We start from the raw sequence: 124,212 nt of genomic DNA, 5'->3' as shown, positions 1-124,212 counted from the left end.
AAAATTGTTCTTTTAAGGTCCAATAAAATGTTATGAAATATATGAAAATATGTATTTATTTACAATACAAATTTGAATATATTTAAATCAAAATCTAGGAAATATATATTGTAAATAAATACATATTTAAATATATTTCATAAATGAACTTTCATTTTATTGGACCTTAAAAGAAAATTTTCTAAACTCGAAATTAAGCATTGCATGTCTCTTATGAAAATAAACCATGTTTTTTGTCATGATTTTCTGACTTTCGTGTTGTTATAAACATGTATACATTTGTTTGTTTTGATGAACACGGAGGAAGATTTGTAACCAAATCGGCCATGAGCCCCATTGACTTCCATAGTAGGATAAAAGAATACTATGGAAGTGAATAGGGGTCATGAATGGTTTGATTAAAAATATCTTCATTCGTGTTCATTTGAATAAAGAAATGTATACATGTTTTTAACAACATGGGAGTAAGTATTTTTATTTTTGGGAGAACTATACCTTAAAACTATGCTTAAACCATGGTAACCACAAATTAACCTTGATTTTGTTACAGTTAACATAGTTTAACCATGGTTTTGTAGTAAAACCAATCAATACATCCAAATAAACATGATTAGTGCACATGTACTATAATAAAAGCTTCACTATCATGGGGGCGTGGCCAATTTGAACGAAAAATGAAAATTAGGCAGCCAATTTATTTATTCGCCCAACGATTTCAATCCGACAAAAAGCTCTAACGTAAACTCGAGAAAAAGTCAGAGGAAAAGAATGAAGCGGTGACGGGAACGAGACAAATTCGACGGCGAGGTAGAGGAGCAGAGAGGGAAAAAAAGCCCGGTGACACACGGTTCCATTCTTCTGCTCTTTGCCTGGCAGCACGGAGAGGCTAAGCTGGGAGCTGTAATGTCATTAAATTGCAAATGCTTTTTTCCCTCCTTGCCGACACACACTGTTTACTTATCTGGCGAAAACATATGTTGGAAGGAATCCGTTAAATTCTGCCCATTGCCTTGGGTGAAAGTGCAATAGAAACGGACCCACTGAGCACCTTCAGTTGTCTCTTTTTAGCACTTTGCCTTATCTACAAGGCCGCTTAGCAGCAAACTGGCGAGTTCAATGAAAAATGAAGATACAGCGGGAGATTAGGGCCGAGAACAGTGAGAGGTAGACGGCTCGAGGAGAGGGTCATCCTGTCGCAAATGATTTCGACTCCCTCCTTTTCCATCTGCATAAATGACTATTTTTAAGGCATCTCCCGCGCCTGTATATTTTTCCCACTCTGTCACACATTTAATTTCACGCCCCGTGTTCTGAATATGCTTAAATGCATATCTCCGATGCACCTTTAAGCCTACGGAAAGAGGACTTCTGGGGGAGGGGGAGACGGGACGTGCCGTAGAGATGCAGAGAGGATGCTGGGAAGGGATGGCTCGGCAAAATTAAAGATAAAATGATGTGATTTGCACTACAAGTCTATTACTTTATGGAATTTACATACAGTTTACCTCCGCATTTCCATGAGTTTTTTCCTCTCGCAGACCACCTTCTCTTCTATCGGAAGCCTGGGCTTGTATAAATATGTATAAATCTTTGTTTGGGGAGGAAATAGATTTGCGCTATTGGAAAGTTTGAAGGGGGCACTTTGCTCGCTTTACTTAACTTCTGTCGTCGGGGTGGGCGGAGATGAGCAGACGAGTCTCTGTCGGCCGAGTGACGCGAAAAGCCTCTGCCATGATACTGCATTTTGGCTCCTTAATCGTCCCACAATGCACTGGGTGTGGGACGAGTGACCTGGACCTTTCTGTGGGGAAAAACATTACAAATCAGATTAGATATAAAATAAATATGGATTAATATGTTTCTGCTAGAGAGCAAAGAGTTTAAATAGAGAGCAAATCTTCAAAGACACAATTTTACTTCACTGTATTGTAAATGGTCTAATTTTTATTTCTCATAAATAGGGCTGTCAATCAAATATTCTAGATTATTCGCACGATTAATCGCAACTTAATCACACATTTTATCGGTTCTATGTTTACCTTAATTTAACACTAAGTTTTTAATACTCTTATCAACATGCATGGACAAATATGGATGCTTTATGTAAATGTATTAATTATTAGTGAAAGCAAAAATTATATTGAAAAAAATAATCAGTTAAAGATGTTCAAATCATGGAACACAAAATCAGGTATCCATACCTTAATTCATTGCCCGAATAGTTTTTGAATAGTTGCCCCCAGCATTTTTTTTTTCACAAAATGCCTTCCAGGAAAATTTCGTCTAAAAATATATAAACATACAAATATTTATATACAAAAAAAAAACTAAACTGAAAAAAAAACTTTTCATCCTATCTTTCATTTAATTTAATTTATAACCTCTCAAATATTTTTCTTAAAAAAATAAAACATTTGAGCAAAAAGCTGAAATAATTGCATTTTTGTGAAGGAATTTTCTTAGAGATCAGATTTAGAACGATTATCAAAACATACACAGAGTGTAAAATTAATTAAGAATTTTTATGCTTTTGTTTTTTTCTAAATTGGGTAATACGCCATCTAGTGGATAATTGCAGTATTACAGTTTACCATAAAAACTCATCAGGAACACGTTTTCTCTTAATTAATGAGATAACTTGTCAATGGCGGGAAATAAGTTAAAATCACTGGTAAAACTAATAGATTTGGCACACAGACAGTCAAAAACAATGTGAATATATTACTTATATACTTTTTTCTTTCTTTTATTGTTTGAGACAGACAGCTTTAAGATCTACTGTAATAATATAATCTTACACATCAGATATTTTTACCCAACAGTTAACCAAACATTCACTTAAGACATAATAGATTATATCTGCGTAAATTCTTGTCAAAACAGATAATTTTAAAACTGTAACTCTGTGTATATATATATATATGGGTCGCGTGCCTGTGTGCATGCTCTTAACTCTTTCCCTGCCATTGACGAGTTATTTCATCAATTAAAAGAAAACATTTGCATAAAAAGACGTGTTTCTGAAGAATTTTCATGTTAATTTGCAATACAGTGCAATACTTGGCAAAACTTTATTTATTAATTTTAAACTCTATATGTTTTGATAATCATTCTGAATCTAATCTCTAACAAAATTCCTTCACAAAAATGCAATTATTTCAGCTTTTTGCTAAAAATTTGAATTTCTAAAGTCAAATACCCATATTTAAGAGTTTATTAGCAGAGAAAAAATATATAGGGTGAAACTTTTTTTTCATCGTTTTGTTTGTTTATTATTTGTTTGAAAGCAGAGGGTTTGTTCTTTCATTTGATATATTTGTATGTTTATATATTTATAGAAGAATTTTCCTGAAAGATCACAAAAAATGCTAGGGGTTAACTTTTCAAAAAATGGCTGGCGGGGAATGAGTTAATAACTCTTTAAAAATCAATCAAGTCCTGCACTTTATTTTCTAATTCCTGCATGTTTTAAAACCGAAACCAAAATCTAAGTTGGGCAAGTGGATGGACATGAATCATTTGTATTAAGCATTCAGGACAGTACACCTCTCATTTGTAAATGTACAAATTAAGATTATTTTAGATGTTTGATGACTATTTACTGTCTAAGACTGCGCCTCAATTTATCCAACAGTGTGCTAGGCCAAGGGTCAAACAGAAATTGAGCATTGCGTTAATTGCACGTTAATAAAATTTGTGTCGTTAAAATGAATTTACGTTAATTCGTTATTTACTTTGATTGCCCTACTCATAAAGCTTCTTAAGAGAAAAATGATTATTAAATGAAACATCCTGAGCTATGAAAGAATAATATAATCTTCCTACAGGGTTAATCCGAATGAATTCAAACACTTTAAAAAGATTGTAAAGTTAGATTTGAAAAACACAAAGATTGAAGGGTTTGAATACACTTGAGGCTTTTGAGGTAGATCCACCCGTTTCCTGATGGAGGTATGACGGATCGGCCTGGGCCGGTATGAGCGAGAGATTGGGCTATTCAGAGCACGGCTATGTCTTTTTATTTTCTGTCCTGTTCCACGTTTGAATACTCTCTCTCTCTCTCTCTCTCTCTCTCTCTCTCTCTCTCTCTCTCTCTCTCTCTCTCTCTCTCTCTCTCTCTCTCTCTCTCTCTCTCTTTCTTTCTCTCTCTCTCTCTCATGCTTCCAAACAGATGAGAAAGGCTTAGGAGCCACGCGGCTTTCTCTCAGTCCTTTTTATTTGCAATTAAATGCATTTCAAATGGAACAACTCTACAGAAAGCAATTTCGATAAGAGAGGAAAGCCATTGCTTTTCACACCACTATTGTTGAAATTTCTGCATTTCACCAGCATTCTGTTATGTGGAATTGCACAATCAAAAACATATCTCGACAGCGGATGTGCCTCAAACATTTAATAGTCCCATATTGAAAATTAAATTGCATCTTAGAAATCATTTAAGCCTTTTTCTCGTTTTCTTTCTCGAATGCTTTTGTCCTTTTCTGCACAATGTTTCCCTTTTTACTTTTGCCTATAGTAACAAAGGGTCATAATTGTATTTCACTAAAACGTTATATTTCCTGGTTATTTTCTGGCTTGGCTCGATCGATAAAATGAGGATATTTGAATTAGTGTCATCTGGTCACGTCTAGGCCGATACACTCTTTTCGTATTGTGCTACTGTATGGTTTGTGTGCAAAGCATGCACTGTTGGGAACGATCTCCTCCCCAATTGGCGCATCTTTGAAGGATTTCTGAAGCACCGTAAATAACTCCAAAACCTCTCTTACAAGGTTTACCCCCCGAGCACTTTGTAACTTATCGGCCTTGCCTTGTGCCTCCTCTATGGCTGGCATTATGCTAAAATGTAAATCGCTAAGCTGCCAGAGATGTGGGTGGGAATCACCATGGAGCACAAGCAAGCAAATATTGTGCAGATTTTTTGGAGCCGTCGAAAAAGGTCCCCCCCCAAACCCCATGTCCAAGAAATGTGATTTTAGTGATGCTGATTTTGCATTTGGCTTTCAGGGCTAAAAACACACAGGCAGACCATTTGCCCTAAAACTCACACACAGATATACATGGATGCATTTAAAAGCAATTTTTAATGCTTATGCCATGTTTGGGATGCATAATCCTTTTGTAATGTAATATACATGCGCGCACATATTCTAATATATATATACACACACACACACACACACACACACACACACACACATATTTGGGAAACTAGGATTTTTATAATTTTATAGCCTAGTTAAAAAAACATCTTAAATAAGAATGCAATTCTGTACGAATTCATTTTGCTATAGTTGGCGGATAAAAAACAAACAAACACAATAAAATAACACAAACATTCTGTACATTTACCCAACCATAGTAAACCATAGTAATGAACGCAGAATAAAACTGAAAGTAAACTAAATGTGAAAATGGGATACAGATGTTATCTAAGTATAATGCATTTATTTATTTATTAGCAATGGCTTCATTTTTTTGTGTTTGACATTTAATTTATTTAATGAAATAGTCTGCACTTTATAGCTGTTTACTATCTACATTCTGCAGAAAAATCTATAATAACCTGTTTAAGTGACAACTAACCACTATATAGTGCAAAAACATGCACCTTATAATGGAGGTTGTTATCAAAAAATGAGCTTTTAATTAACTTTATCCTGGTCAATAACACAAGACATGTCTAGTAGCTGGTTATAGAAAGATTATATTAAAAATTAACTTATTAACTTTTAGTATGGACCTGCAAAACATAACTAAGTTAAATAGTAGAACTTCAGATTAAAAACTAGCATATATAGCTAATTTAATGTTGGGGTACATCACGACTGTTACATCACTCACGGTGTTATGTTGAGATTGGTCTGTTTTCCAGCGGTCTTTTGCATGCATGAGATTTACGTAAGAAGAAAACAATAGTCTGAGGCTCACGATAAGTCATTACCATTTACAGAACTCTTATTATTCATCTATACAGTTTTACATTCTACGGCACCTTTAATAAATGTGATGATTAGATCTACACTATTCTGTGTAATCAGCTGCATTTGACAACCACACTGATAAATATAATGTATTTTTTTATTTTGTTGTTGTTTGGAACCATAAACTGTAAAAATATGGACGTAGTGTCCGTGACGTCACCCATAGGTTTGTAAAGAGTTTTTTTGAAGCCAATAGGCGGTGCCCGCTGTCGCCATCTTGGCACCGCGCACCGACAATGGGTAAAGAGGTGGGACGTGGGTGAAGCTGAAGTGGCTGTTCGATGGCAGTGATAGCACGGCCTTAATTATGCAGAACATTAAAGCTTAATATAATTTAAACGAAAAAATTTTATATATATATATATATATATATATATATATATATATATATATATATATATATATATATATATATATATATATATATATATATATAACATTTCTAAACATATTTATTTCTGCTGTAAAGTTGGGCATTTTAACATGGGGGTCTATGGGGATTGATTGTTTTTAGAGCCTCTAGCGGCCAGTCGATGAATTGCAGTTTAAATCACTTCTGTATTACCTTCATCAGAGAGATCGGAAGGTTGTCCCTTGTTTGGACCGCCATACAACAATGCTCGTTTGAGTTGCGACTGAATTAGTTATTTTACATAAGATTAATGTACATTCATAACTTTTACACAACATTAAAATGTGAAATAAAATAAATATGTTATTATTTAGGAGATAATGGAGGCTGTTTTCAGCGTGCAACAAATAGTCACGTGACAACGGTGTAGTGTACAATGTTAAACACTTAGCGTTGCTTAATCTTTACTTTATCACTATTTTGTAACAGTAACTGTCAATAAGCTGTGTGTAGTATAAGATGTACCTGAAGAGCGATGTAAATTCACATATTCATACATCTTAACGTCGATAATCGGCTTGCCACTTGTACACGCTCTTTGCCACAACTGGAACTCCGCGCAATGCGCATGCTCAGATCGCCTACTTCCGCAAAATAGTTTTTACACATTTTTTAAAGAAATGGAAATCTAATGTATGAATAACCCAAAGCTAGGAATATTGTAAAACGTTTATCAATTATTATTATTATTATTATTATTTACTATTAATGAGGTTATACTATACCTTCTATTAGTATTTGACAAATTCAGCTCACAACAAGAATTTCTTTCAATAATGTTGCTTTACTGAAGTTTAATAAAGCTTTTACATCTAATGTTGTTTTAATTTCTATATTTAGGTACTTTACCATTTGTGCACAAAAATGGAAAATTATTCATGAAGTTAAAAGTGCTAGTAAATAATTGACCCCATATTTTCTTATAGCAACTAAACCTAAATGTTTATTAAAATATCTTTTTTAAAAATAACAAAACAGTTAACTCTGTCAGTTAATCTTCTGCGTCTTGGTCGTTATGGGGTAGCTTATTATACTGGTGGGCCACCACAAGAAAGGTGATATAATATAACAGACTACCAGCTGATGCAGTATAAGACCAGCAAACTATCTGGTTTACTGGTTTTCAGTTTTTGGAATTCCATCAAGCTCAATGTAATTTCAAGTTGGCCTTATAGCAACTTTCCTTCAACTGCTTTATGCTTTTTATACATTCGATGTAGTGCATCTCGCCAACTTCTTTGTCTTTTTAATTGCAAAGTCCTCAAAGATTCAAACCTGGCCACTGCTTTCTCCATATCCATGTAAGTCTGTCAGTATCTTCTTCTGCTCATAATTAGCTGTGTTTATCACTGAATAAAGAACAATGACCATTGCAGATGTGTGAGGAGCCCATTAGTCGAATTGTCTGGGACGCAGTGGAAAATGTGTCATAATGCTGTCAAATGGGCAGACCAATCTTTGCTTCATTTTAAAACATTTTGCATATTCTTCTATAAAGCCTTGTCCTTTTGAAATGAAACTGAAGTGCTCTCAATTACAATCTAAAAAGGCAACCTTTCTCTGAATCGACACATTAGGTTTTCTAAAATGTGTGTGGTATTGAGCTCGCTCTAATAGCCATTAGTGGAACTGATGCATTTTTCCATCAACATAATAAGCTGTTGCCTGTTACACAAAATTAAGCCTCACCTTTATCTGAGTCTCCCTTTGAAATGCTATTAATCGAGCATTTCTATTGTCACCACTTCAAAGGATAAACACTATCCTCACAGAGCGTTGCACAGATTTTATTTACCACTATTTTTTATGTGTAAAACAATACAGTTTTCACGAAGTGCTCTTACTCGGTCAGGCAACATTATTTGTGGACAAAAGAGATGAGACACCACACAGAGCACATTTTGCACTAATGCAATTAGATGGCAAAGAATTAACACAAATTAAATGAGTCCATTTAAGTTCAGCATACGCCGGCTATATTCATGCCACTCCTAAGATACAAACAGATGCAATAATTCAGAAAAGATCATTCAAAAGGACAAAATAAAATCAAAAATGCTTTAAAAAAAAAAACGTACTAAACAAATGCAATTTTAGTAGAAAGATCACAGTTTTAGTCAATATTCTTTGTGCTACATTTAAGAAACATTTAAGAGAAAAGTTTCAATCCGAATTAAAATGATGAACTAAAGACTGACATAAAGGTGCAAACCAGCCGAGCATGAATTTGCATACTGACCAGTTAAAGGTATTGTGGCCTCACCCAAAACTTGGGTAGTCACAAAGCACACTCACTATTGACTGACTGCTGACTGCAAATAAACAGAAAACAATAAATGAAACAGAAGAACATGCTAAATATAACCATTAAGCAAAAAAGTTAAATTGTAATTTGTAAATGCATGACAAATATAATATCAATTTGACAGCCTGCTCTGGTCTGACATGCTATTATAAAATTCAGATTACATGTAAAAAAATTAACAAACAAAAACTTGACATCAACATGTATTGCATAACTAAACGTAAACTAGTCGTCACTGCCCTGTTCTTAAACTGAACATATCCCAAACCCTACAGCATCTGATCCATTAAAACTTTTACTTAGTAAATTAATTAAAAATCCTTAACTAGTTTTCTTGCTTGTTAGCTGGTTGATGTTGACTAATCTAACTGCAGATGTTTTAATTTGCATGTCAGATGGACAACTGACAACAGGTTGATGATAACCAATAAAAGAAAGCAGGCTAAAATAATGTTTCTGTTTTCGTGTTCAAATTTAAATCAGACCTCTGGCGCCACCACGTGTTGATATTGAAAATGTGATATCATACATAAGCAGAACAGTTTACATTTATAATGCTGCTTAGTAAATGTATTTTTGTTCAGTTAATATATTACACCCTGCTTCAGATACAACAATACAAACATCATTATGTAATCATAATCGAAACAAGAATGCATTCATGCATGCATGTGGTTAAAAATAGTTTAAATAGTTTAAATAGTATAACTTTATTTGTTAATTAAAGTAACACATTCATAAATAATTCAGGGGATATGTTGCTACTACTTTATTAAATGCATTGATGTAAGTTAAAAATGATTAATTATTGAGTGAAAGTTGAAAACTTTTTTTAGTTGTCGTGACATCATAATGTTGATAATTGCATCACCTTAATATTGGGTGTAACTTAAATATCTGTGTTAGTTTGTTTAAAACATCGCTTAAGTTCTAGTTATTCAATATAATTAGCTTGATAACTTTTTTTGGTCACACTTTATTTTACAGTATCACTGTTACAGTGTAATTAGCCTACACATTTAAGTACTATGTAATAATCATTAACAACATGTACTTACTATAGGGTTGGGGTTAGGATTATGGTTTGGTTTAGGGTTAGTTGCATGTAATTATACATAATTAACTACTATAATAGTTACATGTAGCATGTGTAACAACGACACCGTAAAATAAAGTGTTACCCTTTTTTTTAAGTTTAGTTTTCCAGCATGCTTATCATGGGACTTGTTAGTGAGAGTAAATGTAGAAATATGGTGTTATTTTATATGTTTTTTATTTTATTTTAAGCATTAAAAGAGTTATTAATGTTCTGTACTTTTGATATTTAAAAGATTTTCTGTCATGTTTTTAAGAGGTTATCATTGTGCTGAAGAGTAAAGCATTTGCTCACCATGCATTATCTTTCAATCAGAAGAAATTTTGCTTAAAATGCCAAGACTGGTTGTCTTCTGCAACTTGACAAATGTTGTTAACTTAAAATGGTAGTGTTTTTAGTTTTTTTTGTGTGAACCAGTATCCAAGATTAAATCAAATTTCAAATGTGAAAAAAACAAGTTAGAACAACTTAATTTTGATGAATGAGTATTAAAAATTAATAAATTTTCTAAGTACATCCAACTTAATGTTTTTTGAGTTTTTGAGCATAAAAATACATGTTGATGCATTTTTACAGTGCATTTGACAAAGATGAATATTTTATCAAAACATTTGTATTTCTCTTATAGCAGCACACAATACATGCAAACAGACAAATGCACAATGTTAATGCACATCTTTACTGATTATTATATTATATTTTGTTTCATGTCATTTTACTGATTCAATTTCAGAAGTTTAATTTACAGTACTGATTTTAATCAATTTTTTCTTATGTTATTCAGTCTTTTTGTCTTTGGGTAACATGCGTAAAGAATGTATGTCATAACATTCCCATGTTACAGAAGTGAATAATTAAACAAGAGGTTACATTAAGAACCTTAATAAATACTGCAAAGAACTGTATTTATTAAGTTTTATCAATATATATTACATGAATCCTATAGGAATATAATGAATCTCACAGTAAAATAATATTCTGTATTTAATACACGTTGATCTCCTCACTGAACACAAAAGCTGTTGTCCAGTTAGTTTTACCAGATTAGTGTGGTTTGCAAAAACATTCTTTAAAGACAAAGCTTTCTATAATCATAGCAATTTGAATGAAACATATGTTCTTTGAAGATCATCATGTGGACATCATGTTTTACCCTCAGGTTAGATGTGTGGTCCGTCTATCCCATAAATCTTTAGGCTTTGTACCATAGGTTATCTCAACATCAGATTTTTCCAAGAACTATTTTACTTTCCATTTATTTGGCTAAAATATGAGATTTAACACTAAAGTTACAATGATAACATTTAAAAACTAACATGGTTTCAGATGATCTTCAGTGACTGATCTCTGTTCAGTGACCCAGTAAGTAGCGTGATGACCCGGTCGGCAGAGCCAAAGACTGTGAGGAATTTCAAAATGTCAGATACTTTTCAAAGGCCAGAAATAGTGATATACATAACCCTATTCATTATATTTTATATACATAACCCTATTCATTATATATATATATATATATATATATATATATATATTATGCGTTACCTTTTACTATTAGAACTGCTCCATCCCTCTGTTTTTAAATCTAGGTTAAAAACCTATCTTTTTGATTTGGCATATGCCTAAGGATGAAATGTATTGGAGGTATTTTGTATTCATGTATTTTTTATTTTTGTATTTATGTAAAGCACACTGGTCAACTAGTGTTGTGTTTAGTAGTGCTATAGAAATAAATTGACTTGACATTGAGATTACTAAACATTTAAAAGTTAACAACTCAATAATATATATAGTGTTATCAGAACAAGAAAATATTGACCTTTTTGCCTCCAAAACATTATATAAAATTTATAACGACGGTTGCTATATGAGCAAAAAAAAATATCAATTTTTAAATTTAATATTTGGTATGTCCACCTTTTGCAGCAATTACAGCAGCACATCTAATTTTAAATATATTTCCAAAAATATTTTTGTACACAAAAAAAAATTTGTGCTGCAATATATTTTGAAATGTTTACAAAATAAATATATTATATAAACATTGGAAGAAAAACTTCTAGCAAACCTGTAAACATAACTGGTTTGAAAAGGTTTAAATTAAATTTAAATTGCTCAACTGCAAAAATATAGGCTACTTATATTATTATACACATTTATACATCTTATACTAGTACTTTATACATTATGTATATTTTGGCCAGGATAAATATATTTTTGCTGTATGGTTTGTAAAATTGGAAACCATAACCATATTTGTTGCCCCAGAAACACATTTTGAAATACATGTTAAGTATATAAAATATGATTCAATTCAAAAATATATTTAAGCTTTACTTTCTACAAAATGTATTAAGCATAGATTTAACAGAAATTGTATTTTTTGCCTTATGGGTATCTACAAAGTCCTTATTATGCAAATCATAGCCATCATAAGGAGATTTAGTTCATTTTTGGCCACCACTGAATATAATGCAACATTAACATAACAAACATTTCTTTGAAATGGTTTAAACAATTCTATGATATTAGCATGAACAGACTGTACCAGAAGCAAAATATAAACACAATTGTGGCGTACTTGAACACATGACATGAAGTGTTCATTCAAGGGAAACTTTGCCTGAGGGGCTTTGCTGAGATTAAGTAACAAAAAGTTCCTTTGTGTCAGGTGATCATCATGGGACCCCAGTAAATCCATCCATGTTCTTAGCCAGAACTTATAAAACCAGAAGGAGACTGGGGTGAGTTCTTTCAACATCCATGTAATGTGTGGTAAACTGTTACAGAAACTGCATCTAATCTTTAAAAATACAGAATTTTGTGTTTATAAGTAATGTGCCACAGTGTCAGTGTGAGAAATTGAAGTGGACTACACGAGATATGAGGAGATTTGTTGCCTTGGGTTTAATCTGCTGGCTGGGATGGATGTCCAGAACAAACGCTCAGTTTCCACGGGTCTGCTGTACAGTTGAGGATATTGTGTCCAAACAATGCTGTCCGGCCCTGGGTTCAGACCCAGCAAATGTGTGTGGAATTCTGTCCGGCAGAGGAAACTGCAGCGATATTCCTGTGGACACTAAACCTTGGAGTGGACCATACAGATTAAAGAACGTGGACGATCGGGAAAACTGGCCAACCAAATTCTTCAACCGTACTTGTCGATGCTTTGGTATGATAAAACATTTTAATTTCTTTTAATTTGTCATGAGTTCAGGTAATTCTAATGTTAAAATGTAACTACACAAATGCAATTATTTAAATAATCAAAAGACATATCCCAAACAGCAGACGACTCCGGGCCAGATCCGCACCGGATCGGCACCGGAGCTGGTGACCTTGGCGCGGATCCAATGCAGATTCAGCTCGGAGTTGTCTGGAATAATTTTTTTTTTTAAATCATGTAGACAGATCCTTAATTGCTCCATTATTCACACTTCAAGTTCTGTAAGTCTAAATCTAGGTGTCTTTTAAACAGGTAACTTTGCTGGTTATAACTGCGGCGAGTGTAAATTTGGCTGGACCGGGCCGAACTGTGACCAGCGCAAAGCTCCTGTTGTGAGGAAGGACATCCACTCGCTGAGTCCAGATGAACTCCAGGAGTTCTTGAATGTTCTGGATTTGGCCAAAACCACCATTCACCCAGATTATGTCATTGCCAGACAGCACTGGCTGGGTCTGCTGGGATCAAACGGAACCGAGCCTCAGATCAACAACATTTCAATTTATGATTTCTTTGTTTGGCAACACTATTACTCTGTTCGAGACACATTGTTAGGTGAGGACCTGTGAATATACCACTTTGTTTTTTATTAAACAACATCCATAATCTCCAGGACCATGAGACCATCATAAGAATGATATCCTAAAAGATCCTTTTGCTTTATCATCACGGTTATGTCAGTAAATATTTATTGTGTATTGCATCTGAATGAAGCATAAAGATCAACAAATTCAATTTCAATTCAAATCAATTTTATTTATAGCGCTTGGGAAAGATTATATAATAGACACTTTGCTATTAAGTCCTGAAAGCCTTACTGTAGGTGTTAAAAATGTTTTGTGATTTTCAGTATTGTCCACCCTTAAAAGCCATTAGTCGATATAAAATGAAATAGTATGTATTATTTAGTGCACTTGGCTTGACTTACGTATTGTTCATTGCTGATAGGTCCGGGACGGCCTTTCAAAGCCATCGACTTTTCCCATAAGGGTCCAGCATTCATTACCTGGCACAGATATCACCTGTTGAGTCTGGAGCGAGAACTGCAGGTTAGATGAGAAAATCTAATTTCAGAAGATTTATTCTAGGATTATGGTATGATGTGAATCATTTAGACATGACAAAAAGTAAAAATAAATGAATTATCAAATTAAGCAAACAAACTTTTGGATATGTTGCCCACAATGACAAATCAACAGCTTCTGGATTTCCAAAAACATTTGGGATTTATAGAAAAGCGTGGAGATTGTGTCTGCTACCTACGGTTGTTGCTAGAAGGGACACAGGTACGGCCAAAGTCTTGTGAAATCTCACCACATGAGCGCTGTTTTCATCCTAACCCTAAATCCAAACCAACCCAACATCTTGTGGGATTTTGCTGTATCCTATCTAGCCAGAACCATAATCCTACCCCCAAACCTAACCCTAAACCCAAAATCTCACAAGATTTGGCCGTAGCTGTATACCCTCTAGTCAGAACCGTTATCTACCAAATATAACTTTACACCTGTGTGAATGTTTGAGGTTCACAAAAATGAATGAGACCGCTTATTATTAAATATTTTGACAGGTTGAAAATGAATGTTTCCTCTAAATCTGAGCTTCTAAATCTGAATCTAATGCATTTCAGTTAGATGACTTAAAAATTTAGTTTGTGAAATGGTTTTACATTTTTTTTATACTGGCCTTTTTAAAGTGACCCGTGTACTGCATGTTGTGTATTGTCTAAACTTCACAAATCTTCTCTTGAACTGAGACCACATGACACGTATAATCAGATTAAATGTTAAAATGTGTGAGAGGCTTTTTACATTATGAAACTGATTTATAAGCGCAACAGACCACAAACAACTTTATCCACATGATTAATTCTGTTCAGATATGGTAATTGTGGTCATTTCAACTTCTCCTGTGCTTGCAGTGATGTCTGATTTTCTCCTCCTGTCTCAGAAACTTACAGGGAATGACAACTTTGCTGTACCGTACTGGAACTTTGCTACAGGTCAGACCGAATGTGATGTCTGTACAGACTCGATGCTCGGTGGGCAGGACCCCGGAGATCCGTCTCGTATCAGCCCACAATCCAGATTTGCACGCTGGGGAGTTGTGTGTGACAGGTACTGTGTATTATTAAATCAATTGTGCTGTAAAAGTTTAAAACATGGGGGATATTTTTAATATACAGCAGGGTATCCAGATTATTATACAATTCAATCTCATGTGTAAAGTACTTTTTACAACATAGCCAGGACTTCAAAAACAAAGAAAGTTAATGAATGAGTAGATTGTGATATAAGACAAAAAATAAATCTGTGCTCTTAGCATCAGCGCACACTCATATCACACCTACACACCTGCTTTTATACTCTTTCACTCAATGCACCTGTCTGCAATAATGACAAGATCAATGTGATTGAGAAGATGAAGGGGAGTGTCCAAAGTAGAGACCAATCAGATCACCGCCCACTCATACATATACAAACTGCTACACTGATCCAGAATCAGATCTTTCATAAACAATCTTAGGTCTCCTACAGCAGTGGTTCTCAAACTTTTTCAGCATGCGGCCCCCCTTGTGTATGGCGCATTCCTTTGCGGCCCCCCCAAAGAAAATTTATGACAAGAAACTGTTCTCAACTCAACTTTTAATTAAACAAAACATATTAAATGATACAAAGTAGTGCTGTTGGTTAGTGGCCTTATTTGTTTAGGTTTAATTGCACAGAATTCATGATAAATTAATTTATTTTATAAAATGTCATAAAACTGGGGCCCCCCTGGCACCATCTCGTGGCCCCCCTTGGGGTCCCGGCCCCCAGTTTGAGAACCACTGTCCTACAGGTATTATTATAATGCCAGACTAAAATGCATGTTTGACCTGCCCTTATTTAAAAACATCTTGCACTGACATACCTTAAGTGCCATTGTTTTGTCTTAAAGGGACACTCCAATTTTTGAAAATAAGCTTATTTTCCAGCCCCCCTAGAGTTAAACATTTGATTTTTACCGTTTTGGAATCAGCCGATCTGGGTCCCCTAGTAACTTTTATCATAGATATATACACTAGATGTTGCCTTGGGGTTCTAAGCATGCGTCAAAACCGCCGCCATCTTGGAACAGGGGTCTTGTCATAGGAAGTAGCTAGGTAACGCTGCTATCTCCGCCTGTACTTCGAATTCATGGACGATGCCGGACTTTTGTGCTGCGTATGGATGTTAAGCGTACTAGCACTATGCGTTATAGTTAGAAAAAGTAGATTTTTATAATATCAAAACTTATTTTTTTCTGGACATAATGCTAAATACATGTCTGATAGTTGAAATGAACACATTTGTGACGATTTATGGTGATTTTATACACCATTGCCTACAATGACGCTGATGCGAACTTTCACAACTTTTAATTTTCTGTTGGTCTTTTTACACAATGTAACTACAGAAGAGTCAAGTTATAAATAGGAAAAATATCGAAAGTCTTTGGTTATTTTTTAGCGCGATGCTAATGGTCTAATTAGATTCAATGGATTGTGCTAAGCTATGCTAAAAGTGCTAGCGCCAGACCCAGAGATCAGCTGAATAGATTCCAAACTGGTAAAAATTAAATGTTTAACTCTAGGGGAGCTGGAAAATGTGCATATTTTAAAAAAATTGGAGTGTCCCTTAAGATGCACACCAGTATTGTTTTAAGTAAGGTTTGTAAAAACTACTTAAACGTCCTTTGTATAACTAAGGCCTAATCTTGGCTTTATCTAAACCTTGTCCCTGAAACTGCCCCTATATGTTTCACATATACATATAATACAAACTTTTGCCTGCTGTGATGTGTAAATCAGTGTATGTCGACGTGTTAAATTCTAGTTTAGTTTTGTAAGCTTCAGTGCAGCACATCTAAACCACACAGTAAATAAAAGCTCTTTTTAGTGTTTGTCTTGCATGTATGGGATGACAAGAGTTTCTCTTTCAGTTTGGATGAATATAATCAGCTGGTGACTCTGTGCAATGGGACCAGGGAAGGTTTTCTGCGCAGGGGAATCCTGAACAGAACCGATGTGACTTTACCAACCATGAATGATGTGAGAAACTGCCTGAACCTCAGCGACTTTGACAGTCCACCATACTTCACCAACTCAACCTTCAGCTTCAGGTCACAGACACATTCATAACCGCAAAATGAGTTGTTTGAATCAGGCGTGTTAATAAATTTACTGCATATTCTTTCATTTCTTTGCATGATTTATTTGACTTTTTCTTACAGGAATGCTTTGGAAGGCTATGACAGACCAGATGGAGAGCTGGACACCAGTTCTGTGGCCAACCTGCACAACCTGGTGCACCTGTTTCTCAATGGTACCAGTGCAGCGTCACACTCGGCTGCTAATGACCCAATCTTTCTGGTAAGAGGTTTATTTTTAATTGGTTCAAATTCAAGCAATTGTACAATGGATAAATTATAAATTGGCATCTGACCCATAGAGACACATCATAGCCCAACACCTGGAAACAAACCCTGCAGATGTAAATGATAAAAGGGACCAAACAGTATTTGAATCATGCATAACAGTAGTGTCATCTAGTCTTTGTCGTTTCTGGTTTTAATAATATATTTCTACATTATTAGCTTTGAGTATTGAATACTATTACGATGTGATTATGTTCATGTCGGTATATCTCTCAATTGCAACATTATATTTGATATTTGCAATATAATTTGTAGTTTATAATTGCAGATGAGCCTTTACAGCCCCACAATCTGTCCTTGAGCTATACAGAGCAGTTTCATGTTTATCATCTGTCCTCATCACATCACTGCCTGATCTAAAGATGTCATGTTTAACAGGTGCTGCACGCTTTCACCGACGCCATATTTGAAGAATGGATGAGACGTTCCCGTGAAAACTCAAGCTTCCCAGATGAGATGGCTCCCATCGGACACAACCGGCATTACAACATGGTTCCATTTTTCCCGCCTGTGACCAACGAGGAGATTTACATCACATCTGAACAGCTGGGCTACTCCTACGCCATTGAACTCGAAGGTATAATTTTATAACACATTATTGTACTGTATTCAATGATTGATTATTCATGTTTTAAACCTTTGTGTGTTTTCAGAAACAGAGAACAGGTCTGTTGTCTTTATTCTGGGAAGCACACTCGGAGGAATATTTCTTGGCTTACTTCTCTTACTTCTGTTGTCGGTGTTGTACGTGCAGCAGAGGAGAAAACGCGAGTTTGAGCCTCTTCTCAAAGCCCAATTCACTTCTGCGAAATACACTGAGGAGGCATAGTGAAGTTTCTGTACTTTTTACTGAACTCATATCAGATTTGGTGCAGTGACTTCTGACTCCACCCTGTTGTCAAGCTGAAATGTAACCTCATAACTCTGGAAACAGCTTTTGAATCAGAAACACACACACTATCAGAAAAAAAAAGTTTTACCTTTTTGTCACTAATGTCCTTATATGTATACTTTAAGGTACCAGTATGTATCTCTAAACTACCAGCGTGTACCTTAGAGCTACCAGTATGTACCAAAAGTGTACTTTTTGAAAAGGTAACCCCCCAGTGACAACTTTTCCCTTCATGTATCTTTACGAGTGCACATAGGATGCCTTTGAATGGTGCCTAGAAAGCTCACTAGGTTTGGTGTTTTTATATGATGATTAAAAAGTTTAGTATATGTTTCTGTGTGCTAGCAAATAAAGTTGTAAAATAAGCAAATCAAGAGAAATATTTGACTAAAAAGAAATAATGATTGCATTATATGTCCATTAATATATGATCTTATTTTCGTCTGTTATGTTTATCATGTTTCTAATAAAAATGTAATGCTGGAGTCAGTGTATTGATGCTGTATTACCCTACAGTATATATTATGGGTGAAACATTTTGATTCACTGAAAAAAAATGATTCATTAAATTTACTCAATTTTTTAGGGTAAGTGGTTACAATAAATTTATTTAAGCTACATTTAAACAAAAAAAATTTTTGTTTTGCTTTGTTTTTCAATTTTTTTATTTATTTAAATGTAGCTTAAATAAGTTGATTGCGAGCACTTACCTTAAATAATTGAGTAAATTGAATCAATCATTTTTATCAGTGTTACAGGGATTTTTCCTGTTTTTTAATTTGTTTAGGTGAAAAGATTCTTGACACTGACTAGTTATTTATAGCAGCCAATAACCTTAAACCTTATAGAAGCAAACACAATGAAAAAAATTATTCTGATGCTAATTAAATTTAAAATTTTATTCAAATTTACTCATTTAATCCATTAACTTATCATTTTTGGTTTTAATGAAAAATAGTAAGTGCGTATCACATGTGTTTTAAATCAACCTATGTGAACTTAACTAATTTTAGTTGGGACTACATGAATAATTTTTGTTGAACTAAAGCAATATTGCTAAAACTGGGCAGGGATTTCCAGTTCGCAGCGTGCTTCATTACATTGGAAATCTTTATGCCATAATCAGCTTGTATTTCTAATAAGTGTTAGTTACGGTTAGTAGTATATAATAACTTATATTTCTAAATTTGAGTAGAACTAACATGATTAGATAATAGTAGCATTGCTAAATGTAACACTTTTTTATACCAGATCAATTAATTTACTTGGGCTAAGGTAAGTAAAAACAATTAAGTAAGTTCAACTAAATTCATATATACTAAAATTTAGACAATTTAATTGCATTTTAATTTATTAACACTTACCTTAATAAAACTGAGCAAATGTAATTTTTTTCAGTGCATAAACTTAAAAAGTTGAAAAGTTAAGCAAAACCAAAACAAACCAAAACTAAAAACTGAAATTGTGAAATATTCAGTTTCATTCAGAAATACAAAAGTAAAACGGGGTAAAATGTCTTTAAATGCAATAATTTGTGTTAAAAGATAAAAATGAATGAACATGATTTTATTTTAAAAGCAGGTAATCAACTGTTATCATACAACACTGAAAGGCATACTGTATAAACTGACCATGAAGTTACATCTGTGATTAACAAACTTTAATAAAGGAGCAAATAATGATAAACATGAGATTTGGTTCTTTTATAACAACTCAGACTGCAATATAAAAGCTGAAGTTTGAATCTGATATCTAAACATCTTTACAAACAGAAATGGGGAATAATCTTTCACAAATGCAATGAGATCTTATTAACATAAAATACCTGCATCTTCCTGGTTTCTATTAGACTTGTTTTCGCTTTTAAAAGTTGATAAACATTTCAATACATTTTCAAATCATCAATTGCAAATAAAATTTAAACAGCTTTGACAAAGTTTCTTAAATGCTGTAAAATAAAATGTCTTACTGGAATCATTTATTTTCATATGCTGGTATATTCAATGTTCATATTTAACCTGCATGTAAAAAACTGCAATATCAAAGTACTTACATTCTTTTCAACCAAAATGAAATTAAGTGTAAATATAAGACTAAAATTGATGAAAAAAATAATTGATATTGATACAAAATCCCCAAAATGATAGAAAAAAACATACGTTATACGTATAAACATATGTTATAAATCTTATGACTCAATATGAAGTGTCATAAGAGATTCAAATTCTTTCTCAAATACTGATGGATTTTCCTATGTGTGAATGAGTTCAATAATGATCAATAATGTTTTTATTTTAAAATCACTGTATATTAAAATGATTACTACCCTGAATACCAAAGTATTAACATAAGTCCAGTTATGTAGAAATCATATTGAACATGTTCATAAAATCTATAATTCTTCCCATGGAATGACATCACAATCATCCATCAACATGTGACGTACAAGAAACTTTTACACAAACAGCATAGGTGCTTGTGTAGATTAAAGACTAACTGTGCAATTGTTCCTCATATATTATGCATATTTATACAAATATAACATCTGAAAAACAGATTACATTATTAAGCACTTTCAACTTCACAAGAAAAAAAGAAATTACATTTCATATTTGATATTTTGGTTCATTCGGATTTGTACTGGTTTGTAACTTGGGGGAGGGGGGGTTGGATTTTTACAAAGGTGTTTCTGAATGTGACTAACCTGTGTAAAGTCCATATATGTTTTGAGCAGGTTTTTATAAGCAAATTAAAGTTCCAAGCATCCCAAAAAATGATGTGTTGGATTTACTTAAAATACCAGCCCAGAATACATATGCACCATTTTTTTGCATCACACTTTTTAAGTTATCCCAACTTGGAATAATTTGACCTAAAATTAACAAGAAAATATGTGTTATATGAACTTAAATATTTGAGTTCATGTAACATTCTTTACTTAAAATTTAAGTACATAAAACACAGGTTTTCTTGTTAATTTTAAGTAAAATTATCCAAGTTGGGATTACTAAAAAAAGTGTGATGCAAAAATGGTGCATATATATTTTTAGAAAATCCAACAGATTATTTTTAGAGTGTGCTTATTTCATTCAGTGAACACAAAATAATGAATTGACGCCCTTCAACAAGAAAAACTTTGTTTACGTTCTTTGTTTACTGTGCATGTGCTTCACAAAATGGCTACGACAGATGTCAGAATTTTTGGCTGAAAAGGCATTATGGGAAATTTGGATATCAAGTGGCTCTATAGTTACTAAAAAGGTTAAGCTAGATTTACTTGATTTTAACGCAATTGTTATAGTAGTTGGCATTACTTATGTTTTTTCATTTTATTTTTGCATACATTTAAGTTCACCTGGCAACTGTGTTACACATACTAAATATGTTAAGTAGAGGTTGAAAAGTTGAAATACCAAGTTTTCCGTGTTTAAGTTAAGTTGTCCGAGTGTATCTTAAAAAAATAAAGATGCTTCATGATGTCATAGAAGAACCATTTTTGGCTGAATGGTTTAATAAAGAACCTTTAACATCCGAAGAACCTGTACGTTTCTAAAAAGGTTCTCTGTAGTGAAAACGTTTCTTTAGATAATAATAATAATAATAATAATAATTTGTTACATATCACTTTTCTGCAGCACTCAAAGTGCTTTATATTTGAAAGGAGATTCTTCTCAACCACCACCAATGTGCAGCATCCGCCTGGATGATGCGACGGCAGCCATATTGCACCAGAACACCCATCACACACACCAGCTTATTAGTGGAGAGGAGACAGAATAATATAGCCGATTCATTTATGAGGGGATGATTACTCCCTACTCTTTTTCCAAAGACATCCTAGGATTTTTAACAACCACAGAGCATCAGGACCTCGATTTAACATTTCATCCGAAGGACTGTTCTTTTTGACAGTATAGTGTCCCTGTCTCGTAGATTGGGTTTTTAGGAGTGTGAGCACCTCCAGCTGGTCTCACTAACACCTCTACCAACAGCAACCTTGGAGGTCTCCCATCCAAGTACTAACCAGGCTCAACACCACCTAGCGCTAGTGGGCAACCAGTCAGGGTGATATAGCTGCTAGCATAGATTATAATAAAGTGTGAAGGAAATTCTTCTTCTAAGAACCTTTAACTGGATGTTTTTGAGGAACCAAAAATATTTTGTATATGGCATCGCAGTGAAGCACCTTTATTTTTAAGAGTAAACAGTCCAGAAGTGCTTTACATTATGAGACACCATAAAACATCTTCTAGTGAGACACCATCTTCTTATGAGACACCATAAAACATCTTCTAGTGGCAACTGAAGACTCAACTTGTATTCTTAAATGTTCTGATTTCTGACATCTTTCCACCGACATCTGGTGGAAATTTTGTAGCCCACTTAGAAATCTCTTACTGATTAAAATGCTGATGTGTCAAATATTTATTTTCCCCGCTGTATATAGTTATAAAACAATTATGTGTGAAGGAAATCTATTAATGCAAACTGAATTCACATAAAGAATATCTCCCTGAAACACTTAATAAAATCCAGTCAATAATGTCTTTTCAACAGTATGATCAGATGCTTCAGAATCATTCAACCAAATACTACATGAGCTTTTCAAGTATACATTTATATGAGGTTACCAAAATGAGTTAGTCAATAGTTATCTTTCTCATCTTCATACAGAAACTGTCTGAGCATCTGCTCATGCTTGCAATCATCCACAGGTTACATTAAAACCATCCATGTGATGTGCAGCCATTTGATGGGTTTAAAATGATGTGTGTTTAATTTGACTAAAATTATTTATTTAACCTTTACCGGTTCTCAATTTAGAAAGATGAAGTATGGTTTAAAACCTGCATTCATTACATTTTAAGGAATGCCTGAATGAAAATATATGTGAGCATACAAGGATCTTAATTATTTGCTAAATATGATCCATAAATGCGCTGCAGTTAATTTACTAAATCAAAAACATGAAATTTCTTATTCTCTTATTGCCCTTTTGAACACTTAGAGGACAACGCATAATACTTCTGTAATGCTTATGTAAGCATGTGCTCCTTTTCATACAGGAGGAACATCCTCAGATTTACTGAGATCAGAGGTCCAGCACTGCGAACAAGAGTATCAGTCTGTATGAAGTATAGAGCAGATCTTATCTCAAGTGTTCATTCAGGAGGACAGCAATGAAGAGCAGCAGAAGCGATGGCTGGATGCTGGAGACAGAAGATGCTTCATCAGGTTTCTCTGTATCTTCAAGAGGAGCTTGAGTAATGAAAGAGTCTGATTCTGTGACACATTCTGTCTCACTGCAGCCGCTGCCGCTTCCCGAACTACTGCTGTCATCATCTGATCATCACCGGTACAGTGACAACCAGACACAGGACAGACACACGGGATAGAAAGATGGGACAGATGGGATAAGGATAAAAAACCAAAGTCAGATCATGAAGACAAGCAAATAAATTTGCATAAACCTTAAAGTAAATTTAAATATGGTGACTTTTTTGAAAATCTGTTTCTGTATGTATTGCACAGAAGAATTAATATTTACTCTAAGCGGTGCTGCTCTACGTGCTTTATTGTTTCTTCTATACAAAAATCTTCATCTCTACGATGAAAACTCACTAAACTTTGCAGTAGTCTTCATGTTTTCTATCAGTTCTGGATGTATAGATGTCTGACTGACTGTTTACAAAGCAGCTAAATATTGCAATACTGAAACATGTTTGTAGGGTGGAAACTTACTTGAGTCTCGAAAGAAGATGTCGTTCCCATCATATGCGTTTTTGAGCTTGTTGGTCATCACTCTTAAAGCCAGGATCTGCTGTCGTATGAGAGTGTCCGGTCTGGTGATGTCAACCCCGACCTCTGGATTATTCACCTGATGAGTCAGTCCATCTTTCAGCACCTCAGGGACGTATCTGGAAAATATGAAGAGTTTGGTTCCAAAACGCGATAAACGCTTGTTTTTTTACCGCCAAAATCAGTATTGTATCAGGTCAGTATTAAAAAGTCAATTCTTCATTACCCGCCATGTTATTCTGTTATCTTTCCACCTTTATTCCCAAAATGCAATAAACGCCACTCCTCCTTCTCTGCAAAATGCAATAAATCCACTCAACCAATCACAGCGCACCATTCCAAGCATTGTAAACAACAACGGCGACTCGTTCAATACACACTGAATCCTAGTTTTCCTCATCTATGTTGTACTTCATGATCAACAAACAAACAAAACAAAATAATAATTTTGATGGCAAAGATAAACCTGTGGTGGTTTTCTGTGGCAGGGAAGAAACGTAAGCCATCAAAATCAAATAATTGACATGAGAGGCACTCGGGCGAAGGAAAAATGCCGGCTGTTGCTTGTTCACACATCAAGCTTCTGTCATGCTAACACATTGACCCCAGGGGATCTTATGAGAAACTTTCCATTATTTTACTCAAAGTCAATGAAAATCGTGCAGGACCAAAAAATTTTACAGCTGATTGCTGTCAAAAAAGTTCAGGGTTGACGTCCCAAGGATGACAACAGCAATGACAGTGTTCTTTATATGACAAAGTAAGTGTTTTGATTAATGTTTTTTTATCAGTGTATACCAATAGTCAACTAAATGAATATAACATGGCAAAGATGAAAGCACATTTATATACTGATTCAATCGATTTATAGCATTTAAAAAAAGAAAAAACTTGTAATGGATTTATTGCATTTGGCAGAAAAAAATGTCAGTTTTTATAATAAATCTTTGAAAAACTACTTATGGATTTAAAATGTTCATCTTGTAAATATGCTTATGCCGCAATAGTTAGCTTTTCAGGAACCAAGCAGATATTCAACCATACTGTATAACACCTGCATTACATGTGAATGGCCCCTACGCTAATAATAATTAAAAAAAAAAATATTCACATAAAATGTTATAAACTAGTATCTAATATATATATATATATATATATATATATATATATATATATATATATATATATATATATATATATATATATATATATATATATATATATATATATATATATCCTCTATAGAATCAGCTATGTCTGGCTTTCTCTCAAGGGTTTTTTGTCCTAGGAGTTTTTTAACCCCTAGGGAGTCAGCTGACATTGGCTTAACTTTGAACTTTCTTCTATACGTCACATTATTACTCCACTCACTAGTATGGTTTAATTTTAGCTGCTGAACTATCCCACTTTTGTTGTCCTTTGATTTTTCTGTATTTGCTTTTTTAGTGTAAAGCTGATTTGAAGTAGTTAAACAATTGTAAAAAGCGCTATTTAAATAAAATTACATTGAATAAAGCCAAATATATAAAAGCATGATGGATCTTTGACTGCTTGCATAAAGTCTAGTCCACATTTTATTGATTGTGTCCATCTAATCAGACAGAAGGAAAATGGGTTTTTATAAGATGTTGTTAAGAGTAACTTTGAAAATGCACAAAGTAGAATCAGACAGTTTTTCTAAGCACAGACTTAAGCAGGTCTAACTGTTCATATCTAGATAAAGCAAAGCAGAATTTGATCTGTTATGATGCTCGATCTTATATGCATTAGTGTTGAGGTTTTACAGTACCTGCCCCTAGAAGAGCCGTTCCAGCAGTCAACATCATCAGCTGATGCCACATTCTCCTCCTGACAAACACCTTCTGGAATCCAAGACCAAAACTTCCTGAACTGCTTCAGTTTATCCTTGATGTCAGTCACCTGGATGACAGAACATTTAGTTTTAAATAACCAGACACTTTACATTTAAACACAAAGCAGTGTAAAGTAAAACTTTGGCAAGATTTATACACTCTAAAAAATATTTAACCCAGGGCTGGGTAACTATAGGACAGAACACATTTCTGGGTTAAAATGACCCAAATAATGGGTTGTTTTAACCCAACTGCTGGGTTATTGTTAATCAACCATGTTGAAACAACCCAGCAGTTGGGTTAAAACAACCCATTATTTGGGTCACTTTAACCCAGAAATGTGTTCTGTCCTATAGTTAACCAGCCCGGGGTTAAAAACAACCCAATATTTTTTAGAGTGTAACTGCTTTAAAATTCATTTTTATTAACTTTCATTTTTTATGATAATAGTGAAATCATTATACTCTGAAATAACACACATGGAAGCATGGGAAGTATGCAATGATAAAAAATAAATGTTATAAATTACACTATAATCCAGCATAGGATTATTTATAAACCAACAGTTTGTCCATGTTTGACCCAACAATGAATTGAAACAACCCAACTTTTTTGAGTGAAATTGCAGGAAATATTAGTGACGGAGTTGAGCGGTCTGCATTTGTTGGATTTATTTATTAAGTCCTGAAAACCCTGTTAGGATATATGTAAGAAATAACATACAGTACACTCTGAAAATGGCTGGGTTATTGGACAGAACACATGCTGGGTTAAAAATGACCCAATGTTGGGTTGTTGTTATGCAACCATGGGGTTTAATAACTCAGCAGTTGGGTTAAAACAACCCAGCATTGGATCAATTTTAACCCAGCATGTGTTCTGTCCAATAGTTACCCATCATGGGTCAAAAATAACCCAGCCATTTTTAGAGTGAATACAAGATGAGTACAGACAAATAACACAGAAAACTAAAACTAACATCTCATAAATCTGCCTCTATGTCTTTCATTTTAAATTTAAATGCGTTTAGCGAGATTAATTCCGTAAGTTTCAATTCCTTTTGCAATGTATTCCATTCTGAAGGTGCAGAATACAGAAATGCCGCCTTTCCCATTTCCGTTCGAGTCTTTGGCACATAAATAGAGAGCATAAAAAAGTCCTGAGAACACAAAAAGTGTGGCCCATTTCCTCTTTGTATGACATAAACACATTTCTGTGCCTAATGCACTTCGTCAGGGTTTGTAAAAGCTTTTTTTCGACACCTGAATCTGTTGCATAAGCAGTGCAGGAAGTACAGTGGAAGTCCTTATATGGGCACTTCACCTGGAATAGCACACATACGAAAGCTGACACTAAATCAACTTCACCAAAGAAGTGTCTTGTTTATTTTAAATTAAAAAATTAAGTTAAAGTAACAAAGAGATATGAGCGAGACGTTTCACATATATCTCTGGTTTTATTCTGTGTTAAAAAAAATTTACTTTTAAACTGTGGAACAGGAAAGAAAAAATACTGGTTAGATCAAGTCATCCAATGTTTTGTGTGTGTTGCTTGATCGTGACTCGCAGATGGATGCCTCCAGGGGCTCTGTTTTTTTCTGAAAGTAGCAGCTGATCTGTCCTTCATAAAACTAAAGAGTCTTCAAGGATTTAAGAGAATGAAAGGTTTTATCTACATACACCACAGGTCCCCTAACATGGAACTTGCCATTTCGCACAGCTATGTCTCTACATTAGCCCTAAATGAACACAACACAATATATATATATATATATATATATATATTGTACATCTGTGTTTAAGCATTTTAAGGTGTCTGATGAAGAGAGATGACTTGAGATAAAGGACACAGGAGGCAATTGTTCAATGCCAGTCAGATCAGAGACAAAAAGAGTTGAATCAATAAAGGCAAAATACAAAGAGATATAAGCAAGACATATTACATATATCTGGTTTTTAGTCTGTGTTAAAAAAGTTTTTTACTTTTAAATTGTGGGCTTGCCACCATAAATAAAGAATGACCCAGTAACAAGAAAATTCAAAATAACTTTTGCAAATATTGCAGGTCAAATCTGTTGGAAATATCAAACTTTACATCTATATTGGGCTGTTGCACTGCTGGAGGTACCGTACTGTTATGAATATTTCCCAGCTGGTTTGTATGTAAGTATGATGTGTAATAGATGACTGTCTCTATAGTGAAGCAGAGAGGTCAGATCAACTCCTGCTGCTGGTGTCTGATAAGTGACAAGGTGAGTCGGTCGATATGAGACAACTAAAGTCATACAGAAGAGCTCTGCCTGAAACACACAGAGCACTGCACACCATTACAACAGTAGAGTACTCAGATCTTTTATTTCAATCAAACACAAACAAATGTTTGGCTGTCTGCATGAGGTTTCATTCACATTGCAGTTTATTCTGGTTAATAATCTGACATAAATAACAAGCAATCACAGCCATACTGAAAGTAAACAAAAAATGACTCTCGATCAAGTTATATTATTTAAAGGTCCACTGTGTGGATTTTTAACGGCCTCAAGTTGTCTAGATAAAGTCCACAGCTCACCCCTCCCTTTCGAAATGCATAGAGAAGCTACGGTAGCCACCACAGGACAAACACGTCATTGTCTGAGACAACGTAGTGACGAAATGTAGAGCACGGTTTATTCGTTTTTGGCTACTGTAGAAACATGACAGCGACTTCCATGTAGGTGGACCCGCGGTGTATGAAGATAAAAACGGCTCATTCCAAGAACATAAAAATACAGTTCATTATTTTAGGTCTTTATACACCACTCATCATATTGTTATGTTTATTCACTGTTCCTGGTCTCACTGTTAATAAGTAGTATTAACACGGCCCTCTCTGGAGTTTATGAAGTACATAAGTATAAACAGGGGTGCACATAACTTTTTTGTGCTGTGGTTTGATAAATATTCAAAACAGCATCAGGATTATACTCAAAAAATGGGTGTAATGTCACTTTAAATGCATGGATCCAATACAATGTTACACACACATTTTTTTCTCAACTGCTTGTATTTATTTAATATGTAAAAGACTTTAACTACTATAATCATTGCATGAGATTATTTAGTTTAAAAATGTCCGCTCAAGTGCAAGAAAACAAACTCAGTTGGAATTTGCGCGCTGCCTGTCAGTTACTAGCAAGCTGTCTGAACCTTGAGATGTGGATCGTGGATCGTTTTGGGCAAACAAAACTTCAAACAACACGTGAGTAAGGAGATCTTACCAATGTTGCACGGAGCAATCCCTAAAATTCCAGCAGTACACAAAAGCGCCTTTTACAGGAATGTCTGGTTCACATTTTTGATTTTAATCGCGCATCCGCACCTGCGCACCAGTTATGTGCACCCCTGAGTATAAAGTTATTAACCCACCCGGACCGTTAATGCAGCTTCTGTCTGTCAAGGCGCACATTTCAAATTTAAATGTACAGTGACTGAAAAATGGAAATGTCGCAAATCTGTGATGTAGCACGCAAGAGCCAATAAGTGTTTGATATCAGTGCTGTAAAGCAATGTGTTATGAAGCTTCTTGAGTATTTAATTTTGAATTCATAACAAACACAAGATTTGATGTTTACAGGCGCTGATCGTTTCCTCGCAATCGTATGAATTTTAAAGATGTGGATTACAGCAAATGAATAAAATGAATATCTTTTGTGAATTTATGTTGTGTTTTGGTGTAACTATTGTTGCATTGGAGAAAACATGGTTTGTGTGTCATGGCAAACAAACTAAATATTACAAAATGGTTAAATGATTGCAGAAATGTTATTCAGTTTAATGTTCTAAAGTGAAGTCTTGTTTAATATTGTGTTATTTTCTGAAAGTCATGAACATTTTATTAGGTAAATGAGTAAACGGTCTTAAACAAATATGTAGAAAATTGACTGAAAACATGTCATTAATAAGAAACAACAATGCCCGCAATTTTAATATTTATGAATAGGAATACGTACAAATCTGTATGTAGTAATTAACATATTAGTCAATACGTCAATATTATACGTTTCAGGTTGTATTTAAACATAAGTAAATGTACATTTGGTACAATAACACTTTACGTAAAAATACACACGATACTCCTAAAGATTACACAATGCACCTTTAACTAAAACTAACCTAAAGCCTAAAAAGTTGTGTGTAAAACTAAACTGCTGCTGGGCAAAGTACAAGATGTTCTGTCATCGATGACAAGCGTGTGCGTTTTCACAAAGCAGGCTGTACTTTCTGCAGTTTCATATCCACAACTCTTTCCTGTTTGATAAAATGATACCTGAGACGGAGCGCAGTCTCAACACAATCATGTGAACCAAATCCCTCATACTCCACAGTCAGTCCACTTTTATTAAAGCAATAAACCCCAAGAAGCAGTGGGTTACCAGTGCATTTTATAACAGCTAAGGGGCGTTGTTAGGCACGACGCGAAGCGGAGTAACCCAACCCAAAATGCACTGGTAACCCAACGCTTCGAGGGGTTTATTGCGTTTATAAAACGGTTACTTCATATGCATAACGTTAGCGGGATTTTATAAAATAAAACCCCAAAAAGTTGTAATTATATTAGTACAAATATTACTCTTCCGCCAAACAAAGTAGTTCCTCAGAATCAAGTGTGACTGAAACAGAGCGCAGTTCCCAACCAACACAGACACAGCAAAGACACAATGAAAATATGATTTAAGACTGTGGTGTTTATTTTATAAATCACCATTCATCTAATTTAAACATTAACATTTATATCGTGCAACTGTTGAAGTGATGATCAAATATGCTTGGAAGCATGCTGAACTCTTTCCCTGTCAGCGGTTTTTTTTTTTAAGTTGCCACCCAGTTTTAGTTTAATGCCTTCCAGAAAATTATCTTCTTTATATAAACATAAAATATCAAATGAAAGAACAGACCATCCGCTTTGAAACAAAAACAAACAAAAAAACATTTCATCCTACCTTCATTTGATCTCTTATCACCTCTCAAATTTTTTTTATTAAAAGCGGAGATAATTCCATTTTTGTGAAGAACTTTAGTATGAGATCAGATTCAGACGGAGCCATGAACAGTACTACACGGTGTTTTCAGTGAATGCGTCAGTGTTTAAGTTGGGTAAGATCGCCACCCAGTGGATAATAGCGGACGTGTGAACTTGAGTTATAAAATCCTCAGACAACGTTTTCTCTTTATCGACGAGATTACTCAACAATATTTATTGACATTCATCTGGATATCGCCATTAATTGTGCAATTGTAGACAAATTAAAAATATGATTTAAGACTGTGGTGTTTATTTTCATAAATCAATACGCAGTAACAGTGGCGCAGTGATACTTATGTAATGTGGTCTGAACCGTGGGTTTACCGGTATATTTTATCACGGCTTAGAACGCGTTTCAACCAATCAGAATGAAGAACCAGAACTGCCCGTTTTATAATAGTTCTTTAAATGCGCTGTGATAAAGTGCACACAGATGTTAATTATGTATGAATTTATTTTTAAATCACTGTCACCCAGTGTGCACAGATGACAGAATATTAATGAAACTCTTTTAAGTTTCTATACTTTGGTCTATTTACCTCCAGACTACAAGCAAATAGACTGTATGGGAAACATGTTGATTCGAGCTGGTTTTAAAGTAATCACTATCCAAACTTTTCACTGGGCTGCCCGCGTGGACTCTTGAAATCATAATAGAGCGGCAATGATACTCATTGACAAAAATAAACTACAGCTGGAGCTTTCAAAGGCCAACACTTTCTTTCACTGCCAAACATATTAACAACAAATACAAACTAAGATTTTACTATCACAGATACATTAACTCATTTCCCGCCAGCCGTTTAAAAAAAGTTGCCCGCTAGTATTTTTTGTGATTTTCACAAAATGCCTTCTAGGAAAATGTTCTTCTAAAAATATATAAACATACAAATATATCAAATGAAAGAACAGACCCTCTGATTTCAAACAAAACAATAAAAAAATGTAACCCTATCTTTCATTTCTTTTTATAACCTCTTAAATATGGGTAGGTTTCTTCAAAAATATCAAATTATGAGCAAAAAGCTGAAATATTTTTTTATGTCAGAACAATTATCAAAACATACACAGAGTTTAAAAATAATTAAATTAGCTTTTGCTTCAGTTTTTTATAAATCCATCTAGTGGATGATATTGGAATTACAGATTACCGTAAAAACTCACCAGGAAAGCATAATTGGCATTAAAATTATTCCCCTAATTGATGAGATAACTCTTAAAAAAATATTATCTTAGCAAAAAGCTGAAATAATTACATTTTTGTGAAGGAATTTTGTTAGAGATCAAATTCAGAGCAATGATCAAAACATGCACAGCGTTTAAAATTAAGAAATATTTTTTAGCTTCTGTTTTTTATGAATTGTGCGCCATTAAGTGGACAATCACGGTATTACAGATTAACATAAAAACTCATCAGGAACACTTTTATGCAAATGTTTTCTATTAATTGACGAGATAACTCGTTGTTGGTGGGGAAAGAGTTAATATCAAAAATCAGTGCTAAATACATCTCTGACCGTTGGAAAAGTCGCATATGACAATTTATGGTGATTTTATTTTCATAACAACTTTGCCTACATTAACGCTGATGCATTAAAGGTGCTCTAAGCGAATTGACGCGTTTTAGACCATAAAACATTTTTTGTTACATACAGCAAACATCTCCTCACTATCTGCTTGCTGCCTGTAGACAACGCGATCTCTGTAGACAGCCCCGGCTTCACAAACGGCAATAACAACATAGTGGCCAAACCTACAAACAGAAACCATAACAAAGTGTTTCAACCAATAAACGACAAGAAAGATTTGGGGGTGGGGATTGGGCGCGTTCATGAAAGCACGGAAGGGAGGGGGAGGAGTTAGCTACGCTCCGTCTGTTTGAAAACAATTCAAACGTCAACAAAAACGTCTCGCAGATTTGCTTAGAACGCCTTTAAAGAGGAGGGGCTGCCCTGTTTCAAGATGGCGGCTCTATTTGACACATTCGTTCCAATGAACTGCCGTAGTAAAGGCGACATTTAGGCTGCGTCTGAAAACTCTAAATTACTGCCTTCTGCGGCAGCTTTCCAAGGCAGGAAAGCATCAAGGCATGTCCGAATCCAATGTTAGGTTTACTTCCTGACTCCTGAGATCTTGTCCCACAATTCTATGTGTGTGTGCGCATGGGGAATGTGATTGTTCGAAAAAATAAAATGGCGGCCAAAAAAGCGGCTGGAGCACAAATTGAGTGTAAATAAACAACATCCCATTTGTGACCATAAACAGCTTTATCTTTTAACACGCTGACTATCATTGAACACATGACAAACTTTTCTGTCAGGCTGTAATCAACACAGAATACATCTTAAAGTCTCTATATAAACAAATCTGTCTTCACCAGGTTTATTTCTGTGCACTTTATCTTGAGAGTGATCATTACGATCCTGCAGATCTATAATGTATATATGGTGAGTTTCAGCTGAGTAAATAAAAACTTGACCAGATAAAATGAAAACAAGAAGCACTGTTTTAGACCAACAATAAATGATAGGAAATTATAGCTTTGTATTTATACTCTCATATAATTTAGCAGCCATTGTATTCATTAGTAAACAACTAATCCATTTTAAATCAGAGTCTTAAACAGTTTTCAGTTGAGAAACAAAAATCTGATGTAAATGTATTTAAAAGCCAGAATAACAACACACACACACCACATTTCCACATTCTATTAATCCATTACAACTGATTCATTTAATATCATCTATCTCTCCAAAGCATTTGCAGCTGGGTTGCATAGAAATAGTGCAAATAAAAGTAAAAGTACAAGCATATAGTCCCAAGTGAATAGTGAAATAGTAAGTTATAAAAATTAAACATAATTAGAACAAAAATTCAAACACAAAATCTCTCTGTCTCCCTCTTCTGGTGCTGTTGGGAATTGCATAGGCTGCTAATGCATGAATTAATGTGGCTGGAGGTAATCAGTATCAGCAGGTGTTTCTAATTTCCAAAAGCTTTTATAAACTCTCTGTTTGAAGCTCTCTGATGAAAGACAAACTGAGATTGTGTGGTGGAAAAGATAGAGAGAATGGGAAAGAAAGGAAAGGGAAAATAAAGTAAAATGTAAGAAAGAAAAGCTTGAAAAAGAGAAAAAGGAAAAAAAAAAGAGTCATTCATAAAGAAAATGAAAAGAAAGAAATTGCTATTTAAGAGAATGGAAGTGGAGGATCTGTAATATAGTAATCTTATAAATAAGTCTTGCATCAGAGTCTTAAAATGTGAACACATTTGGGCATTTACACACCTTGAGCGAAGATGTTTTTTAAACATTCATGTGTAGGATTTCATATAGAGAAGACAAGACATAAGAGTGACGTGTGTGCATATTCACACTACCAGTATAAAGTCTGAAATCTGTAGGTAATCAATTACAAAAATGGGCCTCTGTGATCCTCAACATGTGCTCGTGTGATTTCTCCCTGGAAGTGTCATTTATGCTGTTTTTGTATCCTGAGCTTTTGTGACATCAGGCACCAAATTAGCAGAAAAGACGTCGCAGATACAATCAAGCATCATGTTTAGTTAATTTCCACCTCTATAATAGAGTTAACAAGAGCTCATGAGATCATGTCATGCATCCAGCCGCATCAGGTTGCATAAATCCCCAGCAATTTATCATCCACATGATTAAATCTGTGCAACTGCTCAGGTTTCCCATCGAACAAGCAAGACTCGATATCAAAGAGGATTGAATGTTTATTAACCTGACTGTTAATTTCTAAAATGGAAAATAGACAAAACCAGACCTTAGATAATTTGCAATTACAGATGCAACAATATACACACAACACAAGTGGTGCTGTGCACAAAAGCAGGAGGCTCCTTGTTCAGTATACGACATTTCAAATGAAGACTTGACTGTAAATTATACTTTCAAAGACATAACTGCTTTGGTTAATGTCTTTTAATGCTGTGCATGTCAGAGTTAAGCATAGAAAGAGTACCCCAGCTTTCATCCACTTGACCCTGTATGATCATTAATGACTGTGGCCCTTCAGGACCTGAAACCATTAGTAAATGCAGCGGAGAAATCACAGCCATCATCCGGAGTAATGCAGCACCTCCCGAGAGATGCGCTCACATAAAAACACTTTCTCAATCCTCAGTTTCTGAATTCTGTGAATACTGATACAGCAACACAGCTGAGATTTTACAACATCATCCATATGTAATGCATATTTCAGATATAAGCTAAGCATGACATTACACTGTTAAGATAAATACAGCTTGGAGTGATGCAGTAGTACACCATGTGTTACCACAATTAACCCTTTAGCATTAACATAAACAGATTTTGATTGGTAAGGTGAGAGATTCCTTTAATGCAGATCTACTGGATGAGACATTTCTCCAATGTCAGACCATCATGAGACGTTTCACAAGTTAAACATTTTTACTGGGTGCACAAAGAAACAAAACTCTTACGCTGTGTTGCATGGCTGTCCATACAATCCTCTGGCAAGCATTTAAAAGAATGAGAGAAAGAGAAATATTTTATATACATTTTCAGCTGGAGAAAATAACATCCGGACCACAATGTACAAACCTGACCCGTGTAAGCAATATTTTCAGTCCATAATGTAGGGCAAATATTCTGGCATCAACGTAAAAAGGGCATCTGCCATCAGTTTTACCTGTCTGCTCAAAACTTGAGCTGTATGATTTAAATATCACACATGCACGCATTAACGTCTATTAAAACATACTGACCACATAAGCATACAGTATTTCAAAAGTGATATTAATGGAGATAAATGTGTTGATATTAATATAGATTAAGTTAAGACAATCATATTTTTGCTGTTGATTTCTTTTGATAGTTATGTGGGTGAAAATAAATAAAGGAGCAGTTGGGAAACACTCAAGGGTGAAGGAACAAGGGGAGGTATCATTTCCCATTCCCTGACAGCCTTTTTTTTTAAGTTGCCCACCAGCATTTTTTTATGATTTACACAAAAGGTTTACCAAATGCATTTCAGGAAAATTTTCTTCTATAAATATATAAACATACAAATATATCAAATAAAAGAACAGACCCTATGCTTTTAAAGAAATAAACAAACAAAACGGAAAAAAAATTTCATCGTCTCTTCTTTTGTTTTTTTTTATAACCTCTTAACATTGTTTTTCTTTTTAAGTTGCCAGCAACCCCAGCATTTGTTTTTTTTTAGGATTTTCACAAAAGTTTAAGGCCTTCCAGAAAATGTTCTTTAAATATATAAACATACAATATATCACCTACATACAAATATGGGAAGGTTTCTTCAAAAATACAAAATTTTGAGCAAAAAGCTGAGATATTTGCATATTTGTGAGTTTTGATGGAGATCTGTTTGCACTAAGGGCGATACGTCCGGGTTTTATAAGTTTGGTTCCACCTGGTGGATAAAAGCGGAATTACAGATTGCTGTAAAAACTTGTTATTGGCAGGGAAGTGTTCTCTCTTATGGCGGGGAAAGAGTTAATATGGGTAGGTTTCTACAAAAATAATAAAATTAATTTTTGTAAAGGAAATTTGTTAGATCAAATTCAGAATGTTTATCAAAACACAAACAGAGTTTTAAATGTTGAAAATTTAGTTTTTGCCTTAGTATCTAATGGATAATACCGGAATTACAGATTACCATAAAAACTTGTCAGGAAAGCGTCATTAGCAGGGAAATGTTTTCTCTTAATTGACGAGATCAATGGTGGGAAACGAGTATAAATTAAATATATACTATGATTAATGAAAACATATGTACAGTTGACACTTTGACCCCTCCGATATTCAAACTAAATCTATACAAAGAAGGGAAGAACTCAAACAGGATGGATAACGTGTTTCACTTCATAAGATAATATTAAAAAATATTCTTTTTTTTAGTTAAGAAGTTTGCATAGTTCTCATCCAAAATTTCCGTGTGTTAAAAATTAATACAACTTCATGTTGTGTCAATCATGTTTACACACAATGACTGTAAATTGATGAAAAATTATCGGTGTTTTCACAACTGTAGCATTTTTGAGAAGTTTCTGGACAATTTAGAGCCAAGTCTGACGAGTTCACGGCACAAAGAACAGAAAACAAAGAGACAGAATATAAAGAGAGATTGTGGCAAATGATCACCAAACAGCTTGTATTCTGTTTTCAAAACAAAGGGTGTACGAGGGATTATACAGTATTGTTCTCAAGTTAACTAAGCTTGCTGCTTTTGTCATTCATCTATTCGTAGTGCTAAAGAGTACCCCCCCCCATTTTATCTTTTTTGCTAATATTTTTTCACAACATATTAATTCATGCGCACTGGGCTTTATGTGAGAGGTTTCTATGCCTGGCAAAATTTTAGGATGACGAAAGTGTCCAAGGATCTTTAGAGGCCATATAAAGTCTTTTAAATCAGAGGGTTAGGTTTAGTTCAGCTGAAGCTATAACATGTCAGCTCATTAGGTTTTGGAACAGGGCCTGTGTCTACTGCGAGGTATTTAACAGTCACTGTATATTCCCGTCTTACCAGGCGGTCCAGGCGACTACCGGCAGAAGTGGTCGGAAGTTCCTCAGGGTTGTAGGGGCTGAAGCGTCCGCTGAACGTGTTCTGGACACCGCGGGCAGTTCTGCTCATTCCTGAAGGCTTTGGTTGTCCACAACCTTGAAAAACCTGCAATTACACGGAGAGGATGTGTTCAGAGAGTCCGCTTGCGTACAGCTGTGAGGGTATCGAGTTACTTTGAGGAACAGAAAGAAATCTGTATGATGGGAACCTGCTATTCTCAGTCACCAGAAATATCCCAAATAAAGTAATGAATAAGACAAAATGGACACGTCCATGTTAGCTGGACTTATGATGTCCATAATTAGATTTATTCTTGAACACCATTATTTTCTTACAGAGTAATCAGGACGGTAGCATCACAGACCCCCCAAAACTCAACATAATCCTCTTTTGAACATTTGCACCTCCTTAATCCTAAATACTTGGTTACAGCTTTATTTTAGAGGCTGTAATCCCTTTGGACATCTGATTGATGTCTATGTACTTTATTTAAATATAGCTGAAGGTCATAAAAATGGCATGCATGCTTAAAAAGCAAAATAGTAAACCTTTGTGAATGTGTCAAACAAAGAATAATCATCATTTAAAAAAGCCAAAACTTGGATAACACTTTTCATTTCATGCCAGTTAATTGCATGAAGATATTTTGTGTTTAAATCAACACACAGTGACCGAGTCAGAATGCAGAGATGTACGAGATTCGTTTACTGGCCTCGGCACAAAGCTGCGCATTTCTGACCAGCCGCAAATATGTTCTTAAAAATAAGACTGGAATTGGCATGACGGGCTTTGGGTTTTGGACCTAACTCCAGTAAAACCCACAGATGGCTAAATTCTAGGCTTGTTTGCTTCTATAGGACTTGATATCACCATGCGATCGTTATGGACAAAACGCAGAGGGGGTAAAAAATACAAGACATACTTGATAAGAGAGCTGCACGCTGTTCTCCTGCATATTCATGATCGCTTCTGATATCTTTACATCTATTGGCTCCATGACCGACTCGATGTTGAAAGGTCCCTCTAGTCTTTCTGTCACGAGTAACATGGCATCTGTCAAAACACAACATGGAAGGAAAATGAGAAGGTTATAGAAGACGGAGAAATCTTGTGTTGGGTGAATGCCTCCTGGTAGTCTACCTGTAGTCAACTGGACCAAAACCTTATGGATAAAGACACGTCTATGTCATATTATATAAACCAAATCACAAAATTCTCCTGAAGAAAGTAGATTTTTATTATCAGAAAAAACTAACAAAATGTGTAACTGGGGCAAGAGCCTTTAAAAAAATACACATTTGCACCTAAAGAGTGCATATTAGTTCCTCTTAAAAAGGGTATCAAGCTTTTTAGTTTTTCTGAAAGTGAATTGCATCATTTAATTTTATTAACAGTATAGCCTAAACCCATTTATTAGAGATGGGCTGATGTATATCATCCAATAATCTGTATTGGTCGATAAAAGCAATTTTTCATGCCGATAGATCTTGTCAATCAAAAGAAAACAGGAAAATGCAATGAATTTGAGCTCTGTGAGTAGTTTAATGTTCAATATTAACTCATTCTCCGCCAGCCATTTCTTTTTTGCCGGCCAGAATTTTTTTTTCACAAAAGTTTCACAATGCCTTCCAGGAAATTTTTCTTCAAAAAATATATAAACATACAATTATATCAAATGAAAGAACAGACCCTCTGCTTTCAAATGAGCAATAAAAAACCTATTTATATATATTTTTTCTCTCTGCTTATAAACTCTTAAATATGGGTATTTTTGTCTCTAAAAATTGTTTTAGCAAAAAGCTGAAAATTACATTTTTGTTAAGGAATTTTGTTAGAGATCCGATTCAGAACGATTATCAAGTATAGAGAGTTTAAAAGTAGTAAATATTGCTTCAACTTTTTATAAATTGGGTGGATAATCACGGTATTACAGATTAACACAAAACCTCATTAGGAACACATTTTTTTAATGCAAACGTTTTTATGCAAATAACTTGTTAATGGCAAGGCAAGAGTTAATAGTCTTATATGAATCAGAATTTGGTTAATGCAAGTTAAAATAACTATCGGTATCGGCAGATATCAGTCTAAATAATTGGTATCAGTGGAAAATAATCCATCAGTGATATCAGCAGAAAAGTGTAATATTGGTGCATCTCTATCATTTATATTTGGGATTTCATGTTATACCCCAACCAGTTCATATGAGATTTTGAGATTCGCTCTTTAACAAGTGAAAAAATTGAAAAAAGAGCGGTCTATTCAGGGATGGATGGGAAGATAAAGCGATGATGTCTAATGCTTCCAGAGGCCCTCTTAATGCCAGCCAACATGACGGGTGTGGCAACAGATCGTCCACAAATATGAGAGAAGAAAACATTCATTTTTGTCAACATCTATTTTCTTAGCCATGGACTCGGTGTTTAAAGATCCAAACGCCACAAAAACCTCCAAACATGATCTGGAGAGACTCAACAGCTGGGCACGGAGACGCTGAGTGAGTTGGCATCATACAGTTTTAATAATACACTGGCTAGACAGCATGACTCCAGTGAGGTGAAGTAAACATCAATCTTAAACATATTATAGATTTCAGTTAACTTTACAAAAGATAAGAAATGGAAAAGGTGTCCTGATAAAAAAAGACTAAAAATCTAAAACATTGATAAATAAATTAGAATTTATCAAATTTATATCATTCTCAATGCTCAAGAATAAAAATGGCACAGACAGTGGTATGAATGAGTTGGTTTCTCTTGTCCAACATTATCCAGACAACATCTGCGAGCTATTAAGCGTTTCTAGATGACACTTGGATCGGTGGCCACGTTCAGCCGCTCTGTCATTACTAAATTTGTGTTTGTTTAACCCCATGATCTCCAGTGAGGCGTAGTGAGATCGCTTAAATCAAACAGCTGTTATTAAACCTCTCTCAATGGGTTCTGCGGGTGTGATCATTCATGTGCAGAATAAAATACATTTTTATTTTTAAAATAACCATCTGATTGATGCAGTTGATTAATTTTTTGTTGTATATTTATGAATCTGTGAGCTGTTACACAAACTTTTATTTGTAAATGATGACATTTGGTGTTTTTGGGCAACTTAAGGTCATTTCTTTTCAGAATCATCCTCATTTTCCATCATTAGGGCTCTTAATCTCTTTGGGTCGGACCTCTGCAATAAAGGAGTCGTTTTCTATCATCTCTCATCTCTTATTCATGAGGAGGTCTTTTCAGGGCACAGGAAGTGTTACGGGCTTGAATTTTCATGAATTGTGAAGTTGTGGCTGGATCCTGTTACCTAATGAAACAAATCATGCAATTAAAAAGAAATGAGCAAATAAAATCAATAAGGATCTGTTTACACTTTGGTAACAAAGGACTGGAGAAAGGGCAAGACTAATTTGTGTGTTTGTCAAATGGTAACGCTGATAAATCTGAATGTAAATTATGACAAAAACAAACTTAAAGAAGCTTTTTAATTGAAATTCAGAAAAATTAGAAAGTACAGAGAAATATTTTGGATTTTGATTAAAACACTGTTTAATGTTATTTAAAGAAAAAATGTCTCCATGCATTTATATACAAAATACAACTGGATTAACCAACATATTTAAATGAATTAATTTAACCCTTTACAGGGCACTAAAATGGCCTACAATTGCACAATGAAGGTGAGTAAACGTGTATTTGTGATTTTTGTCCTGACCTGCTAAAGTTTGAAGAAAATTTAGATAAACAATTCAAATGAAACTAGTTAAAGAAACAAAACTACTAGTCAAACATTTAGATGCAACAGATTCATTTTCTTTCTTACACTTTTTAAATGCCATTCGTAGATCTAGAAATTATGCATATGTATGAATTTTCTTATATGTAAAAAAAGTTGAGTTCGGAGATGTAATCTCAGGAAAAATTGGTAAAACATCATCCGAGAACTTTTATAAAGCTTTTTAACACAGACATGTTAAATTTACTTAAAAATTGGAGGAAAGTTGTAATTTAAAGTAATGTGAAAACAAGAGTACAGTTTAATTCCAGCAAGTTCACTAAACTTAAGTTAAAAAAAATTGTAGTAATTTTGACAATTAATTTACAAATTTTTTTGACACATGCAATAAATTGTGCTGAACCGGGTTCATGAAAGTAAACTTAAATATTTGTTAATAAGATGTCATAGAGGTTTGAGCTCTTATATTTATAAATGTTGTTTTGTTGTAAATAATAATTTTGTGAAGTCCCCGTTCAGGTGATTAGTGTAGCACAAATGATTATGTGTATTCCTTATAACATGTACTGATCATTTTAAGTTAATGTCACTTGAAAGTTTTAGTTTAATAAATTTTATACGCTTAAGTCAAATGAACTTAGATTTATTTTAGTATGTCAAACTCAAAATATTAAGCATTGTTTGTCATTAATTAAAAACAATGAGACGCTTTAAAAGCTGGACAGACAAATATTTTAGTAGTCAATGGTTTCTTACAGTGCACGTTTTATTTGAAAAAGTATAAAGACACTGAATACTGTAAGGACTTTTATTTATGTCGTCTGACATGCAAAACCTCAGTAATGTGCATGTGTGTGTCCCAAGTTTTGATTTGTTGTTTATGTAATGAATATACAGTGATATATTGGACCTACTTATTGCTCACTGAGTTTGGAAAGTTTTGTAAGAGTTTTCTGCCTTCCAGTAATCGCAACAGAGAATCGTTTGTTGAGGAAATTAGCATTAAATTTAAATCAGAAATATTTGCATGATGCTGGAGGTCTGTGAATGGACCGAAGCTCAGCATCTATTTCTGTCACTCAGAGGAAAACTCTCTCTGTACCGCGGTAAATACAAAGCAGAGCTGAGATCTGTTCATATGTAAAACATTTTGTAGATATCAAAAATAAACCAAACCTGACCCTTACATCCCACATGACCCTTAATACCTGACCCTTGTTAAATCCTCAAATTTTACCTGGCAACCATAACAACCCAAATGCTTTAAAATGAGCCTTTCCTGCTATTTGAGGTATTTTAATTCTGTTTAAACATCCCAGTCATGTTCAGCATAAACATGGAAATAAACTCAACATGTTTCTCTTTTTTGGTCTCATCGTGAAGTCTGTGTGAATGAGTTTTAGGAGTCTGATGTTTCAGAAATAAAGACACAGAGTAATCCCCAATCAGAATGATTCAAGGTTTGCTGAGAACTTTTGCTGTGTTTCTCTCAACAAGGGTCACCCTAGGCAACTGGTCAACGTTTTTGAGGCAAGTCATCTCCACATGCACAGACCACTATATGGAAACAATTTGAGAAATGTCCCACAATGCCCAAGTAAACCAAACATGATGCCCAAAATCTGCCTGGAATAAACTGCAAGAGAAATTCTTTGTTTTTGCTTTGAGAGCAGAATCTCTGTGTCTAGAGGATCTCCTCTATTTCTACATTCATAATACTTGCCAATCAAAATATGACGTGAAATAAATGTTTTTATACTGAATGGTGTTTGATTTTTGCAGTTCTTTGCACACTGAACTTTGAATTGATCCTCTGGTCTTTGTGTATGGACACAGCACAGTGACCATATATTGATCACATCTGACTGAAAATAAGACACCTGCTGATTGTCATGGCAACAGCAATCTGCTCTAATGCATGGCTTCATTCACACCTAAAACTAAAACCTAAACTAATCTAAAACATGCCAATGTCATCCTCGGCATCCATTTTAATGCATCTCTGTGTTAAATCAGATCTATGCTGAAGAGATGCACGGGTTGGGGCAGGTAAAGAAATGGTCACTTCATTTGCGGGGTTGGATGGGGCAGGTCATTAAAAACAAAATATAAAAAACATGTATGTTGCGTCTGTATTGCTTATATTAAATATTTGGGAATACATTTTTTTTTTTTTATTCGTTTCATTTAAAGTTACAATATGTAGGCCTATGTAGCAATGTAATTTGAGTGATGTCCTTTAAGCTTTGACCTCACGTCACGAAAGCTCCAAGCAGCTCCTGCGCCAGCCACAACAACAAAATAAATGGAGAAATAAAAGCGAAGATTCAAAACGAGATGCAGGGAAATTAAGGTTGGGAAATCACATTGTTATAAAGGAAACGTGATGTGCTCTATTGTGTAATGACCTTGTGAAATGTTTATGTTAGTATTAAGGATGCACCGATAGGATTTTTTTGGGCCGATACCGATTTAAACAGACAACTTCTGGCCGATGCCGATATTAAACACTTGTATACAATACTATACAGTTGGTCTATTAGCTAGTTTATTTCTGCATCAAAATATTTTTACTGAACATGGATTGGATCTGATTAACATTCAACTGACCAACATAATAAGAGAGGCACAAATTAAGCGAAAACAAATATAATAAGACAGCATGACAACCTTCAAAGGTGGTTTTTGCTATTCAGCATTTATTTTAAAAATGTATTTAAATACAAATACAAAATACTGTGTCTCAAAACTTATTTAAATACAATTCTAGACGTTGCTTTAGTAATACCTGCACTTATAATATTGAGTCATAGTCGCAGCAAATTTAACTGCTCATGCTATCATGTATTTTGTTGTGCTATCTGTCGTTTTTCTGTACTTTTCACTGCTTCTATTTATGTAAAGCTGCTTTGAAACAATTGACTTTTGTGAAAAGCGCTATATAAATAAAATTGAATTGAATTGAATTAACAACATATACTAATTTTTTGCATATAATGGATTTCTTTATGCAGTTAATAAATAAACAATCCGTATCGGCCTTTCTCGTGCTGTTGCCGATATGCCGACGGTTTCAAATTCATCAAAAATCGGCCGATAAATATCGGCGGCCGATACATCGGTGCATCACTAGTTAGTATATTATGTAATTATTGTATGATTTTGTAATTGACACTTTTTTTTTAACGATATATCTGAATTATTTTTTTGAAAGGTCTGACCAGGGACTAGGGTTGCAAATTAACCTATTGGCTAGAAACCTTGCAACACATTTACAGATATTATTATAGATAAGGGCTACCACAATGAATAAAACTGTCAGCATTCTATGATAATGAAGACGATGAGTCGAGGATACACATAACAAAAAGCTTTTACTGAAGTTTAAACACAAAGACATAGCATGTACACGAAGTAACATTTACAATAACCGACGAAGGAGTAACTCAGGGGTGGGGAACCCTGGTCCTGGAGAGCCTCTGTCCTGCAGAGTTTATTTCTAACCCTAATCAAACACACCTGAAAAATCAAATGAAAGTCTTCAGGATCACTTGGAAATGAAATTCAGGTGTGTTTGATTAGGGTTGGAACTAAACTCTGCAGGACAGTGGCCCTCCAGGACCCAGGGTTCCCCACTCCTGGAGTAACTGAACAGGGAGTATAAGTACACAGAGTGATGAGGGAGTAAATCAGAGACAGGTGAGAACAAACTAATCAGGACAAATGAAGACCGGTGCAGTCAATACGGGACAAATGCTGCGTCCGAAACCGCCTACTACATACTATATAGTACGCAAAAAGCAGTAGGCGAGGCGAGTAGTATGTCCGAATACATAGTATTCAAAAAACAGTATGCGAAAAGTACCCGGATGACCTATTACTTCCGGTTAGATTTTGCAGTGTGCATACGATGGACGCTTCACTATCCCATGATGCCCCGGACGAGGAGTTATCCAACGAAGAAGAAGAGGCACGCGGCTGTTTTCGCGCTGAAATGACATGACGTGATGACGACGTATGTCACGTGATGTAGCAACATGGCGGATGTAGTACGTTCGAATCTCATTCATACTTCCAGGATTCATACTATACAGTAACTACTGTTTTAACGCCAAGTAAGTAGGTACTTCATCTTTTTCAGTACCTACTATACAGTATGCGGTTTCGGACGCAGCCAAAGTGTGATAAGCAACCTGGATGGCTATACGTTTTAATAAAGTCTACTCTTTTTTTATTTTTCATTTTATTTTATTATAATTGTTAGTGTTTTAGTATGGTTTAATATGTTAAAATGCATAAGCCAAGCTAATATAAAAAATATGTAAGTAATAAATATTACAATTGAGGCTTTTTGTGATTTTCACAAAAGTTTCAAAAAGTGCCTTCCAGGAAAATTTTCTTCTATAAAATATAAACAATCAAATATATCAAATGAAAAAACAGACCCACTGCTTTCAAACAATCAAACAAACAAACTAAACTTGAAAAAACTTTCATCCCATCAATTTTTTCTCTGCTTATAAACTTTTAAATATGAGTATTTTTCTTAATTTTTTTTAGCAAAAACCTGAAATAATTGCATTTTTGTGGAATTTTGTTATAGATCATGATTCGGAATGATTATCAAAACATACCTGTTTAAAATTAGTAAATAACTTTTTGGTTTCAGTTTTTTTATAAAATGGGCCATCTAGTGGATAATCGTGTGGAACATAGTGCAAATTAACATTCAGTTCATCAACAGTTCATCAGGAACATGTTTTTATGCACAGAGATGGGCATAAATACATGGAAATGTATTTCAAATACAAATACAAAATACTGTGTCGAAAAATTTATTTAAATACAAATACAGTATTTTGTATTTTGAAAATACACAAAATACATGTGAAATTGGTGATTCAGTGCAAGTATCCCTATTATGCTGAAATCTATCTGGGTCTATTTCTGCATGCCAAAAAGCATTTAGATTTGTGCAACTGCTTAGAAACTTTCGTTTTATTTAACATACCTCATTGTTTGAGATATCTTTGTTATGACAACTTGACATAAACCAATACAACACAACTTATAATTATAATTATACATCATAAAATTATAAATCATGAACAATAATTATCAAACTTAAGAAACTACCTAGCTTTGTGGGTTAACATTACATTAAACTGTGATTTAAATGTCATTAAGTGTTAATACTATGTCAAATATTATTAACATAGATGTTCACAAGTCTCTGAGCTCGAGTCCGAGTCAAGTCTGAAGTCTTTGACCTCGAGTCCAAGTCAAGTCTCAAGTCTCGTTGTAACAAATAAAACTCTAATAACAAATAAAGAAATTATAAACATTTATAAAAAAAACAAAGTTGCACATTAAGTAAGGTCTAAAATTAGAATTAGGTACAGAAATTAAATTAAATGGATAATAACACTGTCTTAATTGTACAAATGAAATATTATTATTATTATTTTTGAGCAATAGAAGGGATTTTCTGTTTGTCTTGGGTTGTTTGATTAACATTAATGACACAGATTTAAGTAGGTTAATTGAGGTTACTGTCTCTTTATTAAGAACAAATAAGCCCAGATTGGTTTCTTAAGACATAAACAAAAAAAAATTATTAGAAAAAGAATACTGTGAGATCATTTTGCGTGTATGTGCCTTGTCAAGAAAAGAAAGATTTTATGTTGGCTTAACTTCTGAAACACTTCTCTCTGTATGTGCACTACTGAGGGCACTTAAACGCATGCTCAAACACAGGCAGAGGGCGAATTCCAAACAGCGCTTCAGGAAGAAGATACAGCAGTCGCTTCACATAAAAACGTTACGTTGTTTTTCATTGCTCTATTCAGCAAATGTATGTTAATGGACTACACTACAGTATGACACAAAGTAGCGCAACTCTGGACCTGACTGGAGCTGGACCGGACACACTTAACCGCATGTGCGAACAGAAATCTGCTTACTTGAGCGCCTTTTGCGGTTAAATTGTTTAACCATTTAAAAAATAGCAAGCCTTAGAAACACGTTAATGACAAACTTACCCTATTAAATTTGAATATTAATCCGCAAATCGCATGCGAGCCGAACCGCGGATCCGTCACAGCACTACCCAAAGCTTCAGATGAATGCCACAGCAGCGGCTGCCTGCAGGTACAGTCGACATGTATGTTCGTGGCCGCGCGCGCGGAGCAGATACGTCACGTGTTACGTCGTAGGCAGGTTGTAGGTAACTGAGGGAGCTATGACAGCGAGCTCATCAGACGTTTCCTAAAAATAAACATTGTTCACGAGTCGCGCGGCTCGAGTCCGAGTCGAGTCTGAAGTCTTTGAGGGTCGAGTCTTAAGTCGCACTCGAGTCCGAGTCTCAAACTCGAGTCCCCATCTCTGATTATTAATACTCGGTCAAATAAACATTATGAACTGAAGAATATTCATGATGCTGTTATAAAACTATTTAACAGAGTATTAACACTTAATGACATTTTAATGACAAATTCAATTTGTATCACTGGCAAAAAGTGGTCAGTTATGTTGTCTTGGTTAATGTCAAGTTGTCATAAAGACATCTCAAACAATGTCATCTTTGCAATAAAAATGACATAATTGAACAAATGACACTTAATGACAGTAGTCATAAACGTCAATAAAATCTCCTTCATATTTATGAAACGTGTCATGTCATGGTTATGAATGTGTCATGTCAGCCTTATGAACACCCATTCAAGTAAAGTGATGTTTTATAAAAACATCATAAAAACTTTTTCATGTGTCGTCAAAATGACCCACAACCTAATCAGTTTATATGTGAAGAAATCCACATATTTACAAACTTCTCACGAGACGAGTGTTTGACAAATTAATCGGCAAACTACTTCCTCTCATCGCTGCTTTTTGATGGTTTTGAGAACAATTACTCACGAGTCGCCATCTGTCATTTCACAGAATTATACAACGGAGCGCACGTCAAGCATAAAAGTCTTGTAGGTTTACTGAGGAGCCTGCAGGTTCAGCAGGTTCACGCCGTAGAGAAGAGCCATGCGAATTGCAAAAGTGTAAACAAGGCTTCAACTGCACAAAGCTAAAAAGAAATCAGCAACTGTGTGGTGATTCCACCACTTGCCGAGTCATGTGTGAAAGGGCCTTTATAGGAAAACACCACAGTTTTTCGGTATTTTACTATTTTCTTACCTCAACTTAGATGGATGAATACATACCTATCTTTTTTCAATACGTGCACTTCATCTTTGCACAGCGTGTCATGAATGTGTTAGCATTTAGCCTAACCCCATTTATTCCTTAGAATCCAAACAGGGAAGTATTTAGAAGCCACCAAACACTTGCATGTTTTCCCTATTTAAAGACTGTTACATGAGTAGTTACACGAGTAAGTATGGTGGCACAAAATAAAACGTGTGGATTTTTAAGTGGATGAAAAATGAGAACTATATTGTATGGCGGAAGAGCGCTTAGTCTGGCGCAGTAACATCATCACTCCTGTTAAGATGTTACTGTGCCCTGAGGTCGAAATGCGGCAAACTAAGTGCTCTTCCTCCATGCTTTGAAAATAGATAGTTATGTATTAATTTGTCTAAGTTGAGGTAAGAACATAGTAAAATATTGGAAAATTGTGTTTTTCCTTTAAGTCAAAAGTGTAGGCCTATTTGTCAGCGTTTCACACTCTCTCAGTCGTGCATTAAACTGCCTGCCAACGTGCAAGTGTGAATCTGAATCTCCTTTCGCGACAGTTATAACAACACAAATCACATCACACCCAATAACGCAATCGCTCTTGCTTTTTTCCCACTCCAACATTTTAATTATTGCCCACTTAAAGCTGCACAGATATATTTGCTTACCTGAACTCTGGTGAACTAGTTGATGCATGAAAACAGCACCCTGACTGGTTGACTGCCTCAAAGTATTTTGAGTATTTTAAAAATACAAAAATACTCATCTTAAATGTATTAAAATACAAATTACATTTCATTTTTTTCAAAGGCTTTAAAATACAAAATACTATTTTGTATTTCAAATACGTATTTTAAATACATGTATTTGAAATACTGCCCATCCCTGTTTATGCAAACATTTTCTCTTGACGAGATATAACTTGTCAATGGCAGGGAAAGAGTTAATAGAATGTGCTTTGGCACCACGTTGGAGACCCTTGTTCTATAGAGATGAATACAAACATGTTGAAAATGTGTATTATTGTTATTAAATGACCATGCTGGTTCTATGGTTAAGCCAATGTTGTTGCCGGTTGACATGGCGCTGTAATCTAATAGCTGTTTCCAAGCACTTGTAGGCTGAAATAAATCCTGTTTTGACTTACATTACAATGTTTAGTATGTCTTTTTAATGTTCGCTAGGTGGGTGTTAAAAATAGATACAGTGGTGCAGGGTGGGCCAAATCATTTAATAAAAGTGGGACCCACAGGTTGGAAAAAAACCCGACCTGCGCATCACTAGTATGAGGCACTCTCAGATGAGATTGAAAACACACTATCTCTCTGAACCTGTCAATCACCACCAGACATTAACTCTTTTTCCATGCCATTGACAAGTTATCTCGTCAATTCAGAGAAAACTCTTCCCTGCCATTGATGAGTTTTTATGGCAATCCATATTTCCACTTTTATCCACAAGGTGGTGCTCTTAACCAACTTGTAAAACATTGAAGCATCCACTGATCCAAAACCAGTAAAAATTCAATTTATCTGAATCTGATCTCCTAATAAAAGTCCTTTACAAAAATGCAACTCTCTAGTATTTTTTTAAAGAAACCTACCCATATTTGAGAGGTAATAAAAAAATGTAAGGTCATTTAAAACAGAGCGTTTGTTTTTTCATTTGAGATATTGTATGTTTATACATTTCTGGAACGCATTACACTTTTGTGTAAATCTTAAATGCTGGTGCTGGCATGGCAACTTTTTTAAAACACTGGTTGGGAAAGAGTTAACACATGCCTTTAAATATTTGGGTTCCACTTTAGAGAAACAAAGCTTAAAAGTAAAAAATTTCATTACTTTCAGATTGTGTTTGTGTGATTCTGTGTTTTGTGTTGTAAGTTCATATTTCAGATTTTTTTGACATTTTTGTTTCAAGGTTGAAAAATGATCTTACCAATATACTTGCTCCATTCTGGGTCCAGATCAGCATGGTTGGCCAGGCAGCCCTTCATAACATTTAAACAGTAGTTTTTACAGGGCTTCAATGTCGTCAGGCCATTACAGTAAGGACAGTACAGCATTTTAGTCAAGCCGTTGATACACGTGGAGCTCATGTTAACCTGTGAAGAGATGGTTGAACGGATCATTCATTTGATGCTTAAAATATAAGGCATTCAGAAAATTGAGACATTGCTCTCTGAAACGTACATAAATATGTCCATTAAAGAAATAAATCAACAGAGACCAAATATAAAAACATGCAATGCTCTGATTTTAAAGCAGAGACCTTCAGTTGTGTCAAGAATACAAACATGTCGATCTATTTAAACATTGCTTTTCCTTTCTTGGAAAAGGTAAAGTAAACCTTTCTTTTTCACTCATAAAATCAAACCCATAAATCCGTTTGACAGAACCGTTAACACCTTTCGTTTATGAGCTCACCTTTGAAACTCTGTTAGCAACTTCCCGTCCGACCATCAGGCCCTGAACGAAGGTACGAGCTGTGACGAATGCTCGTGTAATCTGATACTTTAGCTTCTTGGGAACGTCTCCAAAGGGCTTGAGCTCTTCTATGTACTTACTGATACACTCCAGATAGTCCTCAGTGATGATATACTGGGAATTAAGTAACTGGAACATGCGCTCCAGAAGATGAGTCCAGAAATCATTTAGCATCTCTTCTAGATTGACGTTGCCACCTGTGTAGTATCGCTTCAGCTCTGTGAACAAACTCTGAAAGACCTCGGCGTTCTGCATGTAGGGTTTGCCGTATGTACGTATGAACATCTCATTTAAAGATTGCTCCGTGTTCTCAAGCAAATCCAGGAAGAAACCTGACAAACCAAAAGAGATGCAAACAGTCAGTGTGAAGCATTTAACAATAAAAACATGGACCCACTTTTAGTTTCTGTGTCTATTATACTTAAAATATAAAGTTCTAAATACTGAAACAAGTCCGTAGTAACTAACGTAGAGGGATATACTACATTTATTATTTTTTGCCTTCACATCAGTTAAGATTTTCATAACAAAATGGCTTGACCATCATACTGTAACCACACACACTACTGTACCATCATTCAGGTTTTTTCTTTGTCTCTCTACAGATTCACAGTTCCTGCTGTTTTAATTCTGTTGCTGAATCATTTAAACATTTAAGAAAAAATGGCAGATTATTAAAACAACACTTCAAAAATACAATTTATGAAAATCTGATAAGCTTGAAGTGAAGGGTCACCAGTGTCCTGAGATGATAGACATCACTTCTCAGATTTCTTTCTGTTCATTTTGAAGCCATTTACTAACCTGTTTGCTTTTAAGCACTTTGTTTATGACACGCACAAAACACTTCAAATTAGAATTTTTATTGTCATCATAAACGGGGTAAAGGATGTAGAAAGTCTATTTTGTTAGTGAAAACTAAATCCCTCAACACTTCTGAATAAAGATGGGTTACACTAATAACTTCTCATAGTTATTTTAAATTTAATTTATATGTAACAACAATTATGCATAGTCAGCATGCTCTTTAAAATAGATCGTTGAAGTGCTGGATACTGATTCTGGTTCCTTAAATTACTTCCATCCATACAAAGTGAAGAAAACAGGACAGGGGACAAGTCTGGGTATATTTGTAGACAATTGAATTGTCAAAATTATCTATTTTTTATGCCAAAAATATTTTATTTTAGATCATGTTCCATCACCATTAATTTCCTAGCATAAATATATGTATTCATCTTTAATAATGTGTTGCTAAGGACTTCATCTGGACGACTTTAAAGGCGATTTTATAAATGTTTTGATATTTTTGTACCCTCAGATTCCAGATTTTCAAATAGTTGTATTTCTGCCAAATATTGTCCCATCCTAACAAACCATACATCAATGGAAAGCTCATTTATTCATATGATGTATTCATCTCAATAAAAAGACCTTTATAACTGCTTTTGTGATCCAGCAGGGTTACACATGGGCAAAATACAATAAATCCAATTCAATCAGATCCCTGTGTCTTTTTAATAAATAAGTGTTTGCAGAATGAATGTAAAAATAATGAATTGCTTAATGCATGGATTAATTTAGAAACCAAATCAGTAAAAAGAAAACAAACCAACGGCAATGCAAATGTAACTGACTGATGGAGTAAAATCTGATTTTCTGTTTCAGTTTGAGTCATATACAGAAACAATACATGTGACACATGTATAAAATGATATATGTTTTTAGATTGATTTTAAAAATCATTGTCTTAATGTAAAAAGCAACAAATAATGAATGAATGAATATACTGTATCTTCAGCTGTCGCTTCAGGGCACTATTTGTAACAAATCACATTTAATGGACATTGATAAAACATTTACTGTCAATCAGATGTGTGCAAGCTATTGCAATGATTCCTCATGGAAATATTACCTTTGCACAACCATTTTAGAAAAGAAACCAATGCAGGTGTCTTAATGTTTTAGTTATGAAATAAAACAACAGAAACAGAAAGTGAGAACATGCTCTTCATGAATGTTAATAAACAAATCGTACCATCAAACCTTTTATGTCTGGTCATAAATGTGTTCCTCAGATCCTCACTTGTGTCATCTATGAGCTTATCAAAGTCCCGTGTGCTCCTGTGACCGAAGTTCTCCTCCATTACTGTATTACAGCAGGTCCTCTGTGGACCACACACTAGCAGATGATCTCCTGTAAACCACAACAGAGTCGCATCAGATCAAATATCTACTGTCAGTACCACACATCACCAAAAACAAGCAAGCTTTTGTAAGAAAAGTTTACTATTTATTTACTATGGTCAAACTTTATTGCCTCCCGTCCCGTGTGTCTCGCGCTCACTTGTAATTGTCTTTTTCAGAAAATAACAACAGGTGTCACACAGCATTGTTGGGCTTTGAATTATAAAGTCACCATGATATGTAAGTGGCGATCGTCTTATTTTCCCCGTGGTGACGTAAATAAGAGTGAAACAGCTTCTGAAATAAAAAGGTAGGGTCAGTGACCAGAAGTAAAGCAAGATCGTTTCCAGGAGCGGAGGAGATTTTCCTTTTTAATTAAAGATTAAGAGGGCACATGAAAAAAAATGAAGCTCACAGATAAGACATTTGTAAAAAAGTACCACAATATTCCCAAAATATATTAAAAATATTCTTTAAAATCTTCAAAGCTGTAATGCTGCTGTGTTGAGTTCAGTGCCATATGCTTCACCACAGGTGAGCTGCTCATCATTTATAATGAACAAAAACAGTCATTTGATAAAGTTGCAAAAGCTATTAAAATACCATTAATGTGTCATAACTACAAATTTCTTTCTCAGTAGTCTTTCAATAAAGGTATACTTGTATTAATCGATGAGGTTTCTAAACAGACAGTTAAATATTAATTGATTAAAGAGCACATATATGGCCCGATTGAGGATATTACATTTCCTTTACTATAAGTACATGTTAATGATAAAGGTACAAACCCCAAAGTAAACATTTCTTGGACTACAACTAACACACGGATTGTAGGCAACAGTTTACTTCTGGGATTGGTGATGTAGTAAAGACCGACATTATCATAATTCCTCCCACTTGGACTCACAGCCTGTAAGTTAACTCCTGTTAGCATCGCATTGCAGTATGTGGAAAATAATGTGTTTTTTGTATTAAACCAAATACACAAAATATGTTTTTAGCAATTTAATATTGTGAAACAACATACAGAATACAAAATAAAGAATTTCTCAAAAGCTATTTATAAAAACAAACAAACCTTCTAATATAATATATAATCTAACAGAGCTTTGATCAAGACACAAGACATCTAAACATACACATCTATCACAAAGATTTTTATAACATAACACAACTCTTTGTAAAGGAACTACTACACTTGATTATTGGTTCTAATTCTCCTCAAGTACTTAGTTATATCATAAGTTAAAGTCGAAATGAAAAACTGTAATTTGCTTTGGGAATATTTTTTGTTTACAAACGACTTATCTGTGAGCTTCATTATTAATATTATTTTTAGTATTAGTAGCATTAGCATTAGCATTAGCATTATTTATGTGGCCTCTGGTCATATGGTACGGCAGATAGGAAAAGATCACAGCGATTAGCAAATAGCAACATGATCCAATGGTCCAATCAGTTCTCGATGAATGTATTCTGCCTTATTTCATATCAGAAGCCTTTTCACGTCATCACAGTGGGGGGGGGGGGTTGCTACTTTTGTTTCATGGGGAATTTAAAACCAAGAGGGGATCTGGATAATTTGTGATCAATTTCAATTTTTTCCAATTCTTCAACAACCTTTTACATTTTCAGCTCAATTGTAATGAAGCACCACTCTTGTTGGTAGGAGAGTCACCACCAGTCATTATATTTTATTATTTATTTAACTTTTACAATGCAATAACCATAATAAAGGTTCATTTTGTTAATTAAGCTTAAAACAAAAGTGGAAAAACATTGTTAACAGAGAACTGTTTTATTTCACTGACTCGAACCGAATCTGTCAGATGCAGGACTAGGATTGAATACCACTGAGTTCAAGCACACTTTGTCACAATCAACCTGATTGTCAATCAATGCACAAAACCTCTCATCATTATTAGAGACCCATCACACACAAAGACAAGCATCTACATTCAAGGGGTTTTAAACTACTAAGATCCTGTTTATCTCACAATCCCTCTCATTTACTTCTTTCTCGTGGTGTTTTAACCTTGTTTAATGCACAAAAAATGACATCCAATGTCTAAACTGCTCTCCTCTGTCACATAGAAAGTTTTTAAATCCAGCAAAGCTTCAAAAATGAGCTTATCTACCAAAAAAATAAATATCAGCATGTGTTTTTGAATTGATATGGGTGAATAAATGACACTTAATGACACTGTATTCAGTACTCTTACTGGCTTCTCTCATGGTCCAAATGATGTCAGCTTGATCTTGTTAATAAATGATGCTTCATCTTGTGATTTGTGATGCCGCACACTTCAACCCAAAAACCTCTCACCCGTCAACAACCCTTCTATCTTTGATCATGATGTCAAGGAGGTCACAAAATGTCAACAGTGTTATTTCAGTCTTTTGGTTGACCTCTGAGGCGGGCGAGAAATGGCAGGATTCAGCTGAGAGCAGCACCAGATGACACAAATTCAGCAGCGTGTATGTCACACAATCTTAAAAATAAAGGTGATTTACGCCATTTTATTCTGTATGGTTTAATAAAGAACCTTGAAGATCTGAAGAACCATTCTGTTTCAAATACAATTCTTTACATTATGAAAGAAAGGGTTCATTTAAGCTCTTTTGACTGAAGGGTTCTTATACGGTGAAGAAACTTTATTTTTAATGTTATTTAGATATTTTTGTTAAAAGAAAACTCTTTCATAGAGCTGAAAACACATTCACACTTCAACACGAGCAGTAGTTTGTTTCCACACATTCAGCTTTCAGTCAGTGGTCTGCAGTGAGTCTGGCGTGCAATGAAACCCTCGTAACATTGATTTAAATATGGGGGAGAGTTGTTGAGAGCCTCAGGAGGACACATTTAGCCCTGTCGACAAACCAGCAGATACTGGAGGTCTGATGTCTGTTGATGTGGACTACAAGGTTTTTGGGTTCAGATGTTGACGCAGTGGCGGCCGGTGACTTCTCCTCCGAGGGGCACGAATTCAATATGTGTTCATAATGTGAACTAGAGCTAAAATGTTTATCATCAATATAACGCGTTATATCATTCGATAGCGATAATTATTGATTGTACATTTTTATATACATTAAATTAAGCTTTTAGTAGAAAAGTTTTAATTTAACCACTATGTTTTATTTACACACTTTACTAAGGCAAACAATAAACAATTTAACTTTGATATATACATTTTTGTATTATCTTTCATTAAACTGGTGTTAAATAAACTCTATAAATGCTCTCTTTGGAGCATTTTCCTCACCATAATGTTTGATGTTCTTTTGTTTCTTTTTGTTTGTTTTAAACTTTGTTTGCAATAGTGGATCAGCTACTTTTCTTCACCTACATTTTGTAATGTACAGTAAGTGTCGCCAAATCAGTACGGCCTGGTAGAGAAATAATTTGAATAAGAAATAATTTGTATTGTGTACGTGTCGAACAACGCACGTAGCTGCAATGAGTATACTTTGAAAGCTGCGTGCGTATACCTGACCCACAAGTATGCCCAGCTTACACATCATCGTTTCGATGCTAGACAGATGCAAAAAAACAAAGAACTGCCACAGTGGCGAGCTAACATTTCCTTTTATTATTGACAATCTCCTCGACCACAGCAGTCATTTTTATAAGTTTTCGTGCTTTTCTGCCTGTTATGGCGAAGGCAAAACCAAACCCCACAGCAACACTTTCACAGCACGCTCCTTTATCAGGGCAAATAATAGGCTGTGTAGTCCAATGCAGTTTAAGCAACGCATTAACAGGTGTCATATTGAACATTTTTTTTCTATCGTTATAAATAAAGGTGTATTGACGATACATATCTATCATTTTATCGCCCCGCTCTAATGTGAACCATGTGCATCATGCGTCATTTCAAAATAAGTGCCTGTTGCACACACGTCAAAGGGGTTTTATGATAAAAGAGACGCTCATGTTCACAAAATACTCGCAAGACACACCCTTAACTCTAAACTCTGACTACACATAAGATTAAGCGAGTATCTGGCAAACGTGAGCCTCTCTTTTATCATAAACCCCTTTGAAGCGTCTGCAGCAGACACGTATTTGACACATTTTGAAATGACGAACCACACATGACGTGCTACATACATTTGACGAGCTTCGCATTATGCACCCTTGAAAAGCATCTGTCCAGCAAATGTAGTCACCGGCTGCTACTGTGGTGACGGTCCCTTAAAATGCAAAAATGAAAGCTATTCACTATCAGTCACTAAAATAACATTTAACTCTAAGGACTCCTGAGAGTTTTTGTCATTAGCAAATACCAAACAAAAAGGATGAAAAGAAAGGGTTTGCATTTACCAACACAACGTTATACTTTTTTTTTTGTTTACATTTTTATGCATTCATTTGGCAGATGCTTTTATCCAAAGAGACTTATAGTGCATTGCTGAATTTTTATCAGTATTTATGCTCCCTGAGTTTAAACCCATGACATTTTGCACCACTAATTCAAAAGTCTACCACAGTAGCACGTACAGTGATTTAGATGTCTCTGTCTCACTTAAGAAATTATTATACAACAATGAATTAAATGGGTTAGTTACTTGTGTGAACACTGTTGTTTCTTTTCAGTATTCTTCAGAGATGCACCAAATGGTGCCATTTAGCAGCAGAGTCAATATTAATGAACCAAATTAAGTAGAAAGGTGTTATCTAAATGTGTAAACATGTCAGAATTATTAGTATGTCTCCATTTTGTTTTCTCTATCGGTTCCTGCTATTTTCTTAAATCCTACTCAAGGGATTAAAAGCCACCTGCAGCTTTTTTACTTTAAGAAATCACATCCGTCTCTAAAGATTTTTGTTTGACACCTAGTTTCTGTTTCCTGCTTCGACAGTTCACACTTGTGAAACATGATAAAACCGTTTCTAAAACAACACCAGCGCTATGTAATCAGGGCTACTTGTCAATTTTCAGTCTAGACAGTTTTAATAACACAGTTTTAATGACTGAACATGCCAGAGCAGTCTGAGCTGCAACAATAAGCCTATTTTTGCACATTTCTGCATATGGCAAAAAATAACATTACATCTATTTAAAAAAGATTATTTAAATAAAATTAGCAGCTTAGATATTTTATGACCAATATTTATACAATAGCTTATATCCAGGCCATTGTAGGGGAGAGACAGGGGCTAGTTGTCACACTCCAGTGACAATTTTCAGGGTAACTCATGCAGGTCAATTTCTATATTAAACACAAACCTTACTCCAAAACAGCCACTGAACATTGTCTTGTTTATAGCTCAGGAGTGGACCTCTACTGCGGGGCATGTTGTCACACTATATGGACCAAGTGTCATAGAGTCTGAATGTATATTTGTAAAAGTCACTTATAGAGTATACATTTGTTTAAAATACTGTAATAATAAAGAAAATGTCTTAAGTTAAAGAAATAAAGTCCTTGTAACTTTCACTATAGCTACAGTCTATGTTATAATGCATCCACTCTTTAAAAGAAATGTTTCTGTGGAGCTGTTCTGCGGACTATGAAACCGTTCTCTTGGGACCCCAAAACAGTGTGGCATCGATTTAAGAGCGTTAAGGCAGATGAATTAAACTTGGTACCTGGAATCTCCTCGCTTGGCACATCGGTCGAGCTGTAACCCAGAGATGTGTACGCGTCCTTCACCTGACTGCAGTTCACCGCCAGTAAATCCAGCGCAACCGAGAACCGCAGAACCGAGAGAAAACACACACCGGCAAACACGCGCAACATCTCTGAAATGTGCTGATGCTCGTTGCGCATCCGTATCTTCCACACACCGTTAGACAAAACTCATACCTGCCAGTCTTGAAACGCAAAGCATCGCGTATTCTGACATCTGTTGGACAATCACTAGGCTTCGTGGTGAGCGCGCAGTGATGGCGAGCTGATGGCACGTGAAGCCCAGTGCGCAATAACTTCTCCAGAGTTCAGTCACTGTTCGCTCAGTTTAAACTGGAATGTGATATAACCCAGAACAACGTGTGTATGACGTCAGCAAAATCAAACCCTGAGCTTCTCTACATGCATGTTTTAGTTTTTCTTTAAGCTATTGACATTAATAGTTAAATGTGTTTTTTTCAATTTACATTGATAAGTCACAGTTTGATATACAGATGTTACATTTATGTAATGTGTATATAATTACTACATTTTTATGTACTCAATGTTGTTGTTCAATAAAAAAATGTTTTAGAAAAAGTACATGCATGTATTACAAATTACCTGATGTAAAACAGTTAATCAGAGCTTTTATTAAACTTAAAAGTCATGGAAATGTAACAACTTTTAAAGTCATTGGTCAAGAAGAACCAGCTTGTCAATCACATCACTACAAAAGATTTATAATTTTCAGAGTTTTATTTGTTCAAGAAACAGATGCCAACAAATGTTCAGTTGTGTATTAGACCGCCGGTGAAAGTCTATGCCAGGGGTCTCCAATCTTTTTGATATAGTCTACTGAAAAAATGTTGTTTTACTTATTTTATTTTACTTGTTGATATGTTTTATCATTGTTTAAACTATTAATAGAATGTGCTTTGGTGGGCACCTCACAGACTCTGTGCGGGCACCACATTGAAGCAGATATTAAGTTATTGTCAATATTATTGCAAATATTAAGTTGTGTGATTCAGTGCATGCATAGAGCCTATATGCACAACTTAAGAGATCAGATATAAATGTTTTTTTTTTACTGTCAGATAGGCTATAATGTGTGTCCTCTGTAACTGATGCTATATAAGGTTTAAGCTGGTATTTAAAGACATGCTGGTATAAATGTAAAATATAAATGTAAATACCACCTCCATAGTTGACAAGATGCTGCTTCTCTCCCTGTGAACTCCCTCTGACAGCCCCTCTGTTGTTAATAATGACTTATAAAGTGTTATAAAGGGTCTTATGAGGGAGAGCATATGTGAAAAGATGAAACATGCTTTGTCTGGTACATAACCTATATGAAAAAAGGGTCCTTTCATATAAGGCCTGGGAAATATTTCCACAGTTTGGGTGAATGCCAAATACTCGACTCGTGATCAGATATTAACCCTTAGTAATCATGGTTAACCCTTCTTATGTAATTGCCTAAAACACACTGAAATGCTGAAGACTTTTATTGCACTTTCTTTTAAAGGAATAGTTCACCCCAAAACAAATATCTGGCAGTTCTTTTACATTCAATGAAATTTAATTGGGACATTTTTTTAAGTAAAGAACAACCTTTTTGCATTTCACAGAAAAAATTATTAGCTACCTACAGGTGTGAAACAACATGAAAATGAGTACATGATTAAATGTTCATTTCTAAGTGAATTATTCTTTCAATAAAATATATAAAGGATACTGCATGGCAACCTTCTCAGTCAAAATCTCAATGGTCACATCTGACTAAAGGAACTGACTGCAAACTATAATGACCTCCATACTTCTCACATGCCTGGAGGACATTATGAAAAACATATTAGTGGTTAAATTATGAGCAGGGACAAAGGGACATGGAGCAGCTGACAGCACATTAGATCAGACGAAACAAGATTGATGATGCTTTCATAGGGAGCTGCAAGAAATGATTCAATGAATGGCAAAAATGAGACCGAGTCTGACACGCAGGAGCGCTGTACCCGTGAGAGATCTGCACTAACCTGACATATTGTTGTAAGCGCTCAGAAAGTGTGATTTTGTGTGAATAATGAGCAAAAAGAGGAAAATACACTGAGGATTATGTTCCAATGGGATCACGTATGTTCCCATCTGATCACTGAGCACCCGATGCAGGTTTGACACCATATGATAAAGAACAACTACATTTGCCAAATTAGAAGCCGTAAATCTTAAAATTTTGTTTGTGGCACATTAGCAAGTGAATTATCATTGTAAACGCTAAAAGCTATAAGAGGTCACAGCGAATAAATCATAATTCACTTAAATAATTCACTAAATACATAAATAAAAGCATGCATATACATATACTATTGGATGTTTAAGCAAATACCTGAATGAATGAAATATGTGTGCATACTAATGTGAAATTCATACCAATGCATCTTAAGCTAGTAATGCATACACCCAGCCAACATGTATATGTGGGCCCCACATGGGTTTTACTTGGGCTACATGGGTACCAAGTGGGCATGGTCCTATTATGGGCATCTTATATGGGACTCACTTGGGTGAGTGTAGTAGGCCCCACATGGGTTAAAAAACATAGGCTCCCTATATGGGTCCCAATTGGGATGTTAATGGGTAATGAGGGCATGGGCTCATAATAGGAAACACATATGGGGCACTCTTGGCCAACCAATATGGGTCTTAAATGGGCTAACACAATCATTCCCATATAGGCTCCTTATATGGGTCCAAAGTGGGACCCACATAGGTTATAAGTATATGTGATTTGAATAAGGAAACACAAATGGGACCCTTTTGGTCAAACCATATGGGTCCAACATGGGCAAACACAATTATTCCCATATAGGTTTCTTATATAGGTCCAAGGTCGGACCCACATAAGTCATAAGTATATGTGTTTTGCATAAGAAAACACATATGGGACCCTTTTGGCCAAACCATATGGGTCCAACATGGGCAAACACAATTATTCCCATATAGGTTCTTTATATGGGCCCGAAGTGGGACCCACATAGGTCACCTGCATATGTGTTTTGAATTAGGAAACACATATGAGACCCTTTTGGACAAACCATATGGGTACAACATGGGCAAACACAATTATTCCCATATAGGCTCCTTATATGGGCCCGAAGTGGGACCCACAAAGGTCACCTGTATATGTGTTTTGAATAAGGAAACACATATGGGGCCCTTTTGGCCAAACCATATGGGTACAACATGGGCAAACACAATTATCCCCATATAGGCTCCTTATATGGGTCAGAAGTGGGTCCCACATAGGTCACCTGTATATGTGTTTTGAATAAGGAAACACATATGGGACCATATTGGCCAAACCATATGGGTACAACATGGGCAAACACAATTATCCCCATATAAGTTCCTTATATGGGTCCGAAGTGGGACCCATATATGTCCCTCTGTATGTGTTTTGAATAAGGAAACACATATGGGACCCTTTTGGCCAAACCATATGGGTGCAACATGGGCAAACACAAATATTCCCATATAGGCTCCTTATATGGGTGAGAAGTGGGTCCCACATAGGTCACCTGTATATGTGTTTTGAATAAGGAAACACATATGGGACCCTATTGGCCAAACCATATGGGTACAACATGGGCAAACACAAATATTCCCATATAGGCTCCTTATATGGGTCAGAAGTGGGTCCCACATAGGTCACATGTATATGTGTTTTGAATAAGGAAACACATATGGGACCCTTTGGGCCAAACCATATGGGTCCAACATGGGCAAACACAATTTTTCCCATATAGGTTCCTTATATGGGTCCAAAGTGGGACCCACATAGGTCACCTGTATATGTGTTTTGAATAAGGAAACACATATGGGACCCTTTTGGCCAAACCATATATTTTCAACATGGTCAAACACAATAATTCCCATATAGGTTCCTTATATGGGTCAGAAGTGGGACCCACATAGGTCACCTGCATATGTGTTTTGAATTAGGAAACACATATGGGACCCTTTTGGACAAACCATATGGGTACAACATGGGCAAACACAATTATTCCCATATAGGCTCCTTATATGGGTCAGAAGTGGGTCCCACATAGGTCACCTGTATATGTGTTTTGAATAAGGAAACACATATGGGACCCTATTGGCCAAACCATATGGGTACAACATGGGCAAACACAAATATTCCAATATAGGCTCCTTATATGGGTCAGAAGTGGGTCCCACATAGGTCACCTGTATATGTGTTTTGAATAAGGAAACACATATGGGACCATATTGGCCGAACCATATGGGTACAACATGGGCAAACACAATTATCCCCATATAAGTTCCTTATATGGGTCAGAAGTGGGTCCCACATAGGTCACCTGTATATGTGTTTTGAATAAGGAAACACATATGGGACCATATTGGCCAAACCATATGGGTACAACATGGGCAAACACAATTATCCCCATATAGGCTCCTTATATGGGCCCGAAGTGGGTCCCACATAGGTCACCTGCATATGTGTTTTGAATAAGGAAACAGATATGGGACCCTATTGGCCAAACCATATGGGTACAACATGGGCAAACACAAATATTCCCATAAAGGCTCCTTATATGGGTCAGAAGTGGGTCCCACATAGGTCACCTGTATATGTGTTTTGAATAAGGAAACACATATGGGACCCTTTTGGCCAAACCATATATTTTCAACATGGTCAAACACAATTATCCCCATATAGGCTCCTTATATGGGTCAGAAGTGGGTCCCACATAGGTCACCTGTATATGTGTTTTGTATAAGGAAACACACATGGGACCCTATTGGCCAAACCATATGCGTACAACATGGGCAAACACAATTATCCCCATATAGGCTCCTTATATGGGTCAGGAGTGGGTCCCACATAGGTCACCTGTATATGTGTTTTGAATAAAGAAACACATATGGGACCATATTGGCCAAACCATATGGGTACAACATGGGCAAACACAATTATCCCCATATAAGTTCCTTATATGGGTCCGAAGTGGGACCCATATATGTCCATCTGTATGTGTTTTGAATTAGGAAACACATATGGGACCCTTTTGGACAAACCATATGGGTACAACATGGGCAAACACAATTATTCCCATATAGGCTCCTTATATGGGCCCGAAGTGGGACCCACATAGGTCACCTGTATATGTGTTTTGAATAAGGAAACACATATGGGGCCCTTTTGGCCAAACCATATGGGTACAACATGGGCAAACACAGTTATCCCCATATAGGCTCCTTATATGGGTGAGAAGTGGGTCCCACATAGGTCACCTGTATATGTGTTTTGAATAAGGAAACACATATGGGACCCTTTGGGCCAAACCATATGGGTACAACATGGGCAAACACAATTATCCCCATATAAGTTCCTTATATGGGTCCGAAGTGGGACCCATATATGTCCACCTTTATGTGTTTTGAATAAAGAAACACATATGGGACCCTTTCAGCCAAACCATATGGGTACAACATGGGCAAACACAATTATCCCCATATAGGCTCCTTATATGGGTCAGGAGTGGGTCCCACATAGGTCACCTGTATATGTGTTTTGAATAAGGAAACACATATGGGACCATATTGGCCAAACCATATGGGTACAACATGGGCAAACACAATTATCCCCATATAAGTTCCTTATATGGGTCCGAAGTGGGACCCATATATGTCCATCTGTATGTGTTTTGAATTAGGAAACACATATGGGACCCTTTCGGCCAAACCATATGGGTCCAACATGGGCAAACACAATTATTCCCATATAGGCTCCTTATATGGGCCCGAAGTGGGACCCACATAGGTCACCTGCATATGTGTTTTGAATTAGGAAACACATATGGGGCCCTTTTGGCCAAACCATATGGGTACAACATGGGCAAACACAATCATTCCCGTATATGGATTCTAAATAAGGAAACACTTATGGGACCCTTTCTGTCAAATCATATCGGACCAAAATCAGTCCCATACAGACTCCACACATATGTAATTGTCATTTCATGCCCTTTTTTAAACAGGGATCCTGAAAGGTTTATACCTATGTTTTCAGACTGTCTTACTTCGCAAACCATGGTGACGCTAAAAGCAAGACATGTAGCCTAATAGTTTATGAAGTCCCAAAGGACTGCAGGGTAACTTCTAAGTAAAGGCGGCGGCATCAATGTAACAGAAGCCTTGCATTTTTTACCCAAAGCTTGCATGGGTATTAGTGCATTTAAAATGTTATTTGTAATATGATGATAAAACATTACAAAAATTAGTTAGGTTCAGGCTCAGGTTAAAATTTTCCTGCAAGTCTAAAGCGATCTGACATAATTAGCAAAAGTGAGAAAGTGACAGACCGTATTCAATGTATTCTGATATCTAGACCAATCAGTTTTCACTGTGGGCAGGCTTACAATCAACCTCTCTCTTCAGCTCAGTAAACCACTGTACAGTAGTAGTTTATTTACAATGTACAGTAAATGACAGAGTGTCCAAAAAAACCCCAGGAAAATAATACAATAATTACTTTATTTTTTAAGTATATCAAAGTTTATCTCTGTGTAAACCCTCTGCTTTTGAACAAAACAAAAACATTTAACCTATCTTTATTTGTTCCTTTTTATCTTTTTTAAATATGTGTCTTTTTTTATAAATATAGGGTCAAAGGAGTTTAAGGTGTCCTTCATAATTGTACATATATTTTAAAGCTGTTAAAAGAGCAACCGTATTAAAGTAATAAACAACATAACACAAAATAAAATATAAATTACATTGATGATTAAATTATTTTAAATGTATGTTTTTTGTGGGGGCTTGTTGGTGAGCTTCCTTCCCAATCAGTTTTTGTAGGGAGGGATGTCTGAGTGTAATTTTAATAAATTAAACAGTCAAAACTGCACAAAAATCTTTTATTTACATTGTCTCCAATATTTGCTATACTGAGAGGATTTGTACATATGTAGAACTCATTTTATGTTTTGATAGATTCTAAGGGAATTATCACCATACACCAAAGGCCTCTATCGTGCTAGTCTGGACAGACCTTCAATACTGAAGTTGTTTACAATGTTTAGCCAACATTCTGTGGGCGTGACAGTTGAAGCTGAGACTACTATCATGCTGAGTCCATGAGTTCAAGTCCATGAGAAGAGCATTGACCAACTATGGTGTGGTGTGCAGGGGTGGCTGGTGACTTTTCTTGTGAGGGATTCAAAAATTTGTGTTTGGGGTGTCATGTGTGTTGCTCATCATGTCAAAATATGTGTTTGTTGCGTCATGTGAACCATGTGCATCATGCACCTTGCCTGCTGGACACACATCGAAAGGATTTGTAATAAAAGAGGCGCTCACAAAATACTTGCAAGACACTAACTTAACACTGAACTCATGCCACTAGGAACTAGGCTACATACGTTGTGATGAGATTTGCATCGTGCGCCCTCGAAAAAGAAGTCACCACGCGGCCGTCACTACGCGAATGGCAGAATTGCAAGCAGGATGCCACTGCTCTCCAAACAGATGCTCCTACCTTCAGTTTGCTAAGGTCATGTGAACAGGGCTTCTGGATTTTATTTATTTGGGATCTATGGGCTACAGTTTCTTACGAAAATTAAATACATGGTTTACTACAGTTTAAACAGCAACAACAAAACATGGTTACTGTAGTAAAACCATATGCTTATGTTGTGTTTTGGTGCTGGTATGCTGGTGACCACCAGCTAAACCAGCATCAAACCAGCATAGACCAGCATAATTCCCATGCTGGTCCATGCTGGTTTGATGCTGTTTTTTTTCAGCAGGGATTTTACTGTACCACAAAAAACATGCTTAATTTTCGTTAGGTAGGCCATTGTCTCTTTTTTCAATGGGCTATTATACTTTCATGTAGAAAATTAACCATGGTTTTACTATAGTTAAAACCAAAAAACCATAGTAAAACCATGGTAAGTGTAGTAAAACCATGGTTTTGCTGATAGTAACCAATAGGGGAGAGTGGGGTAAAGTGAGACATTTTTTACATTTGCTCCCCTCTAAGCGAGCTACAATGATATATCAGTCAAATTTACACATTTCCAATTAATTCAGGATGTTTCCTAGCTATGGAAATTACCAGAATGTATTCAGGACGAAGAGCAGTGAAAATATGATTGTTTTAAAAAAAGTGGTCTTGTGTCTCACTTTACCCCAGCTTAGGGGTAAACTGAGACAGACCAGAAAAATCAAGGGGGTAAAGTGAACCAGCTCGGGGTAAACTGATCCACTTACTTTTTACACTCTGAAACTACCATAACAGCACATATTGTAACAGATAAAATCCTGACGGCTAGCTTGACAACCACACATTCCAGAACTAATGTTGGACTAGTAACAGAATCAAGGGGATTGGTCAATTAGGAACATTATTTTTCTAAACACTTGAAAGTACAGTAACTCTGAACCAAAATCAAATACAACATAACATAATTCAAAAGTTATATTTTTTGGCCAGTTTTTGCCTTTATTTAACAGTGAGTTTTGGAGAGGACAGGAAAGTACAGGGAGGAGAGAAGGGTATTGGATCGGCAAATGACCACGAGCCGGGAATCGAACTCCCAGAAAGTGTGAAAGCACCACATGTCGGAGCGCTGCCCACTGTAGACCATTGGCTCCGACAATTCAAATTTTTTTAATTAACATTCAAATGACATATAGAACCAGTTAGATTAGAACGCAGTCTGGGGGTCAGAACAAAGGACCCTTAGAGCCAGCTAGTGTCTGCGGGTCAGCGCAAAAGACAATCAGAACCATCTATCAATATTTCTATCCCTTGTAGCTGCTCTTACTGTGGGTTCACACCAGACGTGAGTTCAACGATTTGTGCAAGTAGATTACATTCAAAGTTAATGCAAAGACACGATCAGACGCATCCTCGCCTGGGGCGATGCGAATGACGCCATATGAGCGGAGCATTTGCCGCGAAAACACGCACTATTCACCTCAAACATGTCTTCGCCCAAGTTGAAAATATTTATCTCGAAAGAAAAATTTGCATGACACAATGTTAAATCCCGTGAGTAATCTAGAGTGAATAATGCTACGTACACACCAAATGCGGGGCAGTGCGTTACTTGATCTAGATTACTCGCAGGATTTAACATTGTGTAATGGAATTTTTCGCTCAAGTTGAATATTTTCAAATTGGGCGAAGACATGTTTGCGGTGAATAGCGCGTGTTTTCGTGGAAAACGCGCCACCCATATCACGTCATTCGCATCGCCACATGCGAGGACGTGTCTGATTGCGTCTTTGCATTGACTTTGTATGTAATCTACTTGCGCAAATTGTTGAACTTGTGTCTGGTGTGAACCCACAGTACCATGATGCCTCGCGTTTGGTGTGTACATAGCATTAGAGAATTCTTTCCTTCCTTGACCTAAGCAGCTGCACTCTCCATCTCCTCAAGGGGTGTTTGTCCCCAGGCTGTCTTCCTGGTGTATTGACTAGGCATAATGGTTTTTCTGCAATGTTTATAACATTAAAAATAAAACATATGTAATGTAATATTACATTAAAATATGTTTTAGACTAAACTGAACTTGTGCCTCGTGTCTCACTTTACCCCACATCATTTGTCTCACTTTACCCCACCACCACATTTTGGAAAAAAACTCTCTCTCTTGGAAATTCAGGCTAATCTTCAGCTAGCATCAACACAAGGTTTTATATGTTGGTAGTTCATAAACATGTGTGATATAAGTTTTTCTACCTGAATCAATTTGCTTTGGCACAACAGTTGATTAAGTTGACAGCAAGAAAATTTACTTTTACAAGCAAAAAATATATTTTTGTGAAAAAAACATGTTAACCACAGCAGCATGAGGTCCTGTCCTTCATGGCCAAGGGGACATTTGAGGGGCTTAAAAACATAATGGTCATAGGACCACAAATGTGTTCCGTTGCCTAGATACAGGGGGTGTCTCACTTTACCCGATGTCTCACTTTACCCCACTCTCCCCTACACAAAAAAATAAACATGTTACTACACTTTTACCACAATAAAACCATGTTTAATTTTCGTAAGAGCTATATGCACATTGTGTTTTGGGGTATATTTATTCAGAAACGTTGTATTAAATGAATACAACATATGTTGTATTCATTTAAAAAAAAAACGGCGCCAAGAAAAAAGGACATGCGCATTGCTCTGCTGAGCCAGTTGGAGCTGGTACATTTTAATTACTTGCTGTCTTCACTGGAGTGCTGCAAGCTCGAAGTGTGGTGAGTAGGTCTGTTTTATTACATTATATGACATTAAACTGTTGATAAAAAGTATATTCAAGTAGTCAAACATTAAAATTTTCTTGGATGTTATTCAGTGGCGAAGCTCGTTAACGTTAGGTGAATGCGTACGGTCGCGGTTGCGAAAATCAATCTTGTTTTTAAATTGTCAGAGTATTAACACACTACATTTACTCTGTTAACGTTACATGTACTTAAGAAGCACTTTAGGATATATTTAACAGTTAAAGTGGGTATTTTTACTTTTACTCGTAACTCGGTGATATTTCTAATGAAAATGACATGCACTCAGTTTTGCACGACGCACTTTATTTTAATGCAGTACGAAATGCGAACGTCAGATTATTGTTATTTTTTCATAATTTGCCGAAGCATTTGATTTGTGAATGAATGACTCTTTTGAACGAGTCGATTCTTCACAAAAGGAATTACTGTTTTGTACCGGGTCGATTCTAAAATAGGTATTGTTTGAACGGTTTGAATCAATTTGAATGATTTGTTCCGCTGCAAGATCTGAATCATCTGTACATCTGCAGCACTTCTCTCTCGTAACGTCGTGAAACTTAAAAACACGCCAATAGGAGTGTTAGATGAAGTGGATGCAAGTGAACTATCAATCTACTGAAACAAAAGCGGTAAATGTATTCGAAGAAGAAAATGCTCGCGCGACATGTGCGTCAGACCCGGATAAACGCACGCGAGCTGACAAAGTAAGTTAAAATGTTCACTTGAATCACAGCCATGATTACAGCAGGAAGAAAAATCCATCGACGATTGGCGTCTGATTCGCTCTAAAAAGTAATGTTTGTTCAGATGTGAGTGCTTTTTGTGACACATTAGTTTGATAATATTAGATAACACGAATTACTGTATTTTAACTCAAGCATAATATTGACGGCTGTCCCCTCCTATGGAAATCACGTTTTCGTTTGGCTGCATGTTTTGTTGTAAAGAGCACTATTTTGTTTGCTCAGTTTGATCACTGATATCTATTACAAGTTTTAATGTCATTTTGGATATAGAGAAGCAATTAGGTGCAGCGTTATAACAAGACTGTTGTTGCACTTCTATGCTTAACTTTACATGAAAAAAAGATAGTAGCCTACATACTGTATAGTATGGACTTGGTTAGTGAACTTTAAGAGTATTTGCCAGCTGTTAACTCATATAATTTTGTCATTTTTATTTCAGATCCTTAGTAGCTGTTATTCAATACCATGTAAGTATTTAGAATTTAATATTTTGCTAACGTTTCTTGAATATAAAGTTTCCCTACTGCAATAGAATGCATCATGGCCTGCTTTCTTACCTCACTAGAAATGTAGTTGCAGTCAAGTGTGCCAAGCAGCACTTCTTTAGGGATTTGCTGCTCCATAAAAAGTGGAAAATAAAAAATTGCATTGTATTTATTAGGGCTGTGTATTGCCAACAATTTCCTGATACGATACGTATCCCGATACAAGGCCACGGTACGATGCACATCACGATGCAAGACTATTTTGAATTACATTTTTGTTCAGAATTTAGTAACATTGTTGTTATTATTATTATTATTATTATTATTATTAACTGTTTATTGTACATTGAATAAGCAGTGTTGTTACAGAATTCTGGTATCGGAAGCGGAAATAGTGGTATCGGTGCATGCCTAGTTTGATCGGCTCTCTAATTTTTCTTACAGTACTTTGATTTCATACATCAATCAGTGTATACAATGCCACTTCAAGATGAACACACCTAATATTTGTTAGTATGGCTGTGTGGGGAAAAATAATGTTTAACATAAGCATATACCTACTAGAGTGCGGATCGGGCCGCATTTTTCTGTCCGAGCCCGGCCACGTTCGACAGGGCAGTAACCAAACCCGACCGTAACCCGACAGGCATTACGATATTTATGTCTGAGCCCAACACAGTTAAAAATCGCTTTGTCTTAACAACATAAACATATTTCCGCACACATGAAAATGGGAGATGACAGTTCATCTTAAAATGAAACTTTTATGTTTATCAGCTCACCCCCAAGCCATCCAAGAGGTAGGTGACTTTATTTCTTCAGTAGAACACAAATGTAGATTTTTAACTCCAACAGTTTCAGTCTGTCAGTTGTATAAGTGGATGGTAACAAAATCCGAAAGAGAAAAAAAACATGCACAGACAAATCCAAATAAAACCCTGCTACACGACATATCCATGTCCTAAGACACGAAACGATCGGTTTGTGCGAGAAACCGAACAGTATTTATATCATTTTTAACCTCTAATACAACACTATCCCCAGAGAAACGAGAGCCCCGTATAGTGTTATACGCCCTCACGTGCACCTGAAACAGTAGGTAGCAGTATGCACCTATGAAGTTGTTTCGCAACCCGCTATTAAACATTAGATGAATAAGAAGGTGATGTGTGAATGCGCGTGTTTCATTTTAAGATGAACTATCGCTTTAAACAGGCCCATTGGCTACCTACATATTATTATAAGCTGTTTTAAATTTCAAATCTTCAATGCCTTACCCGAACATAATTTCTAAATGTCTATTCGAACCCGGCCCGTTGGGTACCATCGGGTCCCGCGGGCTCGGTTTGAGTATCCATCCTTTAATACCTACTGTATGCCAAACACTGTCATTGTAATAAGAACAAATGTGTCATTTTTAATATTTTTATCTTAAAAATTTATTTGGTTTTGCAGATGCTCTTAAGGACAACGCCCTGATGTCCAAGGTCAATCAGCAAGAAGCTGAGAAGGCACTGTCAAAATGGTTCACTGGGGCAAGGGACAGAGGAGGACAGAGAGCATCAAGAATGCAGAAAAGGATGTCTATTTGAGAAAGGTTATAACTACAGTTGCTGATTTGAACTGTCATAGTTCTTTTATTTTTCTTAAAGGAAAACCTTTTTCAATATTTTACCATGTTCTTCCCTCAACTTAGATGAATTAATACATACCTCTATTTTCTCAATGCGTGCACTTAAAGGTGGGGTGCACAATTTCTGAAAAATAAAGTTTTGGAAAAGGGAGTCGGGCCGACTACCAAAACACACTTGTAGCCAATCAGCAGCATGTCTACTAACTGACATCGTTTCCTGCGTTGCGTATTTGTGGGGCGGGTCTATCAAAAAAGGTCCAGATTCTATTAGTGTAAGGGTGTGTTTGTTTAGATGATTTCAAATGTAAACATTGGCTTTCATGCACCCTGCCTTTATTTGTTGTGAATTGTGGCGTGAATATGTTAGCATTTAGCCTAGCACCTTTCATTCATTAAGATCCAAACAGGGAAGAATTTAAAAGCCACCAAACACGTCCATGTTTTCTAGGGGTGCACGATTCAGAAAATTTCACGATTCGATTCCGATTTTTGGGCTCAAGATTCGATTAAAAAAAACCCGATTTTCGATTCAAAAACGATTCTTGATTTTAACAAACGATTCACATTATGTAAATGTAGTTTACTTTTTCCTATGTGACTGATTGAAGTAGATATACAATTTTAAAGAAAAGAAACACAACAAGCTAAATGTAGTTGTATGTATGATGTCTTTATGCAAAAATAAAAACTGTTATGAAGCAATTAGATTACCCCTTTTATCAAACTCTATTAAATACAATAATATAGAACATTAATGATAGACAGTGCAGGTCTATAGATTATAAATGTGACTGGTGTTATAATGGTTATTATTTCTATTAGATAGGCACTTTTCCTGCTTCTGCTCTTTCTATCTATTTCTCTCTTGCCGATTTAAAAAAGCTAAATCCACTCATTATTTCAGATTGAAAAGTCTACTTGCTGTTAGTGACAGGGGACTTTACATTACAGCTTTGCGTTTTGTAAATCTTGAGTCAGCTTGAGTTTTGCTCATTCAGTGCAATAGATTTTGGAAAAGATATGGTTTATTAATAATAATAGAAAAGACAGGGTTCCCGCGGGGTCTTAAAAAGTCTAAAATTCAGAATGTTAAATTTAAGGCCTTAAAAAGTCTTAAAAACACCCAGATTTTTATCCCAGGTCTTAAATTTAATTTACCCGAGTCTTAAATTTCTTACCTCTTTTCATTCCCGAAAAGCGTTGTCGGCAGAAAATAAAATAGTAATTTAAAACTCTGAAGAACTAACTTAATGGCGGAGGCAGAAAGTGTATGATGGTGGGTCTCTAAAAAGAAACGTTCCGCCCTTTGCAAATCGTGCCATAACAGGGTACCCGCGGAGTCTTAAAAGTCTTGAAAAAGCATTGAATTTCATTTTCCCATATTAAGGCCTTAAAAGGTATTGAATTTCACCTCAAAGTCTTGAATTTTTCACGGAGGTCTTAATTTTTCAAATGATCAATAGATTTATATGCTGTTAATTCAGATACAAAACTCACGTGCACGAAAACCACGCGCGAGTGATAGATACGAGCGCAGAACACTATCCATGTTTGGAACAGCATCTTAGCGAGCGCGCAGAACACTATTCGCGCGCTGAAAAACGTCCTCCCGAGAGCGCACCTCTGTTCAAAGCGCACAAATGCAGTCACGCGAGCAAAGTAAAAAGTTAAGTAAAAAGGCTGGGATGATAAAGTAAAGGGTGGGATGAGCGCTCGTTCGACTCTCTCTCTATGCGCTTGCAGTAACACAACACGCACTTGCTCGATCAAGTTGACTTTGGGACTGTGAGGGCAGGACAATGACGGGTGTCCAAGCACCTGTGATCGGTTGTTTGATTTAATCAGTGACACACACAATCTTCTGTTCCACAATCCGTCTCTAGTAAATCTAGGTAGAGAAGACACGTTTTAATATGATCATTATGTCGGAGAAGATCATTTATATGTTAAACAATAGTCTTGTGTGATCCATGCAATAATAAGCTGCAACAATAACGCAAATTTGAAAGCTATTATATATGTTGTTTACTGTTTAATTAGATAATATCAACTTGCAATACATACTACATACATTGTCACACTAAGTTAGCATTAGAAAACTTTAGTATGGTCCTGTATAAAGATTAACAGAAAATATTGACAGAAATATATCTATATATGAGCTTGTGTCCAGTTTTTTGTTTGGTGCAGTGAACAGATCTCTTGTCTTTTTATGGTCAAAATAGCATTACATTTTAATTTGTTGTTGTGTTTGAGGGGTTTTTGTTTCATTTGCCATAATATGGTTAATTTTGTTTGTCAGTATTGTTCTTGTTCAGAGCATTACTGATGAGTGGTATTAGATGTTGTTATTATCTTAACTATATTAAACAGCAAAAAATTAATACCTTAAAATTGGTGTTATTGTTTGGTTTGCAGCTTATTTCATGGATCAAACAAGGCTATTGTTTTAACATAAATTACCTTATCCGACATAATGGTCATATTACAACGTGGCGGGCTGCACAAGATAAAGAGGAGGGCCACATGTGGCCCCTGGCCCTCCAGTTGCCCATCCCTGATTTAGGGATTTTCAAATTTACAATAAATGTACATTTAAATCTATTAAATCTATTTGATTGTTGGTTTTTATTGTTGGGTAAAGATAAGGGTTAGGCCGTTTGGGCCTTGGACTCAGCCTTTCAGAGGCATGTTGTCATGAATGTTCAAACACTTGTAAATAGTAATTATTTGAGCTATATTACGTTATTTAAAATGATTTATTCTACTCGAATGGGCGCGATGTAGGTATTAAATTTCATTTGAAGTGGTATTAAAAAGGTCTTAAAAAGGCCTTGAATTTAGGTTTGACAATCCTGGGGGTACCCTGCATAAGCTGTTTCAGGTGTTGTGATCTGACTGTTTACTGTGGCTTTGGCGAGAAACAATCCTTAAATTTATAAGCAAAAATCTTTTACGGGGTAATTTATAAGCCCGTGGCTTACCTGAGCATTTGCCAGGTTCTGAAACATAGAGGACACAGAAGCGAACAAAAATCAATGCTGCTTTATTGAAAATAAACTTAAACAGTCGGGCCGTCGAGTCACGAGCCACCAACAGCGTGTGAACTTTATAGTGTTACACAGTTTTATATTTTAGACTTTAATATTGCTCTCTGCTGCGATGCACTTGAACCTAACGCTTTTCCCTTCAGCTCTCCACAAACAGCAGCGATTGGCAGACGGAAAGCAAGAAAGTACCGTATTAAACCATATATTTCAAAAAAGTGCAATTGTCGTCTTTTAGGAACAATTCATACTTTTTGATTGCGCAAATGCTTCAGGAGTTACGGTTAAATGAACAGCGGTAGAATCAGAGTCCTTTCGCATAGGCAGGCTGCTGCATACGGCATCGCCTGGTTTATTTAAGTTAACTGAGCATTACATTCGCAAGTCATAAGCATATTACAACAATTAACGATTAACTAAGAATAATAATCAATATTTTAAAGTTAATTTCAAAGTTAATATTCTGAAATAAGACCATTTCTGAAATAAGAAATGCGACCCTTCGGAGGCTACAGCCTTCGGATTGAGAAACGGTCTTAGTGGATAACCTTAGCAACACATATCAAACAGCCTTTTAATGGTAAATTTCATTTTCTTAATGCAGATTCATCCCTTATTGTGTAATTAGAGAGGCTATTAAACCTGATGGCGGTATACAGTGCATATTTATGCATAAAACGTATGGGTGGAGTGTTTTTTTGGCTCTGTAATTCTGTATTCAATTAAATGCAATACATTAATTTATTAATAAATTGTATTAATAAAATGCATATATTAATGCTTTTAGGGATTAATAATAATTGAAAGTGATATTTTGTTCTTTGTATATTTATAAACAGGCACAAGATATATACACAGCACACAGTCAGTTGTACATTAAACATTATGGGGTGGTTTCCTGGGCAGGGATTAGCTTAAACCAGGACTAGGCCTTAGTTTAATTATGACATATAACTAGTTTTAATGAACATGCCTTACTAAAACCATTACTTGTGTGCATTTTGATGTATTTTAAGATATGTCAGTGCAAATTGTTTTCAAGTTTGGAAAGCTCTTAAAACTAGTCTTATCCCTGTCTGGGAAACCTCCCCTATAAGCTTACGTACTACAGAGTGTGATGCATTTTAAAGCTTTAAAGTTGTATTAGGCAGTGTAAAACTAGGCACAAACCAGCAGCTGACCATACCAAGTGATCTAATATTAGTGAATTTTATTAGTCAAAAAACATTGTTGATAGAATTTTATAAAAATACTACTTACACATATTAGTGTGATGTATAAATATTGTAAATCAATGCATTTCTTGACTATTAATTAAGAAAAATCACAGCTCTTTGCCTCTAACTCAATGTATTTCAATGGCTCACTATGAGCCATTTTTGGGCTTTCATTGTCAGAAGTCTCTTTCTAAAGGGCTATGGGTAAAATTTGTCGGCGCCAACACTCGCGGTCTAATAGAGTTAAGCATAATGTATTTCCATGTATTTTGATGATCTATTTTAAAACTGCGTTCATTTTATATTTTTCTATAACTGAATCAATAAAAATAGAACGTTTTAAGAATTTCTGAGATCATTTGAATGCTTCTAGTAATGTGTCGTGTTGGTCTTAAATTTGACTCATAATGGTCTTAAAAGGTCTTAAAAAGGTCTTAAATTTAACTTGCTGAAACCTGCAAGAACCCCTGCAAGAACCGTAGTGAATACGACGCAGCGTCATCTATGGGAATACTGAGATAAACTTATTTCAGGACATTAGTAACACAGCATTACAAAAAAATTTATGAATCGATTTTTGAAATTCTATTAATCAAATGTGAATCGATTTTTTTGAACACCCCTAATGTTTTCCCTATTCAAAGACTGTTACATGAGTAGTTACACGAGGAAGTATGGTAAAAAATATAACTATATTGCACTTAGTTTGTAGCACTTCGACCTTGGGCACAGTAACATCATCACTCCTGACTACTCCCCCTCTTGCTTAAACTACGGTCAATATAACCAACATGCCTGTACTAACGTAGTAGATTGAGCAGACTCTGCGAAATATCAAGTTAAGTTTAAGTGTACACATTGAGAAAAGAGAGATATGTATTTATTCGGCTAAGTTGAGGGAAGAACATAGTAAAATATTGAAAAACTGTGTTTGTAATTATCTTACTTTAATTTACTTTTAAAGGCGCCATTTCACAAGAGTTTTTTAAGATGTAAAATAAATCTTTGGTGTCTCCAGAGTACATATATGAAGCTCTAGCTCAAAATATCATATAGATAATTTGTTATAGCATGTTAAAATTGCCACTTTGCAGGTCCGGGCAAAACTGCGTCCTTTAAACGTGTCCTTTAAAATGCAAACACAGATCACAATGATGGTGGTTTGTTGAGATTGAAACTCAGTTGTGCTGTCAATTATTTTTTCTCACTCTCTGCACTAAATGGCAGTGCCATGTTTGGATAGTGCAGATTTAGGAGTGTTATTATTATAATAAGATCCTCTTCTGATATCACAAGGGGAGCCAAATTTCAATTTCCTATTTTTTCACATGCTTGCAGAGAATTGTTTACCAGGTTTTCATGATATGGCCCCTTTAAATATAATTGTTTTCAAATTTTATTTGCAATAAACTTATCAAAGTACATACCTCCTCATACTATATACGGTGGCTAGAAAAGGAATGTAAATCTTTTGGAATTTCATACTTTTTTTTAAATACATTTTTCATAAAATGTGATCTGATCTCCATCTAACATAATGTGTCTAAAAAATAACACAACTTCTGATCTTTCATGTCTATATTGAACACACTTAGAGGCCAACCACATCAAACGTGTTTATGGCAGTTGCAGGCGCCTTTTTTGAATAATATTATTTAGGCAGGGAGTGTTTGCACACTGTTTATGGGTGCCGAACGCCTTGTGGTTTTTGCCGCCAGTCACAGCACGAGCTTTTGAAGGAGCGCTGAGGGCGGAAAAGCGCCCGACGTCATTCCCATCTTTCCATTGTCCAATCGAATGAGGGGAGAGGCAGGCCTTACGTTGTGGTGAGGGAAGTTTACAGTTGCTTTGAAGAACCGGACTCCACTCTCTCACTCTCTCCTGCGTCTTTGTGCACCTTTCACCCTCAAACAAGGTCGGAGTAAACGCTCTCTTTTTAAAGTTTCTGCTAATATGACAGTTAACAGCAAAAGAGCGCTCACGCTTCAATATTTGGACTTATCATGTGTATGGCCTTCTTCAAGTTAATCCATAAAATCTCTATTGGGTTGAGGTCTGGGCTTTGACTTGGCCACTCCAAAAGGCGGATTTTGTTTTTCTGAAGCCATTCTCTTGTGGACTTGCTCTGGTGTTTTGGATCTTTGTCCTGTTGCATCACCCAGACAATCCTCCTACAGAATTATCCTGAAGAATTGTCTGATAAACTTGGGAATTTATCTTCCCCTCAATGATTGCAAGCTGGCCAGGCCCTGATGCAGCAAAAAAGGCCCAAATCAACATGTTTTCTCCACCATACTTTACAGTTGGGATGATGTTTTCACAATGATATCGCGTGCCCTTTCTATGCCAGATGTAGTGCTGTGTGTTTTTTCCAAATAGTTCAATCTTTGTTTCATTAGTCCACAAAACATTTTGCCAAATACCACTGTTGGAATGTCAATTTGTTCTTTTGCAAATTTCAGGGGAATAGCAATGTTCCTTTTAGTACTGTAAGTAGTGACTTTCTTTGGTGTCCTTCCATGGATACACTGCTTGTTCAGTGTTTTACGTGTTGTAGACAATCATACAGAGAGTTCCAATAATGCCTTCAAATCTTTGCATGTCATTCTGGGTTGTTTCTTTACCTCATTCTTCGTGGTGCTCTTGGTGTCATTTTGACTGGGCGTCCATCTCTTGGTAGAGTAGCAACAGTCCCAAAAGCATCTCCATTTGTAGATTGTATGTCTGTAGACTGGTGAATTTCTAAAGTCTTTGACATAACTTTTAACCCTTTCCAGCTTCATGTAAAGCAACAATTCTTGAACTCCAAAAGTAAACTTCAAAGTAGCTGTAGTCCACACCTCCAAATGCATTATCTTAAAGAGACTCCAGGTGTGATAAAACCTGACTCCAATTTGCTTTTTCGAGGTCTTGTTGGCTTAAAAGTTTACATACTTTTTTCACAAGCACTATGAGTTTTTTGGCTGTTCTTAAAAAATTCTGTTCTTTCATTTCTTTATTGTTAATTTTTTTTAGAACCATTATGTTTGTTCAATATTCTTGACTTGAAATTTATTTAGAAAGCTATGAAATTTCAAAAGGTCAATAGACTTTATCTTGTTACTGTATTTATTGAAGGATATACTTTTCAAAACACTCAAGACCCTAAAAGGTTTTAAAATAGTTTTGTGCCATTGTAACAAATGTGGCATGATGGTTAGTTAAATAAAAATGGAATTTGAAAGGATTTCAGTGTCACTGTGTGCTTCTTCTGCCCTGCTAATCCAGGGCTTCATCACACTCATCTCATTACAAATAATATGCTAACTGGATAACACTGGATATGTCTTATTAAATATGCAGTTTACTAAAATAATGTTTTTACCTGCAACAAATTAATTACAGCCTAACTAGTTATTGTATTTACTAGCTGCTGACCTAAGATTTATATTTTTTTGTACCTTTTGTTGGGAATTGTGTCTTTTGGGGTATTTTTTGCCTAGATATTGTCAAGGGGGTTATATGATTCTTTGGTTCACAACTTCCTATTCTGAAAGCTTGGTCAATTTTGCAACAAATGTATATATGGTGACAGACTCAAATAGTTTTTCTTGTGTAGTTTAATTCAAGTTCAGACTAACATTTAAAATTTTTGGTTCAACCTCTCCCACAGCTTTTCAAAGCTGAAACTCAAGTAGATGTAGCAGAAACACATACAATCCCAACAGCAACCCAGATTTTAGATCAGGTAGTCTTCATGTAGAACCCATTTAGAGCTGTAATATGGGTCCCAGATGGGTTTTGCTTATGTTGTACATTTGGGAACTACCTTAAAACCCATTAAAATCCTGCATATAACCTACATGGGCAATTGACAAGGGGCAAACATGGAACCCACGGACAATCCCACTTACAACCCATATTTCATGACCATGTTGCCCTTATGTAGTACCCACATAAAACTCAAATCTGGGCTCAACATGGGCATTATGCATGTTGCCCAATTGGGGCCCACCAAACACCCAGTGAAATCTTGCAGGTAACCTACATGGGTAATTGACAAGGGGCAAACATGGAGCCCGTGGACAATCCCACTTACAACCCATATTTCATGACCATGTTGTCCCTATGTAGTACCCACATAAAACTCAAATCTGGGCCCAACATGGGCATTATGCATATTGCCCAATTGGGGCCCACCAAACACCCAGTGGAATCCTGCAGATAACCTACATGGGTGATTGACAAGGGGCAAATATGGAACCCGCGGACAATCCCACTTACAACCCATATTTCATGACCATGTTGTCCCTATGTAGTACCCACATAAAACTCAAATCTGGGCCCAACATGGGCATTATGCATATTGCCCAATTGGGGCCCACCAAACACCCAGTGGAATCCTACAGATAACCTACATGGGTAATTGAAAAGGGGCAAATATGGAACCCGTGGACAATCCCACTTACAACCCATATTTCATGACCATGTTGTCCCTATGTAGTACCCACATAAAACTCAAATCTGGGCCCAACATGGGCATTATGCATATTGCCCAATTGGGGCCCACCAAACACCCAGTGGAATCCTGCAGATAACCTACATGGGTGATTGACAAGGGGCAAATATGGAACCCGCGGACAATCCCACTTACAACCCATATTTCATGACCATGTTGTCCCTATGTAGTACCCACATAAAAATCATATCTGGGCCCAACATGGGCATTATGCATATTGCCCAATTGGGGCCCACCAAACACCCAGTGGAATCCTGCAGATAACCTACATGGGTGATTGACAAGGGGCAAACATGGAGCCCGCGGACAATCCCACTTACAACCCATATTTCATGACCATGTTGTCCCTATGTAGTACCCACATAAAACTCAAATCTGGGCCCAACATAGGCATTATGCATATTGCCCAATTGGGGCCCACCAAACACCTAGTGGAATCCTGCAGATAACCTACATGGGTAATTGACAAGGGGCCAACATGGAACCCGCGGACAATCCCACTTACAACCCATATTTCATGACCGTGTTGTCCCTATGTAGTACCCACATAAAACTAAAATCTGGGCCCAATATGGGTGTTGTGCATATTGCCCAGGTGGGGCCCACCTAGTGGCAAGTGCAGTCCTGCATGAAATCCATGTGGGCAATTAGCATGAGGCCATTATGGAACCCGCGGACAATCCTATATAGGGCCCATTTTTCAGCCCAATTCATACCCATATGGGCCCTATATACAAATGTTGGCTGGGCAGATACACTTGTGAATAAGTTGCATATAAATGCGCAAGCACACATATATTGATATACATGTATTGAATTTCACAAAAGTATGCACACACATTTCATAGGTTTTTGCTTAAAAATCCAATACTATATGTATATGCATTTTAATATATATGTATTCATAAGTGAAGTATGATTTATTAGCCGCATGGGCACTCATATAAGTGCACTATAAAGAGTGGAAATTCTGCATCATAACCGATAAGGTAAATTATAATGAGAGAGTAGTTTTTAACAATCGTCTCAATGTTATAAAGTGTCCCTATTAGAAATCGTCAGCTGTTTAAAAGACTTGAAAGGGTTAAAGAGGGACTGCTATAAATGTAGACATCCGCTGATCTGCAGTCAGATTTACAAACAGAAGACATTTAGCCCCAGTACAGCAGGGTGGACAGTGGGAAGTTCATATTTAAGAATCATTATACAGCCCAAACCTTATTATAAAGATAATAATTACACAGCTAGAAAGATACATTTAAGAGAAAAGAGCTGTGGGACAATATTATACACAAGCAGAAATCTTAAAACTAATCTGACTGCATTTTTATCTAATTCTGATTATACTGGGCAATTAGTTTTTGTAAAAAATAAAATAAAATATGTTTACCTAGTAACAGCATTTGAAATCTCATTCTATGTTGACTAAGGTGAAATCATTTCCAGCTGTGGAAAATATCATTTTGTTTAGGTCTACTACTCGTATCCTTTCTATCATACAGTTGCAGTAAAGATGGAAGAAATCACAATTTTAGGCAGCCAAGCGGGAAATAATCCAGCACAATGAAATGAAACTTGAATTTATACAGAGCACAACTGAAGTTTGACTAATGAGGAGTTAATTACCAGTGAAACTGGGAGCACATTAATGTTTCAATGAACTCTTTACACATCAAGAGATGATCAGGTGTCTCGTACATAAGAGATGTACACAGCAAGACAGTTTCTCACAGCGTGATAGAAGTTCAGCAAGATTAATGACTTACAATCTAAAGTCCATTTATAAACTTCTGTTAAACATTCATTTAGCATTTATAGAAATGACTTGTGTTGTACAAAGATTTTGTTTTAAACTTTATAGGGTGGTTTCCCGGACAGGGATTAGACTAGTCATAGACTAAAAGAGCGGTCCAAACTGAGAACAACTTACACTGACATATTTTAATACATCAGTGCCCTTTGTTTTGCACACAAGTAATGTTTTTATTAAAACTAGTTATATTTCCTAATTATAAACTAAGGCCTAGTCCTGGCTTAAACTAATCCCTGTCCAGGAAACCATCCGTATGCTGCGAAGAATAGAAAAACAATCTTTGTGCTCTGTTGATTGACTCAGTTTTAAAATAATATCTAATGAAGCCAAACTGTTAAACAACTTTAACACGTGAAAAAAATCAGAATTGCTTTAAGATCTCTAGATCAATAAACATGAGTAACATTTTATCACGGGAAAAAAGACAAAACTTAAGTTTAATTTCAGTTCTTAATATTAAAAATCAAAGCACCAACCAAATACATGAACAGACTCTTAAAAATTTTTTTTTATTAAATTTAACATGTTTCAAATTTAAATGTTTTATTTATTCAACTCTGATTTAAAAGAAATTTTAACTTACTATGTTTTTTGACATGACATAAGGTGCTGCAACTTAATTGTATAATTTGACATTTTTACAACTCATCTGTATAAATTATAGCAAGTTAAAATGTTTAATAAACCGATTTAAAGTCAATGTTTTTACAGTGTAGGTTTCATATACAAAACATAGTAAACATTTATCTAAAAGTAAAATTACACATCCTACAAAACCCTTTAAACTTCACATTTACAAATTAGATTATTCGCATAGACCTTAATATCAATGTTATCACAAACATTTGAGTTTCAGTTGCCAATTAATGGTTTTTAATGCAACAGCTCCATCTTGTGGTAATTTTTTTGCAAGTTTGACTTTAAAAAAGGCTCCAATATAAAGCTGATTCTTAATTACCAATTATAAAAGTAAATACACTATTAAACAAGTAAAATAATTTTATTTAACCCCATTCAGACCCGATTTTCAGGCATTTAATCAGTGTGCCTTATTTTGATTTGTCATTCAAACAAATAAAAATGCTGATCAACCAAACATGTGATGTCCATACCAGTGGATGCAGGGTCTAACAAATAAAGTACCTTTTGAGTTCAAACCAATTGGCATACAGAATGACTTCATATTATATAAATCATCCAGGTATTGTATTTAAGGCTAGTACCACTAAATCCATAAGCGCAACTCAACATTCAACGCTTCTGTAAAATTACAGCTGTCACACTTTTAGTCCCCGCTGTCATGCCCACTTTGCATCCACAACTGTTTGGATGAGAAAAATACAAACTACAGTTATATAGACTGAAGAGCTGGATTTATTCAAAGGGACAACACAATGTCCAACTTAAACTTTTATTGATGTAAAACACTTTAAGAAAGTTGAACATTTAATTTCTTCCACACAAATGCAGCAGATTCAATTCCCATAGTCTTCACAGGCCGGGACAAGTGCAATACTTGTAGTTCAGAGCATTGCTGCCGATCCCAACCTGCGAAGAAAGGGATGCTGGAAACCAGACGGCAAACTGAGATTCATCACCGACATGATCAGTTTTGCATGGATTTGCACAGCAACCGTACGAACGCTGACTGCAAACCAGCAAAACTAATCAGAGCAGCGTGCACAGACATCTGACGGTCCTCAACGCTCACATCTAGAAGTACTTGAAGTGCTCACATTGCAGTAGAGAAGTATTTTAAATTACTACCTGCACTATGAGCACTTTAATACTGCTGGAGTATTAAACGGAGGCGGCTGGAGCAACCAGACAGGCACCTAAGATGCGGGTAAAGAAGCAGAAACGGTCAAAGCGAGAAGCACAGAAAAGATGGGCAAGCAGGCCACCATCAGTTTTGCATAGATTTGCACAACTCAATATTTCTTGTAGTGCAACTATGCAAAACTAGCAGAGAACTGCATGGAATGAAAAGGAATTGAAGAAGGCAGCCAGTAACAGCAGGGTATGCCAGCCCCTTATGCCAGAAGGGGCACTTAGGGCAGTAGGTGCTAGTCTATGTCACTATCTGCACTAAATGCACCTTAGCATAAGCAGTAGTTTAAGTCAGCGGTCGGATGCATTCAGGTCAAAGTAGAGCTTGAAGTGCCTCCACTGCAGTAGATTTCACTGAACTACCTGCACTGTATGCACTTTGACCCTACAGTGACATCTCAAGGTGTTGAATGGGGTGAAACAGGGCCGATCCAGACATCGGGTGGATGCTCTGAAATGAGAGGGACAGGAAAGTAAAACGTTAAGTTTTTCCACTTACTTTACAAAAAAACTTTAAGGCTTTTCAAAGTTAAATTTTAAAGGTTCAAATCACAAGACCTTTGCTTGGGGGACGTTGTATTTTTGAGCTGATAATAGTGTACATGCTTGATGAATTCGTGCATTTTATTAAAAAGACAATCCTGGAATAAGTATTACTTGGTAAAAGCAAGATGGTGATTTATAAACATACAAACACTATAAATTATCGGCTAAACGCGCTCCTATGCGCAGTACGCAACCGGCAGTGTACAGTGCGCATGCGCACTCCCATGCAACGCGCGCTTACCCCTCCCCCATGATTTGCACCAACATGGCGCCGAGGAGTCCGCAATACTTGTGTTGGAGAAACAAACTAAAAAACAAGCGCAAAGTCGAGCGTTCAGGGTTTTCCCCGTTGTGTAGGGTGAAACCTGCAACTCGATTCGGTGAAACTAAACCGAAACGATAAACAGTTGTCGTCAAACGTGTCGCACGCACGCGTCTGTATGTTCAACAACAGCACCCCAAGTCGCGTTTACTTGCAGTTCAGCTAATGCAGCTCTTTAACGCGGCATAATTTTCAATTTCACTCGCTAAGCGCTTTACTGTGTCCTCAACAGTAAAAGAACAATAACAAACCCCTCTTTATGACGCACAAAATGCGCACCAACTGCCCTCTTTAAACAGACCGGCCTATAACACCACCACACACACGCGCTTGAACGCATGCTCGTGAACATCAGACTCACGAGTGTACGGGAAAACCGTGAGTTTGCGTGCGTTATAAATTCACCGGTTCACGAAACTCATCGGAGAGGAATATTTCGTAAATATTCAAGCGCACGGTGTTATACGGGCACGCATTGGACGTCAGCTAGCCTAGCATTGTTGCTAACAGCAGTGCGCGGCCTGCAGCCGCCCCATGTGCTGTCGCTTTGTTCTGGTGACACTCGAACCGGAGTAGTAATGTTCATAAAACACCACAAATGACTGTTTATGGACTGTACCAGTGACAAAAAAGTTCCCGATAAACAATCCCAACCGAATTAAAGCGCGCGTAAAGAGTGTAGACGCTTATTGAGAGTGAACACTGTTTGGCACTGCAGCACGCTTTTCAAATCTCCCTCATTCTCTCAACTATGGTGGGCTACCATGCGCCTGTTACTAACATGGTTTTCACTAAAACCACACATTTACGCACTCGCATTAACCATACAAAGCGCTCAAGTTCACGATTTAAACCATCACTCACGTGCATGCTGACTTCGGTGAGTGAATCCCCCCAAAAAGCAACAACAGGTTTCATGTGAATAACGCGCGTAGCAAGATAAGGGTTTGTATAATCCACCATCTTCACTCACTAGTGCACACTTACCGTTTACTGCCAGATCTCCGTCGAAAGTAAACCGCAAACTTGTGTCGATAATCTTTAAAAATAAATCACCAGCACTCGCGCACGCCGTCCAGGGCAGCGGTACAAACGCGTAGTAAAATTGCGAAAGTGGCGCGAACGCGCTCTGCTTTTAACCATGTGGTGAATGAAGGGCGGCTCCCGATGAACGTAAATAAGCCCAACTCCTTCATTAACATTCACGAACTACTTCCGATCCGACACTACAATAAAACATGCGCACAACTGTAAACAAGTATATGGGTCAAAAACATCTTCAGCACATCATCTAAAAGTCTTACAATATTTATATCTACATTTAAAAACATCAAAAGCACGGTCATATGAAAAGTATGACATAAATAAATGTAATCAGATAACTATAACCCAGCATTGCCTATTAATTTTTTCAGCAAATAATTAATCAGATGTTTGTTCATAATAAATATGACTTCTCTTGTTTTTATAAATTGTAAGAAAAAAAGGTAATTTTTCAAAACAACAGTTAAAGTATGTTTAATTCTCTATATGCTCTGATAATGATCCTGAAATGTTTTTGATGTGTAAAATTTACAAATCTTTTTGATTTATTAATTTATATTTGCTCAGTTTCGGTAGTATTGCTTGTCTTTTTGTAGTTTTCCAAAATTTCTTGTGTTATATAATAAATATTTATTTTCTTGATTTTTTTTAAACCATTGTTTTACTGAAGTAAATAAGTTGCTTTTAGTTTTTAAACTGTATTTGGAAGAAATTATGTGACTTAATCATAAAGTTTATCATATAAACCTCCTTATATTTCTGTCAGAACATAACAATGAAAGTGTTAGTTTCATTACTCTTTATTTCATATTTTGTAATGTTTTTAATGGAATATGTAATGTAATAATAATAAAAAAATGTTTATGAAAACAACTTGTAAATGCTTTTTTCTTCAAAGTATTTTTTACTTTTGTTTGTGGTGTAATGTTTATAAATGATTTTATTTGGTATGTAATGATTAAAATCTTTTAATTATTATATTTAACTATTTATTAAAGCATTTGTTAAATGCTTTTTGTAAAATCCTCAAAGTATTTTGATGTCAACCTGAAACTTTTAAAATCACTTTAAATAGGTTTAGTATCAAATAAATCATAATTTAGGTGAAAGCACATCAAAAACTATTCAAAATAAATGCATAATAAACACACAAGCTGTAAAGACTCAAATCATGTTTAAAAGAAGAATCAAAATCTTCTTGTTGTTTTTCCCTCTTATCTTTGTAATGTCTTCCTGCATATAACTTGGCCACCAGCTCTTTTTAAAATGGCAGTTACTGGAGCTCCTCCCTCTTTAGGGGCCAGTAGGAGGGTCCACTGTTATAAAAGCCGTGCATGGGATTGTCTTACTGCTGATCTGGGGTCATGTCAGCTCACCTTTCACCTCCATGGCCACTGATGTGTTAAATCTCACATGAGAGGAGTAAACGGCAGTGATAGGAGGAGTGTACAGGCGCTCATTTTAGACGAACTGGCAGAGAAAGAGTTAAGGCTGTGAAACATGTTGAGCAACTACATGAACACAAACTAGATTAATAAAAGGTTTAAGAAAACGTAGTGCATGTGATGTTTTAATGAGATTTTTTAATTAAATTAATTAGCATTTGATTGCTACTTTACTATTCATAAACAGATTTCTTGAGTGAGATAAAAAATTAATTCAAGTGTTTATAAAGAGTAGAAATTACATACAGTAGCTAATGGTGGCACATTTGGTTGTGTTGTTTATAAAAATAACATCCACTTAAAACTGAAGGGTTTGCTTACTTTAAACTCTGTTCGGTGCTCATTGTCCTGCTTTTAATTCCAGTGAATCTTTTTTTAGGTTGAGTTTATTTTTAAATGTCAGTTTCTATAGACACAAACATTATTGTTTGGACTAAAAAAGCCATTAAACATTTACAATGTTATTGCCCATAAACATAATTCAATTTATTATATATAGACATTGGGTTTTTATGCCAAATAAAGGTAACATAAAGATACCACTTAACAATAAGATTAACTTTGTTAACATTAGTAAATGCAATAGCTAACATGAACTAACAATGAACAATTCTTCAACATTTATTAATCTTAGTTCATGTTATTGTCAGCATTTACGAATACATTTCAAAATCAAAAGAGTTAATGCAAAATAAACAATTGTATTGGCATGAACTAACATTAACAAAGATTAATCATTGATAAAAAAAATAATTAATTGTTCATTGTCAGTTCATGTTAGTTGTAAACTGTAATGTAAACTTATTCCAAGATATCTGTTTTTGGCTTTCAGAAATTATAATCAGTGAATGGAATAAATTACTATTAGCACATGATAACATGATGAAACCTCTTGTATATACTGTACAATAATCTATAAATGGTTTAAAACTGAACAACATATCTATATGACAAAATAAAATCCTATGGTTATAGTCTGAAGAATTACATTGACCAAAATAATAGTATTTTTAGATGATTTAGAACGAAGTGTCCAAACAAACCACAGCTAGAGAACACAAATATTTGTGCAATTGGACCTTTGACTCAAATCCTTACAGTTAGTGAGATACAGCGCTTGTGACAACGTCCCTGTTATAACAAAACATATGAAGCTTAAAGCCTGTAAAGTTTCTATTGGTACAATGTAAAAAAATGCAGCAGTTTTGTAAAATAAACATTTTTATGATACACTGTGAAAATACTTTGCTGCCTCTAAAATTTTTTGTTAAATCAACTCAGATTTACAAGTTATGTCAACAGAGATGAGTTGTCACAACTTGTAAAATATAGTTGAGAAAAGTCAACTTAATTTTGTACGTTATAAAAACTCACCTGTAGTTATAACAACTCATCTCTAGTCAAGATAAACAATTGACTTGTAAATCCAAGTTGATTCAACAAAAATTTTTAAGGCAACAAAGTATTTTTACAGTGTACTTTAACTTAACCCTTGTGTGGTGTTCGGGTCTGTGGGACCCGTTTTTAATGTTTACTAACAGAAAAATTATGCAATTAATCATAGTTTCAACCTCAGATTCATTGGCCTTGGCTCATTTTCTATAGAGAACATAAAAATGAACAACTTGATAATGACTGTACACTGTACACCCCCCTACACATTTATATTACATATGTGGTGTTCGGGTCCACTGGACCCGGGGTTAATAAGAGAGTAAAAATTGAATGTGCTATGTAACTTCACTCATTTTTTCTTCTATCTGCGACTGATGTGAGTGCATGAGTGTGTTTGTATATATGTCTGTACATATGTGATGGATCCATGTCAGAGTTTTGTCCCTCTGCACTTGCTGTAACAGCGCAAGGATACAACATGTTATATATCAAGGATGAACACTTCTGCCCCCACTGTCCCAAACACTTTACCTTCTGTCTAACAGGAACCAATCTACATTTTACCATATTATCCCTTACAAAAAATAACCATGGTTGTTTTATAGTAAAAGTGTAGTAATCATGGTAAATGGTGTCTTGATAACCATTTGTAAAACCATGAGTTTACCACAAAACCTATGGTGTGTGCGCCATGTGTGTGTGTGTGTGTGTGTGTGTGTGTGTGTGTGTGTGTGTGTGTGTGTATGAGTGCGTGAGATAAAGAAAGTAAATAGAGAAGTAGAAATAGAGAAAGTAAAAATTATATCCAAGCATTTTTATCATTTTAGGTTGTAGCCAATAGCAACACATTGTACTGTTGTGTGTGGACATAAGATGGACAGGAAGACACAGTATACGTCTATAAAATGCAAGAAATGCATATGCAACACAGCTACAGGGGAAATAATTTGCTTCTTATGTGTTGTGTAGGCTGGCATGAACAGGTTATGTGTTCAATGTGGATGATATGTTATGATACAGCATCTTTCCAGATGGGGCTTGTGCTATGTAAACTGACACAAATGTGTACAATTTCAAACTTAGTTCAAAGAATTAAACATCAAAGTGATGAAAAACGTATTTGAGATGAAAAAGTGATTAATACTTATTTAAGATAAACATGTTTTTCCCCAATATCTGGGGGAGAATAGAATTTTCTTCTCTTATTTCATATTATCACAAAAACGAATAGCACTTTAATCTATAAATAGTCCTCTACTAGTGGTAAATGACAAATATTAACCATATATTCTGTTTATTTTACTTGCAATAAGGCTAAAGTAAACATCTGTAAACAGTTATACATAAATTTGTATGACTGCATTGTTTTAAGATACAAATAATGCAGTGGGTCCACTAGACCCACAAACATTGTCTAAGTAACAAAAATATGAACACCACACGAGGGTTAAACTTGAATTAAGTTAAACAATTTCAACTTGCTTTTATAAGTTATGTCAACTTATCACTGGTCAAAACTTGACTTGTTGAATTGACTTGCAAAACCAAGTTGATTTAACTTCATGCAGTATTTGTTGTACAGTGTATATTTTAATTATATCTCAAAATGATGATTGTTACATTGCTTAATTTATGATAAATTAAAATAAATATGACCAAAGTGAAGGCCATGTAAGCTAATTTCTCACATTTAATTTTCATATATTTAAAGCTGACTGGTGTATTAAGTATGGAGGTCAGAGACTCCCATGAGACTGTCCCACTTTTTTTAGCATGAAATTTATGCTCCAAGCTTCCAGACAGTGACCAATTCCCACAAAGTCCACTTTAAAATCTATATATTACACACCCTACGTTTATTATGCATTATTAAAGACCCTTCATAGCCTAATAACCCTAAGTGAGAGATAATACAGTCAAATATATTTACTGGCATATCCACAAACAACAGTTCATATGTGTTATATGGCCAGCAGATGGCACTGTGGTTCCTCTGATGATTACTGGTGAAATGATCACATCACACCCCTCAGATTCAGTGTTTTCTCATAACCTGTGCCTAAAGCAATAAATATTGTGGGTTGTGCCAGTTTAACAGGGACTGATCAAACCAATAAGATCAGGTTAAAAGAAAGATGGGAAAAAATAAGGCACACAGCATGCTGACAGTTAGAAGTGATCCATTTTAATGAAAATGTTTCCTACGTTTTCAACGACAATAAATCATCCAATGAACCATCTATCCACCTACAGATACAATACACGAATGGAGAAAACAAGATTTTAGAAACAAGATATTTAGAAATGATAATGTCACATGACCTATACATTTAAAAGATGTCCCTGTATTAATCCATGCATGGTTTCTTTAATTTCAGTGAATCTTTCTCTAGTTGGGTTTATTTTCGTATGTCAGTTTCTGTATAGACACAAACATTATTGAGTTCAAGCCTTTAAACATTTCCAATGTTACATTTCCAAAAAGCCATAAACATTTCCTATGTGGGGATTTTTGGAATTTATCCACAGACAATACACGAATGGAGAAAGCAAGATTTTAGAAACAATATAGATATCATGATGTCCCACAATCTACTGTAAAATGTGCCTGTATTTATCATTTGCGGTCTATTTATTTGAATATTACACGGACACACTTCAAGGAATACGAGAGAAGATGGAAGTGAGTTTTTAGAAAGCTTGCAGGAGTTCAAAATCAAGAAGACCTCACAGTGTCAGCATGAAGCCCCGAGTCATTCAGCTCCTGCTTTCTATAGAGCCAAGCACAGTCGGCCACACATTAAAACTTTAGATTTTTATATCTGCTGTGTCTCTCAAGTGCTCGATTTTGAAATTTGGAAACCCTCAGTCAGCAAACAAATGAAAACATCAGTTTTCTTACTGAATGCTTACAATGCATATTAGTTGACAATATAGCATTTATTTTAAATGTATAGAAATATATACTGTTTGTTATCACCAGTATTGGGTTAAGTTAAAAAAAGAGTAATTAATTATAAGTTCAATAATGTAATTAGATTTCCAAAAAGTATTTAATTACTTATTCCTTTCTAAATCCTATGTAGCAAATACAAGGATAGTCTTGAAACGACTCAAATAAATCATATAAAATACATCAATTATTCTGGTCACAATTTGTAAGGTCTAACTAACTATTAACTACTTCTGCCTCAATATACTCCAATTACTGCTTATAAATACTTAGTAAACTAGTTAAACTAGTTTTTAAGTTTAAGTATTGGTTGGAATTAGGTAGGATTAAGAAAGCAGAAATAGGTTTTGGAGAATCGGGCATTTTAGGGGTGGTTTCCCAGACAGGGATTAGACTAGTCCTAGACTAAAATAAATGTAAGATCTGTCCAAACTTAAAGGTGACATAAAATGATTGAACAGGGTATTTATCCTTGTTCTGTGATGTGACATGTAGACAATTTTTTTTTGTTTGGGTCTGTAATGCTTTAGAAGCTTCCTAAAATCCTCTCTCAGATAGCTCTATTAGGGTGGGGGATTTTAAACAAGTGGTTTTGCACCTATTTGGCTCCCCCTACTGGCTTGATTTGCAATCTCATTACTGATTGGCTGACTTTGCTGCCACTCAAAAAATGTAGCCAATTATTTTAAAGTGGAGGGGCAGTGAGATGCCTGTGATGTCATAAGCATCAGTTTTTCAGATTGGGCCGTTTTCTGGCTGACATTTCTAAAAGAGGAATTTCTATAGATGTTTAGCATGTCTAGCACTTTTGGTATGTTTGTGAATGCGGGTAGACTACCATTATTCAACAAAGACAAGGTAAAAATGCTTTTTTATTCTCTGTCCCCTTTAAAACAACTTTCACTGTCATATCTTAAAATACACCAGTACCCTTTATTTTGATTCAAAATGCACACAAATAATGTTTTTATTAAAACTAGTTGTATTTCCTAATTAAACTAAGTCCTAGTCCTGGCTTAAGCTAATCTCTGTCCAGGAAACTGCCCCAATATGGGCTCTTTAAGTATTAATAAACAGCCAATATCTCTAGCCTGGCTAAAACCAGAGCAGTCTCATAGAGAAAACTCTGTGGCTATCATGTCTTGCCATATCCAAACATCCTTCTTGGACATGAAATTGTTTAACGCCAAAAGTTGCTCTTTTTTAAAGGAACAGTATGTAGGATTGTGGCCAAAACTGGTAATGCACAACTGATGGCCAATACACAAAATGACAACATAAACATCAGTTGAGGGCTGCAACTCCACTTTTTAAATGACAATATCCTGACCGGACAACTGTTGTCAGTGATATAAATATTTGAAATGAAAATGATTTCTTATTGTCTAGTGACATATCAGGGCGGTTTTATGATTAATTGATATACATTTCTTACATACTGCTCCTTTAAATAAACTTGTGTTCAAAACCACTGCATTGAAAAGTAATTTCGCGTCTGCTCCCGCGTTGGATAAACAGAACTGCTTCGGTGTGTCGCATGTCGTCATCATCTTGCTGCCCCCTCCCCGTTCTGTGATTGGTTTCCTATTTCAGGGGCAAAATTGGTCCATAGTTTCCATGCTAGACTTGCAGCGTGAATAAATTTGCGCGCAAGGCAGCATGGGAAACCCAAGGCTACAATATCTATATAATATTAACTCATTCGCTGCCAGCCGTTTTTTGAAAAGTTGCCCACCAGCATTTTTTGTAATTTTCACAAAATTCATTCCAGAAAAATTTTCTTCTAAAAATATATAAACATACAAATATATCAAATAAAAGAAGAGACCCACAAAAAAACCTTTCATACTATCTTTATTTTTTCTCTGAAATAATGGCATTTTTGTGATGGAATTTTGTTGAGATTTGTTGGAAAAGTAATTAAATTACAGTAACTTATTATTACTATCTAGTTACACCCAACACTGGTTATCACGCAGCCCTAAATTCAACTACTAAGTCTGTGTAATTCATTAATATTTCAGGCATTGAAACATTGTCAAAACAATGTCATTGTGGTGCAGAATTTGCATTAACCATTTCCAAGTTGCATATTTGCCATTCAGTTAATGAAGGCATCATTCAAATCCTTCATGAAATCCATTTAGTTGTAATTGAAGTCTAACAGACACCACAGCTATAATGGAAATCAATGCATTTCAGATTTTATCCATTGAAAGTGAGCATAAAAATGAGCGTTAGTTAAATGTGTCTGACAGAAGCGTGTTGTGATGTAAAAAGGCAGCTTCATGTTGTGAGGAGGAAAACACAGACCTCATTCAGTGCAACACAAGATTTGGCTTCACGGCTGAAGAAAACCACAAGCATTAAAATGCAAATGAGCGGAGGATTATGGGTATATTGCTAATTTAAACTGTTGCTTGTTCTCCAAGCACACAGTTATCAACGGCACATTAAAAATACACACATATCTCACTGCCTCCTTGTAATTTTGTTCTTACATTTTTAGTTATATTATATTTTATAAGATTAGAAACAAAAAATATTTTTAATATTCATAAAGTGAATATTTTAGTGAAGGGCATACGTTGTCCTTCAAAGTTTAATCTGACTGCACTTCACTTAAGCCTAATTAAAAATCCCACTTGTATTTATCTGGGAGGCATTTAAAGTTTGTTTGAACTTTTAAAGTGATATGAGCCATTGACTTCAGTCCACAGGCATTAGCATTCACTATTATTCTGTGTATTGGGTCATTAAGTGCCTTAATAGTGTCTAAATGTCTCATCCCTGTGTCAATTTCTATGTGATGTTAGGTAGTTTTGTTAAGAGTATTAGATCTGATGTGGTTTATTGACATTATTGCAAGTGTATAACAGTACAGTAATACACAGCAGAAAGTCTGAACAGTCAGAGCTCTCAGAAAACACAGCCAGTATTTTCTCTCTTTTTCCCGTTTCCACTGAAATGCCTTCAACCGGATTATAATCGGCTCTTGAGACGTGTCATAAAGTGTCCAGTGCCAGCGAGACACCAGAACAGTTATGTATCTGGCCCTTCGTGTCAGAACAATCCCCTAAAACCCTCTAAGCGATGGCACACAGCGAGACTCCCGCACCCATCGTCTTCCTTCTGAACGAGCAGGGCGAGGGGCTTGTGTTTGGGGACGAGACTCGGGCGGCCCGCAGCTCTGCTTGTGTCACAGATCTGATGAGGATTGATGTGCTCAGCTGCAGTTATATACACAAGCTATAGGCTTGAACGCTGCAAACTGTAAACAAATCATTTTCCCCTGAAGATTTTCACATTAAGATAGTTTTCTCACACCAGCGCTGCTCTGCCGGAGCCTCCAGGTGCACTGAAATCTAATGAGATATCTCCAATCCGCCGAAATTTCTTTTCTGCTTGTGTTTATGTAATGAATGTGTGCTTCTGGGTTTTCAAATCAGAGCATTTATATAATTAAATGAAAGAAACACTGTACAGTACATGTGTTGGTCATACAGGAAACTTTGTGAATGTTTTATGGTGATCTTAATCTGACTGATCTGGTATGACATCACTTACACTGGTTTCCAGTGTTGCTATTTATATTTTTTTACTTGAAACTATATTAAAGATTCACTTTAAGTGGACAGGTTCTGTTTGAATCCAGGCTAACGTGAAGTAATGTAATTCTGTCTTGTACGCTTTGCCAGTTTCAACTCTCAATTAAAGCACACAATTTGGATTCACTCGAAGAGAATACGACCTGAAGTTAAAACCATTTTAGTGTTGCAGATATGAATAATGTATTCTCATAGCATTTCTGCTCATGTCAGACGAAATGTACTTTGACCGGGTAATTCCTGCGTGAGGATTTGAATCCATTTAGCATGTAAATCTCCATGTGTTTGTTCAAGTACTCATTCATCCAAACAAGTAAAACCGTGGTATTCATGTCGTCTCTTCTGCAATGAGATATTGGCCAATGAAACGGCCCGAGTATCAATCATTCTCATAGCAGAGAGTCGTCACTAATAAGATCTCTTTCATCTCAAAGGCAATACGATTCAGAGCCAATTTCGCTCAAATCTTCTGTTTCTCAGATGTTCCTCTTGATGAAACACCTCAGTAATGTCACAGTTAACTCTTCTCATATTTGCCAGACACCAAAGCCTCCAATCAAAAGACAGAGATTTCAATATAAACTCATTTTCTTTAAGCTGCTTTGAAATAACGTGCCGCTAGATAAACAAATTGAATTCCATGTCAACATTGTGTCCATTTCATTTTTCCTGTTTAGTGACCAGTGAAAGTTACAATTTCACATTCTTATGGATTTCATTAAACTCTCAGCTACTTCATTAAAAATCTCACCGGCTGTCAAGAATAATGCTGTATCTGAAATGTTCCTGCAGTGAAAAACATGGCATTAGCGACATGTGGCATGCAAATACGCTAGGCAAATGCATTTAAAAGCAGGGGTCTTGGTGCAGGGGCGGCGTTTGCGTATGGCAGGGTATGGCAGTTGCCATACCCTAGCATTCAGACAAAACACCAGAAATCAACAGGCTATAATGAAGCTCATTAAAAATAATGTTAAATATTTTCAGTAGAACATATCTGAACATTGGTACATCACTAATATGGATAATTTACGCGTGTGCGCGACTTCATGCTATAATATAGGAACCGACATGTGGATGACATCAACGTGCCGCGAGAGCGGTTTGAAAGCAAACTCTTCCGATGATTTCTCGCCTCACCCTCGCGGTACTTTGATGTCATCAACATGTCGTTCTTGCAGCGCAGCTTGAATTGTGCAGGAGGTCTCATAATGACCGCTGTTGTTATAATCTTTATTTTCGCAAGTAAACTCCTTTTTTTGTTTTAACATTCAAACAGACTCACGGTTCTCCCCTACACTCGCGCAATGCATATTGCATACATTATTCCAGAAGTAAAATGATTTGTTCACTGTGGATAAATAAACATGTTCTCTTACACTGGGAAATTGTGTCGCAGTCGAAGTGAATTGTATTAATTATTTGCGCGCGTTTTTGAATATGGCGACTTGTGGAATAAAAACTGCACGACGACAAAAGGTAAGACTTGTTTTTGCATTTAGCCCTGTTTTACTAAGTTTTATTTAGTGTTTTAGTCTTAGTTGGTTGGCTGGGTTAACTACGTGTGCTCTATCACATCATTAAAAGTCTTTATTGTGTTTTTATAAGTGTTTATTGGCGGCTGTAATGACAAGATTTGTGAAGGGATGTTACAGTATGTTTTGATATTATCTTGTTTTAGTTTATCTGTTGCTGGAGTTGCACTTAGTTAAGAATGACAACATTTGAAAATCATTTTAAACAACCATGATTTCTATTTTTGTTTTTCATTTGTATTGCTTCCGTATTGTTGTCAGTAAGTGTACATCCGTGCAATAATAGTATGATTTTATACAGGTTGGTGGAGTATGTACACATATGGATATAATGTGGTTTCATAGATTCGTTATTTGAATGGCCTTCTTGTATGAAGAATTTTTGCCATACCCTAGGTTTTCGTGAAACGCCGCCACTGTCTTGGTGGCATGTTGCGATGAAGCAATAAGCAAAAAAGCTTTGGAGATTTCCAGCATCAAAACAACTCAATATCATGGCTTCGGTTATAGTAAGGTTAACAGTCGGTCTTTATGTGTGTGTGTGTGGTGTGCAGTGATATACTCAGTTGTGCATTAAAATAGAAAGTGTGATTTAATGACAGATGCATTCAGATAAGTTGATGTAAGTGTTGTGAATCCTGGTATTCTAAAGGAAAGACTCTTATTCTCTTCTCAGTTGTGTATTATAATGGCTGTCAGTCCTTATTTTCCCTCTTTATATGAGGGGCCGTTCCCTGTTACTATGGTAACTCAGTTGGAAAAAAGCCCCCTTTACCCCGTTCTGTTACAAGTTTTTCCTCGAAGAGGTCAGCCTGTGAATTTGTCACAGCCAGACGAAGAGACACACATACAGTCTGAAATCTTTTATATTGGAGGCGTAAGAACCACAATAAAATTTTTAATGAATTTCCAGAAAATTATATCATACAGAAATGTGGAGCAAGCGTTAGGTAACAGTTATATAATGAAATGTTTCTGATCTGATATGCAAAAGTTTATTATGACATGAATTCAGTCAGTATAGTAAACATTTGCACAGTATGCATATCTTATTCTTATTAAGTTTGTCATCTAAACACATAAAGAGAATGACATTTGTCCTTATTAGGGCCTTTCAGCGTTCATATGCATCAGGTTCAGAGCCTTGACACGTGGATCAGAACAAACATTAAGTCATTTTATTCCTTTAGCAGAAGCTACAGCAACAACCTTTAAAGTCAACATAAAAATAAAATCTGAAATAATTACTTACTTAAGACATGTTCATGACCTTGCTGTTAATTTATAAAATGATTTTGAGCTAGTCAAACATGAGTTTATCTATAAGGAATTGATTGAATTGTGGAGTTGAATGAATGAAGAGAAGATGATAAATAGAGGAATGTATAACCTCTGCCCAAAAGATAAAGCAGGTTATTAGAAATAATGGTTTATGCACATTTATGCATTTGGCAGACACTTTTATCTTAAGTGACATAAAGTGCATTACAGCATATACATTTTTATCAGTATGTGTGTGACGTTTGAACACAATGCTTTAACGCTGAGCTTTACAGCACTGAGCTATACGGCTATTACTGAGCTATATTAATATTATATTTAAAATACTATGCACTTACGAATCATTTAAATAATGACCAGAAATATATATTTAGAAAGAGGTGAATATTTTTAACAGGTTTCCTTTAAAGGTGCCGTAGAATGAGCTCTGTAGATGAGCCTCAAACATAATCGTTTCCTCCTTAAGTAAAACTTGTGCATGCAAAAGACAGCTGGAAAACAGATCAATCTCAAAATAACACAGACTGATGTACACCCCAACATTACATCAAATTTAAATTAATTAAAAGTTAAGGAAAAGTTGTGACTGCTGAGTTAGCGCTATATGCTAGTTAATGCTATATGCTAGCGTTTAGTCTGAAGTTCTACTATTGAAGTTACAGTTACGTTTTGCAGGTCCATACTGATAAAAACCCAAACTTACCACTCAGAAACGTCCATTAACAATCTCCAAACAATTGATTATTCCTCAAAATCTGATACAGACTCAAACATAAGATCTGTTTACACACACACAGAGCTACTGAAGGGGAAACAGCCAATCAGAGCAGAGCTCAACATTATTATTCATGACCCTTTCAAATAAGGTAATAATAGAAAATTTCATTATAAAGGCAAAAGTGAGAATTTGCACTTATTAAAGTTATACCTACTATGTAAATATCAAAGAATAATTAAACATTATTTTAGTGCATTCTTTGTTACCTTTAAATCATTTTCATTATACTGTAGATCAATCACTAAAGCTCTCATTTAGTACTGATGCTGTTTTTATTTTGAAATCTGCAGATCTATCCGTCTCTGTCGGCATTTGAAAGGCAAAAGGCAACGTGATAGTTAATATCTGCTGAGATATTTCGCTCATCATACGGTTCCTGACTGAGATAAACAAATGCCTCTATTCTGCTTAAGTCAAATGAATTTGAGATTTCCCTGGAGTCCTCTGTTTTAATGATCTGTTATGTTGTTGTTGCATGTTGTTAATAACAGCACACAGCATCAAGCTGTTCATTTCGTACAGTACAGTTATGTTAGCCAGTTGAACATCTTCATCTCCTCAAGGATTTTTCTCTGACATTTGGGATCATCTGCAATAATATTACCTAATGTTATATTAAAGCAAAGGCCAAAAAAGCTTTTATTTTGTTTACCTCCCTTTGATATCCCTATTTTGACAACATATTCTTTCCGATGTTTGTGTTCTGGTTATATTATAATATTTAATTCATTAATGCTCATCATAATTGCAGCTTTTGAAACAGACATATAATTTAGCAGTCAAGTTTTACTTTTGCAAGTCAAAATATTGTCACATTCCTGTTTATATGTTTCCCCAGTATAATGAAATACCAAACATTTGCTTAATCTGTAGTTTATACACTCATGAAATATTTATTTTCATCAGCATTCAACTCTTATACTTAAAAAAATAACTCAACATGCACTAAATTATTTATATACACCTCGCAATGTTACTTAAAACGGTGAATAATGTATTGTGTCCTTGTGATGAAGCAGATCAGAAGATGTTTGGTCCGATGATCATCTGAAGTGTGTGGTGGTGCAGCTCCTCCGCTGTGCTCTCCTGTGTAGATGTGAATCATGTTGCAGAAACGTCTCTGATCTCACAGTACACACATTTAGATGTGTGAAGACGCTTGCTGTGACTCCAGGGCAGCTCCAGATAAATAACAAACAAATCAATTCAATGCAAAATTAAAAATTGGATGCACACGACAGCTGCATTACATGTTAATCAGGACCTCACACTTTATCTTTTTTAAGCTTGGTTCTTGAAATTAAGTTTTAATGCTGATCAATCAGATCTGTCAATCATCATGCAAGAGTAAATAAATATGATTCTTCAGCATCCTTTCTCAGCATTTGATGTTGGATATGTGTCATTTCATTGTATTTATAATAAACCAGATTAATTATGCATATCAAATATTACTTTTAGTTAAAGCAGTTATTTTTTCATTCTGTTGGAGTTTAGTTGCTGTAATGTGGTTTTGCTTAAGATGGGACACTTTTTAACTCCGATAATACATAATATAATATCCTATTATCTTCTGACAAGCATAGCTATTTTTTATTTATGTTCTATTTTCTATTTTTAATTTCATTTTTATGGGCTTTCTGCATTGGTCTTTACCAGCTATCAGAACAGAGCAGCAGCTCATTTCTAGGTCATGATGAGCCATCATTGACAATCACTGGACTACACCATTATAAAAAATACCCCAGTGTGCAAGTTTTGGCTTGAATGAAAGCTGGCCAGTGCAGAAAGGCCGTGTGTCCGTCACGCATCGGCCAATCACAGATGCTTTCTGCTAGTGAAGCATAGCGTTAGCATTGCCAAGGTCACGGGTTCGATTCCCAGTGTGTACTGGTAAAGTGCTTATTTGAAATTTACTGTGTGCCGAATGCAAAAATATAAATGCACATCCTTGCCTGAGACATTAACCTCAATCTGTCAAGGTGCATCATTAAAACTTGAAAAATCACAACAGTTTAGATTTCAGCATCACTGACATGCATGCAAACACAGCAAAAGATTCGTGGAAATTGGCACCTCGAGTCATGGCACTTGCATGAGTTTAATCTGTGAATCAGTTTACATCGTGCAGTTTTCAATGAGGCCAGTCCAGATGTGCTTTCCAGAATCCAATTTGCTGGATTGCCAATTTTTAAATGGCAGGCATCAGATTTATCCTCACATTGTCACAAATCTGCATTATGTGTTTAGGCTGAAAACATCTACAGTACCGCATACTGCGCACAGCCTCTGAAAAACACAACATAAGATGCGATGTGACGTCTGAAATATATGCAGCAGTTTAATGAAGCATAGTCTTCACAGATCAGCTGTAATCTTAATCAAGAGCCAAGGTAGACTTCAGAAGTGTGCAATGTAAGTTGTGTACAAGCCTGATCTGCTGATCTGAGGACAGCAGAAAGGCTGAACTGCTTTAGGCATTGAGTAAATAATTTACACACACACACCAACACATGGACGTAATATAGTCATTCTAGAAAGCAAACACAAATTAAAGGCCTATCTATGTGTTTCTATGTCTATGTTGCATTTCCTCAAGTGTTTGACACAAAGATATGGGAAATAAGAATCTTGGGTAGAAGTGTCTTGTATAGTAAATGCAGATTTGAGTTGTTTCCCCTCCAGTGGACTTTGAGTCACATGTGATTCTCCCCTCTTCAGACTCCTATGACTCCTCAGGCTTATATAATCCAGATCTGGCCTCATTTCTGGCATCTCACCCTGCTTTTAGCCACCTTAACACTTGGGATCTTCTAATCAGTTTGATTTATAAAGGTGAGTTTGGTTCTAATGCCCGCAGTGAATCCTCAATGAAGCAGGACACACCGGGGCAAGTTGTCACAATGGGATGTTTGGCTATACAGTATAGTCAACAACATAAGGTTAAGTCAAAGTTATTAAACAAATACAAATTGTCTTTGTGCATATGTTTGTCAATGATATTTATAAGAATATCCTACATTCTATAAAATGCTGGGTTGTTTTTAACCAGCATTGGGTCAAAAAAGGACGAGTCCTGCCCGCTGGGTTGTAATTTAACCCAAAATGCTGGGTTATTTTAACCCATTGTTGCGTCAAATATAATTTTTTTAATTAACTGTAACCCAGCTGCCGGGCTCATCCATTTTTGCCCCATTGCTGGGATGAAAATAACCCAGCATCATCTGTGCTTCTCATGTCTTTTACTTTACAAAGAATAACCTTCACTTGAAGGGAGCTATTTATGGTAAAACAACAAATAGTCCTGCTCAAAAACAAACCTGATATTTTTTCAGACCTACATTTTTAAAGCAAATATTACTCATCTTTGAAAGTCCTCAGTACACATATCTTATTTTGTTATGGTTGCAAAGCTGATGCATCACTTTCCAAAACAGTGATGCATCGTACATAATGTGAAATAATGTTGTGTTTCACCTTTATAGTGCACATGAATGGCAAACTGTCCTGAAGCTAAATGAACTCTATAGTGAATAAAGCCAGAGGTAAGATTTTAATGAGCATCTTACTGAGACATGAAGAGAAAATATCACTGATGATGAGTAAGACAACAACAGTGCTCTGTTTCTGAATCCTTTACAATGATCTACTTCTGCATTACTTTCTGTCTTCATTTACACCTACAACATTTAATGCTTTATTGTTATTTTGCAGAATTAGGGCTTTGTGTTTTTAGGGCATGTGAAATGCTATCACTGCTCTGATTCGAATATCAAGCTCATTTCAAGCTCATTTGATGTTCCTGGGGGCATAATTGCTAGAACATTTCGTAAAGGTCACGGTTTCGATTTCTAGAGAATATTGATGATAAAATACTTGATATACTTTGTAAGTCGCAAGCAATTGAAGCTTTATTCCCATTTCATGCTGAATTTAAAGGAGCGGTTTCTGGATTTAACTGGTTCTGATAGAGTCTGCTTCTGTCGTTGACAAGCTCTTCCTGTGTTTTGATTTTCACAATATTCAATGCAGGTACGGTCAAAACACCGTATAAAGCCATTGTATAAGAGACTGTCAGAAGTGAATGATGCTGGATTGGGTTCACGGCCACAAGATGTTTTTAAAACGCTGTCTAGTTTAGATCTTCCTAGGGTTTGCACAAATAAACTGCACCACTTGAAATATTTCTCTTAACAGATATGAGATTATTTAAAAAAAAAACAGCCACAGGGTTAGGGCAAGAATGCATCAGTTAGTTTTACAGCATCTCCCAGTGGTTTCGAGCATTTCTCAGATCAGAAATACATTTTTCCAAACACTAGTGATGTAGTACTCGAGTCTCGGAAACACACAACACAATGTTGACGGGCATTATTTGAAAATGACATCCCATGGTGCAATGCCAAAGATTCTGCCATCAGAGTCGTTTATTTATCTCTAGAAAAATAAGCAGAAGTTGATGCATGTGGTAGGGATTTTTTTAATGACAGTAAAAGCATAGTCCATATTAAGATGTTAAGACTGATCCTATAAACAATTCCAAATCTAGCGTAGTCTCTAGACCTAACTGTTGATTATTAACTGGGGTGATATTAAATCATGACTATGAAAACTGATGTTATTGTGGTCTTGTTCTCGACTCGGTCTCAACTCCTAAACGTCTCGGTCTCAACTCAGGCTTGCTTGACTTGACTCGGAATCGACATCATTTGAAAACCAATGGACTCGGTTTCGACTCGGTCTCGACCCTTCAAAGGACTGGGCATAGGCGGTCTCTTCTCCATCACTACCAAACACTTTGTTTAACCGTCACATCATCAAGTCAGTTGTGCACAACACAATTCTCATTGTTTTGGACAAATTGCAAATGCTTTGATACAGAAGGCTAATGCAAATGATTATGTACAACTGTCTGCTGTTTCCTACATTCATAATTGCTTATGTCATTTTCATCAAAATCAATTGTACTGGTTTGTGTTGAATAGTCTTATCATGCAAGTCATGCAAAATTGTTGATCTTTGTGTCAAAATCTATTACTGTAAGCATGTTTTCCATAGGTTCTTGTAGTCTTTATTAAATGTGAACTGAATTGATAAATTGCTATCAGGTGAAACTTGAAATTTTAAGTTACAGAAAATGTGAATTTTTTAATAGTGAACCTTACTTTTAAAGCACAATGTGTGTAATTTGTTTAAAGAAAAAATATAAAAATGTGAATTTTTTTGTGAATGTTGACAACATGGCTAAATATTTTTACTGTTTCTTCAGAGGGGCGCAAATTTAAAATACGTGTTCAAAGAGTCGTGTGTTGCTCGTCATTTCAAAATATGTTTGTTGAGTCATGTGAACCATGTGCATAATGTGTCAAAAAATGTGCCTGCTGCACACACATCCAAACCGTTTAAGATAAAAGAGACACTTACGTTTACAAAATACTCACAAGACACCCACTTAACACTCTGATTACACATGAGATTAAGCGAGTATCTGGCAAACGCAAGCATCTCTTTTATCATAAACCCTTTAGATGTGTGTGTGCATCAGGCACATATTTTAAAAAGATGCATGATGCACATGGTTCACATGACGCACCGAACAAATATTTTGACATGACGAGCCACACACGACGAGCTAAATACATGTTGTGACGAGCTTCGCATCGTGCGCATTGCACCGGCCACCATTAATTGTAAACAATGACACAAGAACTTGCCATTTTGATGGGACTGACATTTTCACTGATGTACACATTTACTTTTGAGAGATGAACTAAGGATTTGTTCTCCGTGTCATTGTGGGTTTACTCCGGGTACTCCAGTGTCCTCCCACAGGCCAAAAACATGCAAGTTTGGTGAATCCCCAAACCAGTGTATGGATTAACTGGCTCTCACCATGAATATAGCCAAAGATGCTGAAATGGCGTGAAGAATAAAGAAAGAACTAAGGATTTTGAACAAGTTACATGCTTTTGCATGACATCCATGATGTTGTGCAGTTTGTACAAAATGTTTGGAGAAATGCACGCATTATTTCACAAATGTTAAGAATGATTCAAGAAATGCTCCAAAGCAACTGAGAAAACTGTTAATTTAGGGACATCCTTTCTATGTATACGGTATACTTTCACAAAACATTTCATTTTCTTCAGCAGAATGCAACACAAGACATGTTTGCCAATACGTTGTTTTGTCAATTTGCACATAACCACAGAAATTAAATATCATATGACACAGTGACAATGCATTCATGACAAAGAATGAAATAATTGCTGTTACTTCAACATTAGCTACAAAACAAGAAGAAACATTTATGCACCGCAGCAACTGTATTGTTTTTGCATAACAACGTCTCGCGTCCGCCTAAAGCACTGCATGAAATTTTCATTGGCATCTGCTCAATAACAACCCCTCGTGTAAAAAGAGGGCTGAATTGTTGTTTCCTTCGCAAGTCACGCATCAAAAGCCCGATGGAAAGTGAAAAAGTGAGGAGGAGGAACTTAATATTTGGCTTACAAGTATCCCTGTAGTTGTCATCTCTCTCTCTCCACGCATTCATGCCGTTTCTCATTAGCTGACGTGGGTGTTTAAATGCCAGGAACATTTAAAGGGAGTTGACAATATTGCACAGCCGGTGTGACCTGCAGGCTATAGACTATATACATGTTGTACTTTCATAAGCCTTGTAGATAAAGAACACATTAAAAACCATAAAGATACATAAACCTTCAAATCAGAAAAAAAACACATTTCCTACACTGCCACTTTTATAAAGTCATCTTTAATTTATGAACTATTCAAATAAATTTGATAAAACATGTTCTTGATTTAATTTACAGTTGTGCAAAAGCGCAAAGGTTTACAGGGCTGATGCATGATATAAGATCTTTTATGAAAAACATACAATTTACATTTACATGAAAAATGCAATGAAACAGATTGTCCCTTTTAATAATAAAGTAGGAAAAGCATTACAGCATGACATACATGTGAATAATCACGACATCTGACATTAGTAAGAGGAGTTTTTTCATCTTTTTGATACACACAACATATGAGAATATTTAATAAACAAAGACAAGCATGTATCCCCAAACTAAAAGGGTAAAATAAGTTTGCTTCTGTAAATTATTTAATGAACATAACATAACATAATATTTGGGTAGGCATATGCCTAATTTCAGAAAAAGTACAAAAATAGACTTAATTTTTTTGATGCAAAACACAATTTTATTTAGTTTTCTGGGGAAAACATGACCCAAGCATGTTTTTGGATATATTTACCCCACGATCTCTCAGATAAGAGTTTCCTCTCAACCCAAACTCCAATATTTAAAAAAGTAGGGCATACGTGTACTTCAAAACTGGGTGAAGGTTGTTCTTTTCTCGTGAACCTCCAGATAGTCTGGTTTAAAGTGAAGCTTTGCTTTCAGTTCCCAGTACTCGCTTCGACCGGGCTCCGTGTAGACGTTGGCTGGCGTAGAGCAGTACGCAGCGGCCTGCTGTATCCCGTCTGGATTTAAGTATTGTTGTCTCGCATCGAAGTCTGGCACGCAGTGAGATGATGCATGTGTGCTGTGTTTGCATGCTAAATTACCCCTGTAAGAAGCTTGCGGGTCTCTCGCCAAGATATCTCTGTAAAAGTAGTTGTCATCCAGAAGAGGGGAGTGTCTGTTGAGGGCATCCGGAGTGCCGGCACTGATCGCATCGCTCCTCACCTCTTCATCTGAGCTGGCTGTCAGAACTCTGTTGAGTTCTTCAAAGTCTCTGTAACCCTCGGTTGCGTTTCCCTCACTGGGACTATATGGGATGTGTTTTGCGAGACTCTCAGCTGCAGGTGGTATGTACTCGTAGACATGGCCCGCGGACATTCTAGACTTTCCTGTTGCACCGTCGTCATAAATCGCATTGAAGGAGCTCGCGTTGGTGGAGAGCGAAGCCAAGCGCTCAGACTTTTTGCGGCGTTTCATTATGACAGCAAAGAGACCTGCGGCGACAAAAACAGACAATATAAAAATGAGCAATAAGGCGAGAATAAGAACTGAGAGAGGGACTGCAGGATGCTGCGTGTCATAATCCAAGGCTGTTTCTAAGGTGATGGTACTGCCAGGGAAAGATTCCTCCGAGGGTGGTTCAATGGTAGACTGAACATTTGAGTTTTCTGGGCAGAGATGAGAGGATGGAAGATAGCGCATATCTTCTCCTGAGAGCCCGAGCGGAGATTCGCAAACGATGGTGTTCACCACGGTGCCGGCGCTGAGCTGCTCCAACCAGTTCTTCATGTCCAAAATGAGACAAGAGCAATCCCACGGGTTCTCGAACAGATCTATTTGCACAAGCGATGTTAGCTCCTCTAAAACGCCGGCGACCGGCAGAGAGCGGAGGTGGTTGCTACGCAGACTTAGTCGAGCCAGATTTAATCCGTCAAAGATTCCCACCGGTAACGTCTTGAGAAGGTTGTTGTTGAGGAAAAGCAGTTGAAGATTCGGCGCTTGCTGAAAGGCGCCTTGCGCGATCTCTCGGATGACATTGTATTCCAGATACAGAAACTGGAGACTCTGTAACCCGTACAGCATTTCCTCGGTCAGGCGCTCTAATAGGTTTCCATTCAGGTAAAGCCTCCTCAGATGTATTAGCTGACCAAACGTTCGATCGTGAATGACGGCTATACGGTTGTTGCCTAAGTGAAGCAAATCTAATCCGGTCGCACCGGCGAAGTCTGAACTGCACACAGAAGAGATGTAATTTCCCGTGAGGTACATTTTCTTGGGGTTGTACGGTTTGGGATTGAGATCAGAAACGCTCTCGATTTTCCTTTCTTGACAGTTAACGTTTAAACCCAAGTCTGAGATCTGGAGATTGCAAGTGCACGCGTTGGGGCAATCCAGGGACACGGGAGATTTGGTCTGATAGGCCAACATCGGGCCATAATTATGAGGTTTGTTGGAGGATGAGCGAGAAGTGGGTTTAACTCGCAGTTTTCCTGACGAACGGCTGCCTTTCGGCTGTTTCGAGGGCCGTAAGATTGTTGAGGACGCGAATGCAGCCATCACCGTTGCTGGCGTGGTCCTAAAGAGGACCTCGCTGCTGTGAGCAGGTTCCTCACGCATTTCATATTCTGCGATGGCACTCCGGGGACACAGCTCCTGCTTGGAGATCTCATCGAGGTCTCGACCGTGCAGCCGGAAAGGCGTCTCGCACACCACGTCTCCAACTAATGCCGTGTAGGAGATGCTCTCGAGCCAAGCTTTGAGAGCGATGAGTTGGCAAGAGCAATTCCACAGGTTTTCTTCAAGCTGTAACTCCACGATGTGACTCAGGTGCTCCAGAAGGCCGCTATACGGAAGCACTTTGAGTTGGTTTCCTCTTAGGTCGAGATGAGTTAGAGGAACATACTGAAAAATGTTGACCGGCAAAGAAGATAGCAAGTTGTCGTTCAGAATAAACACCTCTAACTGTTGTAAACCGCTCAGGGCGTTTGGTTCGATGTTGCTGATGTAATTGTAGTCCATCTGTAGGTACTGCAGGCTCTCCAGTCCAAGAAACGTATCGTCCTGTAATGCTTCAATTTTGTTATTGTTTAGATGCAGTCTCCTTAATCCCTGGAGTCCATTAAACGCCCCAGGTTCGATTTCGGATATATCATTGTTTCCTAGATGTAAAACGGTGAGTCCCTCATAGTTAACAAAATCATCCAGTGAGATTTTCTTCAGCAGATTGCCCGTGAGCAGAAGATGATATGAATTCAACTGTAAAGGCGTGACATTTGAAAGATTGTGAATTGCCCTGTTTTCACAGCTGGCTGTCTGAATCCCATCTCTCTCCTCACAGACACACAATCCTCTACATATATCTCCATAAACGTCAAACATCTCAATAAGGCTGAACAGCGTTGAAAAAGATGATATGGCCAATATCCACATATGCATGTTTACGATGACGGATGTTTGTCGAGCAGAGATGTATTCTGTCACCTAAACAGAAACGAAAACATGTTAACGTGATGCTGAATGCAAATATTGTAAGGCAACAAACCAGATAAATTGGCTCGTGGACTTTCCATATGTTTTACAAGGCTGTTTGTCCAATCAGAGTCATGCATCATCTCATCAATGAAAACTTATGCGAGATTATAAATGTTTCCTAGACCACATTAGAAGTTAATCTGCACAAAATGTGCTTGTGCAGTCAATTATTGACAGACAGAAACATGAAGCTATTCAAGCATTTAATAGAGAGAAAAATCTTCTTATTCAGCGATTCTGTATGCCATATCAACATTCATTTGCTTTTAATATAGTAAGGTCAATGCAGTTCATGGTGATATAGTTATAGGTCATTCAGTGTAAAAAGCATTGCTCTAAGGTGTGTAGATGTCTCATATTGGGTTTAGTAACTGTAGGTTACCTGCTGCATGCTACGAGCAATGAAAGAAAGACTTATGAAGTAGTAATATGAACACAGAAGTCATTGCTTCACCTGTTGGGACTCAACAACATACAAACACACATGAGGCATCAGACTGTCACTTAAGACATACACGCGCTCGCGCGCACACACGCACACAAAACATATACCAACCCGTGTGCGCGCGCACACACACAATGTCACTATGTGTTCATCTCTATTGAAATCTCTCTCTCTCTCTCTCTCTCTCTCTCTCTCTCTCTCTCTCTCTCTCTCTCTCTCTCTCTCTCTCTCTCTCTCTCTCCATCCAATCTCATACAATGATAACTTCTGTCAGTTATTTCACCGATCATGTCAAATAGATGGCAACTCACCCAACAGTTATGTAAATCTTAATGTAGATGTAATCTTACCTGCATGGACCGCAAAGAAAAATGTAAGTCTCATCTGTGAGGATTTTATTTATCGGATGCGCTTTTGGTTTGTTTGACGCGTCTCATCGTGTCGTGTGGTCGCCGATGATCCACTGATGATGACGATGATGATCCGACAGACATTTACATTCCTCTGAATACAGTAACAGCGCGAGGACAAGCAGATACATCCCACAAATGTGGGAGGAGAGAGGGAGAGAGAGAGAGAGAGAGAGAGAGAGAGAGAGAGAGAGAGAGAGAGAGAGAGAGAGAGAGAGAGAGAGAGAGAGAGAGAGAGAGAGAGAGATCTGCCTGATGATGATGATAATGATGACGAAAAAAAAAATCGCGTTAATCGAATAAGATTTACGCGTACCGCATTGAAAAAGAGATACGGACACATGTGGACCCTTCTCAGTCACGTCCCATGAAGAGATATTTTGTAAATTTCCTTCGTAAATATATAAAAAATGAATTTATATTTAGTAACATGTGTTGCTAAGGACTTCACTTGGACAACTTTAAATGCAATATTCTCAACATTCTGTACTGGCACCCTCAGATTCTAAATTGTCCAAAAGTTGTTTCTCGGCCAAATATCGTCCTATCCTAACAAACCATACATCAATATAAAGCTTATCTTTTCATCTTTCATATGATGTATACATTTCAAATTGACACTTATGACTGCTTTTATGGTCCAGGGTGATATCTTACTAATGACAAAAATGTTATCAGCTATTCCCGAATGACCATGACGCAGCAAGTAAAAGTAGTGACTGTATGGCTTCCACTGTGTGTTTATATATGACTGTCACTGCATGATCAGATCACAAAACATCACATTTTAAAACAAGCACACCTTCCAAGCAAAATAACTGAACAAAATAAGAACACTTCAATGATCAAATAATAGAGATAGTGCTTGAAATATGGGCAATATAATGCAAAAAAGAAATCATATGATGTGATTTGCAAAACAAAGTTAATCACAAAATGACTTGATATCTCTAGAAAAGAGTCATGCTCATAGTGGGAGAAGTTTTTTACAGATAAGTAGCACTTTACTTCACAGATCGGTAATATGGGTAATATTATGGTAATATATAATTTCATTGTATTTTTAAACCACATATTTCAAGTAATTACTGTGCAATATCAAGACAATAACTGTGCCGTTTCCAGACAATAAAAATGTAAATTGCGTTGATTTAAATGTATAATAAAATGTAGTGAATATGTATTATTCAACAATTACAGCATATGGCAGTCTATTTAACTAGCAGATGGTAATAACTAGTAATTAAGTGGAAATAGGTGCTTCTCCATTTTACAGCCCTGATATCGTGTAGTTTCTGTGAAATTACTTCATTCCTTTCAAGGTAGTAATAGAATTTTACATTACCATTTAACTACTACAATGACTTGGGTAAGTCTCTTTGATCACTGATACTCCTTTATAACACCTGGTGTAATTACATAAATATTGCTGCACAATAAGTAATCCTGAACCTTTATCATTTCAATAAGTAAATATTCACTACAACTGTTCAAATTGTATTATACCTGAAAATCAACACGATTTACATTGTCATTGCTGGAAATGGCACACTAATCACTTTAATATGTGATTTAAAAAAATAAATTACCAGAAAATTACACATTACCATCACATTACCCGATCTGTAAAGTAAAGTGCTACCGATAACAACATAGAAATAAGTCAGTGAATTTGTAAGACTTGCTCAATAGTCAGATAGTGTGGGCTGTTTCATGTAGGCCATGCATATATATGTTGCCGGCACAGATGTGAAAGAGCACATATTTATTTATTTATTTGTTTATATATAATTTTAGATCTCTTGGCTATAGGGTTGTGTGTTGCAGAAACATATGCGCTCTGTCACATCTGTTCAGTATAACAGCAATCATTCAGTCTCGTGGGGACACCACCTGTAGTCACTGTCACATGGCTGATCTTTTTTCTTTCTTTTCTTTCTCTGTTTGGTCTTATAGCTCTGTCTATGGCAGAACAGCAAATACAACTGCTCCCTTCTTTTAAAACCCCACAAGATTACAGGAGCTGTAAAACCGGATACTAAATCAATTCTTATTTAATTATGTTAACAAGTGCAGTGATATTAGCTCTGGATATATCACACAACCAAATGCAATCCATACTGAAAAATTTTGGGTTGGTTTAACTCATAAAATGAACATATACCGGGTATAAATATATAAATAATCTATACTCACTGTTTTTGTTATCCAGCTATGGGTTGAAACAGCCCAGCATAGGTTTAGTGTAACCAAACCAACCCAAATATTTTTAAAGTGCAATTGTGGAGAAAGAAAACAAACCATTGTAACAAAACAATCCGTAACGTTAACATTTATATAACATTTGTATACCAAAAGCGGGTGTATACAATTACATGATTGAAGAATAGTAGATTCACTACAATAAACTCACACCTCTGCCTGAATGTGGAAGGCAATTTGATGACACCCGAATCTCATGCTCTTGCATCATTCCTTGCATGGAGCGTGACCAGGCAGGGGTATCTCCAAATCTGGACATTTTATAATTAGATTTTTCATAAATTTGGGCATATAGGGTTGTTGATTTTGGTATTCTTTCCAAAATTGAGCCATTTAAACCCAGCTCTATAACGAGTATCTTGACAAGTTGTCTACAACACATCATTCTCTAACACTTCAAAGAAACATACACTTAGACATATTTGTCTAAGTTTAAAGCCACTAAACATTCAACTCCAATCAGCTTCAGAGATGTTGGAGTAAAAAAACTGACAATGAGCTCTAGGCTTGTTTGTCTTTATTGCTGAATAAAAGGTCAGCGATCTGTAACATGCTAGACAATGTGTTTAATGAAAAGTGAACGAAAGGGAACAGCTGCGAGAATTCATAATTATTTTGTTTTTAAATAAAATCTCATGCACATTAGCTCTGATTCATGCATTACTTTGTGCATTATAAAATGTAACAATTGGGCCATTAGTGTTTCTTTATATAATTAAAATCAGCTATAGGCTATTGCTCAATAGTTTGCAATGTGTTTTTAAGTGCACAATTTTCATTAATATTCAAGAATGTGGGAAACCAAGTTCTGCAATGTTTGTGTTTAAAGAAGAGGTAAGACTACTCTCTTTATAGGCTTTCATAAGGCATACTCTGATATTATTTTGACATGTGTCATACTTCATCTGTGGCTTTACTGCTGAAATGTTGACTAGGTGTTTCTTTTCCCTTAAATTGGGTCATGCCTGCAAAAACAATGAGACGCACAGCAATGCCTTTACTTCTGTTCACCCAGTCTCTCGTATATAAATGACAGTAGATGTAAAATAGGGCATCTTGTGTGTTTATTTAGCTGTTTGAGACTGAAGGTGATTCATTCATGTTTAGAAAGTCCACGAGCGCCCTCTGTTGGATTTAGTCATTTATCAATGAAAGCCTCTGGATAATGAAAAATCTAATTAAGACTAGGGCTGCACTGTAAAAAAAATCCGTAAAAATTGCAGCTGGGTTGCTGGTAACTTACCGTAGATTTAAATGTATGTTTTTTACTGGCAATATTTTGTTCAAAGTTAAATGAACATTAAACATTTACAAGTCTTTGTCTTTACAGAGTAAAACTAAAAACATTGCATCAAGCCAAAAATTCTGGGAAACAAAATCTGAAGCAAAAAACAGAAAAAGGTTGATGATGATTTCTGCTTCCCAGAATGCTTTGCATGAGGCTGATATTGTATAGTTTTATTCTGTAAAGATAAAGACTTGTTAATATTTAAAATGTATTTAACTTTGAACAAACTCTTGCCAGTAAATAACAAGTCTACAGTAAATTACCGGCATCCCAGCTGCAATAACATTGTAATTTCTATGCAATTTTTTTACAGTGTGTGCAAAAACACCGATATAGCTAACTATAGTGATACATTTTTCCACGATAGTGTAGCGATATTTCAATCTCTACTATCGATATTTAAAAAAAACACATCAAATCCCTCTATGTCCTCTGCCGCTGCTGTAGTTGTCGCTGTCCAGTTGTATGTCATATACAGACAGTTAGCGGGAGTGAGAAAATGGCAGAAAATTTAAAAACACCTACAGCTTGTCAATGGGCCCCATCTATAAAGTGGACTACTCCTTTAATAAAAAAATCTTGTAGAAAATGATTCACAAACAATTTTTGCCATTTATATGTGGTTTTATATACGGTGTTGTTTCATTTGTAAACACATGGTGGCAGTGTTTACCCTCTTATTTCAGCAGGATTAACCCTTTAAGCCAGCCTGTACAGTATAATGAGGTACTGTACAATGTTGATGCAGTGTTATTATCTGGCATTGTGGGTTATATGTAAATATATTTCCAGTTTAACCCATACTGTGCTGTACTGTGTTCTGTACTTAAGGTTTCTGACACGTCTGACAGACTCAACTTATGACAAGTAAGCAAAAAACTGTAGTTTTCTTTTCAATTTGTTTGCTTCCCCAACTGCATGTAAATGACAAAATGTAAATAAAAAGAAAACATACAACCTAAGACTCTTAGGTCCCTGTAGTACAGTATGTGCATAGAGGAACTGTGTATAAATTACTCAAATGTTTAAACAGGTAATGTATACACTCTTAATAGCTGCTTTGTCTTATTTGCATGCATTAATAATGTTGGCGTTTATTTAAAAGAAATAGTGGTCCTGTTGCTCTGGAACACAAAGTTTATCCACTGTATATTTTGTGAATGTTGTTTTCCCTTATACAGCTAAAACAAATAAAAACCATGGTTACTTACTGTAGTTAAACTATGGTTACCACATTAAAACCATGGTTTGTCAATGGCAATCACACAGTTAGTGTAAAATAAAAAAATGTAAGGAATGCTTACAACAACAAGGTCATGGGTTTGATCCCAGGAAACGCACAAACTGATGAATTATAAACTGTAATGCGCAATAATATGCATCTGCCAAATGCATAAATGTAAATGCATAAAGCAAAACAGTTTGTTAATGAAAGAAAGTTATTGAATCAACCATATGACAATTTTTGCCCATGCACTAAATGCATCACTTTAATTAAAATGTGAGCTTTACCGTTTTAAAATGTCAAACCTGAGGCGTGTGAAAGCAGCTTGTTTGTGCATAGCAAACCCAAAGAGGCTGTTATAGTAAATCTGCTTTACCAATTAAACCATCAGGGGAGCACTTCAAATGGCACCTTGCACCAAATGTAACAGCAGAAATTTGGTTAGAAACTCATTTAGGTGCAAGAAAGACGCATAAAAGCTGCAGTGCAATTTATGTTCAGTCAGTATTTTATGATAATATCATCGGCTCTAGGGCTGGAGATTGAAGTTTGGATAATGTTTTATTTTTGTGTGCACATTCAGTCAGCCACTAAATTTTTTTTAGCATGCTAGTCATCTTTTAATATTTTAAAATGAAAACAAAATTGGGTACTTGGAAATGCACAACATTTTAATTTGACCTTCCAACTGAATGCAGAAGTAGTTTAGTGATGTTTTTATTTATGTCACTATATGGCTGCACAACCCACCTGTGAAAGTTTACCGTCTTCTCTTTATTAGAAACATAATTACCCACCTTTCAAAGCAGGAGTACTGATGCAGAAATAATTGGGCAATTTACTTTCCTCATAATGCACGATAAGGATCAATTATCTTTTGTTAGAGACATTAAACTACTGGCTTGTATTGCTGAGGTTTGTTTCGAGTTTCTCATTGAAACCGAAGATAATTATACAGATTAAGAAATCTATAATAGACCCCCATGAACATCAAAAAATAAGATGTTTTCTTTCTGAAAAGACATTTGTTGTATATGTTTTTGCATATAGGTCATATCATTTAGAGGTTTTAGTGTTGCTTTCATGCAAATGTGTCTATTAATACAAACTAAAAACTAATAACAAGATAATTTCATGCTTGCAGAGGTTGAAACTGAACAATTGTGGTAAGAAAACAACTTTGTCATTTTTTCTGGATTAGTAGTAAATTGCAATTTTGGAAAAAAGTGTTCAAACGGTAAATCTGTTGCTAATTTAGCTTCCCAACCTCTCTTCTGACTTATTGAAAACACCGAGAGAGAATACAATAAGCCATTTCATACCGTATTGATCTTTTTGTGCGGTTGCCCTTCATATCCAATTGGAAATCTGTCATATCCTATCAGCTATGAGCAATTATTAACAAAGGCTTCACGGGGCTGCTGCTTTTGTTATTTGCAGAAGAGAAAACCTCCCTTTAGGTCACACTGAAATGAAACAATTTTTTCCTTTTTTTATTTTTCTCCACATTTCTTCTGAAATCCACAATGCAGAACAAAAGAGCAGTTAAGATTAATGTTTCATACCATTTTTATTGCACGAGGCTTTTCCCTGTCTGGAATTACACAGCCTTCATAATAAAAGTGTAATCCTGCATGATTTGTGTATGAATGTCCTGATGAAAACAGGCACAGCTACGGTAGTTTATTCCAGAATGATTTCACAATTTATGGATTTTAATGGATGTCTCTCTATAGCAATCTCTCTGTATTTGCTTCGTAAAATGTGTATAGTACTTTCTGTACACCCAAAGATCATCTAAAACAAGTGACCTGAACACATTAGGTCAAATATATACTGTACATTCATAGGAAATTCAACCTAACATGTAGTGAGCTTTCATAGGCCTTTTTTGCATTGTCATTTTATTGGTTCAGTGCTTACTGTATGTTTTTAAAACGGTATAATGAAACTGTTTAAGCCTCCTGTGATCCAGTTTTGATATTTTTTGGGTATCTGTGGAAAGGAATGAGAAACTTTATAATCTGTCCCAGCCGAAAACTCTTTCATTCATCTGAAAGGTTTGGCTCTGGTTCTTAAAAGATGATATCTATATAATCTCACACACCAAGCTCTTTAATACCACTAATATGACTAATTGTGTGTGTTTGTAAGCCTCATTTTGAACATGTTGTTGTAGAGATTATCCAGAAAGCACCATATGTTAAGAATAATCTGACAGCTCCAAAGGCTGGACATCAAGACCTCATGTGTGGGCATTGTTTAATAATACTTTGACACTTCATTTGGCTATGAAGCAAGACACTCATAACAGTTTATACCCCCCTAAAAATATAAGTGCTTCATGATGCCACAGAAGAACTATTTTTGGCTAAAAGGTCCCACAAACTTTAACATCCAGAGAGCGGGATCTTTAGATCAAAATGGTTTTTCTATGGTATTGTTGTTGCTTTAGATGTGAGTACACAATAGAAGGGCAAAATTATAGACTGGAAACTTTCCATTGGAATTAACGGAAACATATGGGAATTCATTAACACACTTGCTTTTGTGATACTCAAAAAATCAATTAAAGTTCTACTTACAATCAAATCGGTCAAGACCTCTTTTCTTTAACATTTGTATTACCTTGCATGCATGTCTGCTTTTGACCAAACACAATTTTTATTTATGTTTGTATGGGATATAGTTTAAAGTTGCCAAATTGGAATTTTCCAAAATTCTCCAGATGAAGTTCCATGGAAGGTTTCCGGAAACATTCCACCCCTTTGCAACCCTAGTACAGGCTCTATAAAACCTGCTTCAACAGTTGATTTTGGTGGTTAAAGAAATGGAAACTGTCATACACTTCTCCTCGTTTATATTTATCCCAGTTTGGAAGACCTTTTTTTTATTGTTTTTTGATTGGCTAGGTGTGTTGAAAAGAGGCCATTTATTGTTTGAATATTATATTTACATGAGTAAACAATGACAACAAATGTTAAATTAAGAGGGGATAAACTGGGGACGTATCTGCTTAATCTATACAGATTCACATTTTATAAAGACACCGCTCTATAGCTAAAAGCACTGGCTTTGAAACTAAATTTTAAATTAAAATGTAATTATTTAAATTGCAAAATGCAAAAAAATTATTTACATAAAGTCCATCATTTTGGACATCAGTAAAGAGAAACAAAATATACAAACAAGAAAAAGCGTATTTATGTTAATTAGCTTCTTTCACGCAGAAATTTTGGTAAATTACCATGAATTACCAAAATTAATTTAACAGTAAATACAAAAATATGCTGTTCACAGTAAAGACTAATTTTGCCCAGGTCATTCTTAAAGAGACCTTAAAACATTACCTAGTATTTATAAAATGCCCAGTCCAGTATTCAAAGCTACAGTTATTATAATCTACACCAATAAATCCCAGAATGGGATTTCTCCAGTCATATAAATGCAGTTATTGGGATATTAAATTCTGATCTGAAGTGAGATTTAAAAGGTTGTAGCAACTTCAGATGTAGTTGAGACCACAGGTCCAGATTTATCTCCAGTCACACCTGTCGTTCTCCTCATCTGATGAGCAGAAAGCAGTGTTTCAGTCCTGGAGAAAGTCTGTAATGTATTTGTTTTATTATTAATTTCTTTCCAGGGATGAGAATGAACATGGGTCAGATTGTAAATTGGAGCAGGGGAGAATCCTATGGTATAAGCGGTCCCGGGTGGGATGTGAATGTTCTGAGTCTGTATAACTCCAGCGTTGCCTCTCCAATCTCCTGCAGAGTTGAATGAACCTTAAAAAAGAAAACAATCAGACGTGCAAATATACAACACAAAAACATACCATCTTGTACTTATTGTCTTAAATGTATTTATTTGCAAAATAAGAGTATCCTATAAATTCAACCTATTCTTTTCAACTCCATTGGCAAAATTGTTTTTTTTTAAAAAACAACAAAAAAACACTTTCCCAAATAAGTAAAATAAACCTAAATGTATTTTTGAGTTTAAATACCGAAAAGTCATGCAATACAAACGCCAAAATACAATTTTGTGTGCATATATGCATTATTTCAGTTTTTTAAACCCTTGCCGGTTTGGTGTTAAATTTGGGATTTGCTTTCGGATGTGATTTAATGTATACGTTTCTTCCTGTTTTTGTCGATTTTTAAACCATGGTTGCTTGGAGGTGGAGTTAGAATTTACCTATAGCTAAGCCACGCCCCCTTCACTCACTCGGACAAACTATCAACATTCAGTGATAGGTGCTATGGCAGCTGTTAGAGTAGAAGACAATTGATGATTTTTGGAAACAGAAAGACTATATATCATCTCAAAGTCACCAAAGGGGCCTTAACTATGCATTGGAGGGTTGGATTAATTATTTTATTCAAAAATCGCCCACCCTCTTGGGATACCTAGTGTCAGAGTTGCATGTACCCATGCACACGTTTGACCATTTTAAACTTGAAATGACAATAAAAAACATCTAGAAACAGATGAAAACTGACAGTGCAATGCATTTTAATTTGGGTTTGAGTGTAATTTTATGTAACAAAAAGTTGTTCTAACCCCAAACCCAAGTGACAATCAATGGTTTAAAAAAGAGAAAGCAATACATAAAACGACACCAAAAGATGCGGCGTATTAAGTGAAAGGGAAAGACTGGCGTATCATATGCATGCAAATTGAAATTTGGAGTATGCGTTGCACGACTTCCGTGCTATTTATATGCATTTCATGAGACTGGGCTGGTCTTGTTTAAGGTGTTTTATTAATAAACAAATCCAAACTCTTTGTGGACGTACTTCTGTTGACTGGTTGAAATGTAGTCAGACTTCTCTTGAGAGCGACTGCGCTGGTGTCAGAATCGCTGTCATTGAAATCACTGTCTCCTTTCCCACTGTCCTTCACGCTCAGCTGATCCGTGTTGCTGGTGCCACTGTGTGTAAAATCAAAGCTGTTAGTGACTGCTGAGTAGATCTCTATCTGATTATTGATATTCCCCTGCAGATATGAATACTAGATTCACTGAGACATGAGTAATGTGTCACGGCCTTTCATAAGAGAGACATTTTTCACTTTGCCTGGAAACAAAAAGTGACCTATTTACATATAAAGCACATTTATATTTTTCAGTTATGGCTAAAAAGATGTTTACTGGTCCAATGTGCTTCATTGAAAGGCATAACAGTGCACAAAACAGTCCAGATGTGTAAGAGCACATTCAACATTTTTAAGATTTATAGGCCACTAATCAAATGTAAGCATAACAGGATGGAAATTATACAGGTTTCCAAAAAAATTTTGGTTTGGTGCAATCCTTCTTACCTCCTTTGTAGACAGTATTTTTCATCTTGCCATAAAAATGTTTGTTCGAAAGGTTTGCATGGCAGGAAAAGCTATAAAACAGAATGTTAAGAGTTAATGCTCTGTCTCAGAGGAATGATGTGCAACAAAATACCTTAAATAACTTGACCAGCATAATTCACTCACCTTCTCCTCAAAGTCCAGGCTCTTGCCTTCATAAAGACAGTGGTGTATTGAATCTACTTCATTTGCAAGGAAACATTCAGGGCCACCGTATAAATCTGAGGTGGTGGTGTCACTCTTAGAAAGAGGGCTTGACCCGTACAGTCCATCTCTCCCATAGTTTCTCCGTCTCCGTCTTATTGTGCAAGTCACCATGAGGATGCCAATGGCCACCACAAACAGTGTGCACCCACATGCTATAGCAACAATAACAACTGTCCCAAATTCAAAGCTTAGAGTCTCTTCATCCTTAGATTGCAGTAAAATAATTACCTGGTCCTCCTGGGAGCCAGTGTCCGTCACCACAAACCGAATAGTTGCTGTGCTTGAAAGAGGCTCTCTGCCCTTATCCACAACAGAAACCTTGACTTCCAAAATGTCTCCACATGATGCTGACATACTTTGTTTCAAAACAATTTCACCACTCTTTCTATTCATAAAGAAAAGTTGTGCGTCATCCTCCACTATTTGAAAGCTCAGATCACTGTTTTCTCCATCATCTTCATCTTGCGCGGTCAAGCGTAAAGCCAGATAACCAGCCTGCGCGTTCAGGGGTATTGGGATGTCAGCTGTATGATTCCTTAATACGGGATATGTAAAGTAGGGGTAGTTGTCGTTGTCATCCAGCACGTGGATTCGCACTAAAGCAGTACTGGATAAAGGCAGGGAGCCTTTGTCAGTGGCTTTAACAGTAAACTCGACTTCTTTAAGAGTCTCAAAATTAAACGATCTAAGTGTGTAGAGTGACCCAGACACGGGGTCTATGGACACAAACGTCGACAGCGCAGCACCATCGGCTGTTTTGCCTTCAACAAGGCTGTATGACACCTTTCCGTTTTTACCAGCATCGAGATCCTTCGCAAGCGTTGTAGTTATGTATGACCCCGGGATGTTATTTTCTACTATTGATACATCATAACTGGTTTGGCTAAACAAAGGACAATTATCATTCTCGTCCGTGACGCGTATCGTATAGTGCGTAATGGTTTTAAAGGGTGGCGTTCCCAAATCCTCGGCCTCCACTGTGAGATTGTACTCTGAAATTGTTTCTCTATCCAAAGTTGCGGTCGTAACGATCATAAATGTGTCGCTATAGGCTTGTTGCAGTTTAAAGTGCTCGTGTCCTCGCAAACTGGTGCGCACGTAACCATTGGTTCCAGAGTCGCTGTCTGAGGTGCTGACCAGAGCCACGAAGCTCTCCACGGCCGCGGCCTCGGTAATAAACGCCACCCCGTCGCTCGTGGAGGTCATGGGCTTAATGGTGATCTCTGGCGCGTTGTCGTTCACATCAACGATGTCTACAAGCGCGCGACACGAGGATGAAACCGAATTTGTGCCCAAATCGGAGGCCTGGATGTGTAACTCGTACGACTTCTTTTTCTCATAATCGACCCTGTCTTTAAGGGTCACCTCACCAGAGATGAGGTCGATCTGGAAGATGCGCGTCACCTCCGATGGGGAGCCTTCGACAAACCCATAAACGACCTCTCCATTAATCCCAGCATCTGGGTCGAACGCGTGAACTTTCAGCACGCGCGTACCGGCAGGGGAATCTTCGTTTAGTTCCACTCTGAGTGAGCTGTGTTCAAAAGTTGGGCTGTTATCGTTGAAGTCCAGCACTTGTATGTAAACGGTGGTCGACCCTGACTTTGGAGGAGTCCCACCATCTGTCGCCGTCACCTCGAGTGTGTAGAACTCTTCGGTTTCCCTGTCAAGTGCTTTAATCAGCACAAGTTCAGCGAATTTGGTTCCGTCTTCCTGGGTACTGACCTCGACACCGAAATGACTCGTGTGCGTAATTTGGTAACTTTGGACGTAATTGTCCCCGACGTCCCGGTCCACGGCGATGTCCAAGGGGAACCGAGCGAGCAAAGGCGCGTTTTCTGTTATCTCTATGCGCGTCTCGTTGCGCGCAAACCGAGGCGCGTGATCGTTTATGTCTTTTATCTCGACCTCCACGTGAATGAGCTGAAACTTTCCCTTCGAAAAGGCGACGACGTCAAAAGTTACGAGACACTGCGGCGATCGGTGGCACATCAGTTCCCGATCAATGGTTTCTCCGACTGTTAAGAGTCCGTCCATCTGTCTCATGTGAATTACGGATGCGCTTGTCTTCTGCATGAAGTTAAATGATGTCTCTGGGTCTTCAGTCGGATCCATTTTCAAGTCCCGTGAAAGGTTTCCAATCTCTGTACCAATCGCGTCTTCCTCATATGTGAAGTATTTCGTTGTTGTACAGAAGCCTTTGTAAATGATGCAAGCAAGTATTAAATAACCGCAGGTGAACTTCATGTTTGCGACTAAATGAAAAGACTCTTAAACACCAGCATCAGTCTGTTTTTGTTGAGGTTTGCACTGCAGTATGATCTGCTGTTACGAGCTCTCATCTATCTGTTATGAGTTCTGTTTTATTCAAATTAACCCTTCTGTTGACCAATGAACTTTCAAATCCCTCCCTATTGGGTCACAGTTGCTTCACACCCTGAATGGGACACAGACTCGAGTAACAACACACTATTGCTTCATCTCAGATTTACAGCAAAGGTTTGGAGACTCTTGCCTAAACTTATGTTATTTTTTAATAGGCATTGAGCTTGAAATTATATAATGTAGACATACAAGATTTCAACTCAAATCCTTTTATAAAGTTTAAATGAATGTGATTTAAACATATTAAAATGATTTTTCTTGTTGCATGTTAAAGAATATATTTAGTGCTAAAAAGATAATTTGAAACAAACTTGTTTGTGTTATGTATTGTTATTAGTAACTGAATATTCTCAGCTTGAATAAAACACAGAGTCAATGTGCATTTCCCAGCATGCATTGATTTGAGAGTGTCAGCCAAACATGTAAATGTAATGTAATTAGGATTTGTTTTCTGCACACTTTTCTTAATTATTTACTGAGATGAGTGTAAAGAAATGTATTGAGGATCCTAACAGAAACATTGATTGGTCTTTGTCAGACGAGGAGACTGCAGAGATAAAGGTGTTAACCCTTTGAAGAACGACTCCTTTTGTGTTTGTTCTCAGAAGCCATTTGGATTGTCAGGTGTGAAGTGTGACAGACTGTCAAGTGTCTCGTTCATGCTAACTGGTTTATCTCAGGACGCAGACCATTTGACAAATGACCCAGCTGACAAATCAACCAGTTTAGGTGCTGATACACATCTCTGTCTGGTAAAATTCAGTCAAAGGCTTCAAAGTCACATCCTCTATGGCTGACTCTGAAAATAGAAAATGAAAATAAACGATGGCATAATAGAATTAAAGGCCAGTTAAGGGTCAAGATAAAAAATAAAATAGTCTGAAACATTTATTGAACTCATCTGCTAATACTTTACTAGCATATGCTGTCTAAAGTGTTGTAATCTGTTGCTTGATATCAGATGAACACAACCCAAAGAGCTGTTAGTAATCCAGGCCATTAAGATAAATCAGCGGTGTATGATCTCTGAGCACTGTGTTATACAAATCTGTCTGTCTGTCTGTCTGTCTGTCTGTCTGTCTGTCTGTCTGTCTGTCTGTCTGTCTGTCTGTCTGTCTGTCTGTCTATCTATCTATCTATCTATCTATCTATCTATCTATCTATCTATCTATCTATCTATCTAATGCATTAAAGACGGCAGCATAAATGAACATCTTCTCATTATTCAGGTTAAGATTCTTCTG

At 36.1% G+C, this 124,212-nt stretch overlaps 4 protein-coding genes and 1 long non-coding RNA gene across 6 annotated transcripts; 2 read left to right on the top strand and 3 right to left on the bottom strand.

The window, feature by feature from the left end:
- Nucleotides 1–12,529: 12,529 nt before the first annotated feature.
- Nucleotides 12,530–18,846, top strand: dct (dopachrome tautomerase). Its single transcript, XM_065251414.1, has 8 exons — nt 12,530–12,966; nt 13,273–13,572; nt 13,966–14,066; nt 14,968–15,134; nt 16,981–17,160; nt 17,272–17,410; nt 17,854–18,052; nt 18,129–18,846. Exons 1-8 carry the CDS (start codon nt 12,678–12,680, stop codon nt 18,302–18,304), a joined length of 1,551 nt encoding a protein of 516 aa, XP_065107486.1. The 5' UTR covers nt 12,530–12,677; the 3' UTR covers nt 18,305–18,846.
- Nucleotides 18,847–22,967: 4,121 nt separating this feature from the next.
- On the bottom strand, nt 22,968–59,183 carry gpc6b (glypican 6b). Its single transcript, XM_065252376.1, has 9 exons — nt 58,849–59,183; nt 53,103–53,261; nt 51,005–51,396; nt 50,517–50,682; nt 38,578–38,708; nt 37,617–37,760; nt 25,956–26,086; nt 24,110–24,285; nt 22,968–23,710 (listed from the first exon to the last, which is right to left on the bottom strand). The coding sequence occupies exons 1-9, from the start codon at nt 59,027–59,029 to the stop codon at nt 23,517–23,519; spliced, it is 1,674 nt and encodes a 557-aa protein (XP_065108448.1). The 5' UTR covers nt 59,030–59,183; the 3' UTR covers nt 22,968–23,516.
- A 9,815-nt stretch (nt 59,184–68,998) lies between these two features.
- Nucleotides 68,999–72,731, top strand: LOC135733105 (uncharacterized). Of its 2 annotated transcripts, none has more exons than XR_010526893.2 (3): nt 68,999–69,160; nt 70,373–70,400; nt 71,874–72,731. It is a non-coding gene; the product is annotated as an uncharacterized lncRNA (long non-coding RNA). The 2 variants fall into 2 exon arrangements; XR_012335159.1 differs by lacking the exon at nt 68,999–69,160 and adding an exon at nt 69,172–69,891.
- A 32,881-nt stretch (nt 72,732–105,612) lies between these two features.
- slitrk5b (SLIT and NTRK-like family, member 5b) lies at nt 105,613–110,370 on the bottom strand. The gene is made up of 2 exons (XM_065252377.2): nt 110,181–110,370; nt 105,613–109,334 (listed from the first exon to the last, which is right to left on the bottom strand). Exons 1-2 carry the CDS (start codon nt 110,184–110,186, stop codon nt 106,719–106,721), a joined length of 2,622 nt encoding a protein of 873 aa, XP_065108449.1. The 5' UTR covers nt 110,187–110,370; the 3' UTR covers nt 105,613–106,718.
- Nucleotides 110,371–118,325: 7,955 nt separating this feature from the next.
- pcdh8 (protocadherin 8) lies at nt 118,326–122,881 on the bottom strand. Its single transcript, XM_065251417.1, has 4 exons — nt 120,503–122,881; nt 120,338–120,408; nt 119,815–119,948; nt 118,326–118,800 (listed from the first exon to the last, which is right to left on the bottom strand). The coding sequence occupies exons 1-4, from the start codon at nt 122,828–122,830 to the stop codon at nt 118,502–118,504; spliced, it is 2,832 nt and encodes a 943-aa protein (XP_065107489.1). The 5' UTR covers nt 122,831–122,881; the 3' UTR covers nt 118,326–118,501.
- Between the last annotated feature and the right edge of the window lie 1,331 nt (nt 122,882–124,212).

Source organism: Paramisgurnus dabryanus, chromosome 15 (genome assembly GCF_030506205.2).
Source record: "Paramisgurnus dabryanus chromosome 15, PD_genome_1.1, whole genome shotgun sequence".
Classification (NCBI taxonomy): Eukaryota; Metazoa; Chordata; class Actinopteri; order Cypriniformes; family Cobitidae; genus Paramisgurnus; species Paramisgurnus dabryanus.
This window is presented reverse-complemented; position numbering and strand designations above follow the sequence as displayed.

Excerpts from the sequence above, each read along its gene's own strand:
- dct (XM_065251414.1), top strand. The coding sequence starts at position 12,678 with ATGAGGAGATTTGTTGCCTTGGGTTTAATCTGCTGGCTGGGATGGATG. Across the intron at positions 12,967-13,272 it reads CCGTACTTGTCGATGCTTTG|GTAACTTTGCTGGTTATAAC; the intron begins GTATGATAAAAC and ends TCTTTTAAACAG. Across the intron at positions 17,411-17,853 it reads CTAATGACCCAATCTTTCTG|GTGCTGCACGCTTTCACCGA; the intron begins GTAAGAGGTTTA and ends CATGTTTAACAG.
- gpc6b (XM_065252376.1), bottom strand. The coding sequence starts at position 59,029 with ATGCGCAACGAGCATCAGCACATTTCAGAGATGTTGCGCGTGTTTGCC. Across the intron at positions 50,683-51,004 it reads TTGCTAACAGAGTTTCAAAG|GTTAACATGAGCTCCACGTG; the intron begins GTGAGCTCATAA and ends ATCTCTTCACAG. Across the intron at positions 37,761-38,577 it reads GCGTGCAGCTCTCTTATCAA|GTTTTTCAAGGTTGTGGACA; the intron begins GTATGTCTTGTA and ends GTGTAATTGCAG.
- pcdh8 (XM_065251417.1), bottom strand. The coding sequence starts at position 122,830 with ATGAAGTTCACCTGCGGTTATTTAATACTTGCTTGCATCATTTACAAA. Across the intron at positions 120,409-120,502 it reads GCCTGGACTTTGAGGAGAAG|CTTTTCCTGCCATGCAAACC; the intron begins GTGAGTGAATTA and ends TCTGTTTTATAG. Across the intron at positions 118,801-119,814 it reads ATTTCAACCAGTCAACAGAA|GTTCATTCAACTCTGCAGGA; the intron begins GTACGTCCACAA and ends TTCTTTTTTAAG.